Here is a 144,179-nt window from a genome sequence, read left to right as displayed (position 1 = left end):
TTCTTGAGGACCTAAAGATAAACTATTTCAAAAAATAATTAGTAGTTTAGAAACTAGATTCAAAGGAAAACTAGGTTTTTTTTTTCATATCTTAAAATTTCTAGCATAACTGTCTTCAAATTCTTGTTAAAGTTCAAAAATTCTTAATTTAAAAAAAAATATGGCCACTTATATCCCCCTTTTGGCACCACAACTTGGTGCACTTACCCAAGAGCCAAATGTGATACTGGTAGTCGTAGATGCAATGTGTCCAATATATTCAATTCCTCACTTCTGGGAAGCAATCACAATTCTATTGACGATAGTAGCTAGTGTTAGAGTTATTGGAGGAAGACTTTGACCAAAAAACTATCTAACATCTAGAGGTGGTAGATTCTCTACACTACAATATTAGTCACGATCTATGATTTGACTACTATCCTATCTGCAATAATTTGGAATATCTAAGTAGTTGATATTGAGACCCACATGGAACTCTATGTACAACTACTATGCAAAATAAAGAGGAATCTAATCATTATTAGGATAACAAGAATGTGCATCTAAGAAATGAGGATCTCCATAAATCTCACCTCTAAGCTCCATAGATATGGTAGTTGTTAGATCAAGGGTAAAAGAATGATGTTCTCTAAACCTGGTAGTCAGATCATGTAAGCTCCTATATATGCTCAAACAAATGTCTCTATATACATCATCATTTGAGGAGAGTATAGAATTCTCTAATCTATTAACCTTGTTCTCTACAAATGAAAATAGTGCATCAATATCAATGTGTAGAGGTGTTGCACCAAGAGCCACACTAGGACTTACACCACGAGCTACATCAAGACCTAAACTAGGAGCAACAACATGAGATGCAACATGAGCCCCACCACGAGCTGCACCAAAAGCCCCACCATGAGACCCACCATGAACTGCACCATGAGCTACACCACAAACAATAGCAAGAGCCACACTAGTTGGAGTCACAACAAGAGTCTCATCACCCTCAAGCTAATGACCAATCTAATTGTGTGAAGTCATATCTATAATGATCAAGCTAATATATTGTAAATACACATATAAATACATGTACAAAAATCTACTATGATCGAGCTAGAGAAATAGTTAAATTTATAGTAGTTTAGTACACAAATTTATATTTAAATGATACAAATCATATGATCTAATCTACACATCTATATCATACATGAGAAATAGAGCTCATTAGGGTTAACATTAGAATTATGGTTACAAAATGAGGGTTATGTATAGGGTTAGGGTTAGGGGTGATATTAGAGATAGGATTAGGATTAATGTTAGGGTTAGGGCTAGGGGTGATATTAGAGATAGGATTAGGATTAAGGTTAGGGTTAGGGTTAGGATTAAAATTAGAGGGTTAGAGTTAGGGCAATAACTACCCATGGATTTATTTTGACATCCTTGGTTGGCCATCTTGTCCATGCCATGCCATAGGATTTATTATAACTTGTGCCATCATACCTTCATTTGATTTTTTGTAATTTTGATTTGACCTTGCCCCTACCCACATTGGTGCTCATTTCAGTGGACATGTATGTCATTTCAAAAAAAAAATAAGTGAGATAAGTGATAATTGTTTTTTAGTTTTATAATTATTGTATTCAAATAAAATTGTAAACAATTAAGTGTAAAATAATGTTGTATTTAATGTTTATATTTAAAATAAATATAGTGGTGGAAAATAGTTAAAATTATATGATATAAATACATTAAAATTAAAGCTTAAGTTAAGATTATTATTATATTTCATTATTAAATATTTAGCAAAAGATATTATACAATCAAATTATATACTTCACTAATTTCTAATTTTGTAATGCTTAAAAATAAAATAAAATTACAAGATTTTGGTATACACAAAATATCATTCCTACTTATGAATTATTATCTAATAATTAGAATAATAATATTAATTTTACTATTTAAAATTCAATGTTTTTAGTTAGAGGTGGACTAGAAATATAAATGTTTAAAATATTTAATTTAAAATAAGTGAATTACAATGAGATGTTTGATAAAAACAATTATCAATATTTTATTATTATTATTTTGAATATTGAAATAAATAAAAATCTTTAATATAACATTATCTTAAACTTATTATGACAAATTTATGTAACAATAATTATAAAACTAAAAAGCATTTTTAACTTTTCATATTTTTAAAATTTAAAAAACATGACATACTTTAAAAGGAGTAATAATGTGTGCAGTGGTGGAGTCAAATCTAACATATAATTAGAATTAGAATTAGAATTAGAGCTAGAGCTAGGGTTAGGGTCAGATTTAAAGTAAGGGTTAAAATTGGTGTTAGGATTAGGGTTAAAATTAGTGTTCTGTGGTTAACAATAAGGCTATAGTTAATGTTAGGGTTAGCATTAGGGTTAGGGTTAAGGTTAGGGTTAGGGTAGAAATTAGAGTTAGGGTTAACAATAGGGGTGTAGTGAAAGTTCAGTTTAGCATTAGGGATAGGGATAGGGTTAGGGTTAGGGTTAGGGTTAGGGTTAAAGTTAGGGGAAAATTAGAGTCAAGGTTAGAGTTAGAATTAGAGTTCTAGGGTTACCAATAGAGGTATAGTTAAAGTTTGGTTTAGCATTAGGGTTAGGGTTACAATTAGAGTTATAATTAGGGTTTGAGTTAGAGTTAGAGCTAGTTAGGGTTCGAGCTAGAGTTAGAGTTAGAGTTATAATTAAGATTAGAATTAGGGTTATATATAGGGATAGGGTTAGGGGTGGAATTAGAGTTAGGGTCAGGGTTAGGGTTAGAGATAGAGTTAGGATTAGGGTTAGGGTTAAGGTTACATTAGGTTAGAGTTTGGGTTTGAGTTAGAGTTAGAGTTGGAGTTAGAGTAAGGGTTTGGCTTAGGGTTAGAGTTAAGAATTAGAATTATAATTCTAGGGTTATAAATATAGTTAGAATTAGAATTAGAGTTATGGTTTGAGTTTGAGTTAGAGCTAGAGTTAGAGTTAGGGTTTTGCTTACTTTAAGGTTAGGGTTAAGATTAGAAATAGGGTTATATATAGGGTTAGGATTAGGGTTAGAATTTTTATTATTATTTTGTGTTTTCTATTGTTATACTAACATTTTTCTAAATTTGTTTCCTACTGTTAAATTAATTTTTTTCTAATATTCTAGACTAATGGTTTGTTTAATATTTTCAAATGTTTTAAAAATGTTTTCTAATATTCTACACAAATATTTTTAAAATATTCTCTAATGTTTTCTAATATTTTCTAATATTCTAGACTAACATTTTAAAAATATTTTTAAATAATTTTTCTAATATTTTCTAATGTTTTTTCTAATATTTTCTAATCTATTTTCTAATATTTTCTAATGTTTTTATAATATTTTCTAATGTCTTTCTAATTTTTGCTCTAATTTTTTTCTAATAACACTAATATATAATTAACCAATAATAAAATTATAAAAGAAAAATTAATATATTTAACTAACATTAATAAGCAATCAAAATATTAAATTAACACTAAAATATTCTTTCAAAACTTTAAAAACATAATTTTTTTTCTTCAAATAATCATATATAAACATACCCAAAATAGAGTAACAACCAAAACTAGAGGTAAAAGATGCAACTCACTCAACACTCTGCCATGTTTGTCCCAACATCCAAAGCATTTTTACTCCATCATAAAAATAAAAATGAAAAATAGAAAATAGAGAAAAAAGTCAAAATCACAACTTCAATACATTTGTGCGAACATTAATTGTACTTCTATTTGTGCGAACGTCCCTAGTTTTGTTTGCTTATATTCCTTTGAACCTTTATCCAAGGAGTGTTCAAGCAAATGTTTTGAATTTTGTTTGTGCCACAAAAAGTGGCACCCACTATTGTGGGTTCACCCTTTTCTTATGTATGTTATGTGTATTTGAGCTATTATTTATTTATTCTTTAAAAAACAAAATTGTTTAGAAACCTTAGCATCATTATAGGTTAACTTCTCTTGGGTTCCCTAGTAGGGTGCTATATCTGGTAGCAGAGCTCAAGTTTCTACACTAGGAACTTTGGGTTGATTGTGTGTCCACTAGATGATAGTAAAGAACTTAAACAATAAACTTGTTCAAAGATAGAACATAAGAAATGGAAAATTTAGAAGAAATTATCACCTTTTCCTTCAAAACAAACGTTATGTGATTTTACTTTATGATGTCATACCTTTTTTATTGTAGTATGTTGTTTTTTTTTATTGGTTGTTGTAGGAGGATGGTGATTGAGACTAGATCACGTGTTAGGAGTTGTAGCTTACTCATCAAATATAGATCACCAAACTATATCAACCTTGTTGTAGGACATCTTCCAAAGTCAACCTAGTCCTTCAGTCTTGGATTTTCGGAAAATTTTTGGGTTTTGTTCCTTTTCTCATTTCATTCTAAGACTTGCGGATAGATATTCTAATATAGTTTATATCTATGAGTTTTAGAGCAAAAAGACATCTTTCTCTATGCATTTATAGGAAAATATTTCATATTTAATTTCCTTTCATATCTTTACCCTAGATTTACATCCTAATTAGGAAAATCCCCTTTACATGGCATCTAGATTTACATTATTTAAGCAATTAGTTCAATTTCACATTCACATGTTATCTTATTAAGAGCCTAAGAGAGTACATTTCCTTCTATTGCATTCCTCCCTATAATTCAAATTTACTATTATCTCCCTTGTTCCTTTGGGTCCTAGCTAATCTATTTTGGATCATAAGTGGAATCTATTTGAAAATTCTCCTCTTTCCCTCACACATATATTTGAATGGCTCAGTGACCCTGTAAAGTGGAAGTCTACATCTTATTTAAAGTGCTTCCATATTACCACTAAACAAGATGTATTGGTGTTCACTTATCTTATCATTAAGTTTGTTTACCCGCTAGTTAGTTTGATTTTCACTTGCTAAAACCTCTTAATATTACCTTATCAGCCACTTTTGTGCTAGGGTACATGAGAGAAGATACTCCACATGTATACCCTACAAATCCATATTCATCTAATTATGGGTGCATGTAGGCAAAGAAACTCCGAATTCAATCCCAAATGAATAATCTTTGTACCAACCTAAATCTAGGAGTTAGCATCTTACAAGATCATGTCATATACACATGTACGTTCTCATGTGTGGGCACAACCATCCACATTAAATCAATTGTAAACCACTAGCTAGGGTTGGATGAGAAAACAAGAAATGCCAATTGTAAAAACACACTCAACTAAGCATATGGTGAGGAGTATGAATTTGGCATGAATCCTAATGAAAATAAAGTGAAACCATGGTCAGATTGGAAACCTAGCATTTATTTTGAATCCATGACCAAAATTAGTGCCAAGAAATACATATGAAAGTTGTGTGTCACACAAAATGAGGTAATGTAAAAATTTCTCAAAGATAAAAGTTGTAAAAAATTAATGAAATTAATATCCTTTTCCCAAATGGGGGTTAAACTTGCAAAAATCCAATAAAAACTAAATTCTAAGTTTGTAGGCAAAAATGGCTAACATAATAGTACAAACTTCAAAATTACAACTTACAAAAGGCTCTAATTACTTATTCCCACCCAACTAGGCCAAATGACTTATGAAAATGGAGGAGAACACTAGTTCTCATCCTCCAACTATAAATCAATAAAAAAATGAAAATAAAAATGAATCAAAACTATTAAAATGGGAGGGCCCTACCTCACAACCAAATGTGCTAAAATAGGAACAAGCACCACAATGGAATGGATATACCAATAGTGTTGAAATGGTCAATAAATGAGGAGTTTTCCTCTCTGAATCCAATGAGACTACTCTCATGTTGATCTCATGAGCATAACTCCCATAATGAACAAATCTCTAAAATTATCATAAAGGGTTTGGAGGATTTTTCTCCAAAATTCTTAATTCAAAAGTAAGAAGGGAAGTCTTATTTCACTCTTGGATCATATATGCACTTTTTAAGAAAAGTGACATACAAGGAAACATAAATAAGATAAATAAACTAAATCTCCTTTTTACCCCAAATAAATCAAGTAATTCCAATTAAATGGAATTCAACTATGTCAAATTTGTTGATAATATAAAATAAATTTAAATCAGTTATAAAATTCAATTAAAACAATTAAATCATAATATTTTATAAATTTCACAACCATTATGGATTCCTAAATACATAGAAACTTCATTGGTCTAATCACAAATGCATAATGAGTCTAGATTTACTAATTAATAGGAGTGTTTATTATTTTAATTAAATAGGATACATCACCCATACAAGGATGGCATTAGCTAGGTATGAACATCCAAACCACTATCTCCACATACCACTAGTGGCCAGGCATATAATTCCTTCATAATAAACAACATGATCAAGCGTAGATGCACAATAATATTATAGTCAAAGCAACAATGCATGATGTTGTGTCAATAATCATTTAATTAATTTAATTAAAATAATATATTTAAATATTCATTTGCATCATAATAAAAGTTTTTCACAAGAATAATATCAATAATCATAGCACAAACATAACAACCATAATTTGATAAAGTTCATCACATATCTGTAAACAAAGTTTATAATTGAATACCAAAAAACCTCATATCATCATAATACATTATGCTATGTCACTAACATCATCATGCAGATATGATCAAACTAAAAAATGTAGCATCTAATATCTATCAACTATGATACTAGAAATCAAGATAATGTCAATTCATTATAGCTTCTCAAATGCACATGAATATGAATATCATAAAGTATCTTTGAACAAAATAGATCAAGGTACAAAATCCAAACATGGGAGGCACTACATAAAACCCAAAAATTTGCAAAACACTTTTGGAATCTTGGCATTAATCCATATCATTGCAAGTAGATTTTATTTAAAATAGTAAAATTTAAATTATCCTAAAATCATTAACAAACTAATATTTTAATGTGGAAATATTTTTTCTTTTAAATTAACGATTTCAATATTGTTTAATTTGAACATAGACTATAAATTTTGTATAATGTATTTTATTTGATAATAAATTTAATGAGTCTTTTTTGTTAATATGAATATGCTATAAAATAAACATTTATTATAATATCATGTAATATAATGCTAATTAATGATAAACTAATATATAAAGGTTGCATTAAATTTCCCAATTATCTGGGATAACACCCATTTTGTTGAGATTATCTATCTAAAATAATAAAAATATCCAAATGCATAAATAATTTGAAGTCTACCTATAGAATAGTAAGATGCCAAGTTTTAGACTAAAACCTATTTAGTCTTCCCTAAGTTCCACTCAGGTAGATGTACGTTATCAATTAATACTTTTTTTATGTGAACTGTTACTTATACATGGAAATTTTTCTTTACCTACCTTACCTATTGCTGTAAGTTAATAAAATACATGTATCCTTTGGTGACCTTTATTAATTATTTACATTAATATATAAGTAAGTTATATTCATTGTGAAACATTTAGTTACAACAAAATATTGGCTTCTTCTAGCGATATCCTAAAGGTTGCAACTTTCAATGTCTAGATTGCTTCTATATGACTTTATATAAAGCTATATAGAGTTTTTTTTTGGAAATTTGGATGTTTTTTATTGACATCGACAAGAAATATCTAATGTAGAGTTTGGATGATGTTTATTGTTTAGTTTAAATGATAATCATACAATTTTTTCAATAACAAAGGATTTCAAGAAGAATGAGAAAGGAAAAATAATGAATATGAGAATTAGTGAGCCTCATGAGTTGGTGTCAAAGTTTTACAAATTTATAATGTAAGTTTTCAATTTCTTACATGATGATTTAATCAAGTTAAGATGTCACAAATAAAGACTAGGTATTTATTAGTTTCCAATGAAGAAGAGCTGTAGAAATTTTATATAGTGCACATGTGTGAGATAAGATCTTTGTTATTTCATGTGAGGGAATTTTTGAGGACATGGTATTGTATCTAATATTAAAATGGTTTTTTATTTTGATGAACCACAACAAATTTATAAGTATTTTAGTAGAAAGTGACAGTGTTCTCGTGTGTGGTAGGAATTTTTGGAAAACTTGGTGTATGAAATGAATGTGATTGTTTGTTTCAGCTTCATGGCATCTAGTATTATGTTCCTAATGAGTTGGCATTATTCATTGATTGAGGTGATCAATTTAAATTTGTTTTCATAGTTATATGTTTTTTTTCTTTGTTGTTGGCCAACATGTCAAGAAAAGATGATATAATAGTTTATGGTAGATTAGTAAAAATTTTAATGGTTATTGTCATGATCTCAATATTTTTTTGATGGATATAAGGTTATTTGGATAATGTGTAGAAATTTTGATGGTTTATGTTAGCGTGGAGATTTAGTGTTTAAAGATTAGGTTTTTTTGACCTAACTATTGATCTAAGATGAATGAATTAGGGAAGAGATGTGGTTTTGTATGTGAAGGTTTGATTGTGGATGCCAAGGAAAACTTTTATAGAAATTTCAAAGGTCTTTGAGGTCTTAATTTTTTATCTAAGAGTGACAAAGCAAATTAAAACAAGGTATTAAGTTATTTTTCAATGGAATTGATCAAGACATAGGTAGATGTAACTATGTATAATTCACTAATGTACCAAATTATAGTCTAAAGTATCATTATAAGGTAATGTGACTTCCTTAGGGAGGTTATTTCCTTCATCTCTTCATAGTTATCCAAGTTTCCAAGCACACTAACAAGGTTGACACATTGACAATATTATGATATACACATTAATAGGGATGGTGTGTGGGTAGTATTATGATTTTATTATGATCACTTATGTTACATCTTATCATCTTAAATACATTTTGTATTAGATCCAGTGCATTATAGAATATGTCACATTATGTTTCCCTAGGATCATGTGCTCTATAGTTTGAATAGTGACATTCATACAATTGGATCATGTTCAATTTCGATCATAATGGTTTGCTTATTCATGTCATTAGCATCATAATTTACTTTTAAATTTCACACACAATATATCATTCATATTGTATTTTTTGGATATAAGAACTAATGATCATTCACATCATCATAATGCATCAATAGTGAAAATGGGATAATGAGACAATTTTGACATTGCATTGCATTTAAGGTCTACATTCAATATTACCCCATATGAATAACATCCTTCATAGGTTTAAAATGTGAAAATAACAATATTCTTTATTATGTCAAGAGGCATTCTATACAATCACAGCACAAATACCTAGCACAAGAATATGCCAAAAAAGATTCTTCATCAATAAAAAAGAATTGGGAGAGGTTACAAACTTCCAAATTAAATATTAAAAAAAGAATTCCCGAAATAATAGCTGGCTGAAATAATAGGAAGCCAAAGGAGGCCAAAATAATAGGCCTGAAATAATAGGGCCCAAAAAAGTAGGACCCGAAAAAATAGGGACCAAAAAATAGGGCCCGAAAAAATATGGGCGAAATAATTTTAATATGATTTTTTTTTGTTAAATATAATTTTGCATGCACATTCATGCTTTTTTTTTGTGGGGAGTGGGGGAATTTGAAACAAATTCATGGAATGTGAACAGACATCTGTTGGGGGATATGAGGAGCCTCTCAGAAGTTATAAAACCAAGGTTTCTCATTTCATTTTCATTTTATGTTTTTGCAGGGAGGAAGGGGTGGAGATTATTGGAGCAATTAGAGTTTTTGAATAGGAGCAGATTAAAGTTCCATATAGTTTAGCCTTGTATGTTTGATTTAGATTTAGGATTCAAAAAATATTTGATTTAGATATTTGATAATACATTTCTTTTGTAGATTTTTAATGTGCATGTTTCAATTTAGTTTTACATTTCCATGTTTTACATTAGTTTTAGATTTGCATATTTCAAAATACTTTTGGTTTCCATGTTTTAGATTTGTATGTTTCATAATAGTTTTATATTTGCATGTTTCAAAATATTTATATTTTTAATATTTCATAATTAAATTTAATCATTGATGTGGACATGAAGGTCACCTTATCAATAAAATTTGTATTTTATTAAAGTTAGTGATTAATTTAAAATAAACGAATCATATATTTAGTTTATATTTTTTCATTATTTAATTAGATTATATATAGATTTTTATTAATATTTATGTTTGTAATGTTTGAAAAGTGGAAGACAATGCCACCATATTTCAAACATTACAATCTAACTATTTCATTTGAAATAGTTTAGATTTTTATTTATGTTATTTTGAACATTATTCATTTGAAAGAATTTATGTTAACTATTAATACTTTTTCATTATGATTATTTCCATATGTTGATTTTTGTTTATAAGTTTGTAGGTTACTATTTGAGTTATGGATACCTCGAATAGAGAATCAAACATTATTGGATACTAGAGCCTAACTACTTCAATGATCTCAAATGATTTCTTTGAGATTGAGTTTGACAAATGCCTACAAATAATTAAAGAGGCACACACAACTATAATTAAAGTTGTAGAGAAGCAATATTTCCAATTGACTATGTTGAGGAAATGGAAGAAATGCATATGAAAGATGCATAAATTTTTTGATGTGACACATCTACAAAAGTGGATGGGTTTCCCTCAATGATGAAAGAAGTATTTCACAATCATTGTTCAAATAAAGGTCACAAGAGAATCTCAATCATTGAAGAATGTGACATGTATTTACACCATCACAGATTTTTTTTTTATATATAGTTCATTCTTGTCTTTGGTTTCAAATTTTTACTTCTAATTAGTTGTATTGGCAATTTTTTTCCCCCATTGTTCAACGTAACTTTCATGGAGAAGAGAACAAGACAAAATAAATTTATTCTTGTAAAAAAATTTCTTCAATGGATGTGGCTACTAAATATATTAATTAAGAAAGAAAATCATAAGTCTAAATAGATTCCTTAAGGATAGGGAGATTTATTGATTACAATTCTTAATCATGGCAATAAAAATTGCATTAGCATTATTAAAAATTCAACAATATATAATATTCTCACATCATCATGGAGAATTAATTTTCATAAAATTGACTCTTATATATTCTTTCACACTTTTAACATCATCTGAATTGTTGTGTTGGGACTTATAAGTTCCCTTTCATGAATTAATTTTTCCACTATTCGAGTCATTTGTATAACATATATCCCAAATTTGACCATAGTTGTACTCCAAATACTCCAACACTACACCTAAATCTCATACTTCCCTTAACCATTTCCCTTATTTTAGTGTAACATTTAACCACTTATTAACCCTAACCATAACATCGAGTGTCATATAAATGAAATTGTAAACCTTGATCCTAAGTTTAACTCTTACTCTATATATGATTGTACTAATCACTTAGTAAATTATATACCTTAGCCTAACCCTATATGTACAAGTAACTAGAAATAATATTTCTTTTTTTATAAGTGATAATATGTATATACACACACCCAGAGAGAGAGAGAGAGAGAGAGAGAGAGAGAGAGAGAGAGAGAGAGAGAGAGAGAGAGAGAGAGAGAGAGAGCATATCTGTAGACAAGAAAGAGCTCATATTATGTTTCTTCTAGAGGCATGTTTTATGTAGAGAGAGAAAAAGAGATTATGAGGTGTATCTAGAGAGAGAGAGAGATTAGGAGTGTATCTAGAGAGCATAAAGGGAGAGAGAGATTAGGAGGAGTATCTAGAAAGTAGGGTGGGAGAGATAAATGGGTGTATCTAGAGATTAGAGAGACAGATTAGGGGGCATTGCTAGAGACTACAGAGAGAGAGGGTATATTTAGATAGTGGGGGGAGATATTAATGGGTGTAGTTAGAGAGAGAGAGGGGGAGAGAGGGGGGAGAGAGAAGGGGCAGAGGGATTACATTATTAAAAAGGTTAATAACTTGTATCACAATAGCACTAATCATGGGCACTATAATAGAACTAACCCACATTAAAATTTAACTTGTCAGTTATCCTAACACTAAGGTAAAGTGTACAAATAGCACTAACATCAGCTATAATATGATTAGTAGCCCAAAAATTATCTTAACCGCAATAATAACACAAACCCTAACTCTAACTCTAACTAAATAATTCTAATTTTAACCCTAACCCTAAATCTAACTCTAACTCTATCTCTAACCTTAATTCACCCCCTAACCCTAACCTTAACCCTTTATAATCCTAAATCTAATGCTAATTCTAACCCTAAATCTAACCTTAATTTTAACCCATATTCTAACTCTAACCCTAACTCTAACCCTAATCCTACCCATAATCCTAATCCTAACACTATATATAATACTAATCCTAACCCTAACACTATATGCAACTCTAACTCTAATCCTAACCCTAATTCTAATCATAAACCCAATTCTAATTCTAACCCTAACTCTAAGTCTAAACCTAAATCTAACCCTAAATCTAACCCTAACTCCAGCCCTAAACCTAAATTTGACCCTAACCCCAACTCTATCTCCAACTTTAACTCTAACTTGATCCCTAACTCTAACTTTAATTCTAACCCTAGCCCTAACCCTAACCCTAGCCTCAATTCCAGCCCCAATTCTAACCCTAACACTAACACTAACACTAACACTAAAACTAACACTAATTATAACCCTAACCCTAATGTTAATCGTAACTCTAACCATAACCGTTATGCTAACCATAATCCTAGCCCTAATTCTAACCCTACCTCTAACTCCAACTCTTGTTCTAATTCTAATTCTAACTCTAACTCTAGCTCAAATCCTACCTCTAAATCTAACCCTAACCCTAACCGTAATTCTAACCCTAACTTTATTTGTAACCCTAATTCTAGCCCTAACCCTAATTATTAACCTTACCCTAACTCTAGCTCTAAATCAATCTGTAACCCTAATTCGAACTCTAACCCTAATTATAACTCTAACTCTAATTGTAACTCTAATTCTACCCCTAATCCTAATTCGAACCTATATAACTCTAACTCTAACCCTAATTCTAACCCTAACCCCAAATCTAGCTCTAACCCCAACCTAATTCTAACGCAAACTATGACTCTATTCCTAACTCTAACCCTAACTATAACTCTAACTCTAATTCTTACCCTAGCCCTAACCCTAACCCTAACTCTAACTCTAATGCTAATTCTAATCCTAACCCTAATTCTACCCTAATTCTTACCCTAAATTTAACTCTAACTCTAATTATAACCCTAACTCTAACTCTAACTTTATCCCTAATTCTAACCCTGCCCCTAATTCTAACCCTAACTCTAACTCTGACTCTTTTTGTAACCCTTACCCCAATATTAACCCTAACCCTAACTTTGACTATAAACATACCCCTAATCCTAACCCTAACACTATATATAACTCTAACTCTAACACTAACCCTAATTCTAATCTTAATCCTAGCCCTAACTCTTACCCTAACCCTAAATCTAATAAGGTAACTTTAACCCTAACCCTAATCTAACCCTGATCACAACTCTATCTCTAACTTTAACTCTAACTCCAACCTGAACCCTAACTCTAACTCTAACTCTTATATTAACAGTACCTCTAATTTTAACTCTTACTCTAATTGTAACCCTAACCCTAATGCTAATCCTAACCATAACCCTAACACTAACCCTAACCTTAATGCTAACCCTAACCATAACCCTAACACTAACCATAACCCTAACTCTAACACTAATTCTAATCCTAACCTTAATTCTAACCCTAAATATAATCCTAACTCTAACTCTAACTTTAACTCCAACCCTTATTCTAACTCTATCTCTAACCCTTACCGTAACTCTTATTCTAACCCTAACACTAATCCTAACTATATGTGTAACCCTAATTCTTACCCTTACCCTAACCCTAACTTTATCTCTAATCCTAACTATATTTCTAACCCTAATTCTAACCCTAACCCTAATCCCAACTCTAACTCTAATTTTAAACCTAACCCTAACCCTAACTCTAACTCTAACCCTGACTGTAACTCTAACCTTGACCCTAACTCTAGCTCTAATTGTAAACCTAACCCTAACAAGAACCCTAACTCTAATTCAAACCCTATCCCTTACCCTAATTTTCATCCTAATGCTAATGCTAACTCTAACTCTAACCCTAACCCTAACCTTAACACTAACCCTAACCTTAATTCTAACCTTAACCCTAACCTTAACTCTAACTCTAACCCTAACCCTAACCTTAACACTGACCTTAGCCATAAACATTAATTTGTCCCTAACTCTAACCCTAAATCTAACTCTACCATAATTAGACTCTAACCATAACCCTAACCCTAACTTTAATCTTGGCTCAAAACTTTTCCCTAACCATAACTCTAGAACCTTAACCCTTACTCAAGCCCTAACCTTAACCCTAACCATAACCATAAGTCTAACCCTAACCTTAACCATGAGTATAACTCTAGCCCTAAACTTAACCATAAACATAACTCTATCCCTAACTCTAACCCTAAATCTAACTCTACCATAACTAGACTCTAACCCTAACCCTAACCCTAACCCTAACTTTAATCCTAACTAAAACCCTAACCCTAATCCTAAATCTAACCTTAATCTTGACTCAAACCCTAACCCTATCACTACAATAACCCTGACTCGAGCCCTATAATAACCCTAACCCTAACCATAACCATAACCATAACTCTAACCCTAACCTTAACCATGAGCATAACTCTAACCCTGCATCTAACTCTACCATAATTGGACTCTAACCCTAACCCTAACCCTTATTTTAATCCTAACTCAAACCCTAACCTTGACTCTAACCTTAACCCTAACTCAAACCCTAACCCTAGCCTTAATATAACACTAACCCTAACCATAACCATAACTCTAACCTTAACCTTAACTATGACCATAACTTTAACCCTAACCTTAACCATAAACATAACTCTAATTTGAACCTTAACCATAACCATAACTCTAATCCTAACCTTAACCATAAACATAACTCTAACCCAAACCTTAACGATAACTCTAACAATAACCATAATCGTAACTCTAACCCTAACCTTAATCATAACTCAAACCCTAACCCTAACTCCAGCTCTAACCCTAATGCTAACCCTAACCCTTATTCTATCCCTAAGGTTAACATTAACTATAATGGTAACTTTGTCCCTAACCATATATCTATGTTTGACTATAACATTTTACATTACAATATGCCAAAAAGAAAATTACTTTTTTTTAACCATAATCGTACCCCTAACTCTAACCCTAAATATAACCCTAACTATAAATCTAACTCTACCATAATTAGACTCTAATCCTAACCCTAATCCTTATTTTAACCTTCACTAAAACCGTAACCTAACCCTAACTCTAACCTTAACCCAGACTCAAAACTCTAACTCTAACCTTAACCCTTACTTTAATCTAGACAAAAACCATAGCCCTAACCCTAACCCTAACCTTAACCTTGATGTAACTCTATATACAACCCTAACTCTAAATATAAACCTAACCTTAACCATCACCCTAAAACTAACCCTTTCTCTACCCCTTTCTCTAACTCTAACCGTAAATATAATTTTAACCCTAAGCCTAATCCTAATTTTAACCCTAATTTCAACTCTAACTCTAGCCCTTATTCGAGCTCCATTTCTAACTCTACCTCTAACTCAAACCCTAACTCTATTTCTAATCCTAACCCTAACTATATTTTTAACCTAAACCCTTATTCTTACCCTCGCCCTTGCCTTAACCTTGACCCTAACTCTAATTCTAACCCTAACTATATTTGTAACCCAAATTCTAACCCTAATCCTAACATTAACTCTAGCTCTAATTCTAAACCTAAACCTAACTATAACCCTAACAAGATTCGTAATCCTAAAAATAACCCTAGCCCTAACCCTAATGCTAATCCTGACTCTAATTGTAACTCTATTCCTGACCATAACTCTAACCCTATCCATAACTCAAACCCTAACAATAGCCCCAACCCTAACACTAACCCTAACCCTAACTATAACTCTACTCTTCAATATAACATTTTACGTAACAATATGCGTAAAATAAAACTAGATTAAAGTGATGCAAATAAAAACCATATATAGAATTAAAAAATAAAATATTCAAGAATAATTTTATAGTAAGTTTACACTATTACATTTTTATAGTAAGTTTATACAATTGTATTTAAAAAGAAATAAATAATTCAGCACTAACCTTCAAAAAATTAAAAAAAATTAAAAAATACTTTTCCTGTTGTGTCGCAATTGCCACTAGCTTATATATACCTCTATATATATTACGCTGATAATAATCATTCTCAAGGCGCCTATTTTCATTTTCATAAATCCCAACTATGATTAAAATAACTTTGGGATTAAATGAAAATAGGCGCCTCGAGAACGATTACTCTCGGCGTAATATATATAGAGGTATATATAAGCTAGTAAGATAATGTTGTTTCACATATTTTAAAACATCAATTGATGACCTTTGTAAGGAAAGGTTTATGTGCTACATAGGCCTTTTAGTCAACCCCCCAACAATCTTTCATTCCATACATTGTGGTGATTTGTTGAATCACATCACTCAACACCACTAATTGAGCATTTGATTGAGAGAAAATGAAGTGGAAATCAATGCAAAATTAATGGCATCATAAATTGTGTCATTTCTATTGACATGTATCACTTTTAAAAATATATTGTTTGGGTTTTATTTTGCTAACTTTGACTTTTTCAAGCTATGGCACTACCCATGAAGGGCATGGCTTGGTTAGGACATACTTAGGCAATTGGTTGCAGAAGATTTGATTCAAACATATAGTAAACAACAAAGATTGTTTTATTTTATTGGAGTAATATATTTATCAGAACTCTTTATTTTCATACCGTTTTGAATTCTTCTTAAGTTTTACATGCAAATAATTATGATTTTTAATATAATATATTTTTTAATTAAAGAAATTAAATTGTTAAAGGTCAAAGTAATCAAAGTAACAACCACCTAGATTTTATATGTTTCCATAAGAAAGCTATGAAAAAATTAACTAATTAATTTGTTGTTAATTATAGATCAAATTAGTCTTTATGATTGTACTGATGCTGTTCTATTAGATTAGACAAGATAACCATGTTATCCTCTAATTTTTTTTCTAGTTTCTTTTCTTTTTTAAATTTCTTGATGACAGTTTGATAAAGCACATCAGATAGTTCGTGGTGCACTGACGGTGGTTTGAGAGTCTGGATTAACCTTCTTCTGCTTAGTGGGTGGCTTTTTATTTTATATTATTCATGGATTAAGATAGACGGCAGGTGATTCAATATCAAGCAAACACAAGATAATAATGTGTTTTGTCAATCAGTTGTTACATTTCGTGACACTACACATACTTTGATGTGAAAGCAGATTGATTATATATCCATGCAAATTGTTGTGTCCGTGAAGGAGGGGTTACCGTTGGGCAGAATAAATAGCCGCAATCAGCGTTTGCTTTCGCTTGAAGCTCATCCCACTCTTCTTCCTCCTCCAAAACTTGCTCTAAAAGTGAAAGCTGAAGTAATTGAGGAGCACAAATTAGGTCACAATCACAGTGTGCTAGCGATATGTAGCCGTTGAGAAATGGGAGAGACGTTGATGTCCCATTCCTCGCCACCAGATTTTGAAAGTGAACTTCAACGGGTGTTTGTTAGGAGTTGGAGAAGGGAGAAACAATATATGAAGACAATGAGTTTGGAATTGGAAATGGCGAGAAGTGGCCAAACATTCTCTGTATCATTAATGCGAATGCACCTAAAATCAATGCACCAGGTAACTCCTTGCTGAAACTATTTTCTAATTAGTTCTTGCAGCCAGCTGAAATCGTTTTGTTCAATTAATCAAGTGGACCTTTTTCTTAAAGCAGTTGTAGAAGTGGATGTGGGTAGTGATAGGCATATTCTTGAAGACCAACTGAATGATTGGAAGTAGGATTCCATGTTGGCAGATCTGTTTTCACTGAACTGTCGTATTTCCATTCTTGACAGAAACTAACTTTGAACCTTTACTTGCGCGCTATTCCAACATTTGAAATGTGTCCGCCTGCTTTTAGTATGAGAGTTTTGGAGAGCTTTATTTAGAGTGTCAAATGCTACTAGGACGCCTATGCTACTATGGGTGTTTGATAATTTAGAATTAATATGTATATGGTAGGGTTATATTAATTTAATAACTCAATTGTTGTTGTAAAAAAACAGGGGCCAAAGATTAAGTAACACAATTTCAATGGTAAATTTGTGTAATAGAGTGATTGTCAAACAGATTAGGCAATAATATGAGTTTTTAGTTATAGTGAATCTATAACAATATGAGATTTTTCTATTAAATATTGATTTTTTTATTTATAAAGTTTTAAATTATACATTTGTTTATATGTAAAACTATGTATATATTGTGTTTCTTAAGTCTCTTAAAATATAGCATATGTTCATAGTATGTCAAGAAAACTAAAAGAATCTGTATCTTAGATATATTTTGAAAAAAAATTATTTTAGTCTTGATATTTTTAGTTTCTACCATGCACAGAACCCTTGGGGAGGGCTAAATATTAGATGATAATTAAGCATTTCCTCTCCATCAAATAAACATTGTTTCATTTTCCTATTGTTACATTTTCCTTCATTGTTTGTTATCAAAAGATAATCGATATTAATGGTTGTTTGTGCAATATAATTGTTGGTAGACTTACATTGGCTAGATTAGAGGGTTTACAAATTCTTATGAAAGAGAACACCCAAAAATAGAGGGAAGGAGGTCAAAATCAATGTCTCAAGGTTACTATTTTGCATAGAGTGTTAACAATTGGCTTGCGTTGTGGGAGAAGGCCTTAATAGATGGCTACGTGGATGTTGCACTTTGCATAGAACAAGTGAAAAGGCCATTATAGCCTTTGAAGCCTCTAATTGAAATTGTAGATGGAAGGTTAGGGGTTTGTTTCTTACCCAACACTTTGATAACTCTTTGATGCAAATGATAGAGAGCCGAATCTAGTAGGGTCTACAATAGAAACTCCATATAATAAAGTAAGTCTAACTATCATAGATATTGATATAAGAGAGAATACATAAAACATTATTTTTGTGAGTAAATCGTACATCAATTGAATAATTAATTTTTGAGCACCAGATGGCAATTTTTTTAGCAATCCACATGCCTTGTTGTGCTTTAAAATTTTGCATGCTTTGTAGACATGGTCAATGCTAAGGAAATATGAAGTTTGGTGCAATCTTGGAGCCTCTTGTAGATGTTTTCATATCTCGCGATGTCTATCACAAAAGGATAAATATTTTTATGTGCACAAATGTCTTACTAGGACAATTCATAAAAGAGAGAGAAAAAAGTCTTTCATGAATATGATTCTTCATAATATTTAATTCTCCACCTTGTCATTTTTGTAGTCTTTATATTGGATATCTCTACACATTCTTGTTTATATTGCTCAAAAATGTTTTCCATGACTAATTACAAGGGAGGAACAAAAGAAGACAAAAATAGTGATCAATAACTTTCATGGTGCACATCCACATTTTTTGCATAACATTTTAATTTCCTTCTATATATCATGGTACCCATACATCTAATATTGTTCATTTTTCAAGCATTTTACGGATTAGTTCACATAGTTTTACTGAAACTTAATTGGCTAAGCTTTGAACCTTACATGTTAAAAACATTATTGCACCCTTTCCTTAGTTGGTACTTATATAATGATTTATAGAGAAATATCATCATGCCACTGAATTGAGAGGTTTTTCATTCATCGGTCTAATTTGGTATTTTTTAACTTTCAAAGGCATGTTAAATGGGTATATCTTACTTTAGTCCAATAGTAGTTATTTATGCCATAAACATTTGAAATTATAGCAAGATCAAATAGATTTTGCCTCTCTATAATAGGTATAAGTGGCCTTAAGCAATAAGTAAGTCACTGCCCCTTTCTATTTAAATTTGGATGCTCCATAGCCTCATTATAATTCAAGCATAGATTACATACTTTTAATGAGGTTACTATAAGCTGAGTTTCAATCAACCCTATTTTGCAATACTTTGGGGCTTATTTTGTTTTTGTAATGTAGGATGTGATTTCTAAAGATAGTAGCCTTTTTAGTAGACTAGATTGTATTATGACCTTGTGAGAATGGAATCAAGAATTTTATCAAAATATAAAATTTATTTTTCTACTCTTGTTGATTTAGTCTATATAGGCCCTAGTTGTTAAAATAAATCATTTTTAGTAGTTTGAATCCTAATGTGAGCCATCCTAAATGGAATTAGTATCATGATCCATACAAATGATTCGTTATAATTATTTAGAGGGTGCTAAATCATATTGAAGAGTGTCGGTTCATTTATGTGAATAAAACTATATATATAGTGTTGCTTAAGTCTCTCAAAATATAGCATATGTTCATAGTATGTCAAGAAAACTAAAATAATTTGTATCTTAGCTATATTTTGAAAAAAAAAAATTCAGTTTCTACCATGTAGAGAACCCTTGGGGAGGGCTAAATATCAAATGATGATTAAACATTTCCTCTCCATCAAATACCATTGTTTCATTTTCCTATTGTTACATTTTCCTTCATTGTTTGTTATCAAAAGATAATTGATATTAATGGTTGTTTGTGTAATATAATTTTTGGTAGACTTACATTGGCTAGATTAGAGGGTTTACGAATTCTTACACAAGAGAACACCCAAAAATAGAGGGGAGGAGGCCATAATCAATGTCTCAAGGTTACTATTTTGCATAGGTGTTAATGGTTGGCTTGTGTTTTGGGAGAAGTCCTTAATAGATGGCTATATGGATGCTACACTTTGCATAGAACAAGTGAAAAGGCCATTATAGCCTCTGAAGCCTCTAATTGGCTTTGTAGATGGAAGGTTAGGGGTTCATTTCTTACCTAGCACTTTGATAACTCTTGGATACAAACAATAGAGAGTTGAATCTAGTGGGGCCTACAATAGAAACTCTATTTAACAAACTAGGTCTAATTATCATAGATATCGATACAAGGGAGAATACATAAAACAATATTTTTGTGAGTAAATTGTACATGAATTGAATAATTGATTTTTGAGCACCAGATGACAATTTTTTTAGCAATCCACTTGCCTTGTTGTACTTTGAAATTTTGCATGCTTTGCAGACATAGTCAATGCTAAGGAAATATTAAGTTTGGTGCTATCTTGGACCCTTTTGTAGATGTTTTCATATCTTGTGATGTCTATCACAAAAAAAAAAAAAAATGTATTTGGGCAAATGTCTTACCAAGACACTTCTTAAAAGAGATAATAAAAGGTCTTTCATGCATATGATTCTTCATAATCTTTAATTCTCCAACTTGTCATTTTTGTAGTCTTTATATTGGATATCTCTACACATTCTTGTTTATATTTCTCAAAAATGTTTTCCATGACTAATTGCAAGGGAGAAACAAAAGAAGGAAAAAATAGTGATCAATCACTTGCATGGTACACATCCACCTTTTTTGCCTAACCATTCTAGTTTCTTTCTATATATCATGGTACCCATACATCTAAAATTATTCATTTTTCAAGCATTTTATGGATTAATTCACATAGTTTTACTGAAACTTAATTGGCTAATCTTTGAACCTTACATGTTAAAAACATTATTAATGAATGAGATACCCTTTCCTTAGTTAGTACTTCTATAATGATTTATAGATAAATATCATCATGCCACTAAATTGAGAGGTTTTTCATTCATTGTTCTATTTTTTCATTTTCTAGTTCAAAGGCATGTTAAATGCGTATAGCTTACTTTAGTCCAATTATAGTTATTTATGCCATATCCATTTGAAATCATAGAGAGATCAAATAGATTTGGCCTCTCTATGATAGGTATAGGTGGCCTTAAGCACTAAGTAAGTCACTACCCCTTTCTGTTTAAATTTGGATGCTCCATAGCCTCATTATCATTCAAGCATATATTACATATTTTAAATGAGGTTACTATAAGCTAAGTTCTAATCAACCCTATTTTGCAATACTTTGGGGATTATTTTGTTTTCATAATGTAGGATGTGATTTCTATAGATAGTAGCCTTTTTAGTAGACTAGATTGTATTATGACCTTGTGAGAATGGAATCAAGAATTTTATCAAAATATAAAAAATATTTTTTCTACTCTTGTTGATTTAGTCTATATAGGCCCTACTTGTTAAAAGAAATCTTTTTTAGTAGATTGAATCCTAATGTGAGCTAGTCTAAATGGAACTAGTATCATGATTCATACAAATGATCTGTTATAATTATTTAGAGTGTCTTAAGTCATATTGAAGAGTGTTGGTCCAATTAAGTGTTAAAGTGACATATAATCCTAAACCAATTGTAGAAAAATCTAGCTCGCAAAACTAAATTGCATCAAATATGGCCAAAACACTATATGAGGAAACATCTATCCTACCCATTTTATTTGCATCAAGGTGAGAAAATAATATATGAAATACCACTATATTCAATATAAATATAATATGTTGTGCCTAATTGCCTTTGGAAAAATTGTATATATGATAAGGTTTGATGCTTTAGCTATTTTCCAATGCAAAGGCCTCACATTTCAGTAGAACAAATATGCTTGCAATATTAGTCATCAAATTATCAAATTATTTCTTTGAGAGGCCACTCTAAACACTACAAGTTATTCCCTCAAAGATAAATGATTTCTCTACAATATTTCTAGCTAGGCTCACTGTCTTTTAAGTTCTATAAGAAACATATGCTAGAAAAAATCAATATAACACGAATTCTCTAATTAATTTCTATCAACTTTGCCAATAATTTTTTTTCAAAAAGCCTGATAATAAATTAGTTAACCTCTAGATATATATAGTTTTTTTAAATTTTTTTTGTATGATAATTTATATCTAGGTCGCTCATTGTATTGTATAGGGTAGGATTTCCAAATGAGAATTTGATGTTACTTTTGAATAAACACACTTTATTCTAGTTTTTCTTGTTCTCTAAAAAGTAGAGTTGGTAAAAAGTATGGTCTTTGGAATCGAAAAAACTTGAAATAAATCTAGGTTGGTATATGGTCAATCTATTGTCTCGGTCAAATATTAAGTGCATCAAGGATATTTAAATTGATATTCATTAGGTCTAATAAAATACCATTTTAACTATTTACTAGAAGTATACATCCAACAATTTGAAATGAAATTCATGTTTTGCAAGAAATGGGTTGATTGAAATGGGGAAGGTTTATGGAAATGCTATATGTTATGATTGCTAAGAAAAATGGTGTATCCCAATTGCACAAGGATTATCACTAGGCAAAAATAAACTACAATGACTCTTAATTGATATTTATTAAAAATTGCAGTCTGAAATGTCCCTTTTCTGATTTTACATGATATTTCAAGCCTCAAATCAAATTTTTAAAACCAAACAACCAATATTACAAAGATCCACCAATTTCTCAAGAAACCCCAAATCGAGTATGCCAGAAATAGTGCCAAAAAACTTCACAACTTCACAAATTATTAATAAATCTGAAAATGGATATTTTTACAGAAATTTCAGCAGCATAATGGCATACAAAATGACATTTCTAGATCTGTATAGCCTTTACACAACAGCTCAGAAATGTAGGACAAAAACTATGCTCATCGAGCTCCCGAAATTAACACAAAAATGCTCGAAAACACCACAAAACACTAATAAACTATCTCAAAAGTTTAATCACGTCCCAATACATATATTCAGCTCTATTTTAACATCTTAAAGTCTGAAATAAAGAAGCAACCCAAACTGATATGAAATACTCAACTGAAAACACCAAACTCATACCAAAAAAATAACCCCGAAAACCCACAAATCTGCACTGTTCAACACAAAGGCAAACTCTATATGAGCATGCACATGGAATGGCTTCAAAATCCCATCCTTAGCCTTCCTGGAAACTTACAAATTCCCATTCTTGGGTCTCCCTAGAAACTTGCAAACTCCTGTTCTTGGGTCTCCTTCTCCACGAGTTTGGCAGCCTCTGAAGAATAACAAAGAAATGAGCAAAATCAAGTTCTGGAATCAACCCAAAATGCCTCCAAACCCCTTAAAAGAGGGCATAACCCTAACTCACATCCAAGAGGGGTTAATAAAACATATTTTAATGATAATCTTCATTTATTAGTCCATTAGCTTCCAAAGATTATCCCCTTTTTACAAAACTTCACCTTTTTGGGCTTGCTTGCCTTAGCAAAGATTATTATTTTTAATTATTTGAAAAGGGGACATGATAAGTCCTCCCCTCCCAAATATTGCTTGTCCTCAAGCAATGGCTAAACAATAAACCAATCAATCCACTTGGATCCCAAATGTAGTCATGAACTATACTACTGCCAATTAACATAGGCTCCTGTAATATCCTCTGCAATATGACCAAGAGGAATCCATAATCAAACTGACAATTATAGCTCAACCCAACTCCAAGATCACCATTTCCACAGTCAGAAACCCATGAGACACAAACTCTTAGAACATCAAAACCCAAGTAAAGTGGACAAATCAAACTACCAACACAGTAAATACCATCAACGCATCCCACTGGCCTATACAGAATGTACAATCCAACTCTGCAACAATGGTGAACACTCTCGAATGAAACTGTACCAAGTATGGAGAATCCACACACTATACAACTCCTGCAGTCAACACAACTCTACAAATCATTGGCCACTATCTCATAACCATAACTCCCATGCACTGTTGATGGTGAAAAGACATTACAAGATAAAGAGTAAGAAATGGAACCCAAACCAAATTTGCCATGAACAAGTGATATAGCCCACTGTGACTGACTACCAGCTAAGCTAGGAGATGTCATAGCCAAAGGAGTAGAATTAGTAACAACAACTGTTGAAGCATTACTCCCAAACTCCTGCTCTAAGTCATGTATTATCAAGCTGTCAACTGCAGAACCTATCACCATGTCATGACCATCACAACTCTCATCCCGAGATGTCAAACTATCCCATAACTGATGACAAGCACTAGGAACCAAAGTACATCTTTGTATCATCATCTCATCAACATGGTCATCAAAGGTAAATTGATGAGTGTACCTCACAGTGTAATACCGATAGAATGCGCCAATCTTAGTTAGTGGCTTAGACTGTAATCCAGATGAAACAAATTGCAATTGATCATTAACCATGTTGGAACTAACTACTACCTCCGAAGATATCACCAAGGGAGTAGTATTACTAGCAGGAACCATGCCAACTGCTGACTCACCAACATCACACATGATCTTTGATACATCTCTAGTCTCTGTGCCATTAGTACTAGAGGCCACCACCATGTTAGGCATACAACAATCTGCTACAACACCCAAATCAACTGAACCTGACTCTAGTGGGAATGAACCTGATATGCCAATGTTAGTATCAAGGATGGATTCATCCCCATCTCCACTGTCTCTGAAAATCTCGGCCATGGACATCCTCGGATCACCAAACACCATAGCTTGTGACTCTATAGAATCAGGTAAAGACTGTAGCCACTCTAACTCCATGGTCACCTTAGCCAAATGAAACTGTGACTCCTTGAAAGCCAACTGTGTACTCTCAAGAATCTCAAAAGTCACCTCAAGCTGCTCAGTAAGCTCACTCACCTCATCTTCCTTGGCCAACAATGCATCATATGTTGTACTGCCCCACTCCATAAGATAATATCTGTCGGCTACCAACTACATATAATTCTGTCTCAAAATATGAATAGCCTCCCATAAAGAGTGGATCTTTGTCAAGGAAAGATAACTGCCTTCCTGCTCATCACTAGTAGGAGAACCCCATCCATAAACTGCTAACAACTGACGAGTAGCATCAAAATGTTGGCAAGTGATAGCAATGTCTCGATCACTAACTCTCAACTGATTAGACACATGATGGCACTGGCTTGACTATCTCCTACAAACCTCCTCTGATGCACTATCTAAAGGAGTATCCTCAAAGTCACTAGTCTCTAGAGTATTACAATCCATATCCTGTGAATCAAATCTAAAGCTCACATCAACATACAGAGTATCAAAAACATTAGCACTACTATCCAACTCCTCTATACCCAAGGAAACTAAGTCTTCAAAACTACCCACTGCATCCTCCTGGATGTCATCAATGCCAATATGATCCTAGGACTCATATGTACACACTGCCAAATATGAAATATCATCAACACATTCCAACAAGTATGGTCGATTGGATATATGAACAAAGCCCAACACCAGTGTATAAAAACTAATACCAACATTGGATAAGCTCTTGGCACAAGAAAAGATAACACCGTGCAATTTGCTAATCAAATCCATGATATCACCCAAACAATCACTGGTACCAAAAAGTGTTAAAGATTTCCAGTCAACTGAATCCCAAATGCCAATATAAAAATCTCGAGTCCATATCCGTAAACTATAATCAGCTGGTAACTCAAGCAAAATCCTCACCTAAATAATATGACCAATACCAACTAATTCCACATACCTGTCTGACATTATCCCTATATCCTGGATGTGAATGCAAGATAAACTCGCAACATTATCAATGTCCACATATGATCTACCATTCATAGAAAGCTGAGTATTAGGAGTGCAAGATGAAACTAAACTCAATTCCATGCCATGCTTATCCCTATGTCTCTCCCAGTCTTGTAATGCCAATGGAGTATTCACCAAAGAAGCTCGAGTGTCCTCAAGCTCGTGAGAAAGCCTGTCAACTTCCTCCTCCTTCCTCCTCAAGGCATATGAATAATATCTGACAAGGCTAAGAAGATGGTCACGATCTGATAGAAGATGTAAATAACTCAACTTCATTGTTCTCATTCCTTCCCTAATCGCTTGTAATTCAACACAAGGAGACTTTGCCTGAACTCCCTTATGTCTACCTTTTAACTGAATCATCTGAATGTGATCCTCTATCATATCTCGCATCTTGTCATGATGAGATAATGAAGTCACAATACTATCTTTGTTCACCTTCAGCTAGCTGGACAAATCATGTGAAGTACTACCTACCTCAACCTCATGTGATGAAGCATCTAACTGTGCCTGGTACTCTTTCTCAGCAAAGTCATGAATGCTCAATGTCTGCTCATCTCTACTAGGTATCTCACCATCATGCACAACAACATCCTTATAATCATCATCTAAACCCACTACCTCCTGTGGCAGAGTAGAATTTGAGACCTTTGCCTGGCTATAAGCTAGTTTTGCAAACTCCTCATGTAAGTTCTTGGTAATTGTGTCATCTGCCCTATGAGAAAATCTGCCAAATAGAAATCCGGTCACTTTTTCATTCTTGCATTCTCTCATCCTGATGATGGATCACAGAGTGTGATCCGAAATGTTGATGATAAAAAAATTGACACAATCAAATCCAGAAGCAAAAATTATATTCTAATGGATTGTGGAAATCTAATAAGATTGATTATCCACCTTAGCTGGGTCGGACAACATGTCATTCATCATGCAGTGGTGCTCAACCAACTGTTCAGACATGTCATGGCTTATTTTCATAAGTTTATCTCGAATGTCTAAATAACCATCCTTTCTACTGTTTTGACTCTGGATATCAATTGTCCAAGATCGTGTCCTCTGAGACTTTGTACTATACTTGTCCATTCTGGATAAAGTAGAGTGTAACCCCAATAGGATATAACTTCTTCAAACACCAAGAACTAACATGCAAATGATTAGAAGTAGCATGCAACCATAAATTTTGACATGCAACTAATTAGAAGTAACATGCAACCACCAAATTCACCAAGAACTAACATGCAAATGATTAGAAGTAGCATGCAACCATAAATTTTGACATGCAACTGATTAGAAGCAACATGCAACCATAAATTATGACATGCAAGATCTGGGTAGTTGTCAAAACTGACATGCAAGATCTGGGTAGTTGTCAAAACTGACATGCAAGGTCTGGGTAGTTGTCAAAATTGACATGCAAGATCTGGGTAGTGTCAAAACTAACATGCAAGATCTGGGCAGTTGTCAAAACTAACATGCAAGATTTGGGTAGTTGTCAAAACTGACATGCAAGATCTGGGTAGTTGTCAAAACTGACATGCAAACTTCTACAAACCCTCAGGCTGGAAAGATCATGGCTCTGATACCACTGAAATGTCCCTTTTCTGATTTTACATGATATTTCAAGCCTCAAATCAAATTTTTAAAATCAAACAACCAATATTACAAAGATCCACCAATTTCTCAAGAAACCCCAAATCGGGTATGCCAGAAATAGTGCCAAAAAACTTCACAACTTCACAAATTATTAATAAATCTTAAAATGGATATTTTTACAGAAATTTCAGCAGCATAATGGCCTACAAAATGACATTTCCAGATCTATATAGCCTTTACACAACAGCTCACAAATGCAGGACAAAAACTATGCTCATCGGGCTCCCGAAATTAACACAAAAATGCCCGAAAACACCACAAAACACTAATAAACTATCTCAGAAGTTTAATCACGTCCCAATACATATATTCAGCTCTATTTTAACATCTTAAAGTCTGAAATACAGAAGCAAACCAAACTGATATGAAATACTCAACTGAAAACACCAAACTCATACCAAAAAGACAACCCCGAAAACTCACAAATCTGCACTGTTCAGCACAAAGGCAAGCTCTGTATGAGCATGCACATGGAATGGATTCAAACTCCCATCCTTAGCCTTCCTAGAAACCTACAAAATCCCATTCTTGGGTCTCCCTGGAAACCTGCAAACTCTCGTTCTTGGGTCTCCTTCTCCACAGGTTTGGCAGCCTCTGAAGAATAACAAAGAAATGAGCAAAATCAAGTTCTAGAATCAGCCCAAAATACCTCCAAACTCTTTAAAAGATGGCATAACCCTAACTCATGTCCAAGAGGGGTTAATAAAACATATTTTAATGATAATCTTCATTTATTAGTCCATTAGCTTCCAAAGATTATCCCCTTTTTCCAAAACTTCACCTTTTTGGGCCTGCTTGCCTTAGCAAAGATTATTATTTTTAATTATTTGAAAAGGGGACATGACACAGTCTAAGAGGTCAAACCTATCCATTTACATAATTATTTTATACAATGTTCTTAAGTCAATCTTATTTTTTGTATTAAAAGAAGTTAAAGTGGGTGATTGGCTCAGCATAACATTTAAGCAACAAAACTGCATAGAGATGACCAACAACAACAAAAATACCAACATAATGACAACATAGCCAATACCCTTTTTAATATTTAAAAAAAACTACACTTTAAGAAAATTGACTATGTACTAACCCTACTAGCTAACCATAGGAAGTAGTTTTATATAGTCAATATACAAGGAATTACGAAAATAACTTAATAGGTTAATACTACTAATATCCATAATAGTAGTATTAAAATATAAGTTTTTAATTGTCATCTAGGGCCTATATTTAAGCATAGAAAAAACAAAAAAAAAAACATAGTCTAAGGGAGGACCCACACTCTTCCTTATCCCTAATGGAGAGAAGTTTGGATACATGAACTTGCAACCAATCATTAGCAAGGAACCTGTGCAGATGCAAGGATTTGTTACCATCCTCCTCTATCATAGCTTCTTCCTTCTCCTACTTGAGAAGATCGAGAGTAGTCACATCCACATGCATAAATTTGACTGCAAAATTATGACAAAGTGGTGAAATTTAGGTTCTAGCGATAGACTTTATTTTTTGATTCCTAATCTCTTCTTTAACATTCATCTAATTCTCTTGTTATAAACTACTATGCAATTTCTTAACACTCTCCTACCTATGAGGGGCTTCCTAAAAGTTGGGGGTGTGTCCATATCATTAGCCTAGGAGTTTGTATGACTACATTGGGAGGAGAGAAATACTAGACATGGATTAGGTAGGGGGAGGGGGGTGCAGGGTACTGTTCACAATGGGGGAACATACTTTGACCCCACAACATCCTTCATAGAAGTAAGGTCCACAAACTCGATTTTAAAACTAGTTGAGACATGTGAGATCTCCTTGCATATTGTTGAATCAATCTTATTTACTCTTTTATAAATTAACATATTTTTCCAAAAGCCACTCACAAGAGGGAAAAACATAATAATTTTATTTGAAGGCTCATACTCTGACAACAAATTCAACAAGTTCAATTTGATTGAGTGGTAAAATAAAATAATTATATTTTTCAAAATAAGTAGGATTTTCCTTTAGTAGCTTATATAATGAATATCAATTCAATTTTTATTTAATCCCATTATTAAACTAGCACTTTATATAAATTACTAGAAGAAAGTTAGACCACATCTATAATATATGAATGAAAAAGTGTCTTATTATATATATAGATAGATATAGATAGATATATACATACATACATACATACATGTGTGTGTGTATATATATATATATATATATATATATATATATATATATATATATATATATATATATATATATATATATATATATATATATATATATATATATATATATATATATATATATATATATATATATATATATATATATATATATATATATATATATATATATATATATATATATATACATGTATGTATGTATGTATGTATGTATGTATGTAAACATATATGTGTGTGTGTGTGTGTGTGTATGTAAACATATACATATACATACATAGATAGATATGTATGTATGTATGTATGTATGTATGTATATGTCATTCCCAAAATACGAGGGCAAAAACACATGAATTTTTTTTTTTTTAAAAGATAATAATAATAATAATAACTAGGTTCACTAGGGTACAAGAGTTTGCTTTTCAAGTGAAGGAATAGTTTTACTACATTCATCTTAAGTTTAAAAATCAAGAGTTTGGATAAATCATTAAATTTAATATCTCGTTATTAAATCGATAATGACATTTGTTTCAGTAATACATTACTTTTAGAATGTTATATTTAAAATTATTGAATAACAATTTAAATGATCGCCAACTAACTATTTTGAAATATTTGAACTCAAGAAGATCTTCTAATTAAAATAACTTTACATTCTCTAATAAACTTTAATTAACATTTATTCAAATCTCAAAATTTATTTAAATCTATAAATCTATTAGAAATAGAAAATTACTAAAGATAATAACAATATATATTAAATTAAATATGACATAGATAATAAAATAAAACAAAATAACATATTCTACTAATTTGACATCAAAAGTAATAATCGCTACACTTAACACTAAACTAATTTACATTTACACTAACTACAATTTTAAAAAGATTATAATTGTTTAACATTTTAAAAAGACTACTAATGTATTCTAAAACCAAGTTAAATTCTACTATTAAAATAAGCTAATAATTAAAAACATATTAATTACTTAATATTAAAAAAAACATATAATTTAAATTACAATTTACAAAACACTTAACTAAAAAAAACTAAAATAGAACTTATTTTAATAACTAACTAAACTTTAAATTAAAACTAATATTATCTACTAAAACAAATCCTAGAAAAAACTAATACTAACCCTTAACATTACTAACATCCTACTAACTAAACAACATACTAATCTAAAAACTTTATTCAAAATAAACTCTAACTTAAACCAAATTAAGTTTAAAGTTAACATAATACTAATCTAAACTAAAACTACCTACCCTATACTACCCTAGACAACCCCTCACCATGTGACACATGTCAAAAATTGCACTGCCATCATGGGTGCCACCCATGACAACACCCACGCAGCCCAATGGAAAAGGACATAGGCTATGACAAAAGGGAGAGAAAAAAAATTAAAAAGAAAAAACTCAACTCCCATGCTATTGATGGCGCCTGCCATACCTCTAAATTTTTTTTAACAAAACATTAAAACTACTGTTTTTCCCCCCATGTGCCTTTTTTAGATGGAGGAGGTGGCACACTGCTCCATGCATGGACCCACCCAAGACTTGGGCACCAACCAAGGAGGGATGAGAATGCTGTCAAATCAAGGTGGCCAATGGAGTTTTAAATGAATCAAGCACTAACCTTGCCCAAGTTTTATCCTCATTCACTTTGCCCCTGCCACGCTAGTCCACTTGGATAGTATCAGGACTGGGAGTATGATGAGACATGATGGGTCTAGTTACCATCAATGCAAAAGACTATGACCATTTTAAACTCTACCTTGCCCAAATAGAAACTGGTGCCTAAGGAAAAGAGTTAAGAGGAGTAATGTGATAAAGTAAATTTGGTAGGATATGCTTTTATTCTTATATTTTTATTTCTTTATTTTATTTCATTTGATTTTTTTTTTGAGTTACACAAAAGGTCTCAAAGAGAATCCAAGAGAGAATATTCTTTGTTGCACCCAAAAGATTAAATCATTTATCATACAAAATATAGAGGTCATATTACTCTAGGAGACACATAAATTTTTTTTTCAAGTCCTTATTTATGCTAAGTGTGAAATTACAATCAACTTATTTATTTTTTCAAGAGGGATATATATATTTTTTAATTAATCTAATAGGACTTGTTACAACCTAGTTAAACCAAGAATTTGAAAGATCCATTTTAACAACAATGCAAGATTGGTTTTAATTTTCAATAATCATGAAAATGAATCTACAATCATAACATAATTTTCGTCTCAACATATATGAAAAATTGAATTTTTCATAATTGAACATCATCATTTCATCTTATTTTTTATATACATTCATATAATTGAAAAATACAAAAACCTCATGAGAAGCGATAATACTCAATCACTATTTTATTGACAACTTGATTCAAAGGCTCTGCCGGGAAAGAACCAGGAAGAAAACCCAGCGTCATTGCCATTACAACAAAGGTTTTTAAATAGAATTTACACAGGATTTCAATCCCAAAATTTCAACCATCAAATTCAAATTTCTTTAATGGCCCTTAACAAGGGACCCATTTCATTTTTTGTAATACATTGCTAAGGTCGTGGAGGAATGAAAACTGACCAGGTGACAAACAAACATAACAAGGAACAAAATCAGACATTCATTTCCATACTGGGTTTTCACAATAGGATTCAACATTGAATCAAAACTAGGGAAAGGTGGATTTTTCCAACAAGAGATGTTAGACACAACACCAAAAAAGGTGCCCAATCGGGGCTATAAATCAAGAACTTATGTTCTTCCGTTCTTACATGCCAAAACTCATACATGGTTTGTGCTGATAGGTAGGGGCCCATAACACCCTACCCTCTCTCCCTCTTCTCATCTTGAGAAGATACTCTACACTATTGGAGTTCAATTGAATACCTTTCCCCAAATTGGCCACTTCTACCCTATCCAAGGGTGAGTAATGCCAAAACACCCATACAAGAAAACTTCAAAATTCAAGCAAAACATGAAAGAAAATCATTCAAGAAAACATGGTTTCAATCCTTCCCAAGCATACCCAACATACATACAAGCATACCAATAAACAAAACAATAACATAAGCATGAACCAATCATGAAACAACATGAGCAACATGAACAAATGAGATGAAGAACTCCTACCTTCACAAAGAGGTTATGGTAAAATGAACAATTTAAGAAGATCTTTTCCTTCCTTGCCTTCAATCTTCCAAGACTTCTCTCTAAAAGTAGAGATTGGATAACAACCAAAACTACTAAAAAATGCTTCTAAATAAGATCCAAACACAACCACCTAAAAAGGGCAATAACTTCCCCCGATTGCCTTAAAATCTAGAGGTTTCTAACTCAACCAAACCTAAGGTTAACCTGTAAGTGGAGTTGAGGTTATTCAACCCATGGTAACAACTTTCAATTTTCGTACTAAGGCAAAAATAGACTTTTGGAGTGACCATAAAAGTCAACAAAAGGGGCTGGGGGGTGGAAAATGCCCCCAACCCATACCCATATCCCTTGGGTATTAAGATTTCATGATTTAAGGCCTTAAGAATTAATTTGGGACCAAACAAATGTTAGGAATTTTTAAGACTATCTAACAACTCAAAAAAAAATAGATTAAGCACTAATCTAGATTAGGGGTAACTAAACTTGATTAAAAATAGATTAGCGAAAACGGCACTAACTTAGTCGAACATAGGTCCATAGGTTACATAGTTAACCCTAACTAACATGCTAGAATGCATAAACAATTTATGAGTGTCAAGTGACACTAAAAGAACACAGTTATGAAACATTAACATTTACTAATCATGGAAAGATACACTCATACATCTCACAATAAAATTAAGATACAAACAACAAGGTTTCCACAAATGGCACATATGGATCAGTTTCATTCCTCCTTCGGGTTTTTTGGCTAAAATATCCTGCACACTCATTGCACACATCAATAGCCCCATAAAATCACATGCACATATGTATATATGTATCAGGGAATCATATAAATTAAAAATTACATCTTTTAATAAATTAGGGTTTCTCTCATCCTACTCATATTCTTAATCATTAAAATTTTATAATCAAAGTGTTAATTTTGCATTCACTTACTTCAATACACATGTTCATAAAGCGTTAAATAACGAAACCAGATATTTGAAAGTAAACATCACACAACATGAAATAACATAACATAATATGTTCAGTGTATCCAATAGTGTCTCAATGTATCGAGTCATAAGTATCAAAATAATAAGGTATCAACTATGCTACGAAGGGTTGGGGTGAGGCCTCATAGTATATATATATATATATATATATATACATATATATATATATATATATATGTATATATATATATATATATATATATATATGTATATATATATATATGTATATATATATATATATATGTATATATATATATATATATATATATATGTAAACATATACATATATATATATATATATATATACACACACACACACACATATACATACAAACACACACACATATGTATGTGTGTATAGCCTTCTTTTGTTTTAATAGTGTCTCATAATGTTTTGTCTTGTTTTTCATACTATAAGGTGTCATTCTCTAGTTGGTTTAATTGCTTTTATATCTAACATGAAGGATTTTAATTTAGCACACATGGTTGAGAGGATACATGTTGTCATATTTAGTTACAATTTATGAGTGACTTATTAGATAATAGGAAAGCGAGATATTTTCTAGAACAACTAAGCCTAGAAGAAGAGAGGATACAAAATATTTTGTTTGTAACACATTTTAATAAATTCAAGAAGTACTTGAAATTAAAATATTAAGAGAATGATGGGGGCCCTATGACTTGTCAAACTCAAATTATGCATTTCTTTAGTCAACCCTTTTTTGTAAGAAGTTTCCTCTTAAACTTCTAAAAGAAATTTAAAAGATATTATATATATGTGTGTGTGTGTGTGTGTGTTAATTTTTAATTTTTAATGGGTTTTTTTTATTCAATGGGTTAATAAAAGGAGACAAACTTTACATACATTTTAGACAAAAATATTAATTCTTTCCTACTATCTAATAAGTCATAAATTATAACTAAATATGAAAATATGTATCCACTCAACCATGTTGCTAAATTAAAATCCTTCATGTTAGATATAAAAAACAATTAAATCAACTAGAGAATGACACCTTATAGTAATAATTATAAGACTGAAGATTACAAAACACCATTAACACAAGAGAAGGTGATAGAGCGTGTCTATATATATATATATATATATATATATATATATATATATATATATATATATATATATATATATATTGGTGTAGCTATTTTCCACTGTGTTAGCCCTAGTTTTTGAGTCACCTTGATTAATTTACTATCTGGTTTGATTAGTTTGTTCTTTTATAATAAAAATTGGTATATAAGAGAGCTTGGGCATTTCATTTTTATACACAACAAATCAACATCAAGCCCATGAGACATCAAGAAAGCATTTTAATAATATTTTCCAAGGAATGCATTAAGCATTCATCAAGATCTATTATTTCCTTCTTGCTTCAAGCTTCTTCCTTCATAGGTACAAGTTGTAGAGTTTGGATACTAAGGAGGAGATCTTCTATTCATTCATTTAGCTATTTAGATATTTATCAAAGCATATAAAAAAAATCAGTGTATGAGCTTCTAGCTTACTTAATTCCTTTTTGGTTTCTTTATGTCAAGTTGAGACTATTACATTGATATACTTGATCATATGCTAAATCTTTTGTGCATCTACAAGGGTAATTATGTTCCTCATTGTTAGATTTAGTTCTAGTACTTTCTAGCATTTCCTTTATTAGTATTATCATATAGCTTTAATGATATTCATCAATATAGGACTTAACAAAGGCAATCACTCCACAAATAAACCAAACTATTTTTCTTGTGTTCGAGGTTAGGCTATCAAAATTGTAAATTTGATTTTAAAAACTTATAGTTTGGAGCTTATGTGAGATCTGGGGTGGAGTTTACTTATGTTCTCTAGGAACATGTCCATCATTTCACAAACCTCCTATTATAGGTTGACCAAGTCAAAATGTGCCTAGAGGTTTGATATTTTATTATCTTTCTAGGTTTTCTATTTGCATTCTAGATCCTTAGATAGTTTTTTATTTATCATTTCTTATTAGCATCTTTGTGGGTAGAACAATTTATTTTCCTATCTCTTTTCAAGGTTAGTCATCTTTTGTGTTTTTCTTTGGCATTTCATATATGGTTTCTTATTTTTTTAGGATGGTACATGTTCTTAGACCCAATAACCTTAGGTAAATTTCACTAGTACAAAAATAACAATATATTACTAAATAAACTACTAAAAATTCTAGATATGTGACTAATTTTGATCATGTGACCAATGGTAGTTTATTGCTAGATATTTATTTCCCAACCAAATTTATCACAAAACTATTTTAATCATTGATTAGGTCATTGATTTAGTCATTTATTGTGTTACTTGGTAGTTTATATGGTAGTTTATTTGCTAATTTTGGTAGTTTATTTGGTAGTATGTTTCATAGTTTTATGGGTAGTATATATGGTAGTATATTTGGTAGTTGATTTGGTAGTATATTTGGTAGTTTTTTGGGTAGTATTTATAGTAGTTTATTTGGTAGTATATTTGGTAGTATATATGGTAGTATATTTGGTAATATATTTGGTAGTTTATTTAATCATTAATTTAGTCACATTAGGGCACAATGGAATTGAACCACCATCCTCCTACTTATAAAGTAGGTGCTCTTCCATTGAGCTAGTATCCTTTAAAGAATAATGCAAAAAATTGACAAAGTTGTCTTCTCAACATTAGTCTACCATGATCATAGTCACTATAACAAATTTTAGTTATTATGAAAAATAAATTCTGGATCTTTATCAATAACAATTCAACAATTTTAAATTCTTCTATTTAAGCATTTTAAAATTATATTTCATGTCAATTACACTCCTCAAAGAAAAAAAATTTAGTCTTCTCAAAGAAAACAAATTTTAGTTATTATGAAAAAAGAAAATCTAAATCTTTATCAATAACAATTCAACAATTTTAAATTCTTCTATTTAAGCATTTTAAAATTATATTTCATGTCAATTACACTTCTCTAAATTATTGTAGTCATAAACTCTTATAAAATATAATTTGAAGCACTTTGGCCATACACAAGTATTGTTTCTTGTGCCAACTTCTCAAAAAAAATATAAATGATTATGCAATTTATGTCAAGAAAATAGACCTTTGCATTAAATAAAAACATCAAACCCATTAAAAAATCATATCTATTAAAAACTACGAAACACAATCAATTGAAATACTCACTTTTTAACATATGGAGGTGCCAAGGATCAAATATTTCCTCTTCCTTATTCTCAGGTGGGTGTTAAAAGTGTTCATTGCACCTAATATTGACATTTATTAAACCTTAGTCTATAAACAACATAAAAATATGAATTTGATAAAAATAAGGCACATGGAAAGAAAGTTTTTATCAATGATCTATAATTAAGTTATTCCTAGTAATAGGGAAAGTGGTGCCAATTCATAAAGGTAAAAAAAGAACTAAATAATATGTTTATGATAAATTTCTTTAAAAAACCTATAACGAAAGGAAATAATAGACTAGTAAAGTTTGGTAGGCAATGGCTATGCTTCACTTGTTGATAACCCCAATTATAGGATCAAGTTGGAGACAGAGGAATTATTCCAGAATTTTTCTTTAGTTAGAAGTCATGGACAATTAGTACAAGATCTAAATTGTAATCCTTGAGATTAGTGTAATTCAAAGGCTTATAACTTATCTATGTTGAAAGTTTTGAAGGCTGTAAATGTAGAATTGTTTTAAACATTAAAGATTAGCTTTCATCAAGTTGTCTCTTCTTATCCACTGCATGAATATGCTAAGCATTGATGAACTAAATAGCTAGATATTTTCATTGAACTCTCCATCTAAGAATTCACAAAAGCATAACAAAAAGAAATCTGATCAAAGCTTTAGTCCTATCTCCATCCAAGAAACTTCAAAAACCAATAATAAAGAAAATTGACATTACCAATTTTCTTTCTACTTGGACACTTGGACTAGAAGTTGAAGTGGTGACCAAAGCTAATTCCCAACCAGTGGCCCCATTTGAAGTAGTGTCTACAATTTGAAGGAGCTCCAATGTCAAAATACCCTTAACAGAAATACATCAGTGTGTTTAATATGAACCATACAAACAACTTACCTCTAGCAGGAACAATAGCAAGGGCTAGTGCATTTGTTTCCTCAAGTGTTGAAGGATTAGGGCTAATGTCATCCAAGCCCTATATGGTAGATATTAAAAAGGGTTATTTAATAGTTACTTAAGCATTGGTTAGATCTACAGATAACATAAAACCATTATGTATTTCTCCAATTAGATAAGTATCGAGATTAAACAATAACAAAGGTAGTAGAGACTATTCCAAAATTTCCTTGCCTAACTCATAAATTATCAACTTGATTATATGATGAATTTGATTAGATTTGAACATAGGCATGCCTTGTCTACAATTAAGAATGCAATGCAACCAAGTTTCTATATGGAATTAACAACAATCTCTATTAATATATTTGACAAAGTATTATTTTTTACTTTGCAAAACAAAATCTTGAAATATTGAGAGCATTTAGAAGCTACACACCATCTACTTCTCATCAAACTCATGTATATTGTGTTTATTTGAAATTTACAAGGTACATGTTAACTTCCTAGGAAAGGGTGATCCAAGACATTCAACTTTGACTTAGCAAGAAACTTTCAATTTTACACAAAAGAAGTTAAAGTGCTGGTCAAAAATGTGATTTTTCCAAATGGCTTGTCTCTAAGTTAGGTTGAGTCACTTTTTATATACACAAAATTGGCTACTAGTAGGTAAAGCTCTTATTTGAATTTAGATTTACTATGAATATCAATAATATACACTACATTGAGTTGGAATACATATAATAGTGTTATAAGTGTAGAGACAACATGAAATGGCTCCACAATTATTCAAAATGAAGTAAGAAAAGTAGCACAATGTTCTTTACATGTTTTGTAAGATTTAATCATAATAATAGTAATATTTTGACTATATCCAACTGGTGATTCTAGGTTGGATGCCCTCTCTTTGTTAGAGCATAAAATAAGGTGTTCGCATCTAGTTTGTGGCATAGAAATAATTGAATAGTTGCTACTAGCTTTTTGTTTGGAAAATATGTGATCTAAACTCTCAAGATACCAAGCTCATTGGAGGATTATCTGATGTAATACTAACAACGGAGATGAGAAAGGAGTTAAATGGGAAAATTTTTGAGGCTGAATTATCACAGGTTTGTGGATGTAAAAGAAAATGTCTGGAGGAGGAAAATGTATTGATTAGGGTTGTAATTAGTTTAGAAATGTTGAGCATTAGCTTTGAAGACATTTTATAAAGCTCTAGTGAGGAACATAATTCATAGCAAGAGCAAGGAAGGGAATGGAATGTTGAGATTCAATATTCTTCATGACATTTTGTAGCTGCTAAAAATATGAATACTTCTAATCAACAAGAGCCTCTCTAGGAAAGTGGGAAGTCAACTAAATTATATGCAAATAAGATTTCTAATTCCAAATAGAATGAGTTTCTCTCTCATGAATACCATGGCATTTTTTATGAAGTCTGGACTGATAAGAGGGAATTGAAGAGGAAGTAGTGCCTTGATTGACTCATTCAAGGAGAATAGAATAAAATACTTTGTGGTGAGGTTCACATAAGTGATTCATATCATGAGGATATAGAGGTTATTTATCAATTTGTAGTTTTTCCAAAGAGAAACAACAAGATAATAATAGATTCGCTCAATCTCCTAATGGGGGTATGCTCTTAAGCTTGTTTGTGCTTCCCCATACTTCAAAAACTAATGTTTATGAGCTTAATGCCAATATTAGCAATGAGAGTTCACGAAATACAAATTACTCTTTTTCCACATCTGCAGAACTAGGAGAAAACTTAGAATATTATGGACTTGAAAGGTCATCATAGATAAAGGAGAAAGTAATCACTCAAAATCTAGAAGTTAATTTAAATGATGGTAACACCGCTAAAGATAAAACATTGGATGATAAGGGTGAGTATAAATACATGTTGGGAAATTGCAGCTAGCATACCTCACCCATGCATGAGAAGATTACACAAACTTTTAACCAAGTGCCACTATCAAAGTTACTTAAGAATCTATAGGAGCATGCAAAGGTGCATCTTTTGGCTATTGGTTGGAAGATTGAGTTGAGAGCTAGGATTGGTGGAGACTATCAAGATTTTGTGTATGTTTCACCCTTGGGCTTAGCTTTCTGGTCCCTGCCAAAAGCATGAAATGCCTTGAGGAAGAGCTTGGTTGCAAATGCAACAGAGAATGGAAATGCCCCTAACAAACGAAAATTCAAAGCAAACAAGAGCTTGCTAGAGAGACACATGGATTTTTGGTCCAAATTGGATGATTCTTTAATGTAATTAGATAGTAGTGAGCAAAATTTGAATATCTATTATGGTAATAAGGTTACTGATGTTAATCCTTTAATGAGCATGGCATTTATAGAGGGCCTTATAGTATTAAAAAAGCATAAACATGATAGAGGGGTGGAATGTGTAATGCATAATGATATAGTCAATATTGATGATTACATTGAGCATTCTATTCAAGAATGTATAAATGGACATTCTTTTCCATGCATATAATATCAGGAGTCTGGGAAACAAGAGAGTATGAATGAAGAGCTATCAAATGGTGGGGACAAAGGGACTATGTGTGTAATTACCAATCAAAGTGGCATGTGTGAGAAACACTTAACTAGGGAGCATGGGAGTGTACATGGGAAGGCATACCATGTGGCTGGTCAAAAATGCATACATGAGATGCTATTATCTCCCATGAAGGAGAGCAATATTACTAGAAAGGAATCTAATGTCGAGAAATAGAGTAGCACAAAGAAAAAATGGTCACTTGTTAATTAGGAAAAGTGCACCAAAGAGAAGCTTTTAAGAGTTAGGGAGCTACGGAGCAGACACAAAAAGCTTCCTAGTGGCAACAAAAAGAATCCTATTGAGAAGCTCCAAAATACAAGAAAATAGAAGTTCATAGATAATCAACTTCCTATTGCTGACATAAAAAACATGCACAATATTTTTTGGGATTTTAGTGAGAAAAATCCTAAACACAAGAAGTTGTTGCATAATGTAGATAAAGGGCAGATGCACAATAAATTACTATGTTACTTCTTAGTATAAAATCTATGGAATGGTGTCACATTTTGGTGATTTAGTGGAATATTTTTCTTTTTAAAGGGAAAGAAATGAGATATTATTATAATAGTCTGCACATGCAAAGTCACATTGTCATGAACATTGCAAAAAAGGCCTTTTTAATAAGTTTCACATCATTCAAAAAGAGATGTTACAATATGGATATATTCAGCTAGATTTAAGCAAAACATTAGAAAATGAGGGGTTAGAAGAGAAGCAACAGTGCTTGGCAGAGAGTAATTTAGTTGAACAAGATGCTTGTAGAAAGTCTGAACATGAGGTTATAGGGTAAGTGCACCAAGTTGTGGTGCTAAAAGGGGGGTATAAGTGGACACCTTTTTTCTAAAATCTGCAAATTTTGAACTTCAACAAGAATTTGAAGATAGTTACGCTCAAAATTTTAAGATATGACAAAACAAAATTCATAGTCCTTTGAATCTAGTTTCTAAACTACTAATTTTTTTTCAAAATGATTTAGTTTTAGGTCCTCAAAAAAGGGGGCCACAAAAAGTGGTACTATTTATTCCAAAAAAACATAACATAGTACAAAGTGTGGCCCCCATAAAATTTTAACATTTTTTTTGAAATTCTTTAATCGCTCTGGTCAAAAGTTACTTAACACTATGTAGTTTATCCTAGATTTTTTGGGTAATTTTATAATCTGTATTTTTTCTTAATGAATTTTTTAACTAGACACATCCCAAAAACATGAAATATCTATGTGCTCCCCCTAGAAATAATTGAAAACTAATCTAAAATCAAAACTTCTTTTTTTCAAAGTTTATAGAATGGAATCTAGTTTCTAAAAAAACTAAGTTGCAAAATTCAATGAATGAGTTAAAATCTATAGCCCAATTAGTACATGGTGGTTTTTGACAAAAAATTAACATCCATTCAAAATAAATTATAGATGAAAGGCTTGAAATAGCTCAAATTAAAAATAAATTATATGGTTAGATAGCTAACACAGAGACCTATAATGCTATGTAACCTAATCTTATCGATACCCAACCATGAGGAATCTTGAAGGGGAACACACAAGAAAAATCAATCATTTTTTATATGTTTGCTAGAAAACATGTCTCAAACCCATTTATAAACTCCAAACCTTTGGGTTGGATCTCCAAGGAAAAACCAAGCCTTAGGCTTGGGTTTAATGCAAAGCTTTCAATAGTGCTCACGCACTATTGGAAGCATTGAATTTTTAGTAGCATGTGCGTGCTATAGGGCACACACACTATTGAGGCCTAAATTGAAAACCAAGACCAAAAGAGAGTTGGGTGGGGGGGGGGGGGGGGGGAGACAAGGGAATGGCTATATGTTTTAGTGAGAGAGAAAAAGAGATAGAGAGAGTAGGCAGTGGGAGACAAAGTGGGAGAGGAAGAGCGAAAGAGAGGAGGATGGGAGTGCACGTGTGTGAAAGAGAGACAGTATGGAATGGGAGAGGGGGAAGACAGAGTAGCTCAAGAGAGAGTAGGGGATGGAAGAGAGAGTAGGTGATGGGAGAGGGAGAGAGAGTGGGGATAGAAATATATGTAAGAGAGAAAGAGAGAGAGAGTAGGGGATAGGAGAGAGTATGAAAATGTAATAGAGAGTAGGGCATAGTAGAGAGAGAGAGAGAGAGAGAGAGAGAGAGAGAGAGAGAGAGAGTGAGAGTGAGAGTGAGAGTGAGAGAGAGAGAGAGTAGGCAATGGGAGAGGAAGTGGGAGAGGGAGAGCGAGTGACAAAAAAAGTAGGGGATGGGAGAGGAGAGAGGGGGATGGGTGTGTCTTTGTGAAAGAGAGAGAGTAGGGAATGAGAGAGGGGAGAGAGAGATAGAGAGAGTAGGCAATGGAAAAGGGATGGGAGAGAGAGGGAGAGAGTGAGAGTGAGAGAGAGAGATAGTAGGCGGTGGGAGAGGGAGTGGGAGGGAGAGAGAGATGGAATGTAAGTGTGTAAGAGAGATAGAGTAGGGGATGGGAGAGAGTAGGAAATGGGAGAGGGACTACAAGAGAGAGAGAGGGAGGGAATGGGAATGTGTATTTATTTATAAGAGAGATAAAGTAGGGGATGGGAGCAAGAGAGAGAGAGTAGGGGATGGGAGAGAGTGTGAGAGAGAGTGGGGGATGGGAGAGAGAGAGTGAGAGTAGGGGATGGGAGAGAGAAAGTAGAGAGGGAGAGAGAGAGAGAGTACGAGAGAGAGAGAGAAAGAGAGGGATAACTTAGGCAGTGCAAGAGGGAGTGGGAGAGGGAGAGAGAGGGGGGATGGGAGTTTGTGTGACAAATCTAGAGAGTATGGTATGGGAGAGGAGAGAGAGATTGGGTAATGGGAGTGTGTGTGTAAGAGAGACAGATTAGGGGATGGGAGAGAGTATGAGAGTGAGAGAGAGAGTAGGTGGTGGAAGAGAGAGCTCATAAGGGATGGGGAAGAGAGAGTGAGATTAGGGGATGGAAGAATGTGAGAGAGACTAGGGGATGGGAGAGAGAGAGTGAGAGTAAGGGATGGGAGAGAGAAAGAGTAGAGAGAACTTGAGAGTTATAGATAGTAGGCAATAGGAGAGGGAGTGGGAGAGGGAGAGGGAGAGAGATAAGGGGGATGGGAGTGTGTGTGATAGATGTAGAGAGTAGGGGATGGGAGAGAAGAAGAGTGGGGGGATAAGAGTATGTGTCTCTATGAAAGAGAGAGAGTAGGGGATGGGAGAGAGTGTGAGAGAGAGTACGAGGTGGTAGAGAAAAAGAGAGAGTGCGGTGATGGGGGAGAGAAAGTAGGTGGTGGGAGAGGGAGAGAGAGGGGGGGGACAGGAGTGTGTGTGTAAGATAGATAGAGTAGGGGATGGGAGAGAGTGTGAGAGAGTAGGAGATGGGAGAGGAGAGAGAGAGTAGGGGATAGAGGAGAGAAAGTAGGTGGTGGGAGAGGGAGTGGGAGAAGGAGAGAGAGAGGGGGGGATGGGAGTGTGTGTGTAAGAGAGACAAAGTAGGGGATGGGAGTGTGTGTGTAAGAGAGACAAAGTAGGGGATGGGAGAGAGTGTGAGAGTGAGTAGGTGGTGGTAGAGAGAGGGAGTACAGTGATGGGGGAGAGAAAGTAGGTAGTGGGAGAGGGAGAGAGAGAGGGGGAAATGGGAATGTGTGTAAGAGAGACAAAGTAGGGGATGGGAGAGAGTATGAGAGTGTGAGAGTAGGGGATGGGAGAGGAGAGAGAGAGTAGGGGATGGGGGAGAGAAAGTAGGTGGTGGGAGAGGGAGTGGGAGAGGGAGAGAGGGGGGATGGGAGTGTGTGTGTAAGAGAGATAGAGTAGGGGATGGGAGAGAGTGCGAGAGTGTGAGAGAGTAGGGGATGGGAGAGGAGAGAGAGAGTAGGGGATGGGGGAGAGAAATTAGGTGGTGGGAGAGGGAGTGGGAGAGGGAGAGAGAGGGGGGGATGGGAGTGTGAGTGTAAGGAGACAAAGTAGGGGATGGGAGAGAGTGTGAGAGTGAGTAGGTGGTGGTAGAGAGAGAAAGTACAAGATGGGAGAGAGAGAGAGAGAGAGTAAAGAGGGAGAGAGAGAACTTGAGAGAGAGAGAGAGAGATAGTAGGCAGTAGGAGAGGGAGTGGGAGTGGGAGAGGGAGAGAGGTAGGGGGATGGGAGAGAAGAGAGTGGGGGGATAAGTGTGTGTGTCTATGAAAGAGAGAGAGTAGGGGATGGGAGAGAGTGTGAGAGTGTGAGAGAGAGTAGGGGGTGGAAAAGAGAGAGTATGGAAATGGGGGAGAGAAAGTAGGCTATGGGAGAGGGAGAGAGAGAGGGGGAATGGGAATGTGTGTAAGAGAGACAACATAGGGGATGGGAGAGAGTATGTGAGTGTGAGAGTAGGGGATGGGAGAGGAGAGAGAGAGTAGGGGATGGGGGAGAGAAAGTAGGGAGAGGGAGAGGGAGTGGGAGAGGGAGAGAGGGGGGATGGGAGAGGGAGAGTGTGTGTGTGTGTAAGAGAGATAGAGTAGGGGATGGGAGAGAGAGTGTGAGAGTGAGTAGGTGGTGGTAGAGAGAGCTCATACGGGATGGGAGAGAGAGAGTGAGATTAGGGGATGGGATAGTGTGAGAGAGTAGGGGATGGGAGAGAGAGAGAGAGGGAGGGAGAGAGAGAGAGAGAGAGAGATAGAGAGAGAGAGAGAGAGAGAGAGAGTAAAAAGGGAGAGAGAGAACTCAAGAGAGAGAGATAGTAGGGGGTAGGAGAGGGAGAGGGAAAGAGATGGGGGAATGGGAGTGTGTGTGATAGATGTAGAGTAGGGGATTGGAGAGAAGAGAGTGGGGGAATAAAAGTGTGTGAGAGATCTAAAGAGTAGGGGATGGGAGAGGAGAGAGGGTGAGAGAGGTAGAGAGAGTAGGCAATGGGAGAGGGAGAGTGAGAGAGAAAGTAAAGCATGGGAGAGGGGAGAAAGAGAGTGTAAGGGATGGGAGAGGAGAGAGAGAGTAGGAAGAGAGAGGGTAGGGGATGGGAAAGAGAGTAGGGAGGATAGAAAGTAGGGAAGATTAAGAGTGATGTGTTTCCACTTAGTGCGTATGCACTATAGTCCATACGCATTATGTGAAATCACCTAAAAAAGGACAGAAAGCAACTTTGGGGCCCATTTCATCCATTCTCTACTTTTGGTCTATTATGCACTCTATTATTTGAAAAAAAATCATGGGTTTCAACATAGAAAACACTATTTCAACACTTTTGAAAGCTAGCAAACACCAAATTCAATCATTGGATATGTGATTTGAAGACTTTTTGAATATTTCTTTTATAGAAAAGGTTAGTGCAATCTATTTTAAATATTTTTTGTTGATATATAGATACAAATTTGATTATAATTTGATATGTTGTTTAATATATAGTGAATTCATTGAAATTTCTATGTTTGAATGAAATGTTATTTCAAAATGGTTAAAATTTTGACAATTCGTTTGATATATATTGTGTATTTATTCAAATAACTATAATTTGTATATGCATTTGAATAATTTGTAATTTACACATTTTAAGTAATTTAGATGTTTGAATAATTTGACATGTAGAAATCATCATCATGCCAAGGAAGAAACCAAAAACTCAAACAAATGAAGATAGAAAGAGAGATTTGGCAATTAAAAGAGATAAAATGAAATTACTACATTAGCGAAGAAAATTGCAAAGCAATAATGAAGAATTGACTTTCAAAGAGGATCAAGAACCACCGATACAAAGAAACAAAGAGGAAGAATTGGAAAGACAAAGAGAATGAATGAGACTGTTATGCTTAAGAAGACAATTGAATTGTGAAGCTACACCATCTTCCAATGTTGGAGTCATATCGTTTGCTACACCATCTTCCAATGTTGGATTCATATTGTCCACTACACCATCTTCCAATGTTAGAGTCATATCATCCACTACACTATCTTCCAATGTTGGAGTCATATTGTCCGCTACACCATCTTCCAATGTTGAAGTCATATCATCCTCTCATGTTGAAGAGACACTGATTTGTAGATCCGATGATATACACACTCCATCATGTCATTTTGAAGGCACAACATCAACACATCAAGTAGGTGATATTCCATCTTTTGCATCTTATTGTTAAGGCACGTCATCTTTGGTTCAAGGTATGCAATAGACTCAACCTTATGTTGATGTTCAAAATATTGAGGGAATGGAAGAGATTATAACACCTTCTAGAATTCATTTTAGAAGACCAAAATATTTGATTGATATTGATACTAACATTTTGAAATCAATGTCTGACAAGATTAGCAAGCGTACTTGTCAAAGAAAAGTTAATCCTATGTTGAGATTATTTTTTGTAGAATTAAATTTTATAGGTCAATGCCAATTATTTTTTGAAATGATGAGGAATTTAAAATTTAGGCCTATCATAAAGATTCTTGGGCTAAGAACAATGGACGATTCAAATGAAAATAATATTGTAAAGAATCTAATGAATGCTTATGACAAAGTGGGTTTTAAATCATGCACCAAATATAGTAATATCACAAGATAGGTACTTACATCCACAATAGTAAGTAGCCAAATGAAAAAAAGCCTGACTCATGAGAAAGACAAGAAAAATATTAAAAATTGGTAGAGGTACTCTAAGAAGAGCCATGCTAAGGTCTGAGAGATTGGAAGATCCAACAAAAAATGAGTTATGGACATTTAACGGTAGACTCCCATGAAAGGAGAAAGAAATTAGTGAAGCCTTGAAATCATTGATTGAAGATTTTTGGAAAAATAACACACGTGTTTGCCCTAATTAAAGAGATATTGTAAGAAGGAGGATTGGTAGCCAAAATCGTGACCCACATGCGAAACATTTTTTGGACTCAACTTAGACACAATTTTTTGCAAAATTTATTGGTATGTATCCTCAAATTTGAATAAGTCAAATATTTTTAGAGATGGGTAAACCTTTTTATGTGAAGATAAATCACACATGCACAACTTCTTGTTGTAGGATACATATTTATTTTTCTAACCATTTTGATGTTTTTAGGCATATATGCATAGTTTTGCATTCTCAATTTGTTTTGCAGGATTGTGACATGAATGAGCCACCAAGATCTTCAAGAGAATTCATATCCAATATTTTATATGAAATAAGGGATGGCCAACAATTTTACAAGACATCATGCTTGGGTGGTATGTGCTTATTTTGTAGTTCTTTGCAAATTTTATCAACTTGTCAACATATAGATAGTACACATGCAATTGGAAATGAAATAGTAGATTACAAAAAATTTAAGATAGTGACATATGCTCTAAAATATGGGAAACATGGTAAAATATGTGATTTAGTCATTGAAAATATTTCAATGTCTGAGTTCATGAATATTTTCATTAAAAGATTATTTACGAGTATGCAAGGCATACCCATAGAGCTCGATGGTTGGATTTGCAATTCAAGTTGTGCAAGGATATGTTTCCACTGGATACCATTGTTTTGGTTGTAGATTTCACAGAGAACTACACACTACAACCACAAAATGAGGTGCAAGCAAAGTATTATGCTTCTCAATAGGTTTCCATATTTTTTCACATAATATTCATGCATTCACCTACAAGTACAAAGGATGATAGAATGATTTTGAGAGAGTACCATTTTTACATCAGCGATGATCGATCACATTCTATGGAGTTCATACATGGTTGTTTTCAACAATTTTATGGAGATTTGGCTAATAAGGGCATAACATATCGTCAGCAAATTATTTGGCCAGAAAATTGTGCATCTCAATTCAAGAATGCATGGATGTTCTATTGGTTGAGCAAGATGCACAGGTTGTATAAAATTTAATATATGTGGAATTTCACAAAGGTTGGTTATGGTAAGGGAGAGCATGATGGTGCAAGCGCATGCATTAAAAGAGCCTTGGCTTGTGAAGAACTAAAGTACAAAGATGGAGAAATATTGATAGATGCAAAATCCATCGTTTAATGGTGTAATGCTACAATGGGTCCAAGTAAGAAAGGTGAGTCTATGGTTCGTAGATTTTTTTGGTTGATAGATAATACTAAAATTGCACCATATCAGGATTGTTGCACACTAATAGGATCTAGTGAGTTATACTTTTTTAGAAGCTCTAATGCAAGTTCATGGAGTATCCACACATGAAAAATGGCATGCTATTGTCCATCATGTGCAAAGAAAAATTGAGATGAATTTGAGTCAACTGAATGGGTGGACAAATGGGATATATAGGCTTTGGACCCAATTGACAACTATCATCCCCCACAAGCACTGGAAATGGTAGAAATGGATTCATCTATTGACTTTGACCACTTGTCAAATCTAGTGCAACTTGTTAATATATATATTTATATATCTTTGTAATTTCAATATATAACTTTATAATTTTTACCCAAGTATTTTCTAAATTAATGACCGCAATTTGTACATTTGTCACTACAGGCCATGTTTTTGTTGTTATTGCACCTGAAGACAATGAAGAAGGGACAGATTATTATTTGTGTCATGTTGAAGCCAAAAAAAAATTGGATCACTTGGTTATAGATGGTGAAGGTTTAGAGTACCATGTTGGTGTGGTGGTTGTAATAGGCACATGGCTTAGACGATATTCTATGAAGAACCCTAACTTGTGGTTATTCGAGGATTGGCAAACAAAGAGGAAGATTCTTCATTATTTAAACCTTGTTGTTGAATCAAATGTCCACTTGATAAAATATGGTGGAAAACCACATAATAAGATTCTTTGGAAATTTCATGAGTCAGACCATGAGGCAATACTTGAGACATTAAAATGTCGAGCAGATCCAGTTGGCTCATTAGATCGAATAGGGAGAGAGGGAGAGAGAGAAATAGTGATCAGTTGGATACAAATACAATGTTACAAGCTCTTCCCCAAGACTATCCACATGACTAAGGTGGACCATATTGTTATGATGTGTAAGTGATGAGATTTAGTTTTGATTTTTTTAAAATCTAGATACATTATTTGAATTTATATAATATTGTTCAATAGAACCCATTTTTAGATTAGTCGTTTGAATAAGTGAAAGTTTAGAATTTTTTGTTTAGATCAAAATGTAATGAAAGAACATGAATATTTTTAGAATGTGAATGATTTGTGATGTAAATTCATGATTGTGTGCATGTAACCAAAAAATCCAAACTGGCGAAAGCAAGGGTACAATGGGAGAAGTTTTCAATACTCATCAAGCAAGGGTTATCATATAACTTAGAAAGAAAGGATTTCTACAAATGGATAATTATTAATCACAAGCTAAATTTAATTTTTTTCATTCTCTAATTTTAGTGGATTAATCTTATCTTAGATTTTTTACTATGCTGATTCTTCATTTGCAGGTCACCAAAGAAGAGGGCTAATAAAGTTGACGCATAAGTGATAAAGGGTAAGATGTCAAAATCATCTGCGAAATGGTATTATCATTTCACATCCTTAATATTTATTAGTGTTCTTTTTTAAAGTACCATTTTATGTTAATCATCTTATGCCTAGAATTGAAGAGGATCACAATCATCAAAAAGTAAGAAGGAAAATAGGTCCCGATCTGATGATGATGGGGTAGTGACAGATATAGTTACCTCTAAGGATAATGTTGATCAGCCGATGGCCATTTCCCTCTATTTTGTAGTCCTTTTTCACAACACTATTTCTAACATTGTGTTGTTCAAGTTCATGAATGATCACAATATTTGTGACTATACAACAAGTGTGTGTGTGTTTGATGCAAAGCCCTCCTATACTCCCCTAGGAACCACAACTCAACTCTGGGATTCTCTTGTATTCTTGGAATCTACCCAAGGAATTAGACTCTACTAGGGTTCAAGAGGAGGTCTTTGACTTGGTAACATCTTCCTACAACCATGTCTAAGAGGTTATAACCCAAATCTTCAGTTTGTCTTCTAAACACTCACATTGTTCACCATGCATCTAGTGTACCCTGGTGCCTCCAACATACCAAAACTTGTCCTTAGCTTCATACCATGACCCCAACACCATAAATCATCTCAAAACATCCCATCTAACATGTTCCAACTCCTTGGACACTCTCAGCAACTCATCTCTTACACTTTCTCAATTTTGCCTCTTCTAGGCTTGTTCCAACTAGCCCTTGCCAGTCACTAATTTGTTGTTTTCTCCAAACTTTAATATAGAACTTCCTAAACTATTGGCTGATTAAAATAATATTTTCCTCACTCTAAAATTTACTCCAAAACAAACTACACTTGTTTTGTAAGATATCACTCAAAACTGGCTATTTCAATCTGCCAACTAGGCCTAGTTTAAGGCCATTTACAAAGCAACTCACAATCCCTTGACTTTTGGAACTCCCATGACCCAAAAAAGTCTTAAGATATGACTCAAATGCAAGGATTGTTCTATTTTTTTGGTCTCATGATCAACTTTACAATGAGTTTTACAAAACCCTCCTTTCTAGCCCCTTTACCCTAGGGCTTTCTAGAAATCTTACTTTGCAACGTCTCTAGAACCCCAAAATGGTTGAAAAAAATTCACTTTGGTTATATTAGATGACTTCCAAAATAAAATGCAACTCTTTTTTGGATAAAACACTAAATCCACCTTTGGAGCAATCACATACCCCTTTTTATGCACTCAAATTTTAGGGAAAACTATACATTCATTGCTCAAACTTCAAAACTCTTGCATTATCAATCAATTTTGACCATACAAACTTGTCTCCCACATGTGGGAATGAGGTTTTAAACTCATTTAGACCCTCAAAACCAAATGAAACCTCCCTTTGGACCCCTTAGATGACTCGATTAAGCCCATTTTTTCTTATATTGCCAATGTTGACAATTTTACAAAATATTGCACTTTTAGTGCCTTTTACATCTTTTAGAGGCTTTGATAGCCTTATTACATTATTCAATACCTTTACAGGTTTTTTCTATCCACCCCTAAACTACGATCAATCCAAATCCATTCCTAGTGACCCCTAGGTACCTTGTAGGCTCAATAATTCCATTAAGGCTTACATTAATGCTTTGATTATAATATGATCAATCTATGATCAAAACAAGATCACATGTCCATGATTAAACTCATTACAAGTTTTAATGACCTTAGAAGGCCATTTGTCTTCCAATCCACCTAAGGATTGCTCATCTTGCCTATTGCTTGTGACCATGGTGCTCTTGCACTAGTGTTGGCCAACAATTGGAAAATTTGTGTTATCGATTGAGCTACTAGATCTTGTCATTTTTATTTTTTGCCTTGAGCAAATTTGTACACTTAGCATAGCTACTATCTTTCAAAAGTTCTTCCTTATCCTTATAAATAATGGATTTGATAGTAGTTTCAATATTTGGTAGCTTATTACCAAGAGTAGTCATCTCATAGAAAAATAGTCTTCCAACCTGATGCAGAGGATAGGGTGATGGACCCAAGTAACAACCCAAAATAAGAAAATTTGTAACAATATGCCAAGTGACCCTTCTAGGTCCTGATGGGAAAATCCAAAAAATAGTCAACTCTAGGATGTTTTTATGCTTTAATAGGTTTGTTCTAGCCTATCTAGCATGTTCCCATCAACACCTTTCAGTTTCCATACCCTGCAAGCCAAAATGCATAATTCACCCAAATGTTGTCAATGCATTTTCACAAGTCTATGACAGCAGCAAGACAAAATGATGGATAAATTTTGATTTTTTCAAATGAATCCTTGAATAAATGACCTTTTTAGATACCCTTTATCCTTTTATAAAACATATGTAAAACTTAGATGCAAATCCTTTAGAAAATATTTGAGATTCTACACACTGCCCCTATTTTCATCAATGAAGCAATAGTGCATTTACAAAGCAACATATAGAAATACTCAATGTATGGAATTCAAACTTTTCATAGGCTCCTAAAATGGCTTCAACTAGATAAATCCACTCTCAATTTCAGTCTATGGGTTCCCCAACCACAAAAGCCCCAATTCACCTTCTCAAAACCCTTGTTCCTAGGGCATCACCAATCTCTCACGTGCCAAGCCTTCTTAGACTAATTCAAAATTCAAAAATCTATGTTTTATCACCATAAACATGAATCAACTCACAAAAACTACCCTCCTTAAGGAAAATCTCTTCCTAATTGACTGTCCCCTCCAAATAACCCTTGTTTTCACAACTTTATTTGATGTGGTGGCCACCAATCTCAAGTTAGATCTTCATTTCGTGGTTAGAAATATTTGTAGAAGTTAGATAAATGGAATTCCATGAATAAATAGTGAGAATTTCATGGAATGACCATGATTAGATGCAAAAAACTGTCAAAATGCTTAGAAATAAGACTGCTACAACCAATAGTATAGAAATTTGATGAACGAAACTTCAAGTTTGAATGCTAAACTGAGTAAAGAATCTCAAAACATGTCTACTAAGATGTTACCAATCATTCCAACATGTGAAAGCACTCAGAAAGCAAAGAGATCTTCAAATTACTCTTGAAACCAAGCACTTTCCTTCTATTTTTCTGAGACAGTCCATACAATCTGTGTTTATAGTCCATACAAAACAAATATTTATAGACTTGGGAGATAGAAACTAACCCCCTTAACCAACTCCAACTAGTTTAACTTCTTATTCCTTCATAAAATTTATGGATGTGATTCTAGCTCCTACAAGATTGTGTTGGGGAGACCTACAATAACCTCTCTCACTTTTTGGAGATCACACTTTGTTTTCATTTTACGATGCCATCTCGTGTGATGTTGAAACTTATAGTATTGGCCAGTACAAAGTTGCCAACTGCCAAATCTCTCTCACCTTTCATCGTGGGATCAATCTGTCTACTCCATTAGCTCTGGGTGGCTAGGTAAACCCTATCCTCAACCTCATCCTATCCCCTTCAGCGCTCAAACATTCTCAGGCACGCTAAACCAGAATGTCCCTAAGGGTCACTAAATGCCATAGGGCTGCAATCTTTGATGGGGCATATCTCAGAGCTTGTGTGAGGTGTGGATGTAATTCTAGTTCGTATAGGACCATGTTGTGGAGACCTACAATAATCTCTCTTACTTTTTGGAGATCACACTCCATTTTTATTTTACAATGCCATCTTAGGCAATGCTAAAACTTGCACTATTGGCCAGTACAAAGTTGCCAACTACCAAATCTCTCTCACCTTTTCTTGTGGGATCAAATCTTCGTTAGCTCTGAGTGGCTAGGTAAACCCTATCTCCAAACTTGTCCTATCCCCTTCTGATGTAGATGAAAGTATGATGAGCCCTTTAAACAACCCAAAATGAGCAAAAGTGTAGAAGTGTTCCAAGAGATTCTTCTAGGTCTTGATGGGAAAAATCTACAAATAGTCAATGCTAGGAGGTTTCAAGGCACCAATAGGTCTATTTTGGCATATCTAACTTGTTCCAATCAATACCTTTTAGTTTCAATACCTTCTAAGCCAAAATGCTCAATGTACCAAAATGTTGTCAATGCAAGTTTTTCTAATTTTTTGATAGAAGCAAGACAAATTGATCAATAAATTTTGTTTTTCCCAAAAGACTCTTTGAAAAAATGGATTTTTTGGATACCCCTTATCCTCACATGAAACATATATAAAACTTAGATACCCTTCCTTTGGAAAATATCAGAGATCCTTCATGCTGCTTCTGTTTCCAACAATGTAAGAATGATGCAATTACAAAGCAACTAATAGGAAGACTTAAGATATGGTATGTTGATATCAAAGGTAAATTTGGGTCCATTTTCTTATCTAAAGTTAACTAAAGGAATATGTTGATTGTATGACTTCATATGTACTTATGAAGAATATCATATGTATAAATTGATATAGTGGTATAATCCATTGAGCCAAGAGTTTGATTGAGGATTCAGTTAAAGAGATTTTGAGCCAAGAGTTTGATTGAGGAATTGTTAGAAGCATTCCAAAGCTTGTGATTCCCTTTATCAAGCTATACCGCACTACACTAATTACAAACACTTTCGAGTTGTTTAGGAGTCTTTAAGACCTTCAAAATTGACTTGTAACTTTTTATGCCAACTTCAAAAACAAGAAATTTTATTACATTAAATCTAGGCATTATCTTTCAACAAAAAGTTATTAGCATTCTTATTTAGCCCCATCCAAAGTTTTGAGAAAGGTCTAGGAATAATTTGTGTTGAAATGTAGACTTAATTTAAATAGTAACCTTATGAAAATTCAAGGTTGACATTGTCCATGAAAAAATCATTGCTCAATCAACCTTGTCCTCTCTAATGTGGAGTTCTCCCTTGTCTACCAAATTAGTCTACAAAAAATCTCAAAAAAGCCTAATCATTCTCAAATTGATTATGTTTGAGAAGGGTACATTGCACTCACCTTCAAGGTGTGAATCTCTTTGTAATGATAACATTGCTCTCACAAAAGCCATAATATTGAAACCCAATGAATGCATGAAAATATCACATTTTAGGTCATGTGTCTAATGGCTTATTTTTACTCATTTTTTTAATATTCATTACACATCCAAATTGTCACCAACTCTGTAACTCTCTATCCTCCACTAAAAACATCAAATTGCTAGAGGTAACTCATTGTTTTGTGTTGTTTGTCATGACTAGGGATGATAAGAGTATGAGTAGATATAAAATATTTTCTACAAAATATAAATATATTCCTATGTGACAATGAATAATCAATATTGACTAACTTTAAAGATGTTAAGAAAAGGGGAAATTTAGTTAAAAACATTGATAAATTATTAATCAAGATAAAATATTGAATGGACTTATATCAAAGGTAGTGATGTAAAAATAAAAGATATGAGTCAAAGGGGGAGAAATGAACTATTGGTGAATGCTACTCAGGGAGAGAAGTGTTATAGTTAAGATATGAGTCAAGTAGAGATATGAAGTAGAGAAGTGTTGCAAGGAGGAGATGAAGGGTTTATTAGTTCTATGAGTATTTTCATAAGGGGGAACATATAATAGAGAAAAGTGGAAACATTATTGTGTTTCATCATAATTTGAAGATGATAAATATTGGTGAGTAGAGGAGGTTTGAGGCCATGCACCAATTCATGCACCAATTATCTAGTAATTACTTTGAAAACGAAACCTAGTGTGACCTTATTAGGTCTATGTACTTTACATGGGTTAGGTGCTACAGGAATGGAATTGGGAATCTAGGCTTTGGAGTCTTAAATAAATTTTAAAAGGGTGTCTGAATCTACCCATAGAATAGTTAGATTTCAACCTAAGAGGAATTTAAGTCCAAAAAATTAGAGTAGGAGACATACAAGGAATTCTATGATAGTCAACATTTTGTATTGTATGACAATTAGAGGGTTAAACCAAGAGTTGATTCTCAATCAGTTCAACATAAGGAAGGTGTCCCAATAGAAACTTGGGGTTGGTGAAGCCATTGGTGAAGAGTTATAGGTATTGGCTTGGAATAGGGCTAGCATCCCTAAAACAAAAAGGTGCAAGATCTTGATTGGAGAAGTACACACCTTGGAGGAGTTCAAAAATGACCCTATCACTTTGGATAGGCCACAAAAATGATATCCTAAAGGAGTAAGATATTAGGAAGGCCACAAGTTTAGTTTGGTAGATTAGGAAGAAGAAAGTGCTTAAACCTCACTGCTTGCTCAAAATCTCTGCATTAGTGAGGGGGAGATGAAGAGGATAGATGGCTACATATATATGGGAAAAATATAAATATAAAGAGGGGCGGGGGGGGGGGGGGATAAGAGAGAGTGAGATACAAGATAGAGTGAGATACAAGGATAACATGAGCCAAAACTACCAAATTGTAGTGCTTGAATCCTTCATTAGAAAATCGACACCCAAATTTGAATACCAGTCTACACAACAACATGTTCCTTCCACTTGTCATACTCTTTTATTTCCTTTTAAAGATGCTCTATGATTTTCCATAACATGCATTGTAAATTTGTTAACAAGTATAGCTCCCTCTTACAAGTATCTTATGTGTCATCTTAGATTCATCCCCCTCTCATGTGAGATATCTCTCTTTCTTATACATCACAACTATTTATTGAAGCTCAACAAGCTAATTGTGTTTTTTCTTCTTGTCTATATTCTTTTTGTAACAATGATTTTTTCTTCTACACAAACTTTGTGACCACTTGTGATCAAATTTTTATATTATTTTTAACATAAATGTTTAGAGAACTTTTGATCTAATTTTATTGGATAGAGTAATTTCAAACTACTGATTTCTTTCATGGAGTTCCAAATAAATCTCAAAGTTCTCATTTAGGTGACCAATTGCTAGGAGGTCTATGAATATTGCCTAATAAAGTTTTTTGCCAGGAGTTCCTAATCGATCTTGACTGGTAAAGTTTATTACCAATCAATATTGTATCAAAAATTCAAACTAATTAGGTATTGAATTAAACTTGATAAACAAATGATAGAGAAGGAAAACTTTAAACATGAACAAGTTCATAAATCATATGACGATGAAATATTGCAAATGATTAACTTATGCTTAAATAGTGATAAAGTTTATTGTTAATCAATATTCTATCAAAGTTTCAAACAGATTAGGTATTGAATTCAATTTCATACATAAATATATCTAATTTAATGTCATACATGCACATTTCTAATTTAATGTCATACATGAACATATCTAATTTAATATCATACATGAACAAACATATAATATAAAATGATAACCAATAATGTCATGTACATTAACAAACACATAATATATTATGATAACCAATAATTTCATAAGTCAAATAATGTCATACATCAAATATAGAATGCCATAGACATCAAATGTGTATCAGATATGTCCACTGATGCCTATATATATATATATATATATATATATATATATATATATATATATATATATATATATATATATATATATATATATATATATATATATATATATATATATATATATATAGAGAGAGAGAGAGAGAGAGAGAGAGAGAGAGAGAGAGAGAGAGAGAGAGAGAGAGAGAGATCAACTATATCTTTTCCTTCCCAAGAGGAGAAGGAAAAAAATCTCTCAATGTCTTCTGTCGTCATGTGGAGGGAGATGGTGGAGATTATGGGGTCCTCCTGACACGCTTTCTCATCCTCTTGTTTAGGCTCTTCTCCAATTCAAGCTGATAAAAAAAAAGTAGATATGAATCAATATTTATTATACGTTGAAATAAAATATATGTACACACAAAATCAATTATTTTGTTACCGCCATTCAATAGTCACTCTGTAAGTCCATCTCAAAGGCTCGTGGAAGATCAAGCGTGATGAGACCCTACAACAATTCAATAAATATAATCACTTATAAATAACATTAGAAATTTTGAGACTAACTATTATAAACAACTAAAATGAAGAAAATTCTTTCATACCTCAGTCAATGGCTGTGAGCTAGCCATAGCCACGGGCACTCCATGATCAACAGACTGTAAGAGATGAGGAGGTGTGTCCAACGTCATGAGATTCATGTCATACAATACACATTACATGTAACATGAAACATGAAATAAATATAATCAAATGAATTAAATTAACATGAAACAGCTGTACCTATACGAAGCTCGTACAATGTCTATGCTTCAAGTCTGTAGTAAAGGTTGATGGTCCTATGGAGAACTGATGCACATGCATAATTTTTTTCATCAATCCTTAATATGATGGCATAATATATATATATATTAATTAAAATGATTAAACTGATACGTACCTCTAGACTCGTGGTGGGGACAAAAAATGGGCCTAAAGGATCCCTGTTAGGCACAACAACACTCTGATCCTAAATTTTGAACAATATCAATAGATGCTAATTAATTAATCATTCACTATATAGATGAAATGTCATCAGATTAGAGAATTATAATTGTAATTTACCTGTGTGTCAATGCCAAATGTGTCATTTAGGAACTTTAAACATGAACAAGATCATATACAACATCGATGTGGGTGCACTTGTGATCTTGAATTTTGTCAGCAATGAGGCATATAGGCAAGGGATGGTGAAAATGTTGGATTTTTCAACCTGTGTGCATGTTGCTTTGTAGGAATAGTAAAAACCTCTGATGAAAATGATGGGCTACAGGTGTGCAGCCCATCATATATAAAATTTTTATTTTGCTAATAGCATGTATGCACTATTGAAAATAGAGAAAAAAAAAAGTGTTGGCACCTTTTGGGCACCACAACTCAGTGCATATGCCCTACAGTTGAGCTAGAGTTATGAAGACAGTTAAGTGAATCTTAGAGATCAAAAGTAGTTAGTTTCTGTAATGAGCCTTGCTCAAATTGATCACAAATTACCCTAATTTTATACTGGTAATAAATGGTTACAATGAATATATTCATTCCTTTCACCTGTTAATGCACTAAGAGAAAAGGATGCATCTACAACCAAGACATATTTACAAGATCTGAATACAAACTAATATCAAATCCAAACTCTAGTATCATATATATAAATAAATGCTTAATTTTGATAAATACTGACACCTACAGTAGTAGCATATAATATGCATGAATAAACAAGAGAAACCTAGTTTTTGAAGTCGCTTTGAGTCTCTATTGACAATGCAATCAATATCTCTAGGTATTATGGTATTATGCCCTAATGACAAGATAATATAGTGTTCATGCAACAAGATCTTGTAGCAAATGCCCTACTTATTCTTCCTCTTCACACCTGGCCCATGGGCACAAATTTGGTACAATGAAGTGACTATAATACCACCTTCAATCGACAATAAGTCAGGTGATGTTTCACAACCTCAAAATTGCTATCATTGGGAGTTTTCATTCCCAAAGACAAATTGATTATTTGCAGGCCCTTGGTTCCACAAATACATAGGCAAATGTCAATAAAAAATTCGGATGCCTTCCCATGAGGCTTTCTCCTCTATTTATATTATTCCTATCCCCCCCTTCTAGAAGAATCATAAGTGTTATCTTATCACACTATTCTGGAAGCTTCCTCCTTTCCAACAATAGATAAGCTATGCTTCTTGACAATTCCCTAATATTAAATTAATTAAATATAAAGAAATCTCAACTCTAGATGTTGCAGAATCTCTTCACTCTCCCATGTAGCATGCTCAATAGGTAGGTTCTTCCATTTAATCAAATATTCTCTAATGACACGACTTCTCAATCTCTTCTCTCTAAAATCTAGTATAGCCTCTGGTATCAAAGTCAACTTACCCTCATCATCTAAGGGTGGTAGAACTACAGAAGGAGCCACATGATGTCCCAATGCCTTCTTGAGGCATGATACATGGAAAATACTGTGCACTTTGTTGTCGACCAGAAACTCTAGCTCATAAGTCACTTCACCCACATGCCTAATGACTTGGAAGGGTCCATAGTATCGTGGCTTGAGCTTCTCTGCACCACTCTTCTTGAGAGTAGACTGTATGTAGGGCTGCAACATCAAATACACCATGTCTCCAACCTCAAAAGAGCGTTCCACTCTCTTTTGATCTACATATTGTTTTTGTTGGTTTTTTGCCTTTTGGATGTTTTCATGAAGAGCCCTCATGATATCTTTATTTTCCTGTAACATGTCTCTAGCACTAGGCACTCTACTATCACTTATCAACAAATCAAGAAAGCTAGGAGCCTCATAACCATACAAGGCCATGAATGGTGTCATTTGAATAGAAATATGGTAAGTGGTGTTGTAGTAGTACTCGCAAAGGTATATCCACTTAACCCATCCTTTTTGTTGCCTAGCAATACAATTTTTGAGGTATCCTTCCACCCATTTGTTAACTATCTTCGTCTGTCCATCTATTTGAGGGTGGTAACTAGTACTTGGATAAAGCTTAGTCCCACACAATCTAAAAAGATCCTTCCAAAAATTGCTCATAAACTAAGTATCTTGATCACTAACAATGTTTTGTGGAAATCCATGCAATCTAAACACCTCACGAAAAAATAGTTCAACAACCTATGTGGCTGAAAATGAAATAGTGATTGGGAAAAAATGTGCAAACTTGGTCAAGAGATCAACCACCACATAAACACAATCCTTGCCTTGCACTTTTGGCAACCCTGTGATGAAGTCCATAGATATACATTCCCACTTCTTGTTTGGAATTGGAAGTGGCTATAATAAACTAGCACGATATGTATGGTTTTGTTTGTTTTGCTGACAAACAACACATTCTCTAACATATCATAGAACATCAGATTTTAGACCCTTCCAAATGAACCTCTCCCAAATCTATCAATAGGTTTTGAAATACCCTGGATGACCTACCAATGGTGAATCATGAAAGGACCTCAATACTATGTTCTTCACTTTGGGTCCTAGAGTCAAAAAAATCCCCCCCTTGTAAATGATAAGATCATTCACCACCATGTACCTATTATCATGTAGTGACCCATCAATAATACTTGAAGCCCAATAATCCTTAGCATATTTTGCCATAATCAAATGACTCCAATCCTCTGAAACCTCAGCCATAGAGCTTAAATGTGGTCGGCAAGAAAAGGCATCAACAACTATATTTTGTGAACCTTTGACAAAAGAAATGTCAAAATCATAAGATTGCAACTTGCTTACCCACTTTTGCTGACGGTCATTAAGATTTCACTGCCCAAGGAAATGTCTCAAGTTATTATGGTCTATTTTGACAATGAACTTACTTCCCACTAAGTATTGCCTGAACTTGGCCAATGCATGCATAATGGCCAACATTTCCTTGTCATATATACTATAGCTCCTCTTAATGCCCCTCAACTTCCTACTTTCATATGCAATTGGATGTTTTTCTTGCATAAGGACTGCTCCAATTCCCTCACCTAAAGCGTCACACTCCAACTCAAAAGGGTTTAGTAAAATCGGGCAATGTAAGCACTGGGCAAGTAGTCATAAGTTTTTTGAAAATCTCAAAGAATTCCTGTGCCGCATGAGTCCAAACAAAAGCCACTTTCTTAGTCAAATCTATAAGTGGTGCTACATGGTGAGAATACCCATTGAAAAATCTGCAATAGAATCCACATCAATCCAAAAATCCTCTAAGTTATGTCAGATTCGTCAAAGTAGGCCACTCAATAATTGCCTTGACCTTATCTAGATCCATTTGAACTCCTTCTGCACTAATGATGTGTCCCAAATACAATAATTTTGTCATGCCCAAGTCACATTTAGTTTCCTTTGCATATAGAGGTTCCTTACCAAGAATACCCAAAACTATGTCAAGATGTGCAAGATACTCATCCCATGTCCGGCTATAAACCAAGATATCATCAAAGAAGATTAACACAAATTGCCTCAACTGTTGATGAAATACCTTATTCATAGTAGATTGGAATGTAGCAAGGGCATTGGTTAGCCCAAACAACATAACCAAAAACTCAAAATGTCCACAATGGCAATGAAAAGCTGTCTTCCCAATATCTTCTTCTCTCACACGAATTTGGTGTTAACTTGATCTCAGATCAATTTTTGAGAAGTACTTGCCACCATGCAACTCACCAATCAATTCATCAATCCTTGGAATGGGGTAGTAGTTCTTGATTATTCTCTTATTAACCATTCTATAATCAATACACATCCTTAGAGTACCATCCTTCTTTTTAACCAATACTACTGATGAAGCAAAAGGTGACTTGCTCGGTCTAATATGCCCCATAGCTAGCAACTCCTTGATAGTTTTCTCTATCTCATCTTTATGCCACTTAGGGTGCCTATAAGGAGTGACTATAATAGGCTTAGCACCCTCCTCCAATTCGATGATGTGTTCTATCCCTCTATCTGGAGGTCTACTAGGTGGAATCTCACTAAAGACCTTGTCATGCTTGATCCTCAAGTCTTGTATAGCGAGATGGTAAATAGGTTTTTTCTGCTCTTCCTATGTTGGCTTCAAAACACAACCTGTTGCCCATTCAATCATGTCATGATGCAAGAGATGTTCCATTTTCTTGAGAGAAATAGTCTTGCAACTGGTGTCTCTGAGTTCTTTCAACACATGAGTTTTTCCATCCATCTCAAATCTCATTTCCATCTCACGGAGGTTGAGGGTGAATATTCCTATGTCATGTAACCATGTCATTGCCAAAATCATATTTGTGTCTCCCATGTTCACCACATAAAAATCTTCCTTGAACTCATAGTTATTCAAGCGCATGGGAAATTTTGAAATCATTTTGTCACACCTAAGAGTGAAACCATTGGTAACCTTAACTCAAATTCCCTCAAACTTCTCATTCTATATAACATGCCTCTCAACAAGCCTAGTATCAATGAATTTGTGTGTCACACCTGTATTAAGAAGAGTAATAATCTTTTGACCAGCAAGAACCCCTCGCATCCTAAAAGACCCTTCTCGCTGAATACTTGTGATTTGAGCCTCTTTAAGCTTTACTTCTTCCTCTAATTCTTCATCATGTTCTAATTTTTTTGATTCTAAATCATTAATTTCAGATTGTTGGTCTGAATTAGAATCTTCAATTAGTGCCCACATTGCATGATTTGACTTCCCCTTAGGTTTCATAAGGTAGTCATGGTTAATATCATATGGTCCCTTACAATAGAAGCATAGTTTCTTCTTCCTCAAATCATTAAGAGTCTCACAGTCAAGTGGAAAAGTAGACTTATCTTTAGCTTTGTCCTCCTTCTTAGGAAACTTCTTGTTGTCATGACTAGAAAATGTTCCTTTTGATGTAAACTTTCTAGTAGGGGCAGAAAACTCCATGCCTCATGCCTTCTTCATTGCTTCTTGTAGTGAGGGAGCATCGAAAGCTTTCAAGAAACCCTTCAATGGCTCCATCAATCCTTCCATGAATAAGACCACCAATCTTCTTTCACTAATGTTAGGAACCATGACCGATAACTGTTGGAAGTCATTCACATAAGTATCAAGGGAACCATGTTGTTTTAGTTGTGCTAGTTCATGGAAAGTCACCTCATGATCTTTGACATCAAACCTTTCAATCAGCCTATTAGTAAACTCCTCATATGTAGTGATAAGGTTATGTCCAAGAGTGACTAACCCATGATACCACCACTCATGAGCAACTCCTTCAAGATGTAGTGTGCCAAATCTTATGGCATCCTCTTTAGGCATTGGTCTCAAAGAAATATAATTATCAAGATTTTGAACCCGAGACCTAGCTATGCATTTATTACTTCCATCATAGTAAGGCATGGAAATCTTACCAAGTGTTTGTTGATAGTCATTTCTTGGAGCATAGTGATCATTCTTTCCTCCTCTCCTATTCCTTTGATTCATGAATTGATCAAATGTCCATATTTCTCTCATATCAGGAGGGAGATTGGTATACTCCAAGTAAGCCTGGCTAGCTTCATCTCTAAAAGAAATAGCTGAAGTAGGATGTGGTTGTTCTTCTCTTGTTATAAAGGTGGGAAAAAGAGGCCTAGAGGCTGATCCTCTAATTTCTTCAGCACGATGTATAGACCTTCCCTCATTATTTCCACTATGTTTAGCTATGTTTTGATTTTGAGTGGTTGTGTTCTGATTTTGAGTGACTTGCTGATCCATTTTTGCTAATAAGCACGACAACATATAAAACATGGTATCAAATTTCTTTTCAGCTCTTGCATCCCTATTTTCTTCTTCTACCATATTTTGAACTATTTTGTTGGTATCTCTTTCTCTTAAAGCTTTTTAGGATGTATCCCCTTCAACCTATGGATTTTGATATTGTTGTTTCCATTGTTCCCTATTATAACATCTAATTTCTCTCTCACTCATCTCCTGTTTGACTATTCACAGGATGGTAGGATGAAAGGTTCTGATACCACTGTAATGAGCCTTGCTCAAATTGATCACAAATTTCCCTAATATTCTACTGGTAATAAATGGTTACAATGAATATATTCCTTCCTTTCACCTATTAATGCAATAAGAGAAAAGGATGCATCTACAACCAAGACATATTTACAAGATCTGAATACAAACTAATATCAAATCCAAATTCTGGTATCATATATATAAATAAATGCTTAATTCTGATAAAGACTGACACCTACAGTAGTAGCATATAATATGCAAGAATAAACAAGAGAAACTTGGTTTTTGAAGTCACTTTGATTCTCTATTGACAATGTAATCAATATCTCCAAGTATATTATGCCCTAATGACAAGATAATACAGTGTTCCTACAACAAGCTCCTGTAGCAAATGCCCTACTTATTCTTCCTCTTCACACCTGGTCCATGGCCACAAATTTGGCACAATAAAGTGACTATAATACCACCTCCAATCGGCAATAATTTAGGTGATGTTTCACACCCTCAAAATTGCTATCATTGGGAGCTTTCATTCCCAAAGCCAAATTGATTATCTGCAGGCCCTTGGCTCCACAAATACATAGGCAAATGTCAATAACAAATTTGAATGCCTTCCCATGAGGCTCTCTCCTCTATTTATATTATTCCTCCCCCCCACCTTCTAGAAGAATCATAAGTGTTATCTTATCGCACTATTCTAGAAGCTTCCTCCTTTCCAACAATAGATAAGTTGTGCTTCTCGACAATTCCCTAATATAAAATTAATTAAATATAAAGTCATCCCTTTAAAAAAAAAAATTAAAAGTATTTAATGACTTTATAAGAAATCAATTTAATTATTTCCACTTAGCCTTCAAAGGATGAAAGGCTAAGAAATCTATTAAGAGGCTAAAGAGACGAGGACATTACAGTTTCATCCCAAAACTAGCGAAGCCCATATTTCCATAAAAGGAAGAAAGATTAGAAACTGAGACTACTTCCATACTTGATATGCTTTTCTAAGAATATCATGAGATATATGAAGACTTCCAAGCTGTAAGATATTTATCTCATCAATTAATTAGAGATATTGGGTAATAGTTTCCTACATGATAGAGGCCCAAAGAGAAATCAAAGTTACAGTGGAAAAGAACTGAAGCAAAAAATGAACAAACCTAATTAAAGATACCTACTCACGCTTCGTTAAAAATAAATAAACCTACGTCACACTCAACTATATGATGGAAGAAGATAACATCCAATTTGCCACAATTACATCTCAGGGGCATTTCTTATGATTCATGACACCATGGTTTAATCACACAAGGGCATTGCCTTGTCCAAAATTTTGATAAATACAAGAAGATATTCTTGGATAGATTTAGGCATAATGATAAGGAAGATAATTTTAGAGAGCTTTCCAAAACTAGAATTAATGTAATGTATGAAATATGTTTATTTTTAGAGAGGTTTCCTTTCAAATTCTCCAGAATTATTTTCTCTTTTACATTACCTTTATGGAAAAGTACTATTTTGTTTTCTCCAATTTTCTAGGATTGGATTTTTGGTTTATTTAATAAGAATCTATAATAGGCATCCTAGATGTGAAATTTTGCCAAGTATGTTTGTTAGTCTCTGCCTTCTATAAGGTAGGGAACTTATGTTTTCTTTTGCCCCCCTTCATTTTAATTTTTTTCAAAACCAATGTAATAGTATAAAGTTTCAATGGCTTAGATTTTATAAATCAATGTTGGTGTGCTATATGCAAATTTTTGGTTGGTTCACACATAATTTCTTGGGATTTATATGAATATTGGTGAATAGAAAAATAAAATAAAAAATGAAGGCTATTGTCTGACAAGAATTAATTTTTAATTGATTAGTGGCAGCTTTATTTCTGTCAATTCTTTGGAACCTTCTGAACTATAATTAATGTGAACTTATCTCATTTAGTCCAGGGCTTGCTATGTAGTCTCAATAAGCTGGATATCTAGATTTTGGCATAGGAGAATAACATTTTGGCATTCAGACTAGTGCAAATTTTTTAAGAGGTAAAATTCTATTGATAGCTAAAAACTCATGGACTGTTTTTAGCCTGGAGATTAGCATTGTCTTTTTTGTTTGATTTCTTTGATACTACTCCTATTTTCTATGTAGGAAATCTTATCTATGAAAGGAGTTGTGAAGACTTTTGGCCCCTGGTAAACAAAACACTTTCATCGACATTCTTGTTCATGTTCTTGCTTTCCAGACTATGAACTGCCCAATATTTTTTTGTACAAATCATAAATTGGATAGCAATCTTTAAAAAAAATTATGGGAGGAAATCACAGATTAACTAGTCAGTAGTGATTTTCTTTTGTCGTTCATGCTTCTAAAAGTTTGAAATAGCGAATTGGGGGAAATTTCCTTTGTCGTGTCTTATGATACCCTTGAACAACTTGCTCAAACTTAATTGGCTAAGAGGATCGAATACAGGGTCTAATTCCCCTGAAACACTTCCATATTTATTGCAATGGCTTAAACCTGCCTTGCCTCTGAATGAATGTGTCTAGAGTTTGAATCCTCCTGCAATCTACAATAGGTTTGCCTTGGCAGTTTGGAAATGGTCAAGCATAGTACCCATTTTTTTAGTTTTTAAATATAGTTGGATTACTTGAGTTACTAGAGGTGATGTTGACAGAAGGAGGATTCTATAACATGGAAAACAATTTATGACTAGGTACAAAGAAAATATTTGTTGATGAATCTCAAGTTCTGAAAATGCAAGCTAGGAAAGACATTTTAAAATTGCATCCATAAGACTTAGACATATTGGACAGGGTTTGGCGCTTAAGCACTAACTTACAAGGCTCAAAAGAAAAATAAATTCAAACCCAACAAATTATATAATAGCGGGGAAGTCTCCATGTCATGCTGTTGATTTGGATCTGCTTTTAAGATCAACAGACTAAATGACAACATTGTCTAATAGATATTTTGGCTAGCATGATGGAACATCTTTTTCAGTTGCTATTTGCAGGCCTTGACTCTCTATTCACAAGTTTTTATTTTATCTGTGATTCCTTGTCCACCCACTTAGCCTCAGCTGTATCAAACTTTCTAATTTTATTTCTATATTTAGTGCGTGCATGTATGCCCATGTGTATCTATTTTTCTTTATGTCTGCGCATCTGTGTCTATGTGTTTTTTGTGTACCTACTTTTGAGATGAAAAATTTAAATTTGGCACCCTGTACATGTTGCTCCTAGATGGAATCTAAACCAAAATAAGGAATGTTTATTTCTACATTTGTTAAAGACTTGTTTCACAATGCTTTGTAAAGAAAGACATTTAAGACCCCTGCCACAACCATATTTTACATAAGTTTGCTTCTCTGCATTTATCCAAACAAAGTGCTACTTGTAGGAAGATACAGTTTACAGTACATATGATTGAACTGCATATAAGGCAACCTACATTAAAAAACTTGGAAATATGAACATTAAATAGTTATGGCCATTTTCTTTTTTCTTAAGTGGTATTATTTATTTCAAAGTTTTTAGGCTAGAAATTGCTTACGGGTTGTTTAATTACAACTCTCACTTTCCACAACATTTTTTTAATACATTTTACTAATAAAATTCTAATAACTGATAATAGCAATATAATGATGGAAAAAACTAACTCACACAATACATGATCTCCATTGCCAATAGCATGATGTTGGTTCAATGGTCACAAATTTAGATTATTATGGTCAACCATTGTTGTTGATTGTTACTATCTTAGATTTGGGCCTTTTATGAAACCAAATCTATACTATACAACTATATTGGAACAGATCCTTACTTCTAAATACTGTGTTTTTCCCCTGCAGTGTTTAAAGTGTTCTTTGCTACCCCAAAACAATTTGGATTCAGTTTGATCTACTGTTTCTACACTTGACATTCAAGTTGGGTAGAAATTGGGTTGCCTAGAAGATGTATGGCTAACCCTCCATATTGATGATGATTGACTTTGTCTGCTAATTTCCATATCTAATCACCTAAGAATGTATAGACTTGCCTTGCAATAGAGATTTGATAAAGCCAAAATCCTCGAGCCCACTTACAAGCACCCAATATCCAACCCAATTTGTCCCAATTTCTTTCAAATGTTGTGTATATCCTACATTTTGTGTATATCATCCAATCATGGCATTCCATGAGACCATATTTCTTTGAGGCATTTTGTCAAACACATCAGGTGCCTTGTCGATGCTTCCACATTTTACTTACATATCTACTAGAGCATTCAAAACTTTTGCATCTAATAACTCTCCAATTTCAATTATTTTCTAATGGAAACTGATGCCCTCTTCCAAAGCTCCCATTGTGGCACAAGATTTAAGGATGCTAGTGAAGGTTGTAGAGTATGGACTTACAACTATGACTACATTTATTTGAAAGTTTCTTAAGCTTTTTCAGAAAATCAAATTCGTGCATATCCCACAACCATGGAAATCCATGAGATCACATCTCTTTTAGCCATTCTATAAAAATTTACCACACCTTGTCTATGCTTCCACATTTTCTATACATGTCTAGCAAGGAAATAGCAACAATGACATCTACCAAAATTATTATCTTAGTTAAGATTTGATGGAGGTTCATACCCTACATGAAATGAGAATTTTTGAGAAGTCTGTCCTTACACAAGTCAGTTGCATGTGCTAAACATTCTCCAATGCCTTTCCAACAAATCTATGTTCTGCATATCCTACTGTCATTTGTTGTTCGCGAGACCACAAGTTTTTTAGAGGCATTTTGTCAAACAGTTCACGTGCCTTGTATACTCTTCCAAAATTTGTGTAAATTGTCTACCTCAGCCCTTGCAACTAAAACATTTGACATGTGAACCAATCGAGTTGAAACCATCTATGTTGCTTATAGTGAAAGAATGTGATTTTCTCGCAAGAAAACTCATGACTTTTGTATGCCTCAATAATTAGTTGGGAAGAGATAATACTATATTTCCACCTTCCCTTAGAACCATAGCCCCTCAAATTTGATGGTAGAGGGGGTTATGGCATTAGCCTTCTAGAATAAGAAATAAACTGAGATAGCTTCCCTACTATTCTAAAGGCAAAATCAGATCTGTGCAGATCGTTCCTACTTATCCTACTTCGTGGGTGGGAACTATAGAGATAACCTGCTGCCCTGGAGAATATTAGGGGTTTGTGCATCAGTAGAGTGCTCTCTTTGCATGCATGCAGAGGTTGATTTCTTAGCCAGTCAGGTGCTCACAACTGTGATAGCAGAGGGATGAATTCATGAAACTTGTAGTGACTGTTTGTTTTGTTTTCTCCACTTTCCCTCCATCTGTGTTCGAACATATTACACGGCCAAGGGGCTTCGATCCCCCTACAATTCTAAGGGCATGATTAATGAGTGGGAAAGAGAATGAGAAGTATTGGGAAATGACAGGGATATGGATAGGGTGGGTGTATTACGACCATGACTTTTTCCCGATATATATTGCAAAACGAAAAAATGGATATGGGTGTCAGAAAATTTACTTATAGTTTATTCAATAATAGAATTAATTATATTTTAATTTAATTATACTTTCATTCGATACTACATTTAGATTTAATTACAGTTAATTTATGGAAAATATATTATTATATTTTTTATGATATGATTTTAATCATGCACGCATAAATAAGATTTATCATTTTCTATCTAAATACTTTTTCACTTGATGTAGAACTTATCAATGTTAAGCAACAATCTTGTAATTTTATTTTTAGATTACATATACTTTTCTATACAATTCATATATATTTTTTATTAATTTAAAAATGAACAATACAAAATTATTTTTTTACATTGATGAATAAAAAATATTTTTACATTAAGTCGAAAATAAAATCCTTAAAAAAACTACAAGTATTGTTTAAATTTACATGCTGAATAGTGCACTAAGTGAAAAAAATCTACCATATTTTTACAATTATAGTTGGATATAGTACTATACATTTTTTTGAATAAAAGAAGGGTTATAATTTATTGAAGGAACAAGAAAATAAAGTATATGCATTAAACATTAAACAACTTTGTCAAGGTCCACTATTTTTTTATGGAGGGTTCAAACCTATGATGCAACCCACATGGAGCCTACAACCCTCTTATGGTGTTAGAGTCCCGCACTTAGCAAGATTGGATCCATGGTGGGGTCATTGAGAACCATTAAACTTCATCGGTGTGTCATGAGCCCATTGACAACTAGTCTAACTATTAGAGCAAACCCAAAGATAATTGTTCCCCATCCACTAACATCTTAAATTTTAGAAATACATTTAAAAACAACACCTCCTACAACTATGATAATGCAGTTGAAAAATATTAATTGCAAAATATTTGCATAAATCTCCCAACCCTCTAACCAAACCTAACAGACATAAAAAGTTATTTTACACATTAAATACAAATAATAAGCAACATTTTAAATGACTTATTTTAGATGATAAATGACAAACATAAAAAAAAATAGTCAATATTTTTATTTTAAACATAATTTATAAATCTATGTATTATTTAAAACATGAGAAAAATTAAAAATAGCTAATATTTAATGGTTAATATTAATTATTAAAAAAATTTAAAAATATTTTAAACATTATTTATAAATCTATGTATTATCTTAGAAAAAATAAAGAAAATAAAATAAAATAAAGTTACACAATTAAAGGGGATTTTTCTTATGTTAGAGAAATTTGTGAGAATTCTTGTAAATAAAATTAAATTTGTCAAATAATATATAAAAAAGGAAAATATAGAGAGTGACGAGTCATGTATGGAAGAACATGAAGTCAAAATTCCATAGGTGAGTAATAAAAGATAGAAAACCCTAAAGAATGTATTTATATGGTAAAAAATCATTGATCATTCATTTAATCATTTGTTTGGGTGACTATTTGTTAGTGACCAATTGTTTAGTCATTTATTTGATCATTTATTTAATCATTTATCTTTGTCCAACCTTGTGATTTTACTAGATGATCAAATTAGTCATTTATTTAGTCACTTATACTCATAAATTATAAACCATTACTAGATTTTGATCACTTTTAGTCATGTGACTAAATTTTTTAGTCACATAGTCATTTATTTGCTAGATATCTACTAGTGTTTATCAATTTAATTCAATTCAGTCATATTTCAAATCTTAACTAAAAGAAAGTGTTAATCTTTAGAATGATCTTGTGGTTCTATACAATCCACAATAATGGTTTACAAAATAGAGTTCTAGTATGCATCTTGAACACCAATGAAACATAGAAATTTTCTTCTAAAATTTTAGGAAAAGTAAATAAATTATTTGATAATGAAAGGTGGTAGATCCCATCTTGAACTATTTGAAGTGATGGAACCACAATAGTTAGTTCTACCCATTTATAGTTACATATATAAGTCATCACCTACTTTCCAAACTAGCTAACATGGGCCTTTTGAAAATGACCAATCACTGAATAAACCATTGAATGGGAATATTTGTACCAAAAACAATTCAAGGAAAAAAGATTGCTTCCATTTCTTAAAAAATACATAATATTTTGAAAGGAATGCATTAGTAGGATAAATGATCTTCTAAAGGATAGAATGGTAATTTTTAGTCCTTTCATTGACAAATATTTATATTGAGTGTGACAATATCCTTTTAAATATTAACCATGGATGATTTTGGACCACTCAGTATATTCCTTCCATTTTTGTTAAAAAAAAATCATCAAAAAAGTTGTATTGAATTCATTTATCTTACATGCGGTCATGCCTCTCATGTTGTTTGGAAAGCACACCTAGTATTACAAAACTAGTTGTAGTGTCATCTTAGCTTTTTTCCCCAAACACAATTAAATTCATTGTATCCTCTCAGCTTTAACTTGGAACTATATAGAAATGATGAAAATGATAAGTTTTTATTTGAAAACCTATAAGTCTCCACATGCGCACAACTAGATCAAGTTTAATTTTGAATCCATCACTAAGAACTTACTCCAATAGTCATAAGAACCTCATTAAAAATAGGATGTAACTATATATATTTATAAGGTAAATAAATTTTTTTTATTAAAGGATGCATTGAATTTGCTATTGTCTCCTAATCAACATGTTTAGAAAGAAGATAAAGCTCTTCTAGAGGCTAGCAATCTCACCAAGCCTTTGCATAACTCACATGAGACTTTTTTTTTGACATATCTACTTAAATCCTCTTCCACTAAAATAAATAAAAATGGGAAGAGGGGGTCACCTTTCCACTAATCCCATGAAGAGGAAAATAATAACATATCTACTTAAATCCTCTTCCACTAAAATAAATAAAAATGGGAAGAGGGGGTCACCTTTCCACTAATCCCATGAAGAGGAAAATAATATAGTAGGACAAATATTAATAACAACTAAGAACCTAGCTGAAGAAATCAACTGATAAATAATATTGCTAAAGATCTCATCAAACCAGAAACTAAACAACACCTTCAATAAGAAGATCCAAATAAATATATCATAATCCTTGAGTAATCCCAATTTAAGGAAAGTTTTGGCTCTCTTGGTCAATAAGAGGGAGTGAATATTTCCATGCACCATCTTGATTGAATCTACAATTTTCTTGCTAAGGTAAAAGTCATTCTAATGACCAAAAATAAGGATGTAAAGAAGAGGCTTGAGACACATCAAAATAATTTTACTTAATTGTTCTAAAATGCTTCAGGTCTCCTAGGAATAAGAATGACAATTGTTGTATTCAATTATTGGAGCAAGGATCTAGATCCAAAATAGCCTTTAGCATTTTCCACTATATCCTTTTCCAAAATTTCCCAATAGGACTAGAAGAAAAATATAGGAAATCCATTTTACTCCAAGAGCCTTAGTAACTTAAAAATTAAAAAAATTATTAAACTTCTCTAGAAGAAGGTATCTAGTAAGGATTTCATATTAAGGCTAACTAAGGAGGTAATTTTAGATAGGAGCTCTTATTGATCATAAAGGTCAAGATTAAACTATACTAAGAGAGGAGGATGAAAAAAAATCCATCTCCCTCTTCATGGTCTATGTATCCTTATACCTCCTATTATAAATGATTGAGTGAATAATGTTAGAGGCTATATGTTTTAGATTGGGTATATGAGAAATAATTGTATTTATATCACCATTTTGTAGCCAAATGGATATAGGCATTTTCCTCCAAAATTATCCTCTTCATCAATGAAACCATGTAATTTAGAAAATATAACATTATCATAATCAATATGATACAAAAGAGAACCTTGATATTTAATTTTCATCTTGATATTGAATTAAGCTCCATATTAGACAATCCTTGTTTCCAAAAATATGGTCAAAGGGGGTATTGTTTCTATTTCTATAGATTGTTTTTTAACACCACTCTTCTTTTTGGAAACCCTAAACATAGTTCTTTTACTACATATCAAAATCCAATTGAAACTAGAATTTAATTTTGAGATTGAGGTAAAGAGTCCACAACATATGAAACCTAAATGGGGGATTCTTTTTTTTTTTCTATAGGATTTATCCAAAACAAGAGATATGGAGAAATGGTCAAACCTACTCTTGGAGAAATAAGAAAATTTGTAAGAAGAATCATCAAGTCAGAGTGGTGAAATAAGGGCCCTATGCATGCAACCTCACATGGATGAGATCAGTCCTAGTCCTCCTTAGTCAAAGAAAAATAAACTCCATGTAAATCCAAATCCACTAAATGATGTAAATTATTTAAATCTAAAAAGGCATTCTTGTTATCTAAAGTAGTAGGAGTACATCATTCCTTATTAAAAAAGGTAAAAAAATAGTAAACCATATAAAACAAATTAAATTTGTATTTAGCACTAGAGGAGAGATTCCTCTTAAAGATTTTTTTTTTCAAAAAATGTAGGTTTGACAGGGAAGTTTGATAGGAAAAAAATTCATTAATTTATGATAATTATACATTGAATACTTATAATAGAGAAAATATACATCAAAACCCAATATGCATTTTTTTCTACTCTACCTACACATGTTAGTCATAACAGTTTTTGGAATCAAAGAAAAAATAAGATTATTTGCATATATACTTTTTTGACAAGAACTTAACTCCATATTTTTTACAATTAAAAAAGAACTTTAAATTTTTGAAAAATGCATAAATTGTTGCTAATTTTTTAAAATGAAATTATAGTTATAAAATTAATCCAATTTTAAAAATTTTACCAATTCACATCATCTTCAAATTCTACACATAAATGCCACTTTTAGGTCATTAAAGTTGAATAGTTTAATTTGCATTTTGTTATCTTTTTCCTTTATAAAAGGTGACACAGGTTTGTATGTTTACCCATGCTTGTGATTAGCTAATGTTTATAGAAGCTATCAAGGATCTAGTTCAACATCTCCTCCAAACCACTATCTCCATCTATATGACTATCCACTATATCAATATTTGTCTAAGAGCCTCAAAGACATTCCTTAGAACCTCCAACAGAAGAATTCTTATCATCTATAACTTCCTAAATGTCATATTGTTACCTAGGTTATTTTTCATCCAAATCTTCTTAGCTTGATTTGGTTTATAAAGGAATTATTTTTCCAAGTCACTAAACTTCTGTATTGAAAACATGAAAATGACATGGATTCAAACTCCAAGGAATAAGGTCATTCTTCCATCCTATATTAAAGCACAACTAACCCCGGTAGATCAATACATTCTTAATAATGACAATAATTCATATATAAACAAGTCACTTCCAAGCACTGATCATAGAATCCACAAAGAATAAGTACCAAAAATAAACATGAGTCCCTTTTAAAACTTCATCAAATGATTTATCTAATAGTAAACATAGGAGCCCAACTCAAACAAAAGAGTCATTAAATACCCATTCTAGAGTAGAAAATATAGGCTCCCATCTCTTAAGATAAAGATAAGATTTACCCAACATCAAAAGACCTTTTTCCTAAACCACCAAAAAATCCTTTTCATAATTGAAATAAAAGAAAGAAAATCCCTTTTCTAACATAAAAACATCAATATGGACCTTATTTTTCTATTTCATATTCATGGAAGATCAAATAGAGTCTATGGTGGGTCAAGATCAACAAGTTTTCCTATCAGAGGAAAGCCTATATAGGCCATACCCTTATGCACAAGATTATTTGATATTGAAATATAAAACTAGCCTAATTATGAATCGCATCAATGATCCACATAAGACATTTACTACCTTTAATCATAAAACTTAAAACCTTCATCCATTTATAATTTTACTATTGAGCCCCCCCACTTATTTTAGAAGGGTCGGCCCACTTTCCTTCCAATCATGGCCTCAACCTTGGAATCAAAAAATCCCTAAAGGAATAAATAAAAGGAGTGTTGGATTCTTAAATACCATTTGTAGACCCATGCTTTGACACTCCTATATTATATATGGTTGACTTAAAGATATTTTTCTCCTTGTCTAAATTCAACACATGATGCTTCCTTATGCACTTTCCTCTCCCATATTTATTTACATTTTCATTGATTCCCTTCCACAATTAATCATGGTGATTTCTTGTTTTTTCTCATTAATATTGCATATATTTTTTACATCTAAAATAATTTTAGATCACACTTGTTAATCTATCATTAGATGATAAGAAGTTCAGAGAGAAAAAATAATTATATGTATATCTCACTAGCATAAATAGAGATATCCAAATTACAAGATGGATAAGATTTCACACCAACCAAGAAAAAAGAAGAAATAAAAGTAAAACAATAACAGTTAAAGGAAAGTTAGAGAAAAAATAAATAAAAAGAAAAAAATATGAATTGGGGAAAGATAATACTATTAACTAAAAGACAAACTAAAAAATAAACAAGTAAAAAATCTTGAGATTCTAATAGACCTTGCATTCATCTTTTATGAGTATGTTTACTATTCTAGATATGGAATTTCATTCCCCATAAAAATTGAAGATTTCCCAAATATATTTATAAACTAGGAACTTATTGAAAGTGCTAATATTTATTAAATTAGATGTCTCTCATTTTCCTAGTTTTGCACACTAAATCTCAAGGAATTGGAGGGATTCATTTTCTCTCACCCACAATTGGCCATAGAAAATAATTTTCATTTTCTCAAATAGATTAAATATACTTGGATTTTTTTTTTAATAGACAAAGAACATAAACTAATAGATACTAAAGGGATTACTTCAAGAGTTTCACTTCCCCATTTATCTTAGAAAGGACCTTTCATCTAGCCATCATTTTGTTGAACTTATCAATCAAGGATAAATAAAAGGAACATAGGATTTATGTGCAAAGAGGAATCCTTAATTAGATGATCAAAGGAAGTGATCTAATCACACAACCCAATATTTTTTCAAGATAATGTTGTTTAAGATTTTTAGTATTGAATAAGAACGAAGAATTTTTAGCACAATTATCTTTTTGACTTGAGGATCCATCATATAAAACTAATAGTAAAATGATAGATCTTTTTCTCCAATTAAGAACATCCCAAAGATAATGGTATCAACCATAATGTTTTGGTGTGACATACCAAGTTAGCTGAAAAAGGTTTGGAGCCTTTAAATTTTCTAGTCACTTAACCATGTGTTTCATATTCCTATCAAATTATATGTCATTATTGTAAAAAGATAGGGGTCATTGTATTTGATTCCTCTTAAAATTTAAAAAAATTGGGAGGGAGAACCATTAAAAATAATAGTAGATATAGAAAGATAAAAGAGTTTACCTACACGTTCACTAAATTTTTTATTGAAACTAAAGAGAACAAAGGATTTAATTAGATAAATCTAATCCACTCTATTGCATAATTTTCAAAATTCCAAATTTAGACAGAACCACTTGCTAGTAGAGGCCTCCAAGTAGTGAATATTCTGATGTCTAGTGACAATGGAGTAAAAAAATCTTCATGTTTAAAATACAACTATTCTACTACATAAAAATGATATTTTTTAAGAGAAAAAAGTGAGAATCTTTGACATGATCCTATAAATAGAATTGCAAAGGCTAATAGGATTAAAAAAAATTCAAATGTATCTTACTCGAGATATTTAAGAATGAGCAATATGAAAGTGACATTTAATTCCTTTGAGATATTTCTTGACCCAAAAACATCTTTCACTACATCTCCAACATCATCCACAACAATATCACAAAAAAGAGGAAGATTAAAACTATAAGACACAAGAACCTTTTTCCATAGAAAGAGAAACAATGTTTTCTGACTTTATCTAGCATAGGCAAGAGAGTCAGCCATTTATTATTCTTTTATCCCTCATGACATTATGAAGATAATCAAGAAGCTATTTTTGGTCATTCACATATAGACCATCCTTAGTACCTAACAAATCATAGAAAAAAAAAAATCAACTTCATTATTATATCTTCTTCCTTCTTTACTCTAACATCATTCTTCATAATGTTTTAAATATATGATTCAATGTTTTATTTCTGAAGGTGTTAAAATAAAAGAATATAGTATCCATTTCTTGAGAAGATAATCACAATGATCTATATTTTTTTTAGAAATGTTCTTCCTTCAAGATAATATCATCATACTTATCTAGGATTTCATTTTCTTTCTTCAAGTAACCAACTAAATACCCTTCCATTTGAATCTCATCATGGAATTCCTTCAAATCTGATTGAGGGGAATATTTTGAAGAAAATATATGTCTAAATTTTTCTCTATTCCATCTTCTTATGTTATCCTTCACTTATCTCAATGTGTTAGCCACCTAAAACATATACATACTATTGACCTTAAATCTAAATGGAAATTTTGTCTTATGAGAGATATAATCCATAACCAATCTATAAGGTAGTTAAGGAGGAAAAATAATGAATATAGAACTCAATAGATATTAGATATTGGTCTATCCATACCTAAGTAAGATAATTTCTAATTCCTATTAGTCCAATTAAAAGAGACTACATTTAAATCCAAATTAAGAAGAATGAGTTAGAAATTTGTAAAAGCCAGTTAAGTCACATGTATTATCCATCTGTAATTCTAAGATCTCTCAAATTTATCATCCTCCTATATAAAGGAATATTAAAATAACCTATATGAATTCAATTATTTTAAAAAAGTTTCACTCTAAAAGAAAACAAAATTTTCAAAATCTTTTTAATAGAAACCTACATAATCAGGAGCCTAGGTCATTCCTAATATATCCAAATATAGTAGAAATATGGTTAGCATCCTCCCACATAAGAATTCAAGGAATATATATTTCATTCTAGATAGAATGTATTAATGTCACTCAAACCTCCCTCTAAATTATTTCCTTGGATATCTTAGTTTCTTGAATAAGCATTACTTCTAGTTTGTGATCCCTGACAAAACTTGACAAAATATCTTTCTTATGAGGGCTATTTATCCCTCTAGTATTTGACAACATTACTTTGATTTTTTAGTAAGAGTACTACTCAAACATATCACTTGCATGGTTATTTGAACCCCATCACAATACTTTGTAGACATTCATATTTTCTATGACATTTCAACAACTTTCTTCAAGAGGTCAAAATGAAAAAACACAACTTTGTCAAAGTTGAGAGATGCTTATGACAAGGGGCTAAATATTCCTATAGTGAAGCATGTGGGGCTTCAAAAGGGATAGAAACTATGTGGAACCCTAACAAGCTTAATTGAGTTGAAATCCACTGTCACCCTCACTACTTGGCTTTGAAGTTTTCTAATGGGGGTAGAGATTGGGCCCTCTTGAATGTTTATGCTCCTAAAACTAGGAGAAGGAGACTGCAGGTGTGGGAGGAAGCCTTAGGTTGTATTGAAAATTATAATGGTACCAATTTCATATGTGTGAGGGAATTAATAAGGTTGTGTATGAGGAGTTGGTGTCTCTTCTAAAAGAAACCTAGATTCCTTCCTTCCCCAATAGAGACAAAGACATATGGGATAAGTTGATTGGGGAATTCAATGTTAAGTTGACCTACAATAGTATAATTGGAGAGGTTGGAGCCCTAGAGTGGAAGATGGTTTGGAAGTCTCACCTTCTCACCAATTTTTTTTTCTTTTAGTGGTTTGTTATGCATGATAGTATCCTCACAATTGATAACTACAAAATGTATGAATTCCAAATGGGAATATGTTGTGTTCTATGTTGCAGTGAGGAGGAGACTATATCCCATCTTTTGATTCATTGCTCCTATTCAAATTCAATGGCAATACTTGTTTAATAAATTTGGGATCAACCGACTATTGAATAGGGATGCTCATCAATTCATCTTGGGATGGAAGATTCTCTCCAATCACCCCATTACTAAAATGATCTAGAAAGCTATGCCCCCTATATTTTTCAGAACATATGGAAGGAGATAAATTTTCTCCTCCTAAGGTGGTTTCCCAAATAAAAATGGTATTAATGGAGGGTGCTTTGATATGGAAGTAAAAACCACCTCCTCATCGACCCCCTCAAACCCACCCCTCAACACACACACACACACACACACACACACACACACACACACACACACACACACTTGGACAAGTGTTGGGAGAAAATATGTGATACTTGACAATTAGTGGAGAAGGTGGACAACTCAAAGGCCCAAAGGAGATATTGAGGGAGACTCCTTATTAGTTATTGAGGCCATTAAATACATGAATTAGATGAGTTGGCACACTACATCAATCATAAGGGATGTGCAAAATCTTTTAAATAGATTTAAAAGAATTGAAAATTCAGCCTATGTATAGGCAAGGAAATCAACTGGTAGATATACTAGCGGGGTATGAACATGGAATCATTTATCCTCAACTTATGTAAAGAGGGTATGATCTTCTAGGTGAAATTATATATCTTGCTTTAAAATGAAGCATTTTCAAGAAATAATGAGAATAAATTAATCAATAGAGATAGGTTTATCCTTTTCATAATGACACTTTTTGTAATGGTTAATTTTGTGATGGGAAATTTTAATTCAATTGCCTTCTTACTTAATGACTTGGAGGGTGTTGCTAATAAAATACTAAATTTGGTGGAGGAGCTGGAGAGAATTATTTTAGCTAGGTTAAGTGGGTTTTAAAAATTAGAATCATGACACTCCATGTGAAGTATAGATCCATGACACAAAGCAATATTTGGGGTGATTTTTTGTAGTCCCAAAGTATGAGATTTTCCTATTATCAATGGATCATTTTAAGGGAAGGCTATAGAGGGGTGATGATTTGGAAGCAAGAGAATAAATGTGATTTCAATTAATTAAATGAGAATAACAAGTGTATTCAAAATATTATAGGCCTTCATTATTGTGATTTGAACTTCTAGGTCAGGAAAGGCTTGGCTCTGGTGTCTTCCACCAAATTGTTACAATTTTTGGGTGGTGTTGATTTGGAGCTAAAAGAAAGAGAGGATGATCTAGTTATGAATCTTCATGAGGAAGAAGCCATCAAGATTTCCAGTGCTATAATTGAGCCACCAACAATTGAAGAGAATATTAGGACTGACAATGTGGCATGGACATACTTAAAAGAAGGTGGTCCCATTCCTTTTATGGAAAGCATTGAAGGCCACAATGAGAAGGTGCCATGTGTAATCATCTAAAAATGGTCATCTATACTATTAGCCCCCTTTTCAACATTTTGGCTAAATTAATTTAATCATTTACCTAGACCAAATTGCTAATAATCAATTTATTTGATTATAACCTATAGTTTGACTATGCTATCCTAAGTTCATTATTTGATTAAAAGAACATGTCCCCTTTTAATTAAATAAAAGACCCCATTCTTCTAACCCACTTAAAGTGCACACATAAAGTCCTTTTTCTATTTTGCAATTAAAAGAAAAGGCTTTGTGACTTTTTTCTTATATGACAAGTCAACTTATATTGTATTGATTGACATGTGTGTCCACATGGATCACTCCTCTTTTTGAATTTCACCGTTGATCATCCACCATCTTGATCTTGATCTCTACCATCCATACATCTTTAAAAGGGAGAGAGCTTTCTCCCTCAATCCATTCTCATTTTGAATATTGTTATGCTGCAGGTTTTCTAACAGGTTTCTTTGAAGCTTTGTAGAGAACTTCTATTTCTTGTCTACATTCTCTCATCCATGGCATCATGACATTCTAGCTTAGCTTAGCTTTCATTTTTACATATAGCTTAATATCACATAGCTTAATAATGGTATTGTAACATTCTCATACATGTTTTAGCGTAGCTCCACTTTACATCTCATTCTAGCTTAATCTTCATTTGCATTACATTCTTGAGGAACTCCTTGGGACATTTGCATTCTTGCATCTTGTCTTTGGAACCTCCCATTGCATGGTTTACTAGCAAGAAGAGTATCTCTAAGGCTCATCTAAGAGCCTTCTTATTCTTGAAATATACTCTCTTGCACTCCATGGATAGGGAGCTCTAAGTCGGCATTCAAGTATTCCAAACTCATGGAATCGTTTGGATAGAAGGGTTTAGAGTGTGACACTTTCGAGTGTACATTTTTTGCGCCCACCGTGGGGCTTGAATCAAGTTTTTAGCTCCATTTGCTTTTATTTTTCATCTCTGATTTTTTATAGCAGCATATTGGATCTAATCAATTGCTTTTGTAGAATTATCACTTTGGTTTTAAGGCCAACCCATAAGTAGATTGGTTTGAAGGCCAAAAACTTGGTTTAAAGATTTGATCATATCTTTTAAACCGCTTGAAGTTTGGTTTTGAAATTTTTTTGGTAATTTGGGTATGTGCTCAAAATGTCTCAATCTGATTTTTAGAGCATTTTGACATGATTTTCGAGAGTTATGAGTTTTTCTTTGTTTTTCATAAAAAACCATTTTTGATCACAAATCAGCGCATTTTTTGGAAAAAATTACATTTTCAGAAATATTTTTGAATTATAATGGGGTTTGTTTCTTTGTGTTTTGAATTTTGAGGTCGTATTAAGGATCAAAAACTCGATTTGATAAATTTGGCCTGTTTTGACAAAATCGATCTCTAGGGAGCAAATGAAGATATTTTTTTGAATTTCTTACATTTTTGGAAAGCTCTCTGATTTTTAATAGGGGTCTCTTCTTTTAATTTTTATTTTTGGATATGAAATAATAGCAAAAAAGTCTAATCTTGTTGACTAGGTCAAAATCAAAGAGTAAAAATGAGAGCATTTGTGATTAACTTGCACTTTCTTTGCATGCACTTGGTTGGAAGATAAATTGAATTTTTGAGTCAACTAACCACTTTTTATTTCATTATTTTATTTTATTTTACACTAACTTGTGGTACTAACAAGTTGCGATTGCAGGTTGCCATCCTTATGAAAAAGAATGCATGTTAAAGCTTCAAATGCGCAAGGGCTACTAACATTGTTTGCAGGGCTTCCCAAAGCATAAAAACCCAAAATTTATTGCTTTTTTATTTTCATGTGTGGCATTGACTAATTTTTTATTTTTCATAGGCACATAAAACTTGTGATTGAAGTCTTTTGGTAATAGGAGAGTATGCTCTTCACCCTTGTGGTGAATCAGAAATCTTGACTTGCCATTTGGCTCCAAAAGCAAGGGGTAACTGAATCTTCTTGGCGTGTTTGGGAGAAAATGATTGAAATAGGAGAGTATGCTCTTCACCCTTGTTGTGAACCAAAAATTTTGACTTCCAAAAGTTGATCCACTTTGTGTAGTTAGAATCCTTTAGAGGGTTCGCTCTCGGACAACCTGAGAGGAACAACCCAAGTGGGGACAAGCTGATTACCTGGCTCTTCCAACCCACTATAAACTCAAGGCTACCAAGGACACAAAACTTTGGTAATGTATTATTTTTCTTCACCTAGTGTGATTGCTTATGGGATTTTGACCATAGGGAGATCACTAGGCAAGAATGCTTAAGGTACTCTTTTGATCGCAAGATCGGTTACTCATCGCAAGGTGAGGTGTCCTGTAATTGGGAGCAAGAGGAACACTATGAACAGAAGCCCTATCTAAACACCCTAAGTTAGTAACTACCTTTTTTAGCCGCTCAACTTCTTGGTGCAAGGATCGATCCTAGTGGACTACTCGGATCACCCCAAGATTTTACACTCACCATTTGTGTTCCCTTGGTTATGCTTACGACATTTCCATGACAAAGCCAATATCTTTTGTGGGAAACCACTTGGTGTGAGTCAAAGGAGCATCAAGTGTGGGCCAAGTTGTTGAGTAATGAACCATGACATTTAGGTAGATATTGTTTGATGTGTTCTTGAATGTGGTAGACCTATGAAAATATTTTGAACATACACATGATGATAGTTATACAGCTTTCTTTTAAGACCTCACATATGCTTGTATCATGCAAGGTTGCTTTGTCCTTTTCTTGATTGTTTGAAGACTACTCCATGTGTCACTATCTTTCTTGAAAAGAAATTGCTTTTGAACATCAAACTTGCTATGCTATCAACTATTGTCAAACTTTGTCAACCAAGTCAAAACATCAAGTGCAAACATTTTCTTGTGTTGCTTGCTAAGAGGAGTCTCATCATTTGACTTTTCTTTTATATGTCTCTAGTTCTTGAACATGCTTAAAGTGACTATTTGGTCTTGGTGCTCTTAGTCTTTCTATCTTCATGGTCTATGCATGCTTGCTAGTTATCCTTTTGCTAAAATGGTTACCTTGATTTCTTGATTACACTCTTGGGTTGGGAAAGTTGTTCACTTGTCACCCTGCTTGCTCTATTTATTTGGCTATTTGGGCATCTTGCCTAGCTATTGACTTGAGTCATTCATGTCATAAGTTTCTTGGAAATATTGTTTGACAAGTCTCTTTAATCCCTCTCTACTATCTTGTCATGTGAACACTCTACCTCCTATATTTTCAACATCGAGTTATCTTCTAGACTATTTTATACTTGGATTTGCATCTAAAACTATGGGATCTAAACATTGTGCTACCAAACTTCAACCGAATCTAGATGATCATGATATCCTCCATGTCACTAAAGAGTTTCAAGATCTATATGTGCAATACAAAGAACTAGAAGATACAAATGAACTTTCTTACCTTCATCTCTCTAAGCGCATGATAGAAATGAAGTCTAAACTTGAGAAAAGGTTAGAGGAGAAGATTGCATCATTACATGAATCTTCCTTAAGGTCTTTACATTCATGTGAGTCACCTTATTTGAGGTCATCCTCTTCTTCTAGGTCTACACGCTCTACTTCAAGACATCAAATGTCTTCATCTTCTAGATCTAAAGACCTCTTTAGAGAACAAGCAAGTGATACCTCCTTTGAGACTATGCTAAAATTTCATGATGGACCTATCTTTGACCAAGATAATTATGAATACATGGATACATACCATTCACTTGAGAAATAACCAAAGGACTGTAGACATACTTTTGAGAGAAATTTTACTCCCTTGGGGAATTCTTATGATGACATTTTGAGGACACTTCTTGGCACCAAGCTCATCATGTTGCCTAGGTCTATCTCCTATGGAAATCCATTCTTGGATACCTATTGTGCCTATCATCAATCTAATGACCATGCTACTTTTGATTGTATAGAGCTAAAACATAAAATCCAAGATCTCATTGATGATGAGATTGTTGATCTTGGAACCTCTAGTGACTCATGTGCTGAGGATACTTCTCTTCAGCAAGATTACATTGATGAACCTATGTCTAGTAGTGGCTCCATTATATCTTCCACTTCTTCCAACACTCATGTATCTCCCAACACTTCAAAGCTTTCCAACATGCCTCTATCAAAAAAGGAATCTAATGCTTTCTACATTGACTATGTGTACCCTCAAGGGCTACCTCTAAAAGTAACTCAAGTTAACTTTCACTTGGCTACAAACCTTTTCCATGCTACTAATCCTAAACATCCTCAACCTTCATGCACTGCTATGCCTAATCCAAGCACTACTCCATTCACTCTTCATTCTCCCTTGTTCTTAGAAGTGGCTCCATGTCAAGAGGACTCTCAAAAAGAAAAAGCTATAAATGTCAAGAAAGATCAAGATCAAGCACCCTTTCATCTCTTTCAAGATTTTTCCCCTCCATATCCTATATCTTGTCCACCTCCTAAGTATGATGAAGATACCACTTCCATTATCTCCCTTGAGCTTATTGAAAATTATGAGAAAAGTTCTCTTCATATGCTATCCAAAGTTGCTTGTCAAGATCAAAGCATCTGCTCATGTTCTACTTCTCCATATCCACTTCAAAATTATGCTCAAGCTTCAAGTGCTACTACTAAAATTTTTGTTACTATCAAAGGTACTCATGAGTCTATTGATGGCTTTGACCATGTTGCTCATTCTAAAGATGTTGATATCCCTTCCCACTATCCCTTTGCATCTTCTAAATCTATCCTTGGTCCTTATCCATCTAAGCTAAAGCATTCAAACCTTCCATCCATATTGGGGCCTTATGTTCCTCCATCTGCTACATTCACTCATAGCTCATTCCCTAGCTCTCCTATAATACCTCAAGATCAACAAAGACACTCATCCTTGATGACTTTTCACCCATCTATACATCTAAACCAGTCATATCATCCTTATTCATCCACAAATACCAAGTCCTTTGGAAGTGAGAATAAACATAAGAATCCATTGAAAAAGAAAGATCACTATGTCTCATCTAATCGACATGTGAATGCTAAGAAGGAGAATGCACAAAAGAGACCGTAAAGGTCCACTGCTCAAAGAGCTAAACCAAAGAAAATATGGGTTCCTAAATCCATCATTATACAAATGCACTCTCAAGCACCCAAAGAACGAGGAAAATCTAAAGCTATGTGGATTCCCAAGTCTCTTTTAAAAGAATTGAATATTGAAAATACTTCAAAGTTGACATTCAAACTTCCAAAGGCTTCCATTCTATCTTCTTCCAAAAATCTTCCTAAAATTATTCCAAAGCCTTCCACTCAACTTTTTTCCAAATCTCTTCTACCACCTCATATATCTAAACCTCAAGCTACTTCATCCATGATTCCTCCATCATTCCAATACCCTTCAAGGTGTGTGTCAATGTTAATCTTGTCCAATATTTCAACTACCCTCATGAAATCCTCTAAATCTTACACTTACTTTCTATACATGAACTATTATCCTCCATATACTCTTCCTACTACCATTTCTCTTTCATCACCCTATCAACATCTTTGAGCATACTTTTCTATGGTCTTAGCTTATCATGACTTATCTTTTCTATAGGAGTACTATCTACATTCAAACAACTTCAGCTCTTTCTAAAAATTCCAAAAAAAAAAAAAAAAAAAAAAAAAAAAATGAAAATGTGCCTTGGTGAAAACCACTTCTTGTGGCACCTTTGTAGCAAAAGTAAAGAGAAATAAATTTATCCTATGGTGAAAACTACTTCTTGTGGCACCTTGGATAAGTACCATGATGAAAACCTCGTAAATAAGCATCATGCGTAATTCTTCCATCATCCATCTATCCCCTCTTCTCTCTTTGATCTTGACAATGTTGAGCTATCTTTGCATATTGGCTATCTTATCCATGAGATTTTCTACTGTGCTCTCCCATTCACTCATAGCCTCTATCTTGAGCTTTATTCTTATTGCTCTATCCCATTACTATCCTATCTAGTTGACCCTTGAGTCTTGATCAAAATAAATCAAACATGGTTCTCATAGGCTTCTGGACATGTCTACTCTCTTGGATTGCACACTTTCATGCTATCTCTCTCATTGGCTTCCACTGCTTATCCTACATGCTATCTTATTTATTGGCTTCCATCTCTTATCTTATATGCTATTACACTTGTTGGCTTCACCACTTATCCTACACACTATCTTTCTCATTTCTTCAATTGCTTATCCAAAACCTACTTTATATGGCTATCTTTCCCTAGCTTGGGTAGTCTTGAGGAGTGCGTCCTTGACGATCACTTTCACTTGCTTCATACTCCTTTCTTATCCATCTTTGTCTATCCACCAACTTTCAGCTCCATCATGTCCTACACCTTGCTAGACATTGGGAGAAAATGATGTAATCTTGCTTGAGAACTAGTGATCTCTAAATTATTCTAAAAAATCCAAAAAATCATATATGATGCTGAAAAAATTCTAAAAATCAAAAAATGTCCTGAAAAAAAGATCTTCTTAGTGAAAACCTAGCAATAGGCACTTTGATGTATCACCAAAAAAATCAAAAATACAAAAATACAAAATAAATGAAAAAAGTCCTTAAAAAATCTATCAAGTGGTGAAAACTTGGAAACAGGCACTACTTGAAATCCTTGCACCTATGTCTATCAGTCTCAATCATCCATTTCGCTACACATTTCCTGGCTTGGAATTGCTTCTTGTCCTCATCTCGGGGGCACAACTGCTTAGCCTATTGAGGTATTCTTGTGCATTAGGGTTTCTTGGACAACTCACAAAATAGTGTTTCTCAACACTTCCCCCACCTTGACATCAAGTGTTTTTCAACACTTTTCAGATAGTTTACCTACGGTCTCCGATGTCGCGATATTTCTCACTATCAGAATCAAGTCTTGAAGAAATGGCCAAGTAACTTACACACACACACTTTAACACTTAAACGACTGAGCTATGCTGATCTTTATCTACTTTGCGTGCTGTCTATGATGATTTCTTTTCCATGTGTTCCCTCCCTAATAGTCTTTCGGGGATGTCGTTGACTAGAAGACTGGGGGCATGGGACATGTTTTCTTGATTTCTACTTGTGGGTATACTTTGTTTGTCTATAGTGTTGTAAGCATTTATGCTTGACCTATTCAACATTTTGACTTACAAATGTATCATCCTTGACTGTTTCGTAAGACCGCACTTGGGGTTTATCCTAGCACTTATGCCTTGATATAGGTGTAATCTTGCTAAATTAAACTTAGATAATCTAATCACGTAGTTATCTTAACTTACATGTCTCTGACGCTTAGATTGGCTTTCCACATACCTATCTGATATTGATCATATTCATATCCTCATAGTTATACTAGTGATGGTTTTATTATCTCATGATGTCCCTAATAAATGCTCAATGATGAAATTAAGAGTCTAAATGTTATGCACTTCTTGCTGGTAAACCACTTTGCATATTAGCTTGCATTTTAGGTTCATTTTCTAGATTAGTCTTGCATTCTTGCATATGGGGAGAGCTCTCTCTTCATCTTTTTCGTGGATATATTGGCTAACTCCTTTCATATATTTCTTTACTTTCTTCTTATTCATGTCTTTTCACCTTCTTAATCTTTTGCTTCATCTCTTTTCTATCCTGTCATCATATTATATAACATTTTGACTCTTACATCATTTCAATCATTTTCGGGATTGAAATCCAAATTCGAGTTCATCTTGATGGTCAAAATTGTCTTTTAAAATTCTACTTTCTTCTGAGCAGTTAGCTGACCTTTTGAGGTCTAATCTCTGAATCATCACTGGGGCATCTTCATTTCTTCATGTCTTCATCATTTCCATTTTTCATATCTACTTCAATTCATTGTTTCATATCTAAAATCACCTTTCTACTCATTTTGACCTAATTTTTATGCTATATCCTTCAAGGTCAACTCTAGTCAAACTGGGGCATTTCATCAGTTTCTTATAGTCATTCTTGGGTTCTAATCATTTATCTGTCATATCAGACATTGCTATATCTCGATTTTCTCATGTCTAGCTAGTTTATGCTTCCTCTTACCTCATTTCGATTTTGATCCTGAGGGGGCAGAAATACTCTATTGCTGATTGTTACAGCTATCTATTTCTTAGGAGCATTTGTTTGACCTTATCACTTGCTCTCGATCTATTCACTTTGCTAAGTGTTAGCACTCTTCTTGAATTCTAACATCATCTTTTCCTAGTGTTCAGTACTACCACTATCAGGCTGTACATTTAGGACTTGCTATCTTTTTCTACATTTTGTTCTTCAAAATTATATATCTATATCTATCACCACCTACTTGGCTTTCTATTTTCTTTGACCTAATGTGTTCCCAGATCGATCATGCATTAGTCAAATAGGGGCAAATGTAATCACCTAAAAATGGTCATCTAGACTATTAGCCCCCTTTTCAACATTTTGGCTAAATTAATTTAATCATTTACCTAGACCAAATTGCTAATAATCAATTTATTTGATTATAACCTATAGTTTGACTATGCTATCCTAAGTTCATTATTTGATTAAAAGAACATGTCCCCTTTTAATTAAATAAAAGACCCCATTCTTCTAACCCACTTAAAGTGCACACATAAAGTCCTTTTTCTATTTTGCAATTAAAAGAAAAAGTTTTGTGACTTTTGTCTTATATGACAAGTCAACTTATATTCTATTGGTTGACTTGTGTGTGCACATGGATCACTCCTCTTTTTGAATTCCACCATTGATCATCCACCATCTTCATCTTGATCTCTACTGTCCATATATCTTTAAAAGGGAGAGAGTTTTCCCCCTCAATCCATCCTCATTTTGAATATTGTTATGTTGCAGGTTTTCTAACAGGTTTCTTTGGAGCTTTGTGGAGAACTTCTATTTCTTGTCTACATTCTCTCATCTATGGCATCATGGCATTCTAGCTTAGCTTAGCTTTCATTTTTACATGTAGCTTAATCTCACATAGCTTAATAATGGTATTGTAACATTCTCATACATGTTTTAGCATAACTCCACTTTGCATCTCATTCTAGCTTAATCTTCATTTTCATTGCATTCTTGAGGAACTCCTTGGGACATTTGCATTCTTGCATCTTGTCTTTGGAACTTCCCATTGCATGGTTTACTAGCAAGAAGAGTATCTCTAAGGCTCATCTGAGAGCCTTCTTATTCTTGAAATATACTCTCTTGCACTACATGCATAGGGAGCTCTAAGCCGGCATCCAAGCATTCCAAACTCATGGAATCATTTGGATAGAAGGGTTTAGAGTGTGACACTTTCGAGTGTACACCATGGCAATTTGTGGGTTACTAAAAGAGTTGTTGGATTAGTAGTGATGGGCTCTCCTTTGAAGTTATAAAGGATTTGATCCCTAAAACCAAAAGTATGGCTATCAAAGGAAAAAGATGGACAAAGCAACCTAGGGTTATGGATGAGATGAGTTTGCAAAAAATAATCTAACCTGACGAAGCTCATGTCTATTTGCATGGGGGATTTTCTCAGGAAAAGCTTCTTGAATCGTTGAACATGATCTATTATGTTATCATGAGGTATATTAACATGAAAGATAGAGTTAAGGTGTGTTACTATTACCTCTTCCCTATCCTTAATCACTTTAGGATTAGGGATTCATGTATATCTTTTCCTTACTTATGACTGAACTCTATGAAGGATTATGTGTGGAATATATGTAAGAAGAGAGAGGAAGGAAAATGCTATACTATCTACCACCAAGGCCTTTACCTACAAATTTTGAGGCTAAGCCCTTCCCTATTAAAAATCACTGATATTGTAGAAATGATGTCCCCCTCTACCTAAACCCAGATTGAGGGAGCCTTCAACTATTGTGAAAAAGATAAAAATGGAAAAATTTGAGGTCTTGGATGTTGAAAGTACTAGTACTACTATTTGGAAGTGCAGTAGTAAGTCAAGAAAAAGACTAGGAGAAAAGAAATGCTTGGCTACCCTTGGTAAGGAAAAACCCAATAATTCTTAGTCCATTGATAATTTAGGAAATAAAATTGTCCCTAGACCTAAAAGGAAAGCTGCTAGGAGGAATTATGGGAAATAGGAGGAGGAAGATACTAGTAGTGAAGGGGAGGATGATGAAGTTATGAGAAGGGACCATGACAACCCTTTACCCTCTTGGGTGTCTAATACATTTAAAATTTAGGCCAACACTCTAGAGTTTAGCAAGGAAGGGGTAATGGGAGATTAATAAGACACGATTAGGTTTCTTGTTAGAATGGGTAACTTGAGTAGAAAGACTCAAGGGGGGTTTCTTGTGGTAGATGTTGATCCAAATGAGGATAATACCAGAGGGAGTGATATCTAGAAGGAGGTGGGTACGATGGAGAAAAATGATAAATACTAGAGGAGCCTGGATATGGACAAGTTGTAGGAGACCATCACTAGTTTGACTAAGAAGAATGAGAAACCAGAGTCAAATTTTGATGAGGTTACTAACCTTTATGATAGGGTCATGCATTCAACTACAATTACTCTTTATCTATTGCAAGTGAGAAATGAGGACACTACTATGGATAAGGACATGGAAATGGCCCATTCATTGTAAGATTTTTGGTAGATGATTGGCTACATGTGTTGTTGGACTACCCATAGAACCAAAGTGTGAGGCCTCGCCCCGACCCTTCGCAGCCTTAGTTGTTACCTTATCATTTTGATACTCATGACTCGGGATGTCAAGACATTATCTGATGCTTAGAACATATTATATTATTTCATGCTGTGTGATGATATTTTCAGATATTTGAGTTCGTCATTTAATGTTTTATGTACATGTATGTTGATGAAATCAGTAAATATAGGATTGATATTTTGGTTTAGGATATTTTAAATGGTTAAGAATTAAGTAGGATGAAAGAAACCCTTATTGATGTATGTTTCAATTTTTGTGAATTTCTGATATGTATACATATATGTACATGTGATTTTACGAGACTACTGATGTGTGCAATGAGTGTGCAGATATTTTAGCCGAGAAAATTGATGGAGGAACAGAACTGATCTCTATGTGCTGATTTTGGGAACCTTGTTGTTCGTAATTCAAGTATTGTATTGTGAGATGTATGTATGTATCTTTCTCTGTTCAGTGAATGTTAGTGTTCATAACTATGTTCTTTTAGTGTCACTTGACACTCGTAAATTGTTTATATTCTTCAGTGTGCTGATTAGGGTTAGTTGTATAACCTTTGGACCCAAGTTGGTTTAAGTTAGTATCTTTTGCTAATCTGGTTCTTAATCGAGTTTAGTCACCCTAATCTGATTAATCTACATTTTAGAGTTGTTAGTTGGTCTTATTTTATTCCTAGCATTTGTTTGGCTCTAAACCCATTCCTAAGGCTTTAAAACATGAAATTTTTATACCCAAGGGGTATGGGTATGGGTTAGGGGTCTTTTCCAACCCCTAAGCCCCTTTTTTTTATTTTTGAGATCACTCAAAAAGTCTCATTTTACCTTTGTGCGAAAATTGCAAGTGGTTACCATGATTTGCCTTACCTCACCTCCACTTAGTGTTTAACCATAGTATGGGTTGAGTTAGGAGTTTCTAGAATTGTTAGTGGGTGGGAGAAGTTATTGATCCTTTTGGGTGGTTGAGTTGAGGCTTATTTAGAGGCCTTTCTTGGTCTAGTTGGTTTGGTTACCCAATCTCTACATTTAGAGAGGAGTCTTGGAAGATTGGAGCAAGGAAGGGAAAACCTCTACTCAAACTTGTTCATTTCCATTACCTCTTTATGAAGGTAGGAATTGTCACCTCCCTTGTTTATATTTCATTCTTGATTCATGCTTATGCTACCTTGTTGTTGTTTGAATGTTTGTATGTTTGTGGGTATGTTGGGAAGATTTGAAAACCATGTTATTTTGGATGATTTCTTTTCATGTTTATGTTTGAAATTTTGAGATTTTATTGCATGGGTGTTTTGGTGTTACTCACCCTTTGATAGGGAAGAAGTGACCAATTTTGGGAAAGGTCTGTTTAGTTGGACTCCAACCAGTGTAGAGTCTCTTCTCAAGATGAGAAGAGGGAGAAAGGGTAGGGTGTTATGGGCCCCTACCTGTCAGCACAAACCTTGTATGATTATGGTATGTTGAAATGGAAGAACGGAAGTTCTTGGTTTATAGCCCCAATTGGACATCTGTTTGGTGTTGTGCTTGACTTCTCCTAGTTGGAAGAATCCACCTTTCCCTAATGTTGATTCATTGTGAATCATATAGTGATAACCTTGTGTGAATATGCATGGTTGAATTGTTCTTGGTCATGCTTGTTGTCACCTGATTAGAATTTTGTTCCATCCATGGTTCTAGAAATGTGTTGCAAAAATTGTTATGAATCCCTTGATGAGGGTCATGAGGAAAATTCAATTATATTGTTGAAATTTGGGATTGATATCCTATGTAAATTGGTATTTCAAACTTTTTTGGATTGGCAACGAAGCTAGGTTTTCTTCCTGATTCTTTCTTGGCTGAGCTTTTGAATCAGGTTTGCCAATGAGATTGGTGTTTGAGTATATTTGGTTATCATGTGATTTAAATTTAGATGGATGCATATAAAAATATAGGATGGAATTGATGTTGATTTAATTTGGCAAAATTTTGAGTTTCCTTATATGTTGAAAATGAAAATTATGATCATGTATGCAGATTCTGTTTTCATGATCACTAGAATCAAACAATTATTGCATTATTGAACAAATCGAATATTCAAATTCTTGGTATGTTATGGTTGTATCAAGTCCTTATAGATTTTCCTTAAAAATAAATCATGACAAAGGTCAAATTATTCCAATTTAAGTCATAAAGGAGATCAAATGATTATGGTATCAATGTTTTAAATCTATTCAAAAAAAATACACCCAATATATATATATATATACTTGCCTTGTAATTTCTATACTTAGAAAATTTTCATCAAAAAAAAAAAGTGTTGCAAGAGAGTAAAACTCTCTGCCTTTTGTATGGGAGAAGCAATTAAATGGTTTTGGACAACAGAGAATCTTTTAAAAATTCCTTCTATATTCTGTTTGAAAATATCAATATAATTTAATCAATTTATAAATACATGTAAAAAATTTCAAAATAGACTTTAATATTAAAAAATACCCTAAAATATCTATTTTTGCTACCTATAAAACTTTATGTCATTAGTGCATTTCCTCACCCTTGGTGGACGTCAGTTTGAAATGCATTTTAAAAAGGGTTTTATTTAAAATTTATGGCAAAGTCAACATTGATCATGGGGGGGGGGGGGGGGTGACGTCACCCTGCCCCCATGTCCCATCCACCCATTTCTCCTTATGTTTTTGAGCGCTCACCTATTGTTTTGGTGGACTTAAACAAATTGGCAAGTATTATTAATGACTGCCTTCTTTTTGGTAGGGAGGCCTACGCAGGGTTTTGTGTGGGGCAGAGCGTTGTCCCAAGGACAACGCTTGGGAAGTGCATCTGTCCCTTGGGAAGTGCTTGGTAGTGTAGGGTGAGGTAGGGGTAGGTGAGTCATAGGGGCAGAGGGATAGTAGGTTAGAGTTAGTCATGTTAGGTGTTAGAAATAGGTTAGTATGTAGCTTAGTTTGTTTTAATTAATTTAGTTTGTGTTTTATTAAATGTTTTAATTAAGTTAGAATGATAAGGGGTTAGTATAGGTTAGTTAGATTAGTTTAGTTTAAGTAAAGTTTAGTATATGTTAGTTAGTTTATGTTACCTTTAGTTAGTAAGTGGTTATTAAAAAGTTGTTATAAATTTTGTTAATTGTTTAAAGTTAATTATTAACTTAGTTGCTAGCATGTTTTAGTTAATTAGTTTTATTTTTATTTAAGTTTTAAAGTTTTAAGTTATATGTTTTTAGTTTCATCTATAGGATTAGTTGTGTTTTATTCTATTTGTTTAATAGTTATTTGTAAAAATTTATTGCTTTAAATTTTTATAAAGTTACATTAAAATTTGATTATCTTGTAACTAAGGATAGAATTATGGCTAGCTTATTATTAGATTTAGATAGTTTAGTTTTTAGATTAATTTAGTTGTTTAATTAACTTAGAAAGTTGTAACTTAATGAGTAGTTAAAAGATTAGTTAATTATGATAAATTAGTCTTTGAATATTATTTAGTTTTACTTTAATAGGTTGTTTATTGATCATAAGTTAATCATTTATATAGGTGTATGGGTAGATGTAATATTTTCATTTAATGAGTCCTTGATCTAATATTTTCAAAATAATTTGGAACGAACTCATTTAAAATGTTATTTAAATAATTTTCATATATTGTTATAGAGGAAATTTAAATCTATTGTTTTAAGATTAATACAAAACGAAATAAATGTCGATATTATTTTATTCACGAGAGCTTCTTTGTAGTGATGTATGCCTTCACATGTTATGTAACTTAAGACATAATGTAGAGAACCTTTACTAAAACTATTATCACAATCATTTCAAACTTAGAGAATGTTTAATTATTAATAATTAAAATTTAAAAAAAAAATTGTCTGTTTTTGCCCTTGTAGTTTGGGCATGACACAAAGCAAGGAGAGTAAGCTCTTTCCTCTATGCTATTCTTTTGGGTTTTTTTTATGATCACTAGTTTTTGTTTAGCCCATGGGGGCTTTCTATGTTGATATTTTTTGGACTTTTTTAATGTCCAATGAGAATTTTGGGTCACTCTTATATATAATGATGACAATACCATAGATATTAATAGATGTAAATTTTGAAATATCTTAGTTTTGGGGTTTTTGATATTAAGGAAGGGGGTTGGTTAAATTATTGGTAGTGACTATTGGCTGATTTTCAAATTTTATTTTCTATTTTGGGTATGCCTTGATTTTGGCTTCTTTTTAATATTAAAAAAAAACTTTCTTCTAGATCTCTTTGTGACCCTAGAATATGCATTGGATCTACTTCTAGTAGACACTCCCATTGAGAGAATTAGTTTTATTTTATTTTATCATTTCCTCTTTAGTAAAAGGGATCTCATAATCCAATTTTTTTTCATCTTGGATCATATTCTATTTTCCAAATTTGATTTCCTTTTTCTATGGGTATTAATTGAAGGGGAAATAAAATACTACCTACATTCATAATAGGTGGTTTCAAATGGTCAAAAGAGGGATAAAATATTTCCTAAATAAGGTGAGGGGAGTTGTTTAGGGTGGAGGAAGATGGGGGTTTATATAGTAAAATATGTTGAGGCGCTATATGTGGGTATCATAAGAGGTGATAGAAAATGATTCTTGGGAAATAATTTTTCTAAAATAAAAGAGTCCAAAGTGTGCTAAAAATGCACATGTTATGATTTAGACTTGTTAATTAAATCTCCCATGACTTTTCCATATTGATGCTCAAATATCTCGAGTTTAGAGTAATCCCAAAAATATTTATTTAAGAAAAATATCTAAGTATTTGGATGTGCTCTATTTTCTTCTATGACTAGATTCTACACAATATACATGACCATATGTAAAGTATTCTAGTTAAAGATAATTGAAAGACATGTAGATAAAGCTCCCTCCCCATATATCCCATTGTTATTAGAAATCAAATGTATTACTGTATTTTCCTCATTAAGAAAAAATGTAACTCTTATTATCACAAGAGATTTCCATTTATTATTTATAGTTCACATCATATTGAGGTATTTTGTTGATGCTTGCATCATCTCTTACATTATTACCATCCATCTAATACTCATGAGGATACCAAATTAGATGCTCTTGACAATCACTGCATGCATATTTGTGTTTGACCTTTGAAAACTTAACTATCTTCCCAACCTTTTCTAGGACCTAAAGGGATATTTCCTCACCTAGTGCCTATATTGTGCTTAGATAAAATAAATAAAGGAAAACACATTGAACTCAAGAATACATATCAATAGATTGGCAATAAAATATAAATTATTGTAAAAATAAACCTTTTCATTTTCATCCTCACTATGTCAATAGATAAAATATCTCCAAGAGCACTTGAAATACCTCTAAAAATATCTTTGTTCTAATACTCCATAGGTAAGCTTAGTAACTATGCCAAAATAAGAACTACCTTAAAATTATTATCAAATAAATCTAGATTTGGGTCCATAATTTAAGAGCCAAAAAACCATTTCACTATAACCCAAGGCCTTCACATAAGATAGTCAACAAATAATCTTCACAAAAAAAAGTAGAGAATAAACCTTTTAGAAGAGCCAAAATTTCAACTTGACCTTTAAATATCCATCTTCTCGTAAAAAAATCTATATTGAGCCTTGGAGGTCCATAAATGTTATCACTAATGATAGAGCTATTAAATATATATTATGATCTATAAAATAATCAGGAATTAAAATAGAAAAATATTTATCTTAGAATATAAAATTTATTCAATTATGGTTAGAGAAGATTTCCCACTAAGGTTTTACCTCAAAAAGAGATGACTTTAGTTTTTTATCCCTCTCAAGGCCCTTTTCCCTTTCCCTTTATTTAGTCACTAACCAAACCCCATCATCCTTAGAGTTATCCTTGTTGACCTTAGATATGACTGCATTGTTTTGAGCAATAAGTTCAAACTCTAACCCTCCATATTTTTTAGAATATTATCATTCCTAGATGGGCCTATATTTTTATCATTTTGAAAACTTGAATCTTGTTACATGATAGCCTTGGTAGAATTCTACTTACCTCCTGATCCACTTGAATTTTTTTATTATTGTCATTCTCCCCTACACCCTCATCTTTTGATTCTACAAATAGTTAAGCCAAAACTATCCCATTATTCTTAACAACTACCCTCTCACCATTATTGAACTCTTCCATCATAGATATACCACCAAAGGAATAACCAAAAACCCCACATTCTTTTATCATTTGTTCAAACACTCACTTCACTCAACTTTGTGTTATTCCCTTTCAACTTTTTTCCAAAGAGATAAATATGTTATACACTATATATATGCATCATTGTGAATATAGAGGAGAAATATTTCCATTATAAATATTCAGTTATGCATGCAATAATTTTTTCATGCATTAGATATCTCTCATTCTTTACAAGGATTAGATGTATAACATAACTTCATGCCAGATGATCCACTTTTATCCTAATAAGAGCACTGTTTCTTATGAGGATCATCATCCTTGTGAATAATTCTTTCATTCAAGTATGTTAGTATGTGTTCCAAATATCTACAAGAAGCTTGTAAATTTAGTGGTGTCAGATACATGGATTAAGATTTTTTATAGCAGTGTTTTAGTATTCCCAATTTCATGGAGATTATTCTTGGTCATCATTCCAGGTTCATTATGAAGTCAATTTTCAATGGTACCTTTTTTGAGATCATGGAAAAAACTCAAGTTTTGGGCGGTATCATTTTTCATCATCCATGTAAGGATTTCTTGTTATGTGGTCATTCTATGCAATTATTGAAAAAAGAAAAAAAATTACAAAAGGCAATTAAAGATCCAACAATGAAAACCTTCAGCCATTTTTCGCCAACTAATATTTGAAAATTGGTTTTTGACAGATGCTAACTTCAAAATAAATTCTTAGTAGTGAAAATTGTTTTTACAACACCATTAAGCAGTGAGTGATTGAAAACTAGTTTGCTAGTAGTCACTTGTCATTATCAAAATTTGAAAGAAAAAAAATGAAAAACATGAAAAATAAAAAATGAAATGCAAAAATTGGTGTTCTTTATTTTTCTGGTAATCATTCTTTCAAGAACACTCACTGGCTTATGTGGTTCTTTCACTATTGGTGCCTCTTGTCACTCACTCTTGAAACTCTACTCCTATTTAGTGTGGTTCTCACAACTTTGATTACCCATAGTATGTGGTACATGTCCGTTTGAGGTGTTTTAGTGGAATGCACTACCCATTATTTGTTCTTCAATACTTCTATTAGATGGTTATAGCTCCTCTATTTGTAATCTCTATTAAACAATTTTTGGTTCCTTCTAGTGGTATGCTCTCTTAGTGATTTCAATCTGATGGAGATCTTTTGTGGTGTTGTATTTATGGCTGCCTTTCTTCATCCCTTGTTGATTCATCCATTTTGGAGGTGTTTGTTTCTAAGTTGCTCTATGTTCCATCCATGCTCTCTCTAAACATGCATGTTGGTATGTAACCATCAATTTTATTTTTTCGTTATTTTATCTCTTAACTCTATTTATATTGCTTATTATATTGATCATTTTGCAACACCCCTCCCTCACATCCTCTTGTTTCCCATGGATGGTCAACCCTTTCAGTTGGGGGGAGGTGTCCCATCCTATCGAATATATTTCATCTGTCATCCTTCGTCATCTCATCATAGTATCCATTATTCCCATCCTACATAATCCTCTAATATTGTCTTGCATCTCTCCTATTTCACCCATTTTAAGTAAGTATGTGCATCATGAGAGTAAATTTTCATATACTATTTTATATGTAACCATTTGAACCATGATGCTATAAATGAAAAGAAAAGGGGAAAAAAAGAGGCAAAAAAGTGATGAACCAAATTAAGGGGTATCAACATTGGAAATAGAAGATTGAAAAAATAAAATAACAAAGTTTGTCATATGAAGTAAAGAAAGGGCTTTGTGTTTATACATGAGTTATCATGGTTTAATCAATGTAGACAAAACCAAAGCCATAAATCAAAAGTGCTTCCAACTCAAATCAAAGACCTCTTGATCATAATAGTTGCATGAGGACATGCAATATCCTATGTTGGGGGAATGATTAGAGAGATTTATGTCCTAAATTATACCCTTATTTGTCCCTCTTATTTTCTTTCATTTTCATTTATATATTCCCCTTAATTTATACCAATTTCCTATTTTAAGTTGCATATAATTCAATATATATAAGTAATATTTATTTTAGTTAGATAAAATATATATTTCCTTGATTGTTCCTTTAATTGTATTTTACTAATATTTATTATACCAAGTAAATCAAATAAAAATATATATGAGGGCAATATTTTTTTATAATTATAACAAATTCATTTTCACTTTATGACTAAAATCAATGAGAAGGTGATGGCTAAAATCAAGGAGAGTATGATGGCTAAAATCAAGGAGACATTGCTGCTAAAATCAAGGAAACAATTGTAGCTAAAAACAAAAGAAATATTGTTTGTTATAAAATGATGGGCTAAGATTTGAAAATGCACCTCCCCTTTCTACTTTATGGTTTCACCACCACACCAAGCTATGCTATCAATAATAACTTCAAGGCAAATTATATTTATTATGAAAATCGATTCCTACTATAAGTAAAATGACAGGTTGATGATTTGAACTGCTAACCTCCCAATTATAACCACCACATTTCCACCATTGCACCATGCCTTTTGTCAAAAATACTTATACTTGCACCATGCTATATATGAAAATGGCTGAGAATGGAGGGTTTCATTCCTCTTATAAAAGGGGAGACCAATTGTAATTGTAGAGTGGCATATATTATGATATAGCATATATTATTATACATATAGGTGACTATTCTATGTAGGTTTTGATTATATTATTTTTGTCATGAATAAAATTTTTTTTGTTGATGTTCAAAGCAATGTAAAAATTGTTTGTATTTCATTCACCTTGTAGACTTGGAGGAAGGGTCCACTCTAGGAATGTATGGTGAAGTTTTTATTATGTTTGTAATGTTTTAATTTGTGTGTTACTTTAATGTATTTTAAATATTTTATTATGTTTGTAATGTTTTATCCATTTGTAATGTTTTACTATTCTATGTATTGTGTAAATATATAAATAATAGTATGGTATTATTGTTAGTAAGATTCAAATTATAATTTGATTGTTTGTGAGATTGCAAGTTTGGTATTGTTTCATTGCATAAACCCTCATTATATATTAGTTTAATATCTATTTAAATATTCAAATGGTGTTTCTTAGCTTTAATTAATAGATTAGTTCTAAATTAAAAATATAAGTAAACAAAATTTAAATTATTAATTGAATAGAATAAATCTTTTCACCTATTTTTTTTCTATCATTTTATTATAGGAAGTAAGTTATGTTTCTAATGTTTCTATCATGAAGAAGTGGCATTTCATGTTGCTATAATTATTTTGGTTTGTTTTAGGTTTCAGTTTAGCTCTTGTCACCAAGAAGTGACAATTCCTATCGCAAATTCTATTTTGGTTTGTTGTAGGTTTATTTATGTGTGTCTAGTTGCATCTATAATTTCTCAACTCACAACCTATACCACTTGATTGTGTATTACTTAGACACCTTTCACAAGCTTACGCTCTTAGATTGACACGAATAGACCAAACTAAAATTTATTTAAAGTACTAAATATTTCATATTCATTTTCCCTAGTATTGACCTATCAGTACTCCTTCAATATCTTGAATTCAGAGGAATCCCAAAAATATTTATTTAAAAAAAAAATCTAAGTATTTGGATGTGCTTCTTTGTCTTCTATGACTAGATTCTACACAATAGGACTCATAGATAAAGCTTGCTCCCCATATAACTCATTGTTATTAAAAATTAAATACATATTATTTTATTTTCCTCATTCATAAAAAATGTAACTCTTACTCTCACAAGATATTTCCATTTATTCTTTATGGTTTACAATATATTGAGGTATTTCATTGATTCTTGCATCATCTCTTGCATTATTACCATCCATCTAGAACTCATGAGGATACCGAAGTAGATGCTCTTGACAATCACTACCCCCATATTTTTGTTTGACCTTTGAAAGCTTAATTATCTTTCCAACCTTTTCTAGGACCTAAAGGGACATTTCCTTGCCTAGTGCCTATATTGTGTTTAGATAAAATAAACAAAGTGAAATACATTGAACTCAAGAATAAATATCAATAGATTGACCATAAAATATAAATTATCGTAAGAGTAAACCTTTTCTTTTTCATCCTCATTATGTCAACAAATAAAGTATCTCCAAGAGCACTTGAAATACCTCTAAAAATATCTTTGTTCTAATACTCCATAGGTAAGCCTAGTAACTCTGCCAAAAAAAGAACTACATGAAAATTTTTATCAAACAAATCTAGATTTGGGTCCATAATTGAAGAGCCAAAAAATTATTTTTCTATAATCCAAGGCCCTCAAATAAGATAGTTAGCATATCCTCTTGACCAAAAAAAGTAGAGAATAAACCTTTTGGAAGAGCCAAAACATCAACCTAACATAATTTAAATTTTCATCTTCTCCTAACAAAATCTATATTGAGACTTGGACCCATAAATGTTATCACCAATGATAGATCCATTAAATATATATTATGATCTATAAAATAATCAAGAATTAAAATAGAAAACACATTTCTCTTAGAATATAAAATTTAGTCAATTATGGTTAGAAAAGGTTTTCCACTAAGGTTTTATTTCAAAAAGAGATGACTACAATTTTTAAACCCTCTCAAGGCCCTTTCCCCTTTTTTCAGTCACTAACCCAACCCCATCATCCTTAGACCTATCCTTATTAACCTTAGATCTAACCACATTATTTTGAGCCCTAAGATCAAATTCCAACCCTCCATATTTTTAAGAATATTCTCATTCCTAGTTGTTTCTATAGTTTTCTTTTTTGCAAAAGTTTAATCTTGTCATGTGATAGCCTTGGTAGAATTCTACTTACCTTTTGATCCACTTGAATTTTTTTATTATTATCATCCTCCCTTGCATCCTCGTCTTTTGATTCTATAAAAGGTTAACCCACAACTACCCCATTATTCTTAACAACTACCCTCTCACCATAATCCAACTCTTCCATCATAGATATACCACTAAAGGAATAACCAAAAAGCCTACATTTTGTATCATTTGTTTAAACACTTGCTTCACTCAACTTTGTGTTATTCCCTTCCAAGTAATAAATATGTTAGGTACTATATATGCATCATTGTAAATATAGATTACATATATTTCCTTTATAAGTATACAATTATGCATGTAATGAATTTTTCTTAACACTTGTTTTTTTACATTATATTGTTATCAAATTATTTTCATATTGTTTGGCTAATTAAACATGTATGGTGTAAAACACATTTTTTCATTCAAATATGTGTGTAAGAAAGTCTAATTAACTAAACTAGAAAGCCATTTATCTTGTTATATAGGGAAAATCCTTTGAGATGTTCCCTTAGGACACATGTTTCTAGTTCTTAGTTCTTATTCTCTTATAATTTTCTAGCAAGGAACTATTACATTTAGATGAAGATAGTAATGGTGTATGTAATCTTGTAAGTAATAGGTATAGGAACCAAGGGGTATAATAATCATTTTATGAGATCACATAGATATCTACAGTAACATCTTTTGAGAGCGTACCAACATCTCTAGAAGGAATTCAGGACATGGTTTAATAACCACTTTTGTTTTTAATTGTTAGCTTGTTGTGACTGAACATGTAAGTATTGTACACTCTCCATGTATCCTTGTTGTAAAAAGCTTATATAAAATGGCTCAGGCTTAGGGATTTTATGATATGTGATGAAAATTGTAGCTTCTTGTGAGAATATTGAGTTTTAAGGGATTGTAGATTGTAATCAGACTGTAATCACTGGATAATAAGAATGTTGCGCTCGATGTTTCGTGGGCATAGTCTAGGGATTGGGTGAATCACATAAAATCTTTGTGTCTTGTGTTCTCTTTTGTGTGCTTAAATTCTTTTTTTCTAATATTGGTTATATTTGTCTATAATTATTATTTTTGTCTAATTAATCCTAACATTTATGAGTCTAGTAGTTATAACAAGCATTCAAAAGATGATCTTTTGGTGTATTAGGAACCACTGCTTCTAACAAGTTGTATCAAATCTTGGTCAAAGGTTTGAATCCACATAGGCATGACAAGCAATGTTGAGAAGGGGAATTGTTGGCAATTTGTTAGTGTCTTGACGAGGATCCACAATATGATTTAATAGCCTCATGTGTCTTTTATAACTCTAGTGGTTGTATCAGACATTAAATCACAACCACTACTTCTAACAAACTTGACATCCATAATATTTAATTTATGTTTGTAGAAATCCCATACTAATAGCTTAAAAATATGTAAGAAGATTAGTCCTCTTTAGAATGAATAATGAAATGAAATAGTGAAACACATTGCACTCATGTAATATCATGTTTCCATTTCAAATCAAGATTTCTCATCTTCATCAATGCTTCCTAGAACACTTAATTTACCCATGGAAACTTTTGGTATCAAAATGCATACACTTATGAAAGATTTAGATACATCATTCATCATCTTTCTTTCAACATAAAATCATGTGGGTTTTGCTTCTTCTCAAGGGGGAAATTTTATTTGATGTGATTGAATCATCGTTAATTTAAATTAGATTTTAGATTTCTCATCTCAGTATAAAGCTCTATATCTAAATGGTTTTGTTTTGTTTTTTGATAGCTTAAAATAAATCTAATAATTTTCAAAATACTAAACAAGATTCAGTCATAGAGATTATTAAAAATCAACATCTTTAATTACGTCTCTCCCATTTCTCAATGGTTACATATCGCTAACAACCACCTCTCAATTTGCGCCTCTCAATTACTTCAGCTTTCACTTTTACAGCAAGTTTGGGAAGAAAGAGAATGGGATGATCTTCAAGCCAAAGTAAACATATATGCGGCTATTTTTTCTGCGAATGTTACTCCTCCTTCACGGAACACACAATTTGCATGGTTGTAATCTAATTTCCCATCAAAGTAGTTTTCGAGATTATACAGCAAGAAACTTAACTCCCGAGGGTAACAACTGATTGACAAAACACTTTCTAATCTTGTGTTTGTTTGATCTTGAGTCTAATCAATGGGAGGTTGGATAAGATAATATAAAAGCTACCGACTAAACGGTACAAGGTTACATCTCTATTAACCATTGCCAATGGAGACTCTCAAACCACAGTCAGTAAGGGGGAAGGATATGTCACTACAAGTTAAAAAGAAAGACCACAAAAATTGATAAAAGCATCGATCAGAAGAGAAATTCGAATATCAGCTATCACTAATGTACGTCCAATCTATTAATTTATAGGGCAATACATCATGGCGTTGGTGGCTGCCCTTAAATATGACACACTAAGAAGAAAATTAAGCTTGGAAAATCTAAGTCAATTTTGAGTATTTAATACTTTTAGTATTAGAATGAAGCTTAATGTGTGATGCTTAAGTCGTTCAGATGTTGGCTAATCTAGAGATAAAATGTACCAAAGATTAAAGAAGTGTGAGGTTGCAAAAATATAGTATTTTTTTCTGAAAAAAAAATTGTATTAACATAGTAGAAGTCTCTGAGTTACAATACTGAAATATAAATGGCATCTGAGTTGCTTACAATTCACATCCTCAAAGTAAACTCAAAGGATCAAATTATAGTACTAGAGTAACAACCTAAGTGAACAATGTCTTCTTACAAATTAGAGTAGCTATTTATTGTGTATATTTAATAACATTTTGAAGTAAGCTATATTCAATACTAATTGTTAATACAAAGGGATTCAAAATCAGCTTAAAGAAGGTATCCTTCCAAACATCTGATAGTAGCTTGCACTTCTTTCTAATCCATTTGTCCTGCTATTGTTTAAGCATGAGGATCTTCTTTTGCAGTAGTAGATCTATCTTCAATACTAAGACCTTTGATAAATTGGTTAAGGTTATTCATTTCTCTCTGATTGAGCATATCCTTATGGATAGAAAAATATTGGTATGACACTATATCGTATTTGTGAATCAAGATTTCCCCTCTCGCATTAACACCATAAACCTATCTCTGCAGATTTCCAGTAGCAACAAGTGACATGATTTGGAAGTGTATGAGTTTACATCCAAACTTGGTAATCTATCTCCTCTTTTGAAAAATCTCTCCATTTCTCTCCTCCAAAGAAACCATAAATTTTCACAAGTTAAAATAGACCAAAAGGTGTTAGTGTTGAAATCAAAGAACTCTACAAAGCCGACTAGAATTTCACTCCATGAGAGACCAGGTCTATTGTTCCAAACTATGGGTGATCCAAAGGATATGGACTAGACTCCATAGGAAAAGGAACAATTAAAAAATAGATACTCAAAAGACTCTGGAAAAGATCACATGCCACACGTAATAGGCTTACCAAGACCATGAGGTAATGTATTACCAACAACAAGTTTACTCAAAAGCAATAACCATCTAAAGAAATATTTCTTAGGCTCACAAGGAGAATACTAGAAAAGGTTAAAGATAAAATTTTATCTACCAACCAAATACCCCAAACCATGTTTACCCTATCAAAAATAGAACAATCATCCTTAAGCATATATTATATATTTTCTTATTAGAAACATTACTAAATTGGTTATCACCTTTCCATATGATCCATGTTGTAAAAGTTTATTAGTATTCATAGTGTGCCCAAGGAAGAAATTGGCTACAACTTTAGCAATGATAAAGTAAGTTTTCTTCTAAGATTTAGGATTGTGAAAATTGTTAGAGATTTCATTCTACAACCCTAACCTATTGTCAAAAGATAGCTTTAACAAAGGAGATACCATAGTTATTCTAGTTTTTTGCAGAGTAACTTTGGGTTAATGCAAGAGGTTTACCACTAGCTTCAACTCCCCACCAAATAGATCTATCTAGTATAGAATAAGTAGGAGGACCACCACTTGGACCCCTGAATATGATAAGACTTCTAACTTGGGGCCATGCCTTCCAAATAGATTGAAATACTTTGGATCCAAAAATAGATAATTGAAAGTTCCCAAATACTTTGTCACATAGAGTAACATTGTTCTAGTTTTTACCTTTTTAAATTCCTGATCTAGAGATGTTATTTTCAACCAAAATGTTTTATGGTTCCTCCCTTGAAACAACTTTACTGATCCATTTAGATGCCAATGCCATACCTTGAGCTTTCAAGTCTTTAATACCCAATCCACCCTTCTCTTTAGGTAAACAACATCATTCCCATACTTTATAATGTGTTTTCTTGTTCCCCAACCCATCAAACCATAAAAAATTCTCTCATAATGCTTTCCAAACTATTTCCCTTATAATTGACAAATAGTCATGCTGAAGAGAAGTAGATTAGTAGATAAGACTTTTGAACCACTTGCACTCTACCTACCAAAGAGAGGAGGTGGGTTTGCCACTTCATATATTTATTTTCAATTTTAGAGAAGACCCAAATCCACATATCATTGAGAGATGGGTTAATAGGGAATGGGATTCCAAGATAACTAATAATATCATTAGGCCCCATCCATTTCCATCCCTTACTCAATCTATTCTTGGGGGCATAAAGACCACCTAATAATGGATGATTTATAGGGAGCCACTTTAGCCCTGGAGACCAAACAAAAGAATTGAATCCTATGAAACATGTTATCAATTTTTTCTTCATCCAAAATAATGAAAAAATTGGGTATCATCAACAAAATGAGCAATGATTAGAACCTCTTTATTGGGAAGGGTAATACCTTTAATAGAAGGTCCTAGTTGAGAAGACCTAGAAACATAGAACAATGCATCACTGACAATAACAAATAGAGAAGGGGCAATTGGGCATCCCCACCTTATAGATCTTTGAAAGACAATACTTTTGATGAGCTCACCATTCACATCTATGACTATAGAAGAATCCTTAAGTAAAATGTTAACCCACTTGCAAAATTAAGGAGGAAACCTAAAATCTTGTAACATACTCATTACAAAGGGCCATTGAATTCTTCCATAAGCTTTTTCAAAATCTAACAAAATTGTCACCTCATTCTAATCTTGATTTTTAGCAAAATGCATTGCTTCCCAACTAGTAATAATACTAGTTTTCAAGAATGAATATCCTTTTGATGAATCCTATTCGAGTATGTGAGATAAATTCATTAAGAAAACCTACTATATGCCTAGCAAATACTTTAGCCCACAATCTTGTAGGATAGGTTTAGTAAATCTCCAATTCTTCACTTGGAACTTATCACCACACTTTGGTAAGACTTTAGTAGCACCTCTTTTGATGTCAACACCTACTGACCCTAGTTGAAAGGAATCTTCATATAATTCTAGGAGCTTCGGGCCAATCCATTCAACATTGTGCTTGTAGAATTTGGCTGGGAGGTCATTAAGCTCCAATGACTTATCATTTGCTAGAGAGAGAGAATTGCATCCTTAATTTCATCAAGAGTTATAGACATATCAAGATTTCGAGCATCACTAATAGAAATATTTTTGGGGATAACCTTGAGACATTTCCAAAGTATTTTTTAGTGGCTAATATTAGCCAATTGGCTAATTTTAGAAATTAAGATTTAATGCAACCTTAATATCCACATTTTTATAAAATTTAGTTCTAGAATATTTAAAATCGCTCAATACTTTATTTTATTAAAAAAATTAAACTCAAATATTTGCCACAATATTTGATACATGATTACATTTGATTCATCTAAATATTATATATTATTGGACAAAATTAAAATTAAATCACCATTAATTATCATAATATTTAGTTACTTTAGGGATATATCACCAATTTTTATTTTTCACTATTTTTTTAAAATATGATGTCATGATCCTCATAATATTCCATGAGGTAAAAAATGTTTAATTTTGATTTGCAATATTCCATGGTGATTAATGAATTTCCTATTATGATTGAGATTTGTCAATAGTTTCTCCACAAAAATTATAATTCCAAAATAATCGCCAAGATAAATAATATTTAAAATAAATATATTTGAGAGATTCGCTAATAGAAATAAATTTTTTTTTCAAAATAATGAAAGATTTTTCATATTTTATATCTTTTTATGGAGGAGGGTTTCTTAAAGTTTACCCTAGACATTTTTCTAATTAAAGCTTTGTTATCCTAATTAAATTTTGAGGTAAATAAGCCCTTATGGAAACTATAAAAGGCATCTTTAATGCAATTTAGATCATTCATTAAATCCCCACTAATTTCAATATTCTCAACCAATTATCTCTTATGCTTGGCTCTTATAATATTGAAAAAACAATTGGATCCTTTATCTCTCTCATTCATCCAATTCATCCTATCTCTAGTTTGCAACCCTTTTATCTTATACTAATTAATCTTCTTGAGTTGGCACTTGACCCAAATCAGTCTCTCCTCTAGAATGATGATCACAACCCTTAAGTTGTAGCTCTATTTCAGTAGAATTCAAGGTGCATTGTAAGAAAAAATTCCTCCTTAGTCCTATCCATAACTCTTTTCTTACCAATGATTTGATATAGTTTCCTTTAGGAATCCACTAGTAAACTCCACTTTTCTCTGGGATTCACCTCTTAATTACATATTTATGGAACTATTACTCTCTTCATCATTGAGTAAGGAAATATTGAGTTTAAAGATACCTTTTTCTTTTTAATATTATCAAGAAGGTTGTCCATAAAGACATTAGCATATATTAAGTGGTGATCAAAAAGAGAAGAAGGGGTAACACAAACTTCTTCAACATAAACCCTATCTAGTCAACAATAGACTCTTTGATGTCCATTCGCTAATGCACCATGTGAACTAGATATTAGAGAAAAGAAAATTGAAGAGCTAAGGGATGAGCAATTGTAAACTTCCTCTAAAAGTTGGACCAAAAAAATTGTTCATTTCCTTTCCAACAGTGAGCTATACCCCCACTTTTATCATCTTTGTTTTCCACCATATTAAAGTCTTTGATGAAAATCTAGTGTTCTCTAGGAAGGCCACTAGTTAACCATTCCCATAGGGTTGCATGATCTTTGTAATCATTAGGGGCATATATGTTACATACCCCAATTGACACATCATTGTGCTAGAAAATAATCCCTTAAAAGTTGACATTAACTCCTAGGCAAGGTAGTATAATAATCTCAAGGTGAATGTATGTTCTCAAATACTTATAAACTTAAGTATTATTATTTTGTATTGGGTTTAGATACCCCTTTATAAGTACCCAATCTAATATTCAATTACCAGTGTCCAATATTTAGCTAGAAAACACTATACCTAAATAAATATACCCAATTATTGGTCTTCTTATATCCTCATGTCAATTATAAGTCTCCAAGTTTACGATGAATAGGAACTCCTTTTTATTTGATATGGCAAATGAGAAGTCACTATTTGGCTTATTATATTCACGATATCTTCTCCAAATCTACAACAAAAAATTGAATCTTCTATTCTAAGTACTTATGTTGGAATAAATCTAATACTATAATGAATAATATCTAAACTCCTTCCATATAATGCAATTTGATGCCTTCTAGGTGAGATGTGGAGAAATCCTGATGCAAATATTTATCATCATAACCTAGAATGAGTGTTGATCATTTTCCTTTTCCTTTTCCTCAACCTAAAAAATCTTTTGATTTCCATGCTACAAATGGTATCCAAGCCGATTTATCAAATAACTTCTAACCTTGTAAATAAGCTATATATGGGTCCAATCTATCTCATCCAAGAAGTTTTTTCCTTGAAGGGAATTTATTTTGTAAATCTACAAATAGATCCTTCCTTTCAATCTAATATGAAAATAGAATGGATTGAATGATGATAAATGAGTTTCCATGACACTTTTATTGAGCTTTATTTTTAACCCAAACCCTAATTTTAAGTTAGGGTTTTATTTTCCCCTTTTAATAATATAAATCACTTTATTATATTATGCCTCTTCATAGAAATGTAACCACAAGGGGTTAGCTCCATTACTTCATTTGTCCCCTCTTATTAAAATAACATTTTTTCTTTATTACCTAGGGATACATGACTAAATTATTAGAGAGTATTCCATCATAAAGTTATTATAATATCACTTTATTATTATTTTATTAATCTCAAACTTAGAAAACATTTAAATATTTCCTCATTTATTAATAAAATCCAATTTAGAGCTTAGAATTGAGATCTATCTAAAATGTTGTGATTGCCTCTTATATTTGAATCCCGCCAAGATAACTAGTTGTTCCTCTTAGAAAATAGGAACTCTTGGACTAAAATTTAGTAATCCCATTCAAAGGACAAGAGAGTGTCCATGAGGTCTCTACCCATCTTCTCAATCTCTTAGGTAGTTCACATGTTAATTGCTAAATCTTCCTAAAATATAGGGTTTGCTTGAATTAAATTAAAAGAAATGTCATATCAATCCCAAAATGAGACCTTGTGAATCCCCTTTGTTCTATGTAACTTTGGTGCCACTGTAAATGAAATGGGAGTTCCTCATAAAAAATAGGAGCACCTTAGAAAAAGTAGGAAAAGAAAGCATAAACACCAAAAAACCTTAGAGTCTCAGGAGACCTCCTAGAACACTCCTACTAAACTTATAGAAAATAGATATCCCTAGAGAAAAAATTTGGATATTGCCATCAATAGCTCAAATCTACCTAAAAGGATCATGCATGAATCTCTAAGCCATTGATTAGGTATTCTCCATGCTTTGCTGGCCTACAAGAACCAAAGAATAAAGAAATCATACTAGAAATTTTGTCACTAAGGAAGCACAAAAATTGGGGACATGATAGTCCTTCCTTCCCAAAGATTGGTTGTCCTTAAGAAATCTATGACTATACATCAAACACCAATGTTAAGATCCCATATCCATCACAAGAGTACTGCTCCACCAATCCACTACACCATTCTAATATAACTAATATACTATCATATAAAAAAGCTCTAGAAAACACATCACTAATTGTGAATGTTATTTGATCCTAGGTCCAGAGGGGAAATCTACTATGAAAGACACTATCAAACTTTCTTTGACCTAACCTACATGCAACATCACCATGCTATAAATGGTGAAGAAATTTTGTAGAACCCATGCTATGTGTAATGTTAATATTTTCACCACCTATATCCAAAAAAAAACAAACTCACATACATCCATCATAAGGGTGTAAGAATATTTTGAAAAATCTTCTACAACATCTTTCATTCCACACTCTCCCAATCCCCCATGGATATGAAGTACAAATATACCATCATGAAATAATGGTCTCTCTCAAACCAAGTATTTGTGTATAATATCAATTACATAGGAGTAGAAATCTCTATCAAATACCTATTAGTATGATAAGATACTAAATTTCAACCTTGCAAGTACTTACCTATAAACAACTAGAGACAAGTACTTGCACCCCTTGATCATATATGTTGTAGTTAGGAAATATCAATCATAGAAAGGATGGTATAACTCTAAAGCACACCCACACTAAAACATAATCATGTCCTCCATATGTGAACCAAAATAAATATGGTAATAAATCCTCAAATGTAGTTACAATAAAAAGCTTCAAACTTTATCAATGGCTCATCAATGATAACTATAGATAAGAGATAAATTTAATATGTTCAATCATGAGAAAATAATTGGGTAGAGGGTTCTAATAAATTTCTAAACCCAACTATAAAATATCAATGAGGAAGAATTGTACTCAAAGTATCTATAATTTTTCCTAATAAATTAGTTGACACTCAGCAAGTTTCTTGTAAGGATGATGGTACCATGTTGTTTAGTACTACATATTTCTCTACCAAGAATCTACCATGGTCATGCACATTCTATCTTGATATTCTAACTAGCATTGAATCTTTGCAATATCCCTTGCCCAAAATAACTAATTTTAGCTCAAGGAATATTGTCAAACAATTGTATTTCTACCTTTTAATGCTAAGAAATTTACAATGTTCTCAAATGATATTACAATGCCTCTTACAATGAACTAATATGCAAGTGTAGTTCTTTTGGTACTTCCAATGCTTATACATGGAAACTAGATATGGAATGCATACCTACAACCAACTAACATTTTGAAAAATAATTGACATACAACTATTATTCTAAACATAGATGTTATTAGATGGACATTTCGTCAAACAAATGGTATGCAACATGTATCTCCTTTATTGAATTCATTCTCATGTACAATGTTATTATGAGTTTTCCAAGACAAATGGGCTTACAACAATGACTACAGTAATGCCAAAATCTGATTCTAATTATCACACCAAAATAATTATGCCTAAAAATTATAATGCTAACCACTAATAGTTGCAAGAGGAATATGATAATAGTGATGCCCAAGAATGGAGATGAATCAAGCATAAGTACTATAGTGTGACATCATTATTGTGTACTGTAGTAGCCAACAATAAATGTATTCTCCAATTTTTTTTTAAAAATAGAACTCCTAAATTGAAGCTCTCCTAAATACCAAATTTAGTGGATATTTCACCACCTCAAATGGTTGCAACACTGAAGAGTTGACATTCTCCAATGGGTGACTAAAATCAAAAACCTTAGTTTCTTCTCCCAATTTGATATCAAATTCAATTCGCAATAATTGAGCGATTAACAATGAAGCTCTCACCTCAATTTATTCTTTTCCTTCACCCTTCTAGGAGGAAATAAAATATTATTTAATTGCATTCTCTAGAAGCTTCCCCTTTTCCATAACAATAATTAGTTGTATTTCTAGAAAATGCACTCTCTAGAAGCTTCTCCCTTGCAATGCAATAATTAATTGAGCTTCTAGAAAATTAAATTAATTAAATATAAAGTCATCTTTTAATTTAAATTTATTTGATGACTTTATAAGAAATTAATTTTATCAATTTCTCCTTATTTCTCCACTTACCCTTCAAAGAATGTAAAGGTTATGAACTCCACTGAGATGCTAAAAGGATGGGGACATTATAGCCTTCCCTCCCTGAAATTGCTTGTCCTCAACTAACTTCAAGTTTAGATGCTATAAAATCTCCTCATTCTCCCATGTCACATCCTCTACTAGAAGATCCTTCCATTTCACCAAATACTCCCTTATAGTATACTACCTCAAGTTCCTTTCCCTAAAATCAATGATAGCCTCTAGTACCAATACCAATTTTCCCCCATCATCTAAGGGTGGAAGCACTATAGAAGGAATAATATGATGTCCTAGCACATTCTTGAGGTGTGACACATGAAAAACATTGTTCACCTTGCTCTCTGCTAGAAAATCTAACTCATAAGCCACCTCTCCCACTTTTTTGATAATCCTAAATGGACCATAGTATTGTGGATTAAGTTTCTTGGTAGCACTCTTCTTGAGAGTGGATTGACAATAAGGCTGCAACATAAGATACACCATGACTCCAACCTTAAAAGTCTACTTAGTCCTCTTCTAGTCTACATACTACTTCTAATTTTGTGCCTTGGTTATATTATCCTTTAGAGTCTTAACAATTTATTGACTCTCCTATAACAAATCACTTGCATTGGGAGCTCTATTGTCACTCAAAAGAAGATCCATAAAATTGGGTGCCTCATACCCATATAGGGCCATAAAGGGTGACATCTGAATAGACATGTGCTAAGTGGTATTGTAGCAATACTCATAGAGATAAATCCACTTTACCCATGCCTTCTATTGCCTTGCTATATAATTTCAAAGATACCCCTCCACCCATTTATTCACTATCTCCATCTGACCATCTATCTAAGTGTGGTAGCTAGCACTCAAAGTGAGCTCTATTGTACACAACCTAAATAGATCTTGTCAAAATTGACTCATAAACCTACTATCTCTATCAATCACAATGTTTCAAGGTAAGCCATGTAATCTAAATATCTCCTTAAAGAACAACTCTACTACCTATGTAGCAGTGTATTTAGCAATGATCAAAAAGAAGTGTGAAAACTTCATAAGGCAATCCACAACCATGTGTATGTAGTCACTACCTTAGGCTCTAGGTAGTCCTATGATGAAGTCCATAGATAAACACTCCCACTTCCTATTAGGAATCAGAAGTGGCTAAAGTAAACCGGATGGATAGGAGTGTTCATGCTTATTCTGCTAGTAGGTAGGACACTCCCTAATATACTAAAGTACCTCTTCTTTGAGCCCTTTCCATGTGAAGTACTCTCTAATATGTCAGCATTTTTTGTAGAAACTAAGATGTCTTGCCATAGGTGAATCATGAAAATATTTTAGAACCATCCTCCTCACTATTGAGCCTAGAACCAAAAATATTTGCCCTTTGTAAATGATGAGCTCATTCAAAAGGGTGTATCTTCTATCCTGAATAATTTCATCTATGAATTCAGCTATTCATGCATCTTTTGCATACTTTGCAAGGATCAAGTGTCTCAATCCTTTGATATATCTGTCAATAAGCTCAAATGGGGCCTACATGATAAAACATCAGAAACTACATTATGTTTTCCCTTAAAATATGTAATATCAAAGTCATAGGATTGTAACTTGCTCACCCACTTCTGCTACCTATCATTGAGATCTCACTGCCCTAAAAAGTGTTTTAGGCTATTATAGTTAGTTTTGATACAAAATTTTCTATCAACCAAACATTGCCTAAACTTATTCAAAGCATGCATAATAGCTAACCTCTCCTTATCATATATGTTGAAGCTCCATTATGGCCCTCTTAATTTCCTACTCTCATAAGGAATAGGGTTCTTCTCCTACATTAGCACTACTATAATGCTATCTCTAGAAGCATCAGAGTGTAGCTCGAAAGGTTTGCTAAAATCTAGTACCACTAACACTAGATAGGAAGTCATCAACTCCTTAAATTTCTCAAAACACTCCTATGCCTCAAGAGTCCACAAGAAAGCTCCCTTTCTCATCAAATATATCAAGGGTGTTGCATGCCTAGAATATCCATCCACAAATCTCATGTAGAAACCACATAAACCCAAAATTCCCATCAACTGTGTAAGGTTCACTGGTGAAGGCCACTCCACAATGGCACGAATCTTTTCAGAATCCATGTGTATGCCTTCTACACTAATGATGTGACCCAAATACAACAACACTATCATACCTAGATCACATTTTGACTCCTCTTCATACAAGGACTCTCTGCCCAATATATCCCACACTATCTCAAGGTGAACCAAGTGCTCCTCCCAAGATCTATTGTACACCAAGATATCATCGAAGAAGACAAGTAAAAATTTCCTCAACTAAGGATGGAAAACCCTATTTATTGTTGCCTAAAAAGTATCAAGTGTGTTAGTTAGCCCAGATGGCATAACCACAAACTCAAAATGGCCATAATAACACGTAAAGGCTATCTTCCCAATGTCTTGATCTCTAACTCTGATCTGGTGATAACTTGATCTCAAATCTATCTTTGAAAAGAAGCAAGCTCAATGAAGCTCATCTATCAACTCATTGATCCTAGGAATGGGATACCTATTTTTAATTGTCTTCCTATTAACCACCCTATAATCAATATACATCCTTAATGTCCCATCCTTCTTCATCACCAACACCACTAAAGAAGTGAAAGGAGACTTATTTGGTCTAATGTGGCCCATAGCAAGTAACTCATTTATGGTTTTCTCAATTTCATCCCTCAACCTCTTCGAATGCCTATAGGGTGTAATCATGATGGGCTTAGCCCCCTCCTCTAACTCAATGATATGCTCAATACCCCTATTTGGTGGTCTACTTGGTTGAATGTCACTAAACACCTTAGATTGTTTAACACTAAGCTCCTAAATATTAGGAGGATATTCAGTCTTCTATTGTCCCTCTTAGGATGGTATTAACATGCACTCTACTACTCACTCTACTTGATCACGTTGAATCAATCTAGCCATCTTGTGGAAAGAGACCATTCTAAAATCACTATCCTTGATTTCCTTAAGAACCTATCTTCCCATTCACTTTAAATGTCATCTCCATCTCCTTGAGATTAAGAGTGAACTCACCAATATCATGAAACCAACTCATCCCAAGGACTATATATGTATCTCCCATAGGCACAACATAGAAATATGTCTTAAAGGCATAATTATTAACTTCCAAAGGGATTCCAGTCATTTTACAATCACAATTGAGGACATAGCCATCAGCTACCCTCACTCTAATTCCCCCAAACTCCTCTTTTTGTATGCCACACTTGTCCACTAAGTTAGCATCAATGAGAGTATGAGTGGCACTGGTATCAATCAAAGTTATAACTCATTGCCAAGCATGTACTCCTCTCATTCAAAATGATCCTTCCTTCTTAATACTAGTGAGACAAGCTTCCCTAAGTGGCTTATCTCCTTCCCCATCTGTGGACTCCATGTTATACAAGTTTTTAGCCTTGTCTCCCTTTTTTTCACCATCTATTTCCTCTATATTAGACTATTGGTCTAAATTATCTGATTCAGATTCCTCATAGTAAGTCCACATAACTCTATTAGTTGTGCCATTTGGTCTAAGAGGATAGTCATGGTTTGTATCATAGGGTCTCTTATAATAGAAACATAATTTTTTCTTCCTCAAATAATTTAATGTTTCCCTGTCAAAAGGTTCAGGAGTTTTATCTTTAGAATCATTTTCAAAATCAATCCTCCCTATTTTTTTATAGAATGGTTTGTTATCCTTACTAGAAGATGCTCCTTTGGATTGAAAAAAGTTTGTTGGGACTGCATGTTCCATACTTTTCCTTTTTTATAGCTTCCTGTAAGGAAATAGGATGAAATGTATTTATCCAACCTCTCAATGGTTTGGATGGGCCCTCAATAAAAAGAACTATCAATATATGCTCTGAAATGTTTGGCACTATGACTATTGATTGCTGAAATTCACCAATGAAATACTCTAAGTTGCATGTTTGTTTCAGTTATGCTAATTCCCAGAAGTAAACCTTTGGATCTTTCCTATCAAATCTTTCAACCAGTCTATCCATAAAGCTCTGGTACTCTGTCACCTGATTATGCTGAAGTGTTACCATACCATGGTACCACCAATCATGTGCTACTCCCTCCAAATGCAAACTGGTGTATTTGATAGCTTCAATATTTGTCATTGGCCTTAGTGCCAAGACTGTGTCAAGCTTATGAATCCAAGTTTGAGTTGTCATCTTACCACTCCCATCAAATGTAGGCATAGTAAGCTTGCTTGTAGCCCTCTTCAACTCACTATTTTGACCCATAGGCCTCCTATCTTGTCTAAGTGACCTGTAATGTTTTCTCCTCTAATTTACAAGGCATTCAAAGGTCATCCTCTCCCAAACCTGTGGTGCCAATAATTCCCATTCATAATTTGCAATCATAAGGATATCTATAAATGCCTCATCCTCAACTTCCTCTATTAGTTCCTATACTAGTTCCTCTCTAACAAGAGTAGGACAAGTGGTCCTGTCTACTATTTTTGAAAGAGTTCTATGAGTTCTAGGTGATCCCACTACATCTTGTTATCCCCTTGTTCCAAATTCTATCTATCCTATGGGTTCATGTACTCAAACATGGTGGTGAGTGCCTGCAAAGCTTGATCCATTCACTCTTTTCTTATAATCATTTCTATAAAAAATGGCCTTGTTTCCTAATCCTCATTCCTATTGTCTCTTGGTGGGCTACACTCTTACCTATCATCCATGGTGTCTGGCTACCTAATAAAATCTTGTTCCCTATCAAAAAAAGCTCACTTGATAGTGAAAAATCTATGAGAGCCAACCCTAGGTGACTTGTGATTGCTAAACCCTCAGGATGGTAGGATTTAGCTCTGATACCAATGTAATATCCCTTGCCCAAAATAACTAATTTTAGCTCAAGGAATATTATCAAAAACTTGTATTGCATCCTTTCAATGCTAATAAATTTAGAATGTTCACAAATGATATTACAATGCCTCTTACAATGAAATAATAGGCAAGTGTAGTTCTTTTGGTACTTCTAATGCTTATACATGGAAACTAGATATGGAATGCATACCTACAACCAACTGACATTTAAAAAAAAATTGACATACAACTATTATGCTGATCATATATGTTATTAGATCGACATTTTTTCAAACAAATAGTATGCAACATGTATCTCCTTTATTGAATTCACTCTCATGTACAATGTTGTTATGAGTTTTCCAAGACAAATAGGCTTATAATAATGACTACAATAATGCCAAAATCTAATTCTAAATTATCACAATAAAATCATAAGCCTAAAAATTACAATACTAACTATTAATAGTTGCAAGAGGAACCTGATAATAGTGATGCCCAAAAATGGAGATGAATCAAGCATAAGTATTGTAGCACGACATTGTTCTTGCATACTATAGAAACCAACAATAAATGTATTCTCCAATTTAAGCACAAATAGAAGTCCTGAATTGAAGCTCTCCTAAATACCAAATTTAGTGGATATTTCACCATCTCAAATGGTTGTAACACTGAAGAGTTGACTTTCTCCAATGGCTAATTGAAATTGGAAACCTTAGTTTCTTCTCCCAATTTGATATCAAATGCAATTCACAATAATCGAATGATTAACAGTGAAGCTCTCACCTCCATTCATTATTTTCCTTCACCCTTCTAGAAGGAAATAAAATATTATTTAATTAAATTATCTAGAAACTTCCCCCTTTCCAAAATAATAATTAGTTGTATTTCTAGAAAATGCACTCTCTAGAAGCTTCTCCCTTACAATGCAATAATTAATTGTGCTTCTATAAAATTAAATTAATAAAATATAAAATCAACTTTTAATTTAAATTTATTTAATGACTTATAAGAAATTAATTTAATCAATTTCTCCTTATTTCTCCACTTAACCTTCAGAGAATGTGGGGGCTATGAACTCCACTATGATGCTAAAAAGATGGGGACATTACAATCTTTCACTATACTAGCCTCAAGAGAACTTGATGTAACAAGTGGTAGGACTATGAAACTCAACCAAAATTCTCATTTTATCTAAGACTATTGCACATGTTTTTGTAATAGATGTAGCCACATCATAAATACATACATCAATACAACCTATCGATGTGAAATCACCAAGAATTGCCACTATAGAATTTTGTACTATATCTATAGATGATGAAGACTATACCATACTTAAATCTATAGTAAGATTCTCAATTTGTAACTAAGACCCATGAAGCATCAATTGTGCACTCTACAATGAATCCATATTCACCTCAAGGTTGCAAGTGATCTCATCTACCTCCTCCTACTTTCCATTTAGCACATCATAACAAGTGTAATAAAAATCAAGCATATAGTCTATATTGGCCAATTACTATAAATAATTATGCTTGATTTTTCCAATACCTTCTCAAAGTGTATAGAACTCTTCTAGGGAATGAACACTATCATTGTGCTCATCCAACAAAGGAGTAATCCAACTGCATTGCTAACATTTGGTGAGAAATTAAAAAATCATCTATGGTTATGGAAATCAATGTGTTATCAACTTCAAGTTGCCAACCAAATGACAAGGATTTAGTAACTTATAACTACATGCAAGTGTTCTACCCAAAAAAATTTATTAAATGATGTGACACTATGCCTACATCGCTCTTCTTGTGATCAACAATAATATATGTATGTTCATTAGCACACTCATACACATCTAGAGGCATGTTGAACCTCAATTGATGCCTCATCTAATTAGGTATAAGTAGTTGATATGACATTATCTTCAGCCACCATTACTCCACATGTATCTGCATCACTACCCAACTCAATCCTATGATTTAATGTCACTAATTGAATTTTCTAATTTATTTTCTAGGGTTTTATTTGAGAAATTAGACTCATCCAAAAATGAATCCTCAACATACAAAGCATCATCAATACCCAATATTGAATCACATTTATGTGACAACCCTCTAGTACCATTCTACACATGTATAAAAACTAATGTCTTAAGCTGATGAAAAATGTAATCACTACTTTGTGTCATGTTTTCAACATCTCAATATGGATTTCCCTCTTCCTATACAAGTAGTTCAAGTGCTATACTATTATATTATTGTTTTACCAAATCGATCATGTAGTATACTCTTGGATATAAATCTGTATAAAAAATGAAGGATAGTATTCTGTATACATATATATATATATATATATATATATATATATATATATATATATATATATATATATATATATATAAGAGTATCATATTCCTTAAATATAGTGAGTACTTCTTCCTTTTTATATGATTGTGCTTTGATAAAATTCTTTATGAACTTTTCAATACTAGTTATCTTTCCTAAAAATGATCTAACTTGCTATCCACCATGAAAACTCAAACCAAAATGAAATACAAATAATTGCACTTGTCTCTATAAGCTCAAACGATCATGTGCCCATACCATTAAAAGATCTCGAATGACTTAACCATCACACACTAAGACTAAAATTATTAAATAGTCAAGTTGACTTATTTTTCTTGTTGAGTAATATGGATCATTTTTTGCAAATGTACTAACATTGCCAATGTGATTGATATATTCCAAATGCAAATTTGGATCTCATTTAAATATCAGAGGAGGAGACAGGTCTCATTAAGAGATGTGTCTCTAAGGTTTAATCATCATTTAATTTACATATTTATTAATAATAATTTGAATTATATATATGAATATATATATATATATATGAATATATATATATATATATATGCATTATATATATATATATGGATATATACATGTATATATGTGTATTATATTATATTATATATATATATATATATATATATATATATATATATATATGTATATATATATGTATATATACACACACACACACACACACACACACACACACACACATAGCAGAAGTTTTAAGTAGAAATTTAGTTTCTTTGACTAACTCTAGCAAAATTAAGGGCAGTAAACCTACCTACCAGTGCCCCCCACAAATGATCTAGTAGTTTGTGGATGATACTTTCTTATTCAGCATCTCCTCCATCCATGAAGCTAAAGAATAGAAAGACACCCTAAATCAGTATGCACTAGTCTTTGGTCAATGCATAAATTACCAGAAAAGATAAGTTTTTCTCTTTAACACAATTTCTAGTTTGAGAGAAAAGGTGAGTGGTATTCTTGGTTTCCAGGAGGCGTCCCTCCTAGACAATTATCTTGGTCTACTAGTTACAATAAAGGAAGTCAAATGATAATTCCCTTTGAATGACTTCATTTTTCATTACTAAAACTTCTCCTTGTTTATAAATAAATTCCATATCTTATTATATTCAATAACAATATTGGTATTTCAAAATAATACAAATTAGTTACACTACTATCTTGATATGTACCCACTAAATCCTTTATGATTAATAATTTTAAATTATCAAATATCATTATTGAAGATTATTATCCTTACTCACAAAAATTTTACATTATACCATTATTAAAAAATCAATCATTTACTTTTCTATCTCAATATGTTCTAGTGTATATATCAACATATTGATAGTGTAAGGAATAATACATTTCATAATAATGTGAAAAAATAAATAATTAATCACCTATACTTAACTCAAAATCTATTAGTGCTATAATTTATTAGCACTCCGTAATAAGTCTTTAAAGGTATATGATAGTTCTATTTGGTAGTGGTCACATTCCCTCTTGGTAATGTCCAACATCCAATCTACAATGTACATGGTAACTCATCCAATCATTCCCTTGTTGCTCAACATCCCTCACACCAAGAAAGATAATTCTTATCAATCTTTTCTTCTTGAGATAGGTGTTCCCTTTCAATATCGCTCCACATCATAGTCCCTATTGATGTTGATCAAATGTAATTGTTTCCTCTCTATGTACCTAAGTGGAAGGGTTTTTATTTTATTGTTGGTATTTTCCCATTTAATTTTTTGTTTATTTGTATCTTCTACTATTATGCTTGACTCTTAGCCTTTTGAAAGTTGATGCCATATTTAAATTTCAATGTTATTGTACATTCAGTTGATCGTGATTTATTTTAGGCTTTTAAGACAGGCTAAAGTTTGATACATAACTGTTGTATTGTAAATATTTTGAATAATTACTATTAATCTAGTCATCTAAATGAATCTTTTTCCTTCACCTCATGCACTAGGTTCTTTATCATCCTCCTTATGCATGTATCAAATTGTAAATATTTTATTTTTGGTGATTAATGTATCAAGGTCCTTGAGTTGCATGTTACACATGGTAATAATCTCTCTTTATCTAGGAAGATTTATCCTAGGTCGATCAGATTAAGAGAGAACATAAATAGAGAGAAGAGGATGAAAAGAACATTGGAGAATCCCTTCTTAGATTGTATTTCACTTACGAATGAAATGCCTTAATAGTTAATATTGGACATAGCCTCAATCTTGTGGAAAAAAATACATTTATGAGTTTCACTATGGATTCCATGGATGTTTGAAGAGTTTGTAGGAAGAAACCGATTAATTTGAGACATTACAACTCACAATAAAGATAGTCGACATCATGCAAATGGCCTACTATGCCAAGTAAGTGGAATGTGACATGAATATCATCTATAGTGGTATTAAGGGTTGCCTATGGTCTGGCATGACATTAAGCTCAATTTGAGACTAAGAATCCAACGTTACACACTTTTAGTGGAAGTTGGAGATTAGGCATTGATGGTAGAAAGACCAATGATTAAAGAGGCCCATATATTATCCAATGTTAATTTATTATCTTGTATCATCTGAGATAGGTCATCCACATGTATACAAGTTTCTAGTAGAAATTAGTGTGAAGTATCAAACTAGTTCTCTTGGTTATTCGAGTGAAGTCGCTACCAATTGAAGCTTTCTTGTGAATCATTCTATTGCACGTCACTGCTTAGACATTTCCTTGTATGTGAAATATTGTGAAATCCATTTGCATGATCTAGTTGGATGGATATTACTTTATATTCTCTTATGATGGGTAATAAAATATCAAGTGTGATTATCTTGAATAGTATACATGGTCATTGTTCATTAAAATCTAATCTCTCATTAACAATATTTATATTTTTCATCTTCCTACATTTGCAGGTGGCTCTAATATCATGTTGAGTAACATGGATCATTTTCTACAAATGTACTAACATTGCCAATGTGATTGATGTATTCCAAATACATATTTGGACCTCACATAAATATGAGAGGAGACATGTCTCATGAATAGATGTGTTTGTAAGTTTCAATCATTATATATATATATATATATATATATATATATATATATATATATATATATATATATATATATATATATATATATATATATATATATATATATATATATATATATATATATATATATATATATATATATATATATATATATATATATATATATATATATATATATATATATATATATATATATATATATATATATATATATATATATATATATGATAGTCATGGTGCTTATCTTTTGGATTAGATTGTGTTGATACTTTTACCATCAATGTTTTGAATCACACTACATGATCCATCATTAGGATGAGAGAGCAAGAGAGCTCTTAAAGATCTCGACACAATCGTAATCCAGAAGCTAAGCACCATAACTATATATGAATCTATATGTATGTATGTATATATTTATAATATGTAATAATATATATTATTATTACACACACACAAACACACACACACACACACACACACACACACACACACACACACACACACACACACACACACACACACACACACACACACACACACACACACACACACACACACACACACACACACACAGAGATACAGGAAATGATGATTTATCAATAACAATGTATCTTAGTTGAATTAATATGATTGAAGCTACAACTTTAACATTTCCAAGCTTAATTTCTTCCTTAGTGTGTAATGTTTAAGATGGTCCAAAGATCCCATCCAATTGTATGATGTAAATGGTGATATTTGTTCAACAAAATCTTGGTTAATTTCTAAGGTTTTTTTGCTTTTTTTCTTTCAACTATTTTGATTTTTTTTGGTTTTAGATGTTTTATCAAAATTTTGTGATAATTCCAAAAATGAAATAGTTAGATGAATTCTAGAAATTCATTACTCTTCAAGAAACTACCCAAAATAGCAATTAGAAAAGCTAGATTAGGAAAACTTAAACAAACAACTTGATAAGAGGTTTGGAAATTGTATTACTCATGAGTTGCAACCCAAATTATAAAGTTTAAAATCCCTTAAGTATGATGTTAACTCCCTGGTAAGGTGGTATGATCAGCTTGAGGTGAATTAGACACCAAAACTCCAAATACATTCTTTTGTATTGGTTTTCTACCCCCCTTGGTGGTACTTGATCTAATATTTAATTATTATTGTCCACTATATAGCTAGGAAAGGGAAAGCCTAAAGAAATAAAAGCAACTACTATTCTTTCTACAGCCTCATATCAATTATAAGTCTTTAGGTCTATGATAAATAGGAACTCCTTATTGTTTGATTTTAGAAACTGGAAGTGCTAAAATATAAAATGACTAGTTTTATTGATTCAAATTGTCATTGGATACGAATACATATAGAATGCTTCACATTGATATGTGAACAAATTTATATAGCCTCATTTTCCCTTACAAAAACTATTTATGAGAATAACTTCCCAACACACACACACACACACACACATTTAATTTATTTATTTATTAAAAAAAAACTTAGAAACTAGAATAATTTAATGTAATAAATCCAACATTCCCCCCTTATTACATTAATCCAATAGGAGTTAAAGTTGCAAATATTTTTACTAAAAACTTTGATGAAGCTGCTTTCACAAAAAAAAATTATTGGATCCTTTGATAAAATGCTTTACCAATCTTCACTTATTGAAGTACATTTTCTCTCTACAACTTTAGATTGCAAATCCTAAAGTTTCCCTCATAATAATATTGTTTCCACCTCCCTTGCACAATGAGACAGTTCCTCCAAAATTTCACATCTCCTTAGAGTGTGTCTAATGCCTCCTTTGGTGCCATAGAAATGATCACCATTGATATGTCTACACATGGATGCCTTTCCTCTGAAATTTGACATCTCCTTTAAGTATCTCTAAGACCATTCTTCAAATACTGCATGCCCCTCACTCCATAGAAGGTCAATCACATAGCCAAGCCCTGTATTTTCTTTAGGGACACAAATCTATCAAGTCCCCTCTTATCTTTAGGGATAAGTTTTTCAAGCCCTGAATTTATAGGGACACCAATAGTTTCTTCCCATGCAATAATCATCTCTGAGTGAGAATATAGCTCAAGATGATAAAAATATCCTCCAACCTTCATTACCTCCAACCTCGTATAATTTCATTTTTATTGTTTAAAGCACAACTCTTATATCATTTCTAGATGAACTATCACATTCATCATTATTTCTATGTACTGCAAAATCACAAAAGTGTGTCTCACCTTCAATTGCAACAAAGGCTATATTTTTCTTCAACTTCCCATTGATAAGATATTTGGCCCTCTAAAAACAATTCATCTACACATGTTCATTTTGTTGACAATAAAAACATTTTAGTTCTCTTCTGCTAGGAATAGTAGATTTCTTTCTAGCAAATAAAGCATAATCCTTAGTAAAATTATGACTCTTATGAGCTCTACCTTCTTCATCAATTAAAAGAGAAATTAAAGTTTATAGGATAGGATTTTTTTTTTTTTAAGTGAAAAAAATATGATCAAAGCTTGAAGGTGTGCTACTAAGTAGTATCGCTTTGGCATCATCATCATGAACTTTAGAGTTCACACCTACAAGTTGATCAATAAGTGAACAAAAAGTACTTATATTTTGAAAAATGTTATGACCTTCATTCATCTTCAACCTAAAAAAAATCTATTTTATGGACATTTTTGCACTAGAAGCTTGTGAACCAAAGAAGATGTTAAGTCCATCTCATATTTCTTTTGAATTCTTTGAAAGATTAGTATGGTGCAAATATGCATCTAATTGACCAAGTCCAATCAATATAGAGGCCCTATGATCTTTATCCATCCACTTTGTTATTTCATATGCATTTTGGGGTTTCTAAATAGTTCCATTAACAATTTCCCATAGATCTTTTTCAGTCAAAAGCAATTTTATCTTAATTTTCCATGTGTGAAACTCAAGCCCTCCAAATTTGGGAACTGTAGTTAATTTATCCATTGTATAAAAAACAATAATGTACAACAAATAAATAATTAAAAACTAAGTGATTCATGTAACCTACAATTGATCCCTATTTTATTCCTAATTAAAAAAAAATCACAATATATTCATGGACAATATAATATTATAATATCTGCATAAATCTCAAACCTCTCTTCAATAAAATCCACAAAAGTTAGGGTTTGATTTTCCAAAATCCATTAAAAAAACTCTTTACCCATCAATCAATGAGTTTTGAGACCAAATGAAAGTGCTCAAATATAAAATGACTAATTTTATTGATTCAAATTGTCATTGGATACATTTGGATACATACATAATGTTTCACATTGATATGTGAACTACTTTCAAAAACTACTTACGAGAATAACTTCCCAGCAACTATATCTTATTTATATATTTATTTAAACTAAATTTAAAAACTAACCTAATTTTATGTAATAAATCCAATAGAAACCATAATAAACTATCTATTTTTCTTCCACCATTCATAGTATCTTCAAATGAATGTTACAATAGTTGTCACTAGTAGTAGGTAGGTGTTAATGTGCTTTATTATAGAAGAATGCTTGATAGTAAATGATGACAACTAAGAAGCATATAATAGTCACAAAGTAGATGTAGGCCTCCCAAATAAGGAACACTATTCAAAATCAATGAAGACACAATAAATAGTTCTTATCAGTATCATCTGAAATGCCACTCGAACTTGTGATAAATGGTCCACCACATGTAATGCTCCGCCAAGGGATCCAAAAATTTTTACTATGTTTGCCAAAAATTTTTTTTTTTAAAAACATAAAAGATAAAACCATTCATAACATTTGTTGAAGCAATAGCAACAATTCAAATGAAAATAAACATAACATATATACATAACAGGCTACATTCTTTAAAGATCCCTTAACGTTGTATCACATCTAAATTAACTATTCATCTAACATCCCATCCTTATGAAATAACAATGATACATCCAATGTACTTAAACAATATACAAGTGTCCTTTTGTAATTATGTTTCAGTTTTAGCTCAATCATCCACTATACATATCACAGGGTATGAAAAGCTTAAAAGAATAAACAGCCAAGTAAATAAAGTACATTGTCATCATCTAATATTAATCCATGATGCAATAACATAAATGAAACCACATATCATACATGATACATCATCACAAAAGATATAAACATCCATCACAAAAGATAACCATATATCACAAAAATAAATAACTAAGTGCACGGTTCCTCCCAACCGTAACTAGCATAATTAGACCATCGTGGATCCTAGCCATCCCTCCGTGCGTAACATTCCAAAGCACCAAAGAGATCATCGGTATTAACATTGTAGGAATGTCACTCCTAAAACATCCTACTAACATGAAAAGTAAAGCATAATAAATCATCAACTAACATATGCAAAGTAAAGAAAATCATCAATATAAGAAACATACCAGTAAATACATCCATCATAAGGTATATTATCTATCATAATGCTCCAAGAACATAATGAAGAATAAATACCAACCAAGGAACTTAAGTGGTCCACTGCCACCATGCTGAGGAGATAATCTCAAGTCTCAAACAGGACATCAATTCATGACGCACAAATCTCTATAAGTCCAGAAATCCTAAAAGTATACTAACTCAAAGGTTCCATCACACAAAACTGACATCTAATTCCCAGAGGCACACAAAGACATGTAGGAAACTTACTCTGCAAGCAGAAAAGTGTCATCGCATTTATCACGTACAAGTTACCCTAGTAGTTAGCTAAACTCCACACGTCTATATTGATCTCATGCGGCCACTAGTATCCTCTCATACTGACAAGGCATACTACGAAATGCACGGTCGCAACCATGCATTCTCACTACTCCCATCCTACCCTGTACAAGCACTCAAGGCATGGGCGAGAACATCAAAACAATTATCTTTTTAGGTTCATTTAATCCCCATTTAGTGTGTAAATGTTATCACTTATTAACCAAACTTACAATGAGTTACCCTAGCAGCCACTTAGGGCCTCGGCCCCCATTGCAAGACACTTCCTGACACTACAAGTAGATTACCTACCCTAAGCTCATGGAATCATAAATCTCAAAATCATAAAAGATAATCCATAATAAAATTATCAAATATGCATAAAAGCATCAAATATCTATAATAAGAATCATCAAATCTTCAAGATAAAAATCATCAAATCTCCATGAGCATCTAAAAAAGCATCCATAGAAAATCATGACCACAACAGTTCTTTATTGGCAACTGAAGGCATCACTAATAATCATAAGTACCCATTGGTTCTCAATAACCAAAATATATCTCAAGATAAATGGTTCTCAACAAGCAACAAAGAATATCTCAAAATCATACTGATCGAAGACTTCAAAATGTTTGAGTCAAACATGTCACAACATGATATCATCAAGAAATAAATTCACATTTCAATCCCATCATGGCGACTAGAAAGTAATCCAAGGATAACTGATCGATGACTCAAAAATGATTAGCTCAAGCATCTCAGATATATATACATCTCAGCTTCACACATGAAGGCTGAAGAACAAATACAAACATTTCACAGAGCATACAATCACATAACCATGGTTGGGCTTATAAAGATCAAGACCAAATAAGATCAACATGCCATCACATCTCATAACCCCCGAGCCTCTGGTAACAACCTAGGACTAGTCAACACTAGTCAACCCAAAACTCCAAAACAAGAAGCATATAGAATACACGATGCAAACACATGTTTTAGTTTACTAAATTCACATAGTTAAATAATGTGTAAGGGTTTCCAATGTTCAGTTTGCAAGTATACTTCAAGTGTTTTAAGTTTCATCATTTGACCTACAAGTCAACTCAATTGTTCCCCGATAGTATTACCTTTCCATTATTCAGAATTACATTCTAAGAATAACTTAAAGATAAATATTCACTAAACTGATCATCATTGACCTTAATTAAATTGTCCTTTATATTTAACCATGATCCATATTCTAATTGATTAACCTTTCAACTTCTTTAGGATCATTATTCGTTATATTATAAGAGGACCAATTATCATTCTTCTAATAAGATATTATAACTTTATTAAAATGATCAATTACATCAATCAATTAACATAGGTCCATATTCTAATAGTCATCAATTAAATATTACTAAGTCTTCACCATTAAATATCTAAGGTCATCATTCAAGTCATAAGAATAAGACCTATCAACTTGATATCAATATTTTTACAATCTTATTAAAAGAATTATATCAATTAAATCTTCATTACTTAACTTAATTGTTAATTAAATCTAATTAACTCTCATTGATTGATTTAATTAATAATTACATAATCATAGCAATGTTCCAATTAATATCAGTTGACTAATAACTAACTATAATTCTGTATGATAAAAGTCAACTATAATTCAATACTCAAAAGGTCATATTAATAATTCAATAATAATTATTCAAATCTTAAATGACCATATTCTTCATCTTTCAAAGAATACCAACATTCCCTTAACAAATTCGTATTATCATTAATCTTTTCAAATAAGACTCTATTGCACATCTTAATTATTAATATCATAGTTATAATATCAACTCAATGAATATCAATTGATTAAAAATCAATTATAATCCAACACCAAAAATTATTATCTTCTACCAAATTTTAATCAATAAATAATCTCTACTAGATTAACTCTAATCAAATTTGTTAATATCTATTTAAACCATTATTTATTAATAGTTTGTTAGTCCTTACAAACATTAATAAATAATAAACTCCTCAAACTATACATACTCGATCTATAGAATCCTTTCAAAAACCCATTAGTTAATATTTGACTAACTCTTAACTCCATTAAGGTATTCAAATGTATTAACCAATAACATAATAATTCAGTCTTAATCCAATATCATTCAGAATTTTTAAATTTAAATCAACATAATATAAATTATCATCTTACAATTATTTAATCAATATTAAAATCAACCATTAGACTCTATTTTCTAATAGTTCTAATAATATTTTGTCTATATAAACGTTGTTTGAAAGAGATCCCTATCACAAACCAATAAAACTCATTGTAGATTTTAACATGAATAATCTCCAAATTCTTAACAACTCTAAAATTGTTTAATATATATTAAATAGTATTCAATATACATTATAAAAAGTCCACTATATAAACTATATTAAAATCTCTTTTCTTTTAATTTTTCTCATCCATTTACTTAGATTGACTAGTAATTAATTACACTTCTTCTACTATTAATTAATATTAATTAAATTTGATTTAATTAGATTACATAATAAACCATATAAAACTAATGCATATTAATAAGATTCTAATAAGGAAAGATTGCAATAATATCTTAATTCATTCCATGCTTTGATATATTATTTTTGTGAAGTTTAAGCATAAAGAACTCTTGGTTATGGAAAATGGAGAAATATCTGTCCTTGAATAAAATAGTCTTAGTACAACGACCATATCTCCCTAATGAACCGTTGGATGGGGCTGAAATTGAAATATGTTGGAGAGGGCCAAGTTGCGCCAATTTTGACTGGAGCGATCGAATAAATTTGATCACGATAAAAAGTTATGAATGACTGAATTTGGATCTATCCAAGGGGCAGCAACAAGACAATTAAAAAATTTTTTCTTAAAAGGTAATTGTTCTGTAAAATTATCCAATAATTTCACTAATGGATTTGGCCATAAATCTTGAAACCATTTTCAAATCTATTTCAATTTGATTCTAATTCGAACCCAAACCCGTTTTCTCTTTTTTTTTAAATCCATGCATATAAAATTCTCAAATAAATTTAATTGCCCAAATTGAAAATGCATACAATAAAAATATGAAATTCCTCAGAAGACATATAGAAGACACGAAGAAGACAGGAATGCATGATGCAGAAATAGCATAAGAAAAATCACAAGAATCTATCCGAAATCTGATGCTAATTCGCTCTTCCTCAGAAAATCCGCAGAGCAAGCTCCTTTCTTCAGAGTTCTTGAGTCCTTCAATGCTCCAATTGCTCTCCACCCCCTTCTCTAAGATTCTATAAATGTCTGAATATAAAGAGCTCTCAAGAAACTTTTGGATTGCTTTTTGAAACCGCTGAAAGGTGTCACCAACTAAGCATGAGTCTTTTCCAACCTTTTTGATGAGTCATAGAGTTGTAGACACCTTGTGCTTAATTGATGCACTAACCCCCGTGTTGTTGACACATGTTAATTCTCATGCAAGCTTATAACTCCAATTTACTTTTTAAATAATCTCTATTTAAATTTTATAACTTTTATTTTTATAACTTTTATTATTATTATTTTTATTTATTACTTTATTATTATTTTATAATTATTATTAATTTTAATTTCTAATTTTCTTTTATTTAATTTCTTTTCTCCAATAATTCACATTTAATTAATTACAATCAAAATATCAAAGATCATGATATTTTATTAATTTTTTCAAATAAATAATTTATTAATTAAATCTATTTATTAAGACTTAATTAATGGAAAATTCACCGTAGACCTCCAAGATAAAATATAAAAATCCATCATAGAACAAATCATACAAAATAAATCTAAAGGGTTAAAAATCATGAAATATGTCATCCAACACATTCGGTGGGTATTCAACTCAGATACTTGTCCTAATTTTCCAATTAGGACAAATGGCTCAAAGGGTTAGGATTTGGACTTGAAAATTTATCTCCCCTCTCTCTTATCATTGAGATAATGTGATAGGGTATGCTCATCTTGGCAATTCAGAGAAGTCGATACCCGGTACCTGCAACTTGCATAAAAATCATGTATGTACAAACACAATATATACTAAACTAAACAGACAATGGTAGGAAGTGATGCATTGTGTAGATCCCGACTAGCAGGTGACTACGACTCCCTTCCTTAACCACATCAGACACGCCATACAAAAGCAAACATGCACACCATACACATGCAAGTATGGGGTAAGTATCCATAAGAAAGCACATATGATAATAAATCATCTTACTAATCATCATTAATAACTGAAAGCAATGTAATAATCATCATCAATAATTGTGAACACTAAAAATAATCATCATACATACATGAAATGTAGAGTCTAAGTAATCTCATCACATAATAAACTGAATCCATAGCACAATATCTGATAATCTCAAAAGAATGTTGCTAATCAACAACATAAAACTAGCTTTAAAAGAGTTCAACAATGATAACAAAATGCGAACTAGGGGCTGACACTACATCCACCCCTCCTAAGATTAGGCTTACTCCTGAAAGCCTACAAGAATGAGAAACTAAGATACTATATGGGTCCCATTGAACCCTTTCCCTCTGTAGGGAAACATGTTTCCACTGAGGATATTACAACACCCTTAGAGCAATATTATTCTGGTTTAATGGTAAACTAAAAACCATATCGATCCAACATTCATTCTTTTAACAACTACTAAAATAGATCCTTTAATTCATTCTAAACAAGAGCAACTTAATGATTGCAAAGATAAATAGAGGTTTACTACCTTACAACATAGATAAAAGATACATGTTTTGTAGCTAGAATGAGTTTCAATTTTTAGTTTTGCCTTTGTTTAAATTTTTAGTAAAATTTTTAGTTTTGAAAGCTAAGTGTTGAAATATAAAAATATGCAAGTAACAGTTTTAAGTTCTGTTTCAGTTCACTTAGTTTCAAGTTTTCAATTTGAAAAAGATACACATGATAGTTTTAAGTTTTAATTTTATTCAACTAGTTAATAACTAGTAGCATTCCAATATACTCAGAGCTCCCAATGTTGAAACTTGGACTCTGATACCAAATGTAATGCCCCACCAAGGGATCCAAAGAATTTTACTAAGTTTGTCAAACAATTTTTTTTTTTTAAACATGAAAGATAAAACCATTCATAACATTTGCGGAAGCAATAGCAACAATTCAAATAAAAATAAACATAACATATATACATAACAGGTTACAATCTTTAAAGATCCCTTAACGTTGTATCACATCTAAACTAACTATTCATCTAACATCCCATCCTTATGAAATAACAATGATACATCCAATGTACTTAAACAATATACAAGTGTCCTTTTGTAATTATGTTTTAGTTTTAGCTCAATCATCCACTGTACATATCACAAGGTATGAAAAGCTTAAAAGAATAAACATCCAAGTAAATAAAGTACATCGTCATCATCTAATATTAATCCATGATGCAATAACATAAATGAAACCATATATCATATATGATACATTATCACAAAAGATATAAACATCCATCACAAAAGATAACCATATATCACAAATATAAATAACTAAGTGCATGGTTCCTCCCAACAGTAAATAGCATCATTAGACCATCGTGGATCCTAGTCATCCCTCAGTGCATAACATTTCAAAGCACCGAAGAGATCATCGGTATTAATATAGTAGCAATGTCACTCCTAAAACATCCTACTAACATGCAAAGTAAAGCAAATTATCAATATAAGAAAAATACCAGTAAATACATCCATCATAAGGTATATTATCTATCATAATGCTCCAAGAACATAATGAAGAATAAATATCAACCAAGGATACTCCAGCCACGGTGTCTCAGACGGATCTCAAATGATAAGAGTGAAAATACACTACCACCTGACCGCGTGGAACCTAAGTGGACCACTCCCACCGTGCTGAAGAGATAATCTCAAGTCCCAAATAAGACATCAATTCACGAAGCACAAATCTCTATAAGTCTAGGAATCCTAAAAGTATATTAACTCAAAGGTTTCATCACACAAAATTGACATCTAATTCCTAGAGGCACACAAAGACATGTAGGAAACTTACTCTATAAGTGAGAAAGTGTCATCACATTTATCACATACAAGTTATCCTAGCACTTAGCTAAACTCCACGGGTCCATACTGATCTCATGCGGCCACTAGTATCCTCTCATACTGACAAGGCATACTACGGAATGCACGATCGCAACCATGTGTTCTCACTACTCCCATTCTAGCTTGTACAAGCACTCAAGGCATAGGCGAGAACATCAAAACAATTATCTTTTTAGGTTCATTTAATCCACATTTAGTGTGTAAATGTTATCACTTATTAACCAAACTTACAATGAGTTACCCTAGCAGCCACTTAGGGCCTCGGCCCCCATTGCAAGCCACTTCCCGACACTACAAGTAGATTACCTACCCTAAGCTCATGGAATCATAAATCTCAAAATCATAAAAAATAATCCATAATAAAATTATCAAATATGCATAAAAGCATCAAATATCCATAATAAGAATCATCAAATCTCCAAGATAAGAATCATCAAATCTCCATGAGCATCTGAAAAAGCATCCATAGAAAATCATGACCACAACAGTTCTCTATTGGCAACTGAAGGCATCACTGATAATCATAAGTATCCATTAGTTTTCAATAACAAAAATATATCTCAAGATAGATAGTTCTCAACAAGCAACCAAGAATATCTCAAAATCATCCTGATCGAAGACTCCAAAATGGTTGAGTCAAACATGTCACAACATGACATCATCAAGAAATAAATTCACATTTCAGTCCCATCATGGCAACTAGAAAGTAATCCAAAGATAACTGATCGATGACTCAAAAATGATTAGCTCAAGCATCTCAGATATATATACATCTCAACTTCACACATGAAGGCTAAAGAACAAATACAAACATTTTATAGAGCATACGATCACATAACCATGGTTGGGCTTATAAAGATCAAGACCAAATAAGATCAACATGCCATCACATCTCATAACCCCCGAGCCTCTAGTAACAACCTAGGACTGGTCAACATTAGTCAACCCAAAACCCTAAAACAAGAAGCATATAGAATACACGATGCAAACACATATTTTGGTTTACTAAATTCACATAGTTGAATAATGTGTAGGGGTTTCCAGCGTTCTGTTTGCAAGTATACTTCAAGTGTTTTAAGTTTCATCATTTGACCTACAAGTCAACCTAATTGTTCTCCGATAGCATTACCCTTCCATTATTGAGAATTACATTCTAAGAATAAATTAAGGATAAATATTCACTAAACTGATCATCATTGACCTTAATTAAATTGTCTTTTATATTTAACCATGATTCATATTCTAATTGATTAACCTTTCAACTTCTTTAGAATCATTATTCGTTATATTATAAGAGGACCAATTATCATTCTTCGAATAAGAGATTATAACTTTATTAAAATGATCAATTACATCAATTAATTAACATAGGTCCATATTCTAATAGTCATCAATTAAATATTACTAAGTCTTCACCATTAAATATCTAAGGTCATCATTCAAGTCATAAGAATAAGACCTATCAACTTGATATCAATATTTTTACAATCTTATTAAAAAAATTATATCAATTAAATCTTCAGTACTTAACTTAATTGTTAATTAAATCTAATTAACTCTCATTGATTGATTTAATTAATAATTACATAATCATAGCAACCTTCCAATTAATATCCGTTCACTAATAACTAACTATAATTCTGTATGATAAAAGTCAACTATAATTCAATACTCAAAAGATCATATTAATAATTCAATAATAATTATTGAAAATCTTAAATGACCATATTCGTCATCTTTCAAAAAATACCAACATTCCCTTAACAAATTCATATTATCATTAATCTTTTCAAATAAGACTCTATCGCACAACTTAATTATTAATATCATAGTTATAATATCAACTCAATGAATATCAATTGATTAAAAATTAATTATAATCCAACTCAAAAAATTATTATCTTTTACCAAACTTCAATCAATATATAATCTCTACTAGATTAACTCTAATCAAATTTGTTGATATCTATTTAAACCATCATTTATTAATAGTTTGCTAATCCTTACAAACATTAATAAATAATAAACTCCTCAAACTATACATACTCGATCTATAGAATCCTTCCATAAACTCATTAGTTAATATTTGGCTAACTCTTAACTCCATTAAGGTATTCAAATGTATTAACCAATAATATAATAATTCAGTCTTAATCCAATATCATTCAGAGTTTCTAAATTTAAATCAATATAATATAAATTATCATTTTACAATTATTTAATCAATATTAAAATCAACCATTAGACTCCATTTTCTAATTATTCTAATAATATTTTGTCTATATAAACGTTGTTTGAAAGAGATCCCTATCACAAACTAATAAGACTCATTGTAGATTTTAACATGAATAATCTTCAAATTCTTAACAACTCTAAAATTGTTTGATATATATTAAATAGTATTCAATATACATTATAAAAAGTCCACTATATAAACTATATTAAAATCTCTTTTCTTTTAATTTCTCTCATCCGTTTACTTAGATTGACTAGTAATTAATTACACTTCTTCTACTATTAATTAATCTTAATTAAATTTGATTTAATTAGATTACATAATAAACCATATAAAACTAATGCATATTAATAAGATTCTAATAAGGAAAGATTGCAATAATATCTTAATTCATTCCATGCTTTGATATATTATTTTTGTGAAGTTTAAGCATAAAGAACTCTTGGTTATGGAAAATGGAGAAATATCTGTCCTTGAATAAAATAGTCTCAGTACGACGACCATATCTCCCTAATGAACCGTTGGATCGGGCTGAAATTGAAATATGTTGGAGAGGGCCAAGTTGCACCAATTCTGACTAGAGCGATCAAATAAATTTGATCATGATAAAAAGTTATGAATGACTGAGTTTGAGTCTATCCAAGGGGCAGGGACATGACAATTAAAAAATTTCTTCTTAAAAGGTAATTGTTTTCTAAATTTATCCAATAATTTCACTAATGGATTTGGCCATAAATCTTGAAACCATTTTCAAATCTATTTCAATTTGATTCTAATTCGAACCCAAACCCGTTTTCTCTTTTTTTTAAATCCATTCATATAAAATTCTCAAATAAATTTAATTGCCCAAATTGAAAATGCATACAATAAAAATATGAAATTCCTCAGAAGACATATGGAAGACACGAAGAAGACAGGAATGCATGATGCGGAAATAGCATAAGAAAAATCACAAGAATCTACCCGAAATCTGATGCTAATTCACTCTTCCTCAGAAAATCCGTAGAGCAAGCTCCTTTCTTTAGAGTTCTTGAGTCCTCCAATGCTCCAATTGCTCTCCACCCCCTTCTCTAAGCTTCTATAAATGTCTGAATATAAAGAGCTCTCAAGAAACTTTTGGATTGCTTCTTGAAACCGCTGAAAGGTGTCACCAACTAAGCATGAGTCTTTTCCAACCTTTTTTATGAGTCATAGAGTTGTAGACACCTTGTGCTTAATTGATGCACTAACCCCCATGTTGTTGACACATGTTAATTCCCATGCAAGCTTATAACTCCAATTTACTTTTTAAATAATCTCTATTTAAATTTTATAACTTTCATTTTTATAACTTTTATTATTATTAGTTTTATTTATTACTTTATTATTATTTTATAATTATTATTAATTTTAATTTCTAGTTTTCTTTTATTTAATTCTTTTTCTCCAATAATTCACATTTAATTAATTACAATCAAAATATCAAAGATCATGATATTTTATTAATTTTTTCAAATAAATAATTTATTAATTAAATCTATTTATTAAGACTTAATTAATGGAAAATTCACCATAGACCTCCAAGATAAAATATGAAAACCCATCATAGAACAAATCATACAAAATAAATCTAAAGGGTTAAAAATCATGAAATATGTCATCCAACACATTCGGTGGGTATTCAACTCAGATACTTGTCCTAATTTTTCAATTAGGATAAATGGCTCAAAGGGTTGGAATTTGGACTTGAGAATTTATCTCCCCTCTTTTATCATTGAGATAATGTGATAGGGTACGCTCATCTTGGCAATTCAGAGAAGTCAATACCCAGTACTTGCAACCTGCATAAAAATCATGCATGTACAAACATAATATATACTAAACTAAACAGACAATGGTAGGAAGTGGTGCATCGTGTAGATCCCAACTAGCAGGTGACTACAACTCCCTTAACCACATCAGACACGCCATACAAAAGCAAACACACAAGGCAAACATGCACACTATACACATGCAAGTATGGGGTAAGTATCCATAAGAAAGCACATATGATAATAAATCATCTTACTAATCATCATTAATAACTGAAAGCAATGTAATAATCATCATCAATAATTGTGAACACTAAAAATAATCATCAAACATACATGAAATGTAGAGTCTAAGTAATCTCATCACATAATAAATTGAATCCATAGCACAATATCTGATAATCTCAAAAGAATGTTTCTAACCAACAACATAAAATTAGCTCTAAAAGAGTTCAACAATGATAACAAAATGTGAACTAGGGGCAGGCACTACACCACAAGTTGACCACAACATTTACATGCACCAAGTTAATGTTATCATTAGCATACATTATAAAAGAAATTAAGTTTGAAAAAATAAGTTAACTTTGATTATTTAACATTTCTATTTTAGAAATCAAATTCTAGTGTATAATGTTTCATCCATTTAAAATTCAACAGAATTGGTACCTGAGATTTGATTTATTTGTCATCATCAATGGAGGAGGTTGAATCAATGTACAAAAGGATTTTCCTTTAAAATATTTTGGATGGCTTAAACACTACACACCAAGGCTTCATTCCCAAACTAAAAGTGTTAAATAGTCAAAGTTGACTTATTTTTCCAAACTTAACTTTTCCACTAATATGCAATGCTTAAAGATGGCCAAAATATTATGTTGAATTCCAGACTCTTGAAGCTCATTCCCATGGAGAGAAACATCACCACTGATATAATAAGGAATACTTGTAGAAGATATTAGGCTGACGAAATCAATAGTTAATGCACTATCCAAGTCCTTTATGCGTGTGCACCATAGAGCTAGCAATGAACTATAAAATTTACTCTTACCTAATTAAGATGCCAAAGTGAATGCTTAAAATCAATAGGAAACTTGCTAGAATAATAAAATCGAACCCACCACCTTGCAACTTGTAAGGACAAAATTTTCATACATGTCATACAAGCAAAATTTCATCAATTTTGAAAAGTCAGGTCAAGTAAAAATTTAATGAATAAAGAGTAAATAAAATATATTCCTACAATAAAGTGACTTAAACTAGGTACATGTTGAAAATAAATAAAACATAGCATTTTGATAGAAGTCGATTCATAGATTCTAAGTCAAGAATAGTCAATATGTAAAAAATGTCCTAAGAAATGAGTGATCATAGCTTGAATCATAGCACAACTAACCATAGCATTTTGATAGAAGTCAAGAATAGTCAAAATATAAAAATATGTCCTAAGAAATGGGTGATTATAGCTCAAATCATGACAACTTTTGGGTGACTAATTATAGGTGATGAACTCATTAGAACATCTATTATAGTTGGATGTGTACATTAAGTTATGTGTTAATTATGTAGATAGTGACACCTCTAATTGGACCAAAGAATGGTGTAATAGAAGCATAATATCTTCGTGTGCAGATTTTGACTGATAATTTATTCAAAATGGGTTAAACATCATACACAAAGCTTAATTCCTAGACCAAAAGTGTTAAATAGTCAAAGTTGACTTTTTTCCAAACTTAATTCTTCCCTTAGTGTGTGATGTTTAAGGATGGCAAATTTATTCTCTTGTTTATGCATGCACCAAATACACTAAATAAAGAAGATTTCATGTAGCATATGAACCATCAGTTTATCTCAGCCTCAATCCACCAAATAAACCACATGTAGTACATCCACCAAATAAACCACATGCAACAAAACAATTTACGCATTTTGATAACTCTAGTCTATCATAATTTGGTTTATGATTATGCATAGTATTAACCAATTTAGTTTGTGTTATACATAGATTTTTCTTAGTTTAGAATTATATCATGCTGATTTTTATCACTTAGATCCTTTATTAACAAGAGTTGCAGGGTAGGTAAGTTCCTGCCTAAGTTACTTGCCCAAGACTAAAATAAAGCTAGAATAGAAGAAGACTAAGAATAATATCCTTTGAACAAAATAAAGTATAAATCCAAGCTAAACTCCTTCTATTTGGGTATTATTAAGATCTATTAGATAAGCCAAAGTCAAAAGAAGGATGAGGCCCTTCTAAGACTTGAGTAACTATATATTGTATCTACTATTTCATCTCCTAGAAGAAACAACACCATAGGAAATAGAAAACCTAAATAACACTAAGAAAAGATAATAGCAATATTATGCTAAGAATAGTAGACATTGATATGTATACTCCAATTAGTTAGCTCACATTTTCCATTTTTTCACAGCGAGCCATAGTTTCATGTTCAACTCAATAAATAACAAGATCATACATATTATGTTTATGAATATTGGTTTAATAATAATTTCAAATTTTAAATGCCAAAGGAATCCATGTGCATCTCTAAAGTTGTAAAATCAATCAACTTCCAAACATAAATCAATAGAGCTTTACAAGGATTCCCTACAAGACTTGATGTTTATGCCAGAGCAAGATGATGTTGTAGACAATATCATCATCTGTATGGATAGTAAGTTGCAATGCTAGATTTCTTGCTACCTAATGGAAAGGGGCAAAGGAATTGAAATAAAATAAAAATAAAACATAGCAGTTCCAAAACATGCATAGAATTTTTTTCTCTAAACTCCTCCTGTTTCTAATATTTCAAACCATAAACACTAGCATGGATATACAAAAGTAAATTTCCTTTTCACTGTATTAACATTGAATAGATCAAACACTAAGACACTATACTTTTCTTCTCTATTGGTATTGCTACAGAGATAATCTTTTCAAGCCCCTCTTTTTTGACACTATCTATAAATAGATTTCCTTTTGATTGTATTAACATTGAATAGATCAAACAATGAGATACTATTTTGAATGTATTAACATTGAATAGATCAAACACTGAGATACTATATTTTTCTTCTCTATTGTTTGTGCTACAATAATAATCTTTTCTAAGATTTTAAACTATAGTATCTATAAATAAAATTTCTTTTTATTGTATTAACATTGAATAGATCAAAAACTAAGATACTATGTTTTTCTTCTCTATTGGTGTTGCTACAGTAATAATCTTTTTCAACCTCTACTTTCTGAGATTTTATGCTATACTATCTATCTCTAGCATATTCATCTCCACCACTCATACATATGTGTAGAATATGAATACCTGCACAATTTGATTTATTATAGCAAAGAAAATTTAAGAAACTAAAAACAAAATCCTTCGAATAAAATATGTATGAAGAAGAGTACTATTTTTTTTGGGGTAGAATTGAAACACAATTTTTTTATTATAATAGCTCTTTCTAATATTGCATACAAAACTATATATCAAATTACATTGATTTTTAAATGCATTACTAACACATGCTTCTCTTAAAATCTAATGTGAATAGACATGGAGTTAAAGAAAACTTAACATAGAGAATGAAAGTCTAAACTATAGGGAACAACAGTTCTTATTAAATGAAATAAATTGTTGGGTTACATGATTGCATGCCATAATAGAGACTAGAGGAATCTAAGAAACTATATTATTCTACTATAATATCCTACCATAAATCATGCATTTATGAATGCATGTCAACATCTATTTCCTTATTCAAAGCAAATAAAACTGAGACTAAAAATATATCAAATGTGTTAAGAGATAGTGGAACTAGTGATTACAAAAATGGTGGAATCTTGGAGCTAGTTGTTTAAATAGTGATTTTGGAGTAAATCTTGGCATCAATCTTCATACTCACCCTTGATGATGAGAGGGCTCACAATCTGATCTCTAAGTGCCAAAAATTGATCTTTTTCAATAGCCTTTGTGAAGATATCTACAATTTATTCCTTTGTCTTGATGTACTTTAACTCAACCTCCTTGTGTTGTAACAAGTCTCTGATAAAATGTTGTTTCAGATCAAAATGCTTAGTCCTGTTGTGATGAACCAAATTCTTGGCTAATTTAATGATACTTATATTGTCACAAAATATCACAATAGGTTGAACCTTTATCTCTCCAATTTCTTTAAGAATCTTTCTAAGCCATAAAGCTTGTGTGTCAACTGAAGTAACTACAACATACTCCACTTCTATAGAAGAGAGATCGACCATACTTTGCTTCTTTGAACTCCTTGTGGTTAAACTAGAACCCAAAGAAAAAAAATTACTAGATGAAAATTTTTGGTCATCCAAACTACCTCCCCAATCTGAATCACTAAAGCCAACAAGCTCAAGCTTGTTAGAAGAATAGTGAATGCCAAAATCTACTATGCTTTTCACATACCTCAAAATTATCTTGGTTTCCTTCATATGTTCTTCTAAAGGATTTGTCATATAACTTGAAACCAATGAAATTGAATAAGAAATATCAAGCCTTGTGTGAGTTAATATCATCAAACTTCCCACAATGCTCTTGTATGATGTCTCATCAACAATTTCAGCACCATCATCTCTACGTAATGCAACTCCATGAGTAATTGGAGTGGAAAGAAGTTTACAATCAGCCATATCAAATTTCTTTAACATATCTTTTGCATTATTTTTTTGACAAATAAAAATTTTATCTTTACCTTGATAGACTTCCATGCCAATAAAATACTTCATGAGACCTAAATCTTTCATCTCAAACTCATTCATCATAGCAACTTTGAATTCATCCTTCATCTTTGAACTACTACTCATATATAGCAAATCATCAACATACAAACTCACAATAAGAATATCATGACTTTCTTATTTTTAGTAAAGGGTAGGTTCACTCTTACTT

The sequence above is a fragment of the Cupressus sempervirens genome, chromosome 1 (genome assembly GCF_028749045.1).
Source record: "Cupressus sempervirens isolate cs-2001-9-10 chromosome 1, ASM2874904v1, whole genome shotgun sequence".
In the NCBI taxonomy this organism is placed as follows: Eukaryota; Viridiplantae; Streptophyta; class Pinopsida; order Cupressales; family Cupressaceae; genus Cupressus; species Cupressus sempervirens.
The sequence above is the reverse complement of the archived record's forward strand: the minus strand, read 5'-3'. Positions refer to the sequence as shown.